The sequence below is a fragment of the Anomaloglossus baeobatrachus genome, chromosome 4 (assembly GCF_048569485.1).
Source record: "Anomaloglossus baeobatrachus isolate aAnoBae1 chromosome 4, aAnoBae1.hap1, whole genome shotgun sequence".
NCBI classification, from domain to species: domain Eukaryota; kingdom Metazoa; phylum Chordata; class Amphibia; order Anura; family Aromobatidae; genus Anomaloglossus; species Anomaloglossus baeobatrachus.
Window position 1 is genome coordinate 12,776,977 of NC_134356.1, and position 144,179 is coordinate 12,921,155.

A 144,179-nucleotide genomic window follows, 5' to 3' on the forward strand; every position below is an offset into this window, starting at 1 on the left:
TCTGTGCCGCACCTCATCTGTGTCGCACCTCGTCTGTGTCGCACCTCGTCTGTGTGCGGTACCTCGTCTGTGCCGCACCTCATCTGTGTGCGGTACCTCGTCTGTGCCGCACCTCGTCTGTGCCGCACCTCATCTGTGTGCGGTACCTCGTCTGTGCCGCACCTCATCTGTGTGCGGTACCTCGTCTGTGCCGCACCTCATCTGTGTGCGGTACCTCGTCTGTGACGCACCTCATCTGTGTGCGGTACCTCGTCTGTGCCGCACCTCATCTGTGTCGCACCTCATCTGTGTGCGGTACCTCGTCTGTGCCGCACCTCATCTGTGTGCGGTACCTCGTCTGTGTCGCACCTCATCTGTGTGCGGTACCTCGTCTGTGACGCACCTCATCTGTGTGCGGTACCTCGTCTGTGACGCACCTCATCTGTGTCGCACCTCGTCTGTGTCGCACCTCGTCTGTGTGCGGTACCTCGTCTGTGCCGCACCTCATCTGTGTGCGGTACCTCGTCTGTGCCGCACCTCGTCTGTGCCGCACCTCATCTGTGTGCGGTACCTCGTCTGTGCCGCACCTCATCTGTGTGCGGTACCTCGTCTGTGACGCACCTCATCTGTGTGCGGTACCTCGTCTGTGACGCACCTCATCTGTGTGCGGTACCTCGTCTGTGCCGCATCTCATCTGTGTCGCACCTCATCTGTGTGTGGTACCTCGTCTGTGTCGCACCTCATCTGTGTGCGGTACCTCGTCTGTGTCGCACCTCATCTGTGTGCGGTACCTCGTCTGTGACGCACCTCATCTGTGTGCGGTACCTCGTCTGTGACGCACCTCATCTGTGTCGCACCTCGTCTGTGTCGCACCTCGTCTGTGTCGCACCTCGTCTGTGTGCGGTACCTCGTCTGTGCCGTGCAGTGGGTGAGCAGACCCCCTGCAAAAGGGAGCATAGTTAACCCGGAAATGTTATTAATAAAAATGTTTTATTTGTATGTGCAGGTGTATTGTGTTAGGGTACCCCTAGTGGCCGGGTGGGACGGCTGTCACCACAGTGGGGAGGAGGAGCCGGCAGAGACAAGGGGAGGAGAGAGCAAGGGTGTGAGGAAAAGATTAGATCAAGGGAGCAGTCGTCTCGGGGACAGGAGCGGAGCAGCAGAGCCGGGGCAGAGTGTGGGAGCTGGAAATCAGGGAAGCCGGTGAGAAAAGGAGCGGGCGGAACCTCATAGTGTGAAGCAGTCCGGTGTGGGTCCGGGCTGTGGGTAGCCAGAAGTGGGAGCCGGGCGAAGTGGAGTAGCCAGGCACATCCCCACTGGAGGGGACGCAAGGACAGGCTTCCCCCAGCTAAGAAAGCGTATCATCACCTTTATTGCTTTGTTTGGGACTTTGTGAAGAATAAAAGAATGTTTGTTCATTGCATTGAACCCTGCCTGAGGAGTGTTTGTGCGCCGGATAACATCTGCATCACCACCACACTCTGCCCCACCAAGTCATCTCCTGTCCCCATAGTGACGGTGGAACCAGGAGTAAGCCTGATTGCAAGGGCCACGACTACAAGGCCAGAGGCACCCCTGGCACCCCGTTACAGCCGCACCTCATCTGTGTGCGGTACCTCGTCTGTGTGCGGTACCTCGTCTGTGCCGCACCTCATCTGTGTCGCACCTCGTCTGTGTGCGGTACCTCGTCTGTGCCGCACCTCGTCTGTGTCGCACCTCGTCTGTGCCGCACCTCGTCTGTGTGCGGTACCTCGTCTGTGTGCGGTACCTCGTCTGTGCCGCACCTCGTCTGTGTGCGGTACCTCGTCTGTGCCGCACCTCATCTGTGTCACACCTCGTCTGTGTCGCACCTCGTCTGTGTGCGGTACCTCGTCTGTGCCGCACCTCATCTGTGTGCGGTACCTCGTCTGTGCCGCACCTCGTCTGTGTCGCACCTCGTCTGTGCCGCACCTCGTCTGTGTGCGGTACCTCGTCTGTGTCGCACCTCATCTGTGTGCGGTACCTTGTCTGTGCCGCACCTCGTCTGTGTCGCACCTCGTCTGTGCCGCACCTCGTCTGTGCCGCACCTCATCTGTGTGCGGTACCTCATCTGTGTCGCACCTCGTCTGTGTGCGGTACCTCGTCTGTGCCGCACCTCATCTGTGTGCGGTACCTCGTCTGTGTCGCACCTCGTCTGTGTCGCACCTCGTCTGTGTCGCACCTCGTCTGTGTCGCACCTCGTCTGTGTTGTACAGTTGTATTTGTAGCACCCCCTGCAGTACCAGGTGCCACAAATGTAACCCGTGGAAACCCAAACCCCGGAATACCCGTGCCAGCAAGTACACCAGCACCTTCAGGCCACACACACAACCCCAACACCAGACCTGGAGGCTGCCTAGCAACAGGTAAAAGGGGAGGCCAGCGTGGGGGAGGGGCAAGTGGTGAGTTGGGGGTTGGAGGGAAGAGGAGACACGAGTCAAGTGTGTGAGGAGAGGAGAAAGTAGAAACTGACCTGAAGAACCACCGGAGAGCGGTGACGGGAGTGAGGGACTGTGGAGTACGGAACCGGGACTCCAGGGACCTGCAGAAGCAGCAGACTCCAGGGACCTGCAGAAGCAGCAGACTCCAGGGACTGCGGGACGCCTGTGGAAGCAGCAGACTCCAGGGACCGCGGGACGCCTGTGGAAGCAGCAGACTCCAGGGACCGCGGGACGCCTGTGGAAGCAGCAGACTCCAGGGACCGCGGGGCGCCTGTGGAAGCAGCAGACTCCAGGGACCGCAGGACGCCTGTGGAAGCAGCAGACTCCAGGGACCGCAGGACGCCTGTGGAAGCAGCAGACTCCAGGGACTGCGGGACGCCTGTGGAAGCAGCAGACTCCAGGGACCGCGGGACGCCTGTGGAAGCAGCAGACTCCAGGGACCGCGGGACGCCTGTGGAAGCAGCAGACTCCAGGGACCGCGGGACGCCTGTGGAAGCAGCAGACTCCAGGGACCGCGGGACGCCTGTGGAAGCAGCAGACTCCAGGGACCACAGAGACGCCTGTGGAAGCAGCAGACTCCAGGGACTGCGGGACGCCTGTGGAAGCAGCAGACTCCAGGGACCGCGGGACGCCTGTGGAAGCAGCAGACTCCAGGGACCACAGAGACGCCTGTGGAAGCAGCAGACTCCAGGGACTGCGGGACGCCTGTGGAAGCAGCAGACTCCAGGGACCGCGGGACGCCTGTAGAAGCAGCAGATTCCAGGGACCGCGGGACGCCTGTGGAAGCAGCAGACTCCAGGGACCGCGGGACGCCTGTGGAAGCAGCAGACTCCAGGGACCGCGGGACGCCTGTGGAAGCAGCAGACTCCAGGGACCGCGGGATGCCTGTGGAAGCAGCAGACTCCAGGGACTGCGGGACGCCTGTGGAAGCAGCAGACTCCAGGGACTGCGGGACGCCTGTGGAAGCAGCAGACTCCAGGGACCGCGGGACGCCTGTAGAAGCAGCAGATTCCAGGGACCGCGGGACGCCTGTGGAAGCAGCAGACTCCAGGGACCGCGGGACGCCTGTGGAAGCAGCAGACTCCAGGGACCGCGGGACGCCTGTGGAAGCAGCAGACTCCAGGGACCGCGGGACGCCTGTGGAAGCAGCAGACTCCAGGGACCGCGGGATGCCTGTGGAAGCAGCAGACTCCAGGGACTGCGGGACGCCTGTGGAAGCAGCAGACTCCAGGGACTGCGGGACGCCTGTGGAAGCAGCAGACTCCAGGGACCGCGGGACGCCTGTAGAAGCAGCAGACTCCAGGGACCGCGGGACGCCTGTGGAAGCAGCAGACTCCAGGGACCGCGGGACGCCTGTGGAAGCAGCAGACTCCAGGGACTGCGGGACGCCTGTGGAAGCAGCAGACTCCAGGGACCGCGGGACGCCTGTAGAAGCAGCAGATTCCAGGGACCGCGGGACGCCTGTGGAAGCAGCAGACTCCAGGGACCGCGGGACGCCTGTGGAAGCAGCAGACTCCAGGGACCGCGGGACGCCTGTAGAAGCAGCAGATTCCAGGGACCGCGGGACGCATGTGGAAGCAGCAGACTCCAGGGACCGCGGGACGCCTGTGGAAGCAGCAGACTCCAGGGACCGCGGGACGCCTGTAGAAGCAGCAGATTCCAGGGACCGCGGGACGCCTGTGGAAGCAGCAGACTCCAGGGACCGCGGGACGCCTGTGGAAGCAGCAGACTCCAGGGACCTGTAGAAGCAGCAGACTCCAGGGACTGCGGGACGCCTGTGGAAGCAGCAGACTCCAGGGACCGCGGGACGCCTGTGGAAGCAGCAGACTCCAGGGACCGCGGGACGCCTGTGGAAGCAGCAGACTCTAGGGACCGCGGGACGCCTGTGGAAGCAGCAGACTCTAGGGACCGCGGGACGCCTGTGGAAGCAGCAGACTCTAGGGACCGCGGGACGCCTGTGGAAGCAGCAGACTCCAGGGACCGCAGGACGCCTGTGGAAGCAGCAGACTCCAGGGACCGCAGGACGCCTGTGGAAGCAGCAGACTCCAGGGACCACGGGACGCCTGTGGAAGCAGCAGACTCCAGGGACCGCAGGACGCCTGTGGAAGCAGCAGACTCCAGGGACCACGGGACGCCTGTGGAAGCAGCAGACTCCAGGGACCGCGGGACGCCTTTGGAAGCAGCAGACTCCAGGGACCGCGGGACGCCTGTGGAAGCAGCAGACTCCAGGGACCGCGGGACGCCTGTGGAAGCAGCAGACTCCAGGGACCGCGGGACGCCTGTAGAAGCAGCAGATTCCAGGGACCGCGGGACGCCTGTGGAAGCAGCAGACTCCAGGGACCGCGGGACGCCTGTGGAAGCAGCAGACTCCAGGGACCGCGGGACGCCTGTAGAAGCAGCAGATTCCAGGGACCGCGGGACGCCTGTGGAAGCAGCAGACTCCAGGGACCGCGGGACGCCTGTGAAGCAGCAGACTCCAGGGACCGCGGGACGCCTGTGGAAGCAGCAGACTCCAGGGACCTGTAGAAGCAGCAGACTCCAGGGACTGCGGGACGCCTGTGGAAGCAGCAGACTCCAGGGACCGCGGGACGCCTGTGGAAGCAGCAGACTCCAGGGACCGCGGGACGCCTGTGGAAGCAGCAGACTCTAGGGACCGCGGGACGCCTGTGGAAGCAGCAGACTCTAGGGACCGCGGGACGCCTGTGGAAGCAGCAGACTCTAGGGACCGCGGGACGCCTGTGGAAGCAGCAGACTCCAGGGACCGCAGGACGCCTGTGGAAGCAGCAGACTCCAGGGACCGCAGGACGCCTGTGGAAGCAGCAGACTCCAGGGACCACGGGACGCCTGTGGAAGCAGCAGACTCCAGGGACCGCAGGACGCCTGTGGAAGCAGCAGACTCCAGGGACCACGGGACGCCTGTGGAAGCAGCAGACTCCAGGGACCGCGGGACGCCTTTGGAAGCAGCAGACTCCAGGGACCGCGGGACGCCTGTGGAAGCAGCAGACTCCAGGGACCGCGGGACGCCTGTGGAAGCAGCAGACTCCAGGGACCGCGGGACGCCTGTGGAAGCAGCAGACTCCAGGGACCGCGGGACGCCTGTGGAAGCAGCAGACTCCAGGGACCGCGGGACGCCTGTGGAAGCAGCAGACTCCAGGGACCGCGGGACGCCTGTGGAAGCAGCAGACTCCAGGGACCGCAGGACGCCTGTGGAAGCAGCAGACTCCAGGGACCGCGGGACGCCTGTGGAAGCAGCAGACTCCAGGGACCGCGGGACGCCTGTGGAAGCAGCAGACTCCAGGGACCGCGGGACGCCTGTGGAAGCAACAGACTCCAGGGACCGCGGGACGCCTGTGGAAGCAGCAGACTCCAGGGACCGCGGGACGCCTGTGGAAGCAGCAGACTCCAGGGACCGCGGGACGCCTGTGGAAGCAGCAGACTCCAGGGACCGCGGGACGCCTGTGGAAGCAGCAGACTCCAGGGACCGCCGGACGCCTGTGGAAGCAGCAGACTCCAGGGACCGCGGGACGCCTGTGGAAGCAGCAGACTCCAGGGACCGCCGGACGCCTGTGGAAGCAGCAGACTCCAGGGACCGCGGGACGCCTGTGGAAGCAGCAGACTCCAGGGACCGCGGGACGCCTGTGGAAGCAGCAGACTCTAGGGACCGCGGGACGCCTGTGGAAGCAGCAGACTCTAGGGACCCCGGGACGCCTGTGGAAGCAGCAGACTCCAGGGACCGCGGGACGCCTGTGGAAGCAGCAGACTCCAGGGACCGCGGGACGCCTGTGGAAGCAGCAGACTCCAGGGACCGCGGGACGCCTGTGGAAGCAGCAGACTCCAGGGACCGCGGGACGCCTGTGGAAGCAGCAGACTCCAGGGACCGCGGGACGCCTGTGGAAGCAGCAGACTCCAGGGACCGCGGGACGCCTGTGGAAGCAGCAGACTCCAGGGACCGCGGGACGCCTGTGGAAGCAGCAGACTCCAGGGACCGCGGGACGCCTGTGGAAGCAGCAGACTCCAGGGACCGCGGGACGCCTGTGGAAGCAGCAGACTCCAGGGACCGCGGGACGCCTGTGGAAGCAGCAGACTCCAGGGACCGCGGGACGCCTGTGGAAGCAGCAGACTCCAGGGACCGCGGGACGCCTGTGGAAGCAGCAGACTCCAGGGACCGCCGGACGCCTGTGGAAGCAGCAGACTCCAGGGACCGCGGGACGCCTGTGGAAGCAGCAGACTCCAGGGACCGCCGGACGCCTGTGGAAGCAGCAGACTCCAGGGTACCGCCGGACGCCTGTGGAAGCAGCAGACTCCAGGGACCGCCGGATGCCTGTGGAAGCAACAGACTCTAGGGACCGCGGGACGCCTGTGGAAGCAGCAGACTCCAGGGACCGCGGGACGCCTGTGGAAGCAGCAGACTCCAGGGACCGCAGGACGCCTGTGGAAGCAGCAGACTCCAGGGACCGCGGGACGCCTGTGGAAGCAGCAGACTCCAGGGACCGCAGGACGCCTGTGGAAGCAGCAGACTCCAGGGACCGCCGGACGCCTGTGGAAGCAGCAGACTCCAGGGACCGCCGGACGCCTGTGGAAGCAGCAGACTCCAGGGACCGCCGGACGCCTGTGGAAGTCTGGAACCAAGGCTCACGGGCCTCAGCACGAGGCGGGGTGCAGACCCTAGGACAGTGGGACACTTAATGGTCAGCTGTTAACTCAGGCGGGCGAGAAGATCTCCAGGGTCCATCACCAACCAAACAAGCCTGAAGCACAAGCAGCAAAGAGGGGACCGGGGACTGAACCCCTTAAATAGTCCAGGCTGCCTGCAATAGGACTAAGGCTAGAGAAAAGGGACTTCCAAATAGCTCCAGGCCATGAGAGTCCAACCACAACGAGTGTGCACGAGGACGGCCATCCCAGGTCACAGCTGACATGGAGAACAAGGGGAGCGGGTACACCTGAAACCGGCACCCGCGGGTTCAAGAACCACCACAGCAAAGTTAGGGAAGTGGAAACTGCAACCCTGGTGTGGACTGTGTTCTTCATCACCCCGTGCACTCACACAGACGGCTCCCCACTACCCCCATCATCCACTGCTGGGGCCGGTCCCTGCTTGCGGAGGGCTCCAAACATCCAGGCTGCATCACTCCACCAGCCCCAGCAGGACCCTGCAGCGGGGGCCCCCTATATCCTGGCCGCACCCCGCAAGTGGCGTAGTGGACAACTCTTTTATTTAACCCTTTTATTTTATTTTACCAAAACCCCTGTCCTTCCTGAGAGGACGGCACCCCAAGGGCCACGGTACCGGGCTGCGACCACGACTAACCCCACTGCGCACCCCGGGCCTGAGACCGAGTACCCCACAGACCTGGGGCGTCACATATTGTATTGTAAGTGTGCTGCGTCTCATCTGTACCGCACCTTGTCTGTGCTGCGTCTCATCTGTGCTGCATCTCGTCTGTACCGCACCTCGTCTGTGCTGCGTCTCGTCTGTACCGCACCTCGTCTGTGCTGCGTCTCGTCTGTGCTGCGTCTCGTCTGTGCTGCGTCTCGTCTGTACCGCACCTCGTCTGTGCTGCGTCTCATCTGTACCGCGCCTCGTCTGTACCGCGCCTCGTCTGTGCTGCGTTTCGTCTGTACCGCACCTCGTCTGTACCGCACCTCGTCTGTACCGCACCTCGTCTGTACCGCACCTCGTCTGTACCGCACCTCGTCTGTGCTGCGTCTCGTCTGTGCTGCGTCTCGTCTGTACCGCACCTCGTCTGTACCGCACCTCGTCTGTGCTGCGTTTCGTCTGTACCGCACCTCGTCTGTGCTGCATCTCGTCTGTACCGCACCTCATCTGTGCTGGAGGTGCGTCTCGTCTGTACCGCACCTCGTCCGTGCTGCATCTCGTCTGTACCGCACCTCGTCCGTGCTGCATCTCGTCTGTACCGCACCTCGTCTGTGCTGCGTCTCGTCTGCGTCTCGTCTGTACCGCACCTTGTCTGTACCACGTCTCATCTGTACCGCACCTCGTTTGTGCTGTGTCTCATCTGTACCGCACCTTCTCTGTACCACATCTCATCTGTACCGCACTTTGTCTGTACCACATCTCGTCTGTACCTCGTCTCATCTGTACCGCGCCTCGTCTGTACTGTGTCTCCTCTGTACTGCACCTTGTCTGTACCACGTCTCTTCTGTACCGCACTTTGTCTGTGCTGCGTCTCATCTGTGTCGCACCTCGTTTGTGCTGCGTCTCGTCTGTGCCATGCCTTGTATATGGCGCACCTCATCAGTACTGTGATGACTCAGTGTCTGGCCACTGGGGTGGGGGGTGAACTGTTCCTAATTAGGCCAGATATACAGTATTGTTCTTTCATTCAGCACATCAAGAGAAGTTAGCCATTGTTTCCTGTCAGACTGACCGGAGCCCTATTGTCTGTTATATGAGGATTGCCTCAGTCCCTGTGTCTACCTAATTTAGGGGAACTTTATGCAGTCGGACTGAACTAGCGACCAATGAGAGAGCAGCCATCTCCAACCAATCCTGTAAGACACAATGCCCTGAAATGAGAAGGGAGGAGTATAAAAGGGCCTTCACCAGATGCATTCATTCTGCAGGATCTCAGCCTAGGATCCACGGTTCCAGCTGGAGGATCACAGATCTGCTACACCACAATACTGAGACCACATATTCACTTGGAGAACCCAGATTGGGACAGTTCGGTCCCCGGCTACATACTGTACCTCGCTGTGCTCGGTCAGCTTCCGAAGCTTCCACTATCTCCTCTCAGTGGTTGCCAATCAAAAGTAGGGTGCTGCTAGATTGGGATAGCTGGCCCTGGAAGCCCCAAAGTTACAAAAACTCTAATCCCTGGTGGGTCAGTTGCAGGGTGGGGCTGCGCTGGTGTTCTTGGTGGGAATGTACGATATGTTTTTGCCTGTTGGGGAAACAATAAAGTCTTTCCAATGAGTGGTTCCCTCTCCCTGTGTGGTCTGAGTAGTGTCTGCCCACGGGAAGGAGTGCAGACAGTATCACACAGGAGAGGATTAGATACACAGCTCAGCAGACAGTATCACACAGGAGAGGATTAGATACACAGCTCAGCAGACAGTATCACACAGGAGAGGATTAGATACACAGCTTAGCAGACAGTATCACACAGGAGAGGATTAGATACACAGCTTAGCAGACAGTATCACACAGGAGAGGATTAGATACACAGCTCAGCAGACAGTATCACACAGGAGAGGATTAGATACACAGCTCAGCAGACAGTATCACACAGGAGAGGATTAGATACACGGCTCAGCAGACAGTATCACACAGGAGAGGATTAGATACACAGCTCAGCAGCAGTATCACACAGGAGAGGATTAGATACACAGCTCAGCAGACAGTATCACACATGAGAGGATTAGATACACAGCTCAGCAGACAGTATCACACAGGAAAGGATTAGATACACAGCTCAGCAGACAGTATCACACAGGAGAGGATTAGATACACATCTCAGCAGACAGTATCACACAGGAGAGGATTAGATACACAGCTCAGCAGACAGTATCACACAGGAGAGGATTAGATACACAGCTTAGCAGACAGTATCACACAGGAGAGGATTAGATACACAGCTTAGCAGACAGTATCATACAGGGTAGGATTAGATACACAGCTCAGCAGACAGTATCACACAGGAGAGGATTAGATACACAGCTCAGCAGCAGTATCACACAGGAGAGGATTAGATACACAGCTCAGCAGACAGTATCACACATGAGAGGATTAGATACACAGCTCAGCAGCAGTATCACACATGAGAGGATTAGATACACAGCTCAGCAGACAGTATCACACAGGAAAGGATTAGATACACAGCTCAGCAGACAGTATCACACAGGAGAGGATTAGATACACATCTCAGCAGACAGTATCACACAGGAGAGGATTAGATACACAGCTCAGCAGACAGTATCACACAGGAGAGGATTAGATACACAGCTTAGCAGACAGTATCATACAGGGTAGGATTAGATACACAGCTCAGCAGACAGTATCACACAGGAGAGGATTAGATACACAGCTCAGCAGACAGTATCACACAGGAGAGGATTAGATACACAGCTCAGCAGCAGTATCACACAGGAGAGGATTAGATACACAGCTCAGCAGCAGTATCACACATGAGAGGATTAGATACACAGCTCAGCAGACAGTATCACACAGGAAAGGATTAGATACACAGCTCAGCAGACAGTATCACACAGGAGAGGATTAGATACACATCTCAGCAGACAGTATCACACAGGAGAGGATTAGATACACAGCTCAGCAGACAGTATCACACAGGAGAGGATTAGATACACAGCTTAGCAGACAGTATCACACAGGAGAGGATTAGATACACAGCTCAGCAGACAGTATCACACAGGAGAGGATTAGATACACAGCTCAGCAGACAGTATCACACAGGAGAGGATTAGATACACAGCTCAGCAGACAGTATCATACAGGGTAGGATTAGATACACAGCTCAGCAGACAGTATCACACAGGAGAGGATTAGATACACAGCTCAGCAGCAGTATCACACAGGAGAGGATTAGATACACAGCTCAGCAGACAGTATCACACATGAGAGGATTAGATACACAGCTCAGCAGACAGTATCACACAGGAAAGGATTAGATACACAGCTCAGCAGACAGTATCACACAGGAGAGGATTAGATACACAGCTCAGCAGACAGTATCACACAGGAGAGGATTAGATACACATCTCAGCAGACAGTATCACACAGGAGAGGATTAGATACACAGCTCAGCAGACAGTATCACACAGGAGAGGATTAGATACACAGCTTAGCAGACAGTATCACACAGGAGAGGATTAGATACACAGCTTAGCAGACAGTATCATACAGGATAGGATTAGATACACAGCTCAGCAGACAGTATCACACAGGAGAGGATTAGATACACAGCTCAGCAGACAGTATCACACAGGAGAGGATTAGATACACGGCTTAGCAGACAGTATCACACAGGAAAGGATTAGATACACGGCTCAGCAGACAGTATCATACAGGATAGGATTAGATACACAGCTCAGCAGACAGTATCACACAGGATAGGATTAGATACACAGCTCAGCAGACAGTATCACACAGGAGAGGATTAGATACACGGCTCAGCAGGCAGTATCACACAGGAGAGGATTAGATACACAGCTCAGCAGACAGTATCACACAGGATAGGATTAGATACACAGCTCAGCAGACAGTATCACACAGGATAGGATTAGATACACAGCTCAGCAGACAGTATCACACAGGATAGGATTAGATACACAGCTCAGCAGACAGTATCACACAGGATAGGATTAGATACACAGCTCAGCAGACAGTATTATACAGGAGAGGATTAGATACACAGCACAGCAGGCAGTATCACACAGAAGAGGATTAGATACACAGCTCAGCAGACAGTATCACACAGTATAGGATTAGATACACAGCTCGGCAGACAGTATCACACAGGAGAGGATTAGATACACAGCTCAGCAGACAGTATCACACATGATGGGATTAGATACACGGCTGAGGCTCGGTTCCTGTGCAGTGAGGGGTTAATCCGCGGTCGCGCTCCGCTGTCCTATATGTCGCACACGTAATAATAATATAATCGCCGTCATTACGATTATCAGGAAGAATTGGATGCAGAGAAAACAAAGCTCCACAACCCCCTGGATGCGATTGTTTGTTGCTATGGAAACTGTTAATCTGGAGAGGAAATGAATTTATTGCAGGGTCCTATGGATGAGATAATGACATGAGGCATTCCAGGAAAGAGGACCCCAGCCCGGGCTTAAAGGGGCGCCGCACCTATACACCGTACAGAGGGGTCCAAGCTACTGCTCCCTGTTATCAGCCAATGGGATGGAAGACAGGAGCAGAAACGTGACCACTGCTCCCAATATCCATATGTATCACTGATATCAGCAACTTCTCATATTATTCCTCTGTACAAGGCCGCAACTTACCAGATACTGCGTCTATAAGTAGCATCATATCCCATTGCTTTATAGTCTGCACAATCATTCCAATATCTAAAGGCAGGAGCGCCCCCTAGTGGTGGCTGCAGACAGGATCTTATCATGTATCTCTGTATACAGGGAGCTCCCCCTAGTGGTGGCTGCAGACAGGATCTTATCATGTATCTCTGTATACAGGGAGCTCCCCCTAGTGGTGGCTGCAGACAGGATCTTATCATGTATCTCTGTATACAGGGAGCTCCCTCTAGTGGTGGCTGCAGACAGGATCTTATCATGTATCTCTGTATACAGGGAGCTCCCCCTAGTGGTGGCTGCAGACAGGATCTTACCATGTATCTCTGTATACAGGGAGCTCCCCCTAGTGGTGACTGCAGACAGGATCTTATCATGTATCTCTGTATACAGGGAGCTCCCCCTAGTGGTGGCTGCAGACAGGATCTTACCATGTATCTCTGTATACAGGGAGCTCCCCCTAGTGGTGACTGCAGACAGGATCTTATCATGTATCTCTGTATACAGGGAGCTCCCTCTAGTGGTGGCTGCAGACAGGATCTTATCATGTATCTCTGTATACAGGGAGCTCCCCCTAGTGGTGGCTGCAGACAGGATCTTATCATGTATCTCTGTATACAGGGAGCTCCCTCTAGTGGTGGCTGCAGACATGATCTTATCATGTATCTCTGTATACAGGGAGCTCCCCCTAGTGGTGGCTGCAGACAGGATCTTATCATGTATCTCTGTATACAGGGAACTCCCCCTAGTGGTGGCTGCAGACAGGATCCTATCATGTATCTCTGTATACAGGGAGCTCCCCCTAGTGGTGGCTGCAGACATGATCTTATCATGTATCTCTGTATACAGGGAGCTCCCCCTAGTGGTGACTGCAGACAGGATCTTATCATGTATCTCTGTATACAGGGAGCTCCCCCTAGTGGTGTCTGCAGACAGGACCTTATCATGTATCTCTGTATACAGGGAGCTCCTCGTAGTGGTGGCTGCAGACAGGATCTTATCATGTATCTCTGTATACAGGGAGCTCCCCCTAGTGGTGGCTGCAGACAGGATCTTATCATGTATCTCTGTATACAGGGAGCTCCCCCTAGTGGTGACTGCAGACAGGATCTTATCATGTATCTCTGTATACAGGGAGCTCCTCGTAGTGGTGGCTGCAGACAGGATCTTATCATGTATCTCTGTATACAGGGAGCTCCCCCTAGTGGTGGCTGCAGACAGGATCTTATCATGTATCTCTGTATACAGGGAGCTCCCCCTAGTGGTGGCTGCAGACAGGATCTTATCATGTATCTCTGTATACAGGGAGCTCCCCCTAGTGGTGGCTGCAGACAGGATCTTATCATGTATCTCTGTATACAGGGAGCTCCCCCTAGTGGTGACTGCAGACAGGATCTTATCATGTATCTCTGTATACAGGGAGCTCCCCCTAGTGGTGACTGCAGACAGGATCTTATCATGTATCTCTGTATACAGGGAGCTCCCCCTAGTGGTGGCTGCAGACATGATCTTATCATGCATGTCTGTATACAGGGAGCTCCCCCTAGTGGTGGCTGCAGACAGGGTCTTATCATGTATCTCTGTATACAGGGAGCTCCCCCTAGTGGTGGCTGCAGACAGGATCTTATCATGTATCTCTGTATACAGGGAGCTCCCCCTAGTGGTGGCTGCAGACAGGATCTTATCATGTATCTCTGTATACAGGGAGCTCCCCCTAATGGTGGCTGCAGACAGGATCTTATCATGTATCTCTGTATACAGGGAGCTCCCCCTAGTGGTGACTGCAGACAGGATCTTATCATGTATCTCTGTATACAGGGAGCTCCCCCTAGTGGTGGCTGCAGACAGGATCTTATCATGTATCTCTGTATACAGGGAGCTCCCCCTAGTGGTGGCTGCAGACAGGATCTTATCATGTATCTCTGTATACAGGGAGCTCCCCCTAGTGGTGGCTGCAGACAGGATCTTATCATGCATGTCTGTATACAGGGAGCTCCCCCTAGTGGTGGCTGCAGACAGGGTCTTCTCATGTATCTCTGTATACAGGGAGCTCCCCCTAGTGGTGGCTGCAGACAGGATCTTATCATGTATCTCTGTATACAGGGAGCTCCCCCTAATGGTGGCTGCAGACAGGATCTTATCATGTATCTCTGTATACAGGGAGCTCCCCCTAGTGGTGGCTACAGACAGGATCTTATCATGTATCTCTGTATACAGGGAGCTCCCCCTAGTGGTGGCTGCAGACAGGATCTTATCATGTATCTCTGTATACAGGGAGCTCCCCCTAATGGTGGCTGCAGACAGGATCTTATCATGTATCTCTGTATACAGGGAGCTCCCCCTAGTGGTGGCTGCAGACAGGATCTTATCATGTATCTCTGTATACAGGGAGCTCCCTCTAGTGGTGGCTGCAGACAGGATCTTATCATGTATCTCTGTATACAGGGAGCTCCCCCTAGTGGTGGCTGCAGACAGGATCTAATCATGTATCTCTGTATACAGGGAGCTCCCCCTAGTGGTGGCTGCAGACAGGATCTTATCATGTATCTCTGTATAAAGGGAGCCCCCCCTAGTGGTGTCTGCAGACAGGATCTTATCATGTATCTCTGTATACAGGGAGCTCCCCCTAGTGGTGGCTGCAGACAGGATCTTATCATGTATCTCTGTATACAGGGAGCTCCCCCTAATGGTGGCTGCAGACAGGATCTTATCATGTATCTCTGTATACAGGGAGCTCCCCCTAGTGGTGACTGCAGACAGGATCTTATCATGTATCTCTGTATAAAGGGAGCCCCCCCCTAGTGGTGTCTGCAGACAGGATCTTATCTTGTATCTCTGTATACAGGGAGCTCCCCCTAATGGTGGCTGCAGACAGGATCTTATCATGTATCTCTGTATACAGGGAGCTCCCCCTAGTGGTGACTGCAGACAGGATCTTATCATGTATCTCTGTATACAGGGAGCTCCCCCTAATGGTGGCTGCAGACAGGATCTTATCATGTATCTCTGTATACAGGGAGCTCCCCCTAGTTGTGGCTGCAGACAGGATCTTATCATGTGTCTCTGTATACAGGGAGCTCCCCCTAGTGGTGGCTGCAGACAGGATCTTATCATGTATCTCTGTATACAGGGAGCTCCCCCTAGTGGTGACTGCAGACAGGATCTTATCATGTATCTCTGTATACAGGGAGCTCCCCCTAGTGGTGGCTTCAGACAGGATCTTATCATGTATCTCTGTATACAGGGAGCTCCCCCTAGTGGTGGCTGCAGACAGGATCTTATCATGTATCTCTGTATACAGGGAGCTCCCCCTAGTGGTGACTGCAGACAGGATCTTATCATGTATCTCTGTATACAGGGAGCCCCCCCTAGTGGAGGCTGCAGACAGGATCTTATCATGTATCTCTGTATACAGGGAGCTCCCTCTAGTGGTGACTGCAGACAGGATCTGATCATGTATCTCTGTATACAGGGAGCTCCCCCTAGTGGTGGCTGCAGACAGGATCTTATCATTTATCTCTGTATACAGGGAGCTCCCGCTAGTGGTGGCTGCAGACAGGATCTTATCATGCATGTCTGTATACAGGGAGCTCCCCCTAGTGGTGGCTGCAGACAGGATCTTATCATGCATGTCTGTATACAGGGAGCTCCCCCTAGTGGTGGCTGCAGACAGGATCTTATCATGTATCTCTGTATACAGGGAGCTCCCCCTAGTGGTGGCTGCAGACAGGATCTTATCATGTATCTCTGTATACAGGGAGCTCCCCCTAATGGTGGCTGCAGACAGGATCTTATCATGTATCTCTGTATACAGGGAGCTCCCCCTAGTGGTGGCTACAGACAGGATCTTATCATGTATCTCTGTATACAGGGAGCTCCCCCTAGTGGTGGCTGCAGACAGGATCTTATCATGTATCTCTGTATACAGGGAGCTCCCCCTAATGGTGGCTGCAGACAGGATCTTATCATGTATCTCTGTATACAGGGAGCTCCCCCTAGTGGTGACTGCAGACAGGATCTTATCATGTATCTCTGTATAAAGGGAGCCCCCCCTAGTGGTGTCTGCAGACAGGATCTTATCATGTATCTCTGTATACAGGGAGCTCCCCCTAATGGTGGCTGCAGACAGGATCTTATCATGTATCTCTGTATACAGGGAGCTCCCCCTAGTGGTGACTGCAGACAGGATCTTATCATGTATCTCTGTATACAGGGAGCTCCCCCTAATGGTGGCTGCAGACAGGATCTTATCATGTATCTCTGTATACAGGGAGCTCCCCCTAGTGGTGGCTGCAGACAGGATCTTATCATGTGTCTCTGTATACAGGGAGCTCCCCCTAGTGGTGGCTGCAGACAGGATCTTATCATGTATCTCTGTATTCAGGGAGCTCCCCCTAGTGGTGACTGCAGACAGGATCTTATCATGTATCTCTGTATACAGGGAGCTCCCCCTAGTGGTGGCTGCAGACAGGATCTTATCATGTATCTCTGTATACAGGGAGCTCCCTCTAGTGGTGACTGCAGACAGGATCTGATCATGTATCTCTGTATACAGGGAGCTCCCCCTAGTGGTGGCTGCAGACAGGATCTTATCATGTATCTCTGTATACAGGGAGCTCCCCCTAGTGGTGGCTGCAGACAGGATCTTACCATGTATCTCTGTATACAGGGAGCTCCCCCTAGTGGTGACTGCAGACAGAATCTTATCATGTATCTCTGTATACAGGGGGCTCCCCCTAGTGGTGTCTGCAGACAGGACCTTATCATGTATCTCTGTATACAGGGAGCTCCCCCTAGTGGTGTCTGCAGACAGGATCTTATCATGTATCTCTGTATACAGGGAGCTCCCCCTAGTGGTGTCTGCAGACAGGATCTTATCATGTATCTCTGTATACAGGGAGCTCCCTCTAGTGGTGACTGCAGACAGGATCTTATCATGTATCTCTGTATACAGGGAGCTCCCTCTAGTGGTGGCTGCAGACAGGATCTTATCATGTATCTCTGTATACAGGGAGCTCCCCCTAGTGGTGGCTGCAGACAGGATCTTATCATGTATCTCTGTATACAGGGAGCTCCCCCTAGTGGTGGCTGCAGACAGGATCTTATCATGTATCTCTGTATACAGGGAGCTCCCCCTAGTGGTGACTGCAGACAGGATCTTATCATGTATCTCTGTATACAGGGAGCTCCCCCCAGTGGTTACTGCAGACAGGATCTTATCATGTATCTCTGTATACAGGGAGCTCCCCCTAGTGGTGGCTGCAGACAGGGTCTTATCATGTATCTCTGTATACAGGGAGCTCCCCCTAGTGGTGGCTGCAGACAGGACCTTATCATGTATCTCTGTATACAGGGAGCTCCCTCTAGTAGTGACTGCAGACAGGATCTTATCATGTATCTCTGTATACAGGGAGCTCCCCCTAGTGGTGACTGCAGACAGGATCTTATCATGTATCTCTGTATACAGGGAGCTCCCTCTAGTGGTGACTGCAGACAGGATCTTATCATGTATCTCTGTATACAGGGAGCTCCCCCTAGTGGTGGCTGCAGACAGGATCTTATCATGTACCTCTGTATACAGGGAGCTCCCTCTAGTGGTGACTGCAGACAGGATCTTATCATGTATCTCTGTATACAGGGAGCTCCCTCTAGTGGTGACTACAGACAGGATCTTACCATGTATCTCTGTATACAGGGAGCTTCCCCTAGTGGTGGCTGCAGACAGGATCTTATCATGTACCTCTGTATACAGGGAGCTCCCTCTAGTGGTGACTGCAGACAGGATCTTATCATGTATCTCTGTATACAGGGAGCTCCCTCTAGTGGTGGCTGCAGACAGGATCTTATCATGTATCTCTGTATACAGGGAGCTCCCCCTAGTGGTGGCTGCAGACAGGATCTTATCATGTATCTCTGTATACAGGGAGCTCCCCCTAGTGGTGACTGCAGACAGGATCTTATCATGTATCTCTGTATACAGGGAGCTCCCCCCAGTGGTTACTGCAGACAGGATCTTATCATGTATCTCTGTATACAGGGAGCTCCCCCTAGTGGTGGCTGCAGACAGGGTCTTATCATGTATCTCTGTATACAGGGAGCTCCCCCTAGTGGTGGCTGCAGACAGGACCTTATCATGTATCTCTGTATACAAGGAGCTCCCCCTAGTGGAGGCTGCAGACAGGATCTTATCATGTATCTCTGTATACAGGGAGCTCCCCCTAGTGGTGGCTGCAGACAGGATCTTATCATGTATCTCTGTATACAGGGAGCTCCCCCTAGTGGTGGCTGCAGACAGGACCTTATCATGAATCTCTGTATACAAGGAGCTCCCCCTAGTGGTGACTGCAGACAGGATCTTATCATATATCTCTGTATACAGGGAGCTCCCCCTAGTGGTGGCTGCAGACAGGATCTTATCATATATCTCTGTATACAGGGAGCTCCCCCTAGTGGTGGCTGCAGACAGGATCTTATCATATATCTCTGTATACAGGGAGCTCCCCCTAGTGGTGGCTGCAGACAGGACCTTATCATGTATCTCTGTATACAGGGAGCTCCCCCTAGTGGTGGCTGCAGACAGGATCTTATCATGTATCTCTGTATACAGGGAGCTCCCCCTAGTGGTGGCTGCAGACAGGACCTTATCATGTATCTCTGTATACAGGGAGCTCCCCCCTAGTGGTGACTGCAGACAGGATCTTATCATGTATCTCTGTATACAGGGAGCTCCCCCTAGTGGTGACTGCAGACAGGATCTTATCATATATCTCTGTATTCAGGGAGCTCCCCCTAGTGGTGGCTGCAGACAGGATCTTATCATGTATCTCTGTATACAGGGAGCTCCCCCTAGTGGTGTCTGCAGACAGGACCTTATCATGTATCTCTGTATACAGGGAGCTCCCCCTAGTGGTGGCTGCAGAGAGGATCTTATCATGTATCTCTGTATACAGGGAGCTCCCCCTAGTGGTGGCTGCAGACAGGATCTTATCATGTATCTCTGTATACAGGGAGCTCCCCCTAGTGGTGGCTGCAGACAGGACCTTATCATGTATCTCTGTATACAGGGAGCTCCCCCTAGTGGTGGCTGCAGACAGGATCTTATCATGTATCTCTGTATACAGGGAGCTCCCCCTAGTGGTGGCTGCAGACAGGATCTTACCATGTATCTCTGTATACAGGGAGCTCCCCCTAGTGGTGACTGCAGACAGAATCTTATCATGTATCTCTGTATACAGGGGGCTCCCCCTAGTGGTGTCTGCAGACAGGATCTTATCATGTATCTCTGTATACAGGAAGCTCCCCCTAGTGGTGGCTGCAGACAGGATCTTATTATGTATCTCTGTATACAGGGAGCTCCCCCTAGTGGTGGCTGCAGACAGGATCTTACCATGTATCTCTGTATACAGGGAGCTCCCCCTAGTGGTGACTGCAGACAGAATCTTATCATGTATCTCTGTATACAGGGGGCTCCCCCTAGTGGTGTCTGCAGACAGGATCTTATCATGTATCTCTGTATACAGGGAGCTCCCCCTAATGGTGGCTGCAGACAGGATCTTATCATGTATCTCTGTATACAGGGAGCTCCCCCTAGTGGTGTCTGTAGACAGGATCTTATCATGTATCTCTGTATACAGGGAGCTCCCCCTAGTGGTGTCTGCAGACAGGATCTTATCATGTATCTCTGTATACAGGGAGCTCCCCCTAGTGGTGGCTGCAGACAGGATCTTATCATGTTTCTCTGTATACAGGGAGCTCCCCCTAGTGGTGGCTGCAGACAGGATCTTATCATGTATCTCTGTATACAGGGAGCTCCCTCTAGTGGTGGCTGCAGACAGGATCTTATCATGTATCTCTGTATACAGGGAGCTCCCCCTAGTGGTGGCTGCAGACAGGATCTTCTCATGTATCTCTGTATACAGGGAGCTCCCCCTAGTGGTGACTGCAGACAGGATCTTATCATGTATCTCTGTATACAGGGAGCTCCCTCTAGTGGTGACTGCAGACAGGATCTTATCATGTATCTCTGTATACAGGGAGCTCCCCCTAGTGGTGGCTGCAGACAGGATCTTATCATGTACCTCTGTATACAGGGAGCTCCCTCTAGTGGTGACTGCAGACAGGATCTTATCATGTATCTCTGTATACAGGGAGCTCCCTCTAGTGGTGACTACAGACAGGATCTTACCATGTATCTCTGTATACAGGGAGCTCCCCCTAGTGGTGGCTGCAGACAGGATCTTATCATGTATCTCTGTATACAGGGAGCTCCCCCTAGTGGTGGCTGCAGACAGGATCTTATCATGTATCTCTGTATACAGGGAGCTCCCCCTAGTGGTGACTGCAGACAGGATCTTATCATGTATCTCTGTATACAGGGAGCTCCCCCCAGTGGTTACTGCAGACAGGATCTTATCATGTATCTCTGTATACAGGGAGCTCCCCCTAGTGGTGGCTGCAGACAGGACCTTATCATGTATCTCTGTATACAAGGAGCTCCCCCTAGTGGAGGCTGCAGACAGGATCTTATCATGTATCTCTGTATACAGGGAGCTCCCCCTAGTGGTGGCTGCAGACAGGATCTTATCATGTATCTCTGTATACAGGGAGCTCCCCCTAGTGGTGGCTGCAGACAGGACCTTATCATGAATCTCTGTATACAAGGAGCTCCCCCTAGTGGTGACTGCAGACAGGATCTTATCATATATCTCTGTATACAGGGAGCTCCCCCTAGTGGTGGCTGCAGACAGGATCTTATCATATATCTCTGTATACAGGGAGCTCCCCCTAGTGGTGGCTGCAGACAGGATCTTATCATATATCTCTGTATACAGGGAGCTCCCCCTAGTGGTGGCTGCAGACAGGACCTTATCATGTATCTCTGTATACAGGGAGCTCCCCCTAGTGGTGGCTGCAGACAGGATCTTATCATGTATCTCTGTATACAGGGAGCTCCCCCTAGTGGTGGCTGCAGACAGGACCTTATCATGTATCTCTGTATACAGGGAGCTCCCCCCTAGTGGTGACTGCAGACAGGATCTTATCATATATCTCTGTATACAGGGAGCTCCCGCTAGTGGTGACTGCAGACAGGATCTTATCATATATCTCTGTATACAGGGAGCTCCCCCTAGTGGTGGCTGCAGACAGGATCTTATCATGTATCTCTGTATACAGGGAGCTCCCCCTAGTGGTGTCTGCAGACAGGACCTTATCATGTATCTCTGTATACAGGGAGCTCCCCCTAGTGGTGGCTGCAGAGAGGATCTTATCATGTATCTCTGTATACAGGGAGCTCCCCCTAGTGGTGGCTGCAGACAGGATCTTATCATGTATCTCTGTATACAGGGAGCTCCCCCTAGTGGTGGCTGCAGACAGGACCTTATCATGTATCTCTGTATACAGGGAGCTCCCCCTAGTGGTGGCTGCAGACAGGATCTTATCATGTATCTCTGTATACAGGGAGCTCCCCCTAGTGGTGACTGCAGACAGGATCTTATCATGTATCTCTGTATACAGGGAGCTCCCCCTAGTGGAGGCTGCAGACAGGATCTTATCATGTATCTCTGTATACAGGGAGCTCCCCCTAGTGGTGACTGCAGACAGGATCTTATCATGTATCTCTGTATACAGGGAGCTCCCCCTAGTGGTGGCTGCAGACAGGATCTTATCATGTATCTCTGTATACAGGGAGCTCCCCCTAGTGGTGACTGCAGACAGGATCTTATCATGTATCTCTGTATACAGGGAGCTCCCCCTAGTGGTGACTGCAGACAGGATCTTATCATGTATCTCTGTATACAGGGAGCTCCCCCTAGTGGTGACTGCAGACAGGATCTTATCATGTATCTCTGTATACAGGGAGCTCCCCCTAGTGGTGACTGCAGACAGGATCTTATCATGTATCTCTGTATACAGGGAGCTCCCCGTAGTGGTGGCTGCAGACAGGATCTTATCATGTATCTCTGTATACAGGGAGCTCCCCCTAGTGGTGGCTGCAGACAGGATCTCATCATGCATCTCTGTATACAGGAAGCTCCCCCTAGTGGTGGCTGCAGACAGGATCTTATCATGTATCTCTGTATACAGGAAGCTCCCCCTAGTGGTGGCTGCAGACAGGATCTCATCATGCATCTCTGTATACAGGAAGCTCCCCCTAGTGGTGGCTGCAGACAGGATCTCATCATGCATCTCTGTATACAGGAAGCTCCCCCTAGTGGTGGCTGCAGACAGGATCTTATCATGTATCTCTGTATACAGGGAGCTCCCCCTAGTGGTGGCTGCAGACAGGATCTCATCATGCATCTCTGTATACAGGAAGCTCCCCCTAGTGGTGGCTGCAGACAGGATCTCATCATGCATCTCTGTATACAGGAAGCTCCCCCTAGTGGTGGCTGCAGACAGGATCTCATCATGCATCTCTGTATACAGGAAGCTCCCCCTAGTGGTGGCTGCAGACAGGATCTCATCATGCATCTCTGTATACAGGAAGCTCCCCCTAGTGGTGGCTGCAGACAGGATCTTATCATGTATCTCTGTATACAGGGAGCTCCCCCTAGTGGTGGCTGCAGACAGGATCTTATCATGTATCTCTGTATACAGGGAGCTCCCCCTAGTGGTGGCTGCAGACAGGATCTTATCATGTATCTCTGTATACAGGGAGCTCCCCCTAGTGGTGGCTGCAGACAGGATCTTATGTATCTTCTTGTGAGATGTGAGTGGATCTCATAATTGGGAATTTCTGGTGGAATATCGATAATAAGATTTTGTGAAAGTCCTGATCCTGGTGAGTTGCCTGGAAGGATTGGGAGGATTTTCCACTAATAATGTGATAGGTCATTGACAACATTAGGTAGATCTGTAAGCGCTGCACCACCTCTTATTGCTGCTACCGAATTATAAAGTCTTTGCCGAAAGTGTTGGCGCCTTTGAAATTGATCCAGAAAATTAAATATTTTTCAAAAACACCCAAAAAAAAACAGAGGAAAAAAAAAATGCAAATTGGACACACAGGTGTTAATGAGATTTAGATTCGGACTCATTCGGAGTCTTCAGAACGCTCCAGCTCTTTGTTTCCATCCATTTCTTCTTGAAGTGTTTGGGGTCATTGTCCTGCTGGAAGACCCCTGACCTAGGACGCACCCTCAGCTTTCTGACACTGGCTTTACATTGCCACCCAAAATTCTTCGGCATCTTCAGATTTGATTTTGTCTTGCACACAGTCAAGGCCCCCCAGTGCCAGAAAAGAAATCCCAAAACTTCTCTGACCTCCACCATGTGTGACTGTAGGTGCTGTGATCTTTACTTTGTAGGCCTTTATCTGTTTTCGGTGAACAGTAGAAGGATGCGCGTTACCAAAAAGCTTTATCTTGGGTGACATGTGTCCACACGACGCTTTCCCGGAAGGATTTTGGTTACTTACGTATATTTTGCCTTTTTTGGGTCAGCAGTGGGGTCCTCCTGGGCCTCCTTCATAGAATTTCATTTCATTAGATGTGGACGGATAGTTCGCACTGACACTGATGCCCCCAAGCCGCAGCTTGAACTTGTTTGGAACTTGATTGGGGCTTATCCCCCATCCAGACTTTCCTGCGTTACAACCTTTCATCAGTTTTTCTCTGCTTTTTACGTTCATGGACATTAGCTACAGAGCCATGGGTTGTAAACATCTTCATTATGTTGCACCCTGTGGACAAAGGAACATCAAGATCTCTGGAGATGGATGTGTAACCTTGCGATTGTTCACATTTGTCAACACTTTTGGTTCTCAAGTCCTCAGACAGTTCTCTTGTCCTCTTTCTGTTCTCCATACTTAGTGTGCCACGCACAGACACACAATGCAAAGATTGAGACAACTTCTCCCTTTTCTATCTGGTTTCAGGTATGGTTTTCATATTGCCCACACCTGATACTTGCCACAGGGGAGTGTGAATGGGCGTCACATACTGGAAACAAAGTTATTTTTCATGAGCTGAATTCTAAGATCAAAGACATTTTCTATGCACAAAAAGACTTTTTCTCTCACATATTGTTCACAAATATGTCTAAATCTGTGATAGCGAGCACTTATCTTTAGAGATAATCCATCCACCTTGCAGGAGTGCCATATCAAGATGCTGATGGGACATGATTATTGCACAGGTGCGCCTTAGGCTATCAAGCATGAATATTGCACAGGTGCGTCTTAGGCTATCCAGCATGATTATTGCTCATGTGCCTTAGGCTGGCCAGCATGATTATGGCATAGGAGTGCCTTTGGCTGGTCAGCATGATTATTGGATAGGTGAGCCTCAGGCCAGTCACCATGATTATATCATAGGTGTGTCTTAAGCTAATAAGCATGAATGTTGCTCAGGTGTGCCTTAGGCTAACCAGCATGATTATTGCACAGGTGCGTCTATGGCTGGCAAGCATAATTATTGCACAGGTGTGCCTTTATCTGGGCAGCATGATTATTGCTTAGGTGTGTCTAAAGGGTGCTTTACACGCTGCAATATCGCTAACGATATATCGTCGGGGTCATGTCGTTAGTGACGCACATCCGTCGCCGTTACCGACATCGCAGCGTGTGACACTAAGGAGCGACGATCAACGATCGCAAAAATGGCAAAGATCGTTGACACGTCGCTCCTTTTCATAATATCGTTGGTGGTGCATGGCGCTGGTTGTCCGTCGTTCCTGCGGCAGCAGACATCGCTACGTGTGACACCGCAGGAACGAGGAAGCTCTCCTTACCTGCGTCCACCTACAATGAGGAAGGAAGGAGGTGGGCGGGATGTTACGGTCGCTCATCTCCGCCCCTCCGCTTCTATTGGACGGCTGCCATGTGACGTCGCTGTGACGCCGCACGAACTGCCCCCTTAGAAAGGAGGCGGATTGCCGGCCAGAGCGACGTCGCAGGGCAGGTGAGTCCGTGTGACGGGTGTTAGCGGTGTTGTGCGCCACGGGCAGCAATTTGTCCGTGTTGCACAACTGACTGGGGAGGGTACGCTCGTTAGCGATATCGGTACCGATATCGCAGCGTGTAAAGCCCCCTTTAGGCCAACCATCATGATTATTGCACAGGTGTGCCTATGACTGGCCAGCATAAATATTGCACCGGTGTGCCTTAGGCTGGCCATAGTAAGAAGCTCATTTCCTGTCCTGTGGGAGCAAAAACAAAACTGTTGCGTTTCTATTTGTGTCCAGTGTAGTGAAGGAATTGAGGCCTGAAGTCTTGTATTTTCGGATCCCCTTTTCATTCTTCAGTACCCGGCTCCTGGTCGTGTTCTAGGAATCCTCGCGGTCGCTGCCTCTCCATTGTCCGAGTGTTCCAGGAATCCTCGCGGTCGCTGCCTCTCCATTGTCCGAGTGTTTCCAGGAATCCTCGCGGTCGCTGCCCTTCCATTGTCCGAGTGTTTCCAGGAATCCTCGCGGTCGCTGCCTCTCCATTGTCCGAGTGTTTCCAGGAATCCTCGCGGTCGCTGCCTCTCCATTGTCCGAGTGTTTCCAGGAATCCTCGCGGTCGCTGCCTCTCCATTGTCCGAGTGTTTCCAGGAATCCTCGCGGGTCGCTGCCTCTCCATTGTCCGAGTGATTCCAGGAATCCTCGCGGTCGCTGCCCTTCCATTGTCCGAGTGTTTCCAGGAATCCTCGCGGTCGCTGCCTCTCCATTGTCCGAGTGTTTCCAGGAATCCTCGCGGGTCGCTGCCTCTCCATTGTCCGAGTGTTTTCCAGGAATCCTCGCGGTCGCTGCCTCTCCATTGTCCGAGTGTTTCCAGGAATCCTCGCGGTCGCTGCCTCTCCATTGTCCGAGTGTTTCCAGGAATCCTCGCGGTCGCTGCCTCTCCATTGTCCGAGTGTTTCCAGGAATCCTCGCGGTCGCTGCCCTTCCATTGTCCGAGTGTTTCCAGGAATCCTCGCGGTCGCTGCCTCTCCATTGTCCGAGTGTTTCCAGGAATCCTCGCGGTCGCTGCCTCTCCATTGTCCGAGTGTTTCCAGGAATCCTCGCGGTCGCTGCCCTTCCATTGTCCGAGTGTTTCCAGGAATCCTCGCGGTCGCTGCCTCTCCATTGTCCGAGTGTTTTCCAGGAATCCTCGCGGTCGCTGCCCTTCCATTGTCCGAGTGTTTCCAGGAATCATTATTTCAGAGACGTCTTCCTCTCGCAGCGGCCCCATGCCGAGTCCTGTAATTACCGCACTTATCCTCGGCAATGCCAGGACTGAAGACTCGAGGACTTACATAACGCCACATGAGACCGCCCGACCTCTACAGGAGAAGCCAACTATTTCGCCAGACGTAAAGAAGGACTCCGACCAATCACAGGACAGGAACCGAGCAACGTACTATACATAGAGCGGGAGAAACCGACCAATCACAGGACAGGAACCGAGCCATGTACTATACATAGAGCGGGTGAAACCGACCAATCACAGGACAGGAACCGAGCAACGTGCTATACATAGAGCGGGTGAAACCGACCAATCACAGGACAGGAACCGAGCAACGTACTATACATAGAGCGGGAGAAACCGACCAATCACTGGACAGGAACCGAGAACGTACTATACATAGAGCGGGAGAAACCGACCAATCACAGGAATGGAACCGAGCCATGTACTATACATAGAGCGGGAGAAACCGACCAATCACAGGACAGGATCCGAGCTACGTACAATCTGCTGCAGACTGATGAAGGGAGGAGGACACCGGACGGCTAAAGAGGAAGGAGCCATGAGACCAAATGGCTACAGTGATACAGAGGAGGATCTGGGCTTCCAGCATTGGATTCTGCCCCCCCCCCCGTGGTGTGAGTAGTCGTCATGTGACCGCTCATATGTGAGAGCCGCTCCACATTACACTCTCAATGTGAAAAACTGAGAGAAGCAGCAAGAAAAGCAGCCGGTCACATGACCATAAGTATGAAAACCGCACATGGTGGCAGACTATGCAGACAGTATGGGGCCCGTGAGTCCGGGGGCCCGGCCCCAGCCCCAGCCCCGGCCCCAGCCCCAGCCCCAGCCCCGGCCCCGGCCCCAGCCCCAGCCACAGCCCCGGCCCCAGCCCCAGCCACAGCCCCGGCCCCGGCCCCAGCCCCAGCCCCGGCCCCAGCCCCGGCCCCGGCCCCATCCACAGCCCCGGCCCCGGCCCCAGCCCCGGCCCCAGCCACAGCCCCAGCCCCATCCACAGCCCCGGCCCCGGCATCGCATGTTCAATGGTATTAACATCGCAGAAACCGAAACAGCTTAAAGCAATCATAGCACAGGCAGCGCTCCGCTGTCCCCCCTCATACATCACTCCCCCGCTGTGTCTGTGCTCGGACGTCTCAGCACAGCCGGCATCATGACATCACTGCTGCATGCCCGCTGTGCCGAGGTGCGCAGCACTGCAGAATGGTCACCACAGACACCGCAGCAGCAGGATAAAAAGAGGAGAGGGGAGCATACTGATGGTCAATGGCCATAATACTATATCAGAGCTCCCCCTAGTGGTGGCTGCAGACAGGATCTTATCATGTACCTCTGTATACAGGGAGCTCCCCCTAGTGGTGGCTGCAGACAGGATCTTATCATGTACCTCTGTATACAGGGAGCTCCCCCTAGTGGTGGCTGCAGACAGGATCTTATCATGTATCTCTGTATACAGGGAGCTCCCCCTAGTGGTGGCTGTAGACAGGATCTTATCATGTATCTCTGTATACAAGGAGCTCCCCCTAGTGGTGACTGCAGACAGGATCTTATCATGTACCTCTGTATACAGGGAGCTCCCCCTAGTGGTGGCTGCAGACAGGATCTTATCATGTATCTCTGTATACAGGGAGCTCCCCCTAGTGGTGACTGCAGACAGGATCTTATCATGTATCTCTATATACAGGGAGCTCCCCCTAGTGGTGGCTGCAGACAGGATTTTATCATGTATCTCTGTATACAGGGAGCTCCCCCTAGTGGTGGCTGCAGACAGGATCTTATCATGTATATCTGCATACAGGGAGCTCCCCCTAGTGGTGGCTGCAGACAGGATCTTATCATGTATCTCTGTATACAGGGAGCTCCCCCTAGTGGTGGCTGCAGACAGGATCTTATCATGTATCTCTGTATACAGGGAGCTCCCCCTAGTGGTGGCTGCAGACAGGACCTTATCATGTATCTCTGTATATAGGGAGCTCCCCCTAGTGGTGGCTGTAGACAGGATCTTATGTATCTCTGTATACAGGGAGCTCCCCCTAGTGGAGGCTGCAGACAGGATCTTATCATGTATCTCTGTATACAGGGAGTTCCCCCTAGAGGTGGCTGCAGACAGGATCTTATCTATCTCTGTATACAGGGAGCTCCCCCTAGTGTGACTGCAGACAGGACCTAATCATGTATCTCTGTATACAGGGAACTCCCCCTAGTGGTGGCTGCAGACAGGATCATATCATGTATCTCTGTATATAGGGAGCTCCCCCTAGTGGTGGCTGCAGACAGGATCATATCATGTATCTCTGTATATAGGGAGCTCCCCCTAGTGGTGGCTGCAGACAGGATCTTATCATGTGTCTCTGTATACAAGGAGCTCCCTCTAGTGGTGGCTGCAGACAGGACCTTATCATGTATCTCTGTATACAGGGAGCTCCTCCTAGTGGTGGCTGCAGACAGGATCTTATGTATCTCTGTATACAGGGAGCTCCCCCTAGTGGTGGCTGCAGACAGGATCATATCATGTATCTCTGTATACAGGGAGCTCCCCCTAGTGGTGACTGCAGACAGGATCTTATCATGTATCTCTGTATACAGGGAGCTCCCCCTAGTGGTGGCTGCAGACAGGCTCATATCATGTATCTCTGTATACAGGGAGCTCCTCCTAGTGGTGGCTGCAGACAGGATCATATCATGTATCTCTGTATACAGGGAGCTCCCCCTAGTGGAGGCTGCAGACAGGATCTTATCATGTATCTCTGTATACAGGGAGCTCCCCCTAGTGGTGGCTGCAGACAGGAGCTTATCATGTATCTCTGTATACAGGGAACTCCCCCTAGTGGTGGCTGCAGACAGGATCTTATCATGTATCTCTGTATACAGGGAGCTCCCCCTAGTGGTGGCTGCAGACAGGATCTTATCATGTATCTCTGTATACAGGGAGCTCCCCCTAGTGGAGGCTGCAGACAGGATCTTATCATGTATCTCTGTATACAGGGAGCTCCCCCTAGTGGTGGCTGCAGACAGGATCTTATCTATCTCTGTATACAGGGAGCTCCCCCTAGTGGTGGCTGCAGACAGGATCTTATCCATCTCTGTATACAGGGAGCTCTCCCTAGTGGTGGCTGCAGACAGGACCTTATCATGTATATCTGTATACAGGGAGCTCCCCCTAGTGGTGGCTGCAGACAGGATCTTATGTATCTCTGTATACAGGGAGCTCCCCTTAGTGGTGGCTGCAGATAGGACCTTATCATGTATCTCTGTATACAGGGAGCTCCCCCTAGTGGTGGCTGCAGACAAGATCTTATCATGTATCTCTGTATACAGGGAGCTCCCCCTAGTGGAGGCTGCAGACAGGATCTTATCATGTATCGCTGTATACAGGGAGCTCCCCCTAGTGGTGGCTGCAGACAGGATCTTATCATGTATCTCTGTATACAGGGAGCTCCCCTTAGTGGTGGCTGCAGACAGGATCTTATCATGTATCTCTGTATACAGGGAGCTCCCCCTAGTGGTGGCTGCAGACAGGATCTTATCATGTATCTCTGTATACAGGGAGCTCCCCCTAGTGGTGGCTGCAGACAGGACCTTATCATGTATCTCTGTATACAGGGAGCTCCCCTTAGTGGTGGCTGCAGACAGGACCTTATCATGTATCTCTGTATACAGGGAGCTCCCCCTAGTGGTGGCTGCAGACAGGACCTTATCATGTATCTCTGTATACAGGGAGCTCCCCCTAGTGGTGGCTGCAGACAGGATCTTATCATGTATCTCTGTATACAGGGAGCTCCCCCTAGTGGTGGCTGCAGACAGGATCTTATCATGTATCTCTGTATACAGGGAGCTCCCCCTAGTGGTGGCTGCAGACAGGATCTTATCATGTATTTCTGTATACAGGGAGCTCCCCCTAGTGGTGGCTGCAGACAGGATCTTATCATGTATCTCTGTATACAGGGAGCTCCCTCTAGTGGTGGCTACAATGAAAATGCTGTATGTATTGCTCTGGTGAGGGTTGTTAGCTTTGTATCAGTCATTGTGACCTTAGTAAAGATATATACCAGAATAGGTTATTCCTGTACTATGCAGCGGTCCTTCCTTTCTGTGTATCCTGCTTTATAGCCTCTCGCTCGGTCGCTGCTGATCCTCTCAGTAATGAATGACTCCGGAGTTTTTGCCATTTATTAATTCAATGTTGGAAATAAATAGGAAAAAAACCACAATACGAGATCAGTAACTGTAATAACACCTGTTGTGTGAAGCCAAGAATCGCACCTTCTATTTCTGAGCCTTCAAATAAGATACCCATCCTCGTCCAGCCATTACTCACTGCAGCGAGGACGCAACTCCCCGAGCGTTAACCCTGTGTGCGACATGCAGAAACAAATATAACATACAGTGTGCAGACAGTACATAGAGGGCAGTATTATAGTAGTTATATTCTTGTACATAGGGGGCAGTATTATAGTAGTTATATTCTTGTATATAGGGGCAGTATTATAGTAGTTATATTCTTGTATATAGGGGGCAGTATTATAGTAGTTATATTCTTGTATATAGGGGCAGTATTATAGTAGTTATATTCTTGTATATAGGGGCAGTATTATAGTAGTTATATTCTTGTACACAGGGGCAGTGTTATAGTAGTTATATTCTTGTATGTAGGGGCAGTATTATAGTAAGTTATATTCTTGTACATAGGGGCAGTATTGTAGTAGTTATATTATTGTACATAGGGACAGTATTATAGTAGTTTTATTCTTGTACATAGGGGCAGTATTATAGTAGTTATATTCTTGTACATAGGGGCAGTATTATAGTAAGTTATATTCTTGCACATAGGGGCAGTATTATAGTAGTTATATTCTTGTATATAGGGGCAGTATTATAGTAGTTATATTCTTGTACATAGGGGCAGTATTATAGTAGTTATATTCTTGTATATAGGGGCAGTATTATAGTAAGTTATATTCTTGTACATAGGGGCAATATTATAGTAGTTATATTCTTGTACATAGGGGCAGTATTATAGTAGTTATATTCTTGTACATAGGAGCATTATTATAGTAGTTATATTCTTGTACATAGGGGCAGTATTATAGTAGTTATATTCTTGTTTATAGGGGCAGTATTATAGTAGTTATAGTCTTGTACATATGGGGCAGTATTATAGTAGTTATAGTCTTGTATATAGGAGCAGTATTATAGTAGTTATATTCTTGTACATAGGGGCAGTATTATAGTAGTTATCTTCTTGTACATAGGGGGCAGTATTATAGTAGTTATATTCTTGTACATAGGGGCAGTATTATAGTAGTTATATTCTTGTACATAGGGGCAGTATTATAGTAGTTATATTCTTGTATATAGGAGCAGTATTATAGTAGTTATATTCCTGTACATAGGGGGCAGTATTATAGTAGTTATAGTCTTGTACATAGGGGCAGTATTATAGTAATTATATTCTTGTATATAGGAGCAGTATTATAGTAGTTATATTCTTGTACATAGGGGCAGTATTATAGTAGTTATATTCTTGTACATAGGGGGCAGTATTATAGTAGTTATATTCTTGTATATAGGGGCAGTATTATAGTAGTTATATTCTTGTATATAGGGGGCAGTATTATAGTAGTTATATTCTTGTATATAGGGGCAGTATTATAGTAGTTATATTCTTGTATATAGGGGCAGTATTATAGTAGTTATATTCTTGTACACAGGGGCAGTGTTATAGTAGTTATATTCTTGTATGTAGGGGCAGTATTATAGTAAGTTATATTCTTGTACATAGGGGCAGTATTGTAGTAGTTATATTATTGTACATAGGGACAGTATTATAGTAGTTTTATTCTTGTACATAGGGGCAGTATTATAGTAGTTATATTCTTGTACATAGGGGCAGTATTATAGTAAGTTATATTCTTGCACATAGGGGCAGTATTATAGTAGTTATATTCTTGTATATAGGGGCAGTATTATAGTAGTTATATTCTTGTACATAGGGGCAGTATTATAGTAGTTATATTCTTGTATATAGGGGCAGTATTATAGTAAGTTATATTCTTGTACATAGGGGCAATATTATAGTAGTTATATTCTTGTACATAGGGGCAGTATTATAGTAGTTATATTCTTGTACATAGGAGCATTATTATAGTAGTTATATTCTTGTACATAGGGGCAGTATTATAGTAGTTATATTCTTGTTTATAGGGGCAGTATTATAGTAGTTATAGTCTTGTACATATGGGGCAGTATTATAGTAGTTATAGTCTTGTATATAGGAGCAGTATTATAGTAGTTATATTCTTGTACATAGGGGCAGTATTATAGTAGTTATCTTCTTGTACATAGGGGGCAGTATTATAGTAGTTATATTCTTGTACATAGGGGCAGTATTATAGTAGTTATATTCTTGTACATAGGGGCAGTATTATAGTAGTTATATTCTTGTATATAGGAGCAGTATTATAGTAGTTATATTCCTGTACATAGGGGGCAGTATTATAGTAGTTATAGTCTTGTACATAGGGGCAGTATTATAGTAATTATATTCTTGTATATAGGAGCAGTATTATAGTAGTTATATTCTTGTACATAGGGGCAGTATTATAGTAGTTATATTCTTGTACATAGGGGGCAGTATTATAGTAGTTATATTCTTGTATATAGGAGCAGTATTATAGTAGTTATATTCTTGTATATAGGGGGCAGTATTATAGTAGTTATATTCTTGTACATAGGGAGCAGTATTATAGTAAGTTATATTCTTGTACATAGGGGCAGTATTATAGGAGTTATATTCCTGTACATAGGGGGCAGTATTATAGTAGGTGTTTTTATGTTTGTGTATAGCGGCTATTTTTATGTAGTTATATGGCGGGTTGTCCTGTGGATTACATACCTTGGGTCCCGGTTCGGTGTGTGATATATATTGATCACATTCTTTGTCTGTTGAAGAAATCTGTGTTATAGAAGGGCATTGTTTTCCGGTGATGATGAGTAATAGATGGCGGTGTTTTTTCTGTACAGTTTGTGGGTTTTCTCACGTTTCTCCTTTATTCTCCTTCGATCAGTTCTTCATTTCTAGGAGTCGTCATCCTCTGTCCTTTGTATATTTCCACCATCGGATGTTTCCTCATCACCGTTTATGGCGTCTGTATAATTAGTCATCACCATCATCCACCTCCAATGTGATCAGCCGTGGTCACACTCATCATCGCTCGTCCCATCCTCATCATCCTCTCATCACACCGCACTGTGCACACATTTAGGCAGGAAAGAAAAAAATGCTGCAAACTAAGAAACTTTATATTTTATCAATTGACAAAATGGAAAGTGAATGAAAAAAAAAGCAAAGTAAATAGGAATCAGTGACCGCTGCTCGCCCTCATCCCTCCTTCTTGTCACTCGTACAATAGTTATGGAGGCTACTGATGACAGGACGGAGGAGATGGGCGGTCACTAAATACTGAGGATGGAGGAGACGGGCGGTCACTGAATACTGAGGATGGAGGAGACAAGCGGTCACTGAATACTGAGGATGGAGGAGACGGGAGGTCACTAAATACTGAGGATGGAGGAGACAGGCAGTCACTGAATACTGAGGATGGAGGAGAAAGGCGGTCACTGAATACTGAGGACGGAGGAGACGAGCGGTCACTGAATACTGAGGATGGAGGAGAAGGGAGGTCACTAAATACTGAGGACGGAGGAGACGAGCGGTCACTGAATACTGAGGACGGAGGAGACGAGCGGTCACTGAATACTGAGGATGGAGGAGACGGGCGGTCACTGAATACTGAGGACGGAGGAGATGGGCGGTCACTGAATACTGAGGACGGAAGAGACGGGCGGTCACTGAATACTGAAGATGGAGGAGACGGGCGGTCACTGAATACTGAGGACGGAAGAGACGGGCGGTCACTGAATACTGAGGATGGAGGAGACGGGCGGTCATTGAATACTGAGGATGGAGGAGACGGGCTGTCACTGAATACTGAGGATGGAGGAGACGGGCGATCACTGAATACTGAGGAAGGAGGAGACGGGCGGTCACTGAATACTGAGGATGGAGGAGACGGGCGGTCACTGAATACTGAGGATGGAGGAGACGAGCGGTCACTGAATACTGAGGATGGAGGAGACAGGCGGTCACTGAATACTGAGGATGTAGGAGACGGGCGGTCACTGAATACTGAGGATGGAGGAGACGGGTGGTCACTGAATACTGAGGATGGAGGAGACGGGTGGTCACTGAATACTGAGGATGGAGGAGACGGGCGGTCACCGAATACTGAGGATGGAGGAGACGAGCGGTCACTGAATACTGAGGATGGAGGAGACGGGTGGTCACTGAATACTGAGGATGGAGGAGACGGGCGGTCACTGAATACTGAGGATGGAGGAGACGAGCGGTCACTGAATACTGAGGATGGAGGAGACGGGTGGTCACTGAATACTGAGGATGGAGGAGACGGGCAGTCACTGAATGCTGAGGATGGAGGAGACGGGCAGTCACTGAATGCTGAGGATGGAGGAGACGGGCTGTCACTGAATACTGAGGATGGAGGAGACGAGCGGTCACTAAATACTGAGGATGGAGGAGACGGGCGGTCACTGAATACTGAGGACGGAGGAGACGAGCGGTCACTGAATACTGAGGATGGAGGAGACGGGCGGTCACTGAATACTGAGGACGGAGGAGATGGGCGGTCACTGAATACTGAGGACGGAAGAGACGGGCGGTCACTGAATACTGAAGATGGAGGAGACGGGCGGTCATTGAATACTGAGGATGGAGGAGACGGGCTGTCACTGAATACTGAGGATGGAGGAGACGAGCGATCACTGAATACTGAGGATGGAGGAGACAGGCGATCACTGAATACTGAGGATGGAGGAGACGGGCGGTCACTGAATACTGAGGATGGAGGAGACGAGCGGTCACTGAATACTGAGGATGGAGGAGACAGGCGGTCACTGAATACTGAGGATGTAGGAGACGGGCGGTCACTGAATACTGAGGATGGAGGAGACGGGTGGTCACTGAATACTGAGGATGGAGGAGACGGGCGGTCACTGAATACTGAGGATGGAGGAGACGAGCGGTCACTGAATACTGAGGATGGAGGAGACGGGCGGTCACTGAATACTGAGGATGGAGGAGACAGGCGATCACTGAATACTGAGGATGGAGGAGACGGGCGGTCACTGAATACTGAGGATGGAGGAGACGAGCGGTCACTGAATACTGAGGATGGAGGAGACAGGCGGTCACTGAATACTGAGGATGTAGGAGACGGGCGGTCACTGAATACTGAGGATGGAGGAGACGGGTGGTCACTGAATACTGAGGATGGAGGAGACGGGTGGTCACTGAATACTGAGGATGGAGGAGACGGGCGGTCACTGAATACTGAGGATGGAGGAGACGAGCGGTCACTGAATACTGAGGATGGAGGAGACGGGCGGTCACTGAATACTGAGGATGGAGGAGACGGGCAGTCACTGAATGCTGAGGATGGAGGAGACGGGCAGTCACTGAATGCTGAGGATGGAGGAGACGGGCTGTCACTGAATACTGAGGATGGAGGAGACGAGCGGTCACTAAATACTGAGGATGGAGGAGACGAGCGGTCACTGAATACTGAGGATGGAGGAAACCATTCTCTCTTTGTATGTGTCATACTGAGGTTTTTCCAAACATCGCTGACTGTCATGGCGGCGGTGGGATCTGTTCAGACGACTGATTCTGACCTCCGCCTGATAACTTCTCTGACGTCTGTAATCAGCACAGGCTGACTTGGGCGTCAACCAACAGATTGGTAGTTCATAGGCAGGCTAGAAGGAGTTAACTTTCTCTGGGTCTGCTTGTGAGTCATCTTTGATCACATGCTGTGCAGGAGCAAATCACATCTGCTCCCCTCCTATATATGCTGGATGGACACTTCCATCAGTGCCAGCTATAGTTTATCTTAACCGCTCTGGTGAGGTGTTGTGATCCAGACTATCTGGTGGTTGTAGTCCTTGTTGCTGAGTGCAGTTGTGATGCTAACCCTCGTTGTCTTTTTTGTTGCTACCTTCCTGCTCTTGCTTTTCTCCTGAGTTTCTCATTGTTGGTTCCTGTTTGTGTGCAGTGTGTCGGAGTTTTGGTTTTCCCTTGTCTGTCTTTATCTGTGTTTCCATCAGTTCTGCTGCTTCGCTGATGGGAGGGGGAAATAAGAGCAGTTCTGGTCAGGGGTTTAGCCAGGTATGGGACTCGGGCATTTCCACTATTAGGGGTACCCTGACGTTAGGGATAGCCTAGGGATCCCTAGCACGAGGGATCGCATAGGATTCCCTCACCCTCGCTTTCCTACAGTCACATCTAGACATGTTTTTCAGTTTTCCAGTTGTGGACTATAGCGGACTCCCTGGACTACGCTGGACCTGCAAATCTTTTTCTGTATAATAAATTGGTGAACCAGGGGAAGAGTAGCGGAGTGTTTTTTTCAAATAAAATATTGTTATGTGTGTTGTTTGCTTTTGAATTACTGGGTTAGTAATGGGGTTGTCTGATAGACACCTCTCCATTTCTAACCCCTGGGCTTGATGCCAGCTGACACTGCACAGCTGACATCAACCCTCAAAAATATCACTCTGATTGCCACTGCACCAGGGTAATTGGGAACATCCAGCCGAAGCGCCAGAATTGTCCCAACTAATGTAATGCACCACTTTTTGGGTGACTACGGGCTGATATTTTTAGGCTGGGAAGGGCCAAATAACCATGGACCTTCTCAGCCTGATAATACCAGCCCCCAGCTGTCTGCTTTATCTTATTAAAAATTTTGTGGAGCTGTTATTTTTTTAATTATTTAATACTTTATTAGGGTAAACCAGGCTAAAAACAGCCTTAATGCCATATGAAAGGCAATAAAGCGTGGAGGTGTATAGTTCGTAGGGGGATGGGACATTATATAGCTGCAGGATATCTATCTATTCTTTCTATCTTTTCTATCATCTATAGAGCTATACATTTATTTTTTAATTGTCCGTAACTCACCAATGCAAGTCAATAGGTGAAAGAATAAAAATTGCATGGCACACGGACCATGATACACCTAGACCACCCTCCCACGCCCCGGGGTGTGGTTATGTGAGCAGCCAGTCCCATTCATCTCTCTGACTGCTCAGACACCTAACCATTGTCAGCCCTATTAATCCTCTCAGTACCATACGTACTGGAGCTATCTTCAAGGCTTACATCACAGAGGATAATAACCTCTGTGATACATATCTCCCCTCTATGACTGTTATCTTTCATACCCACACCCTCTTCCCAATGCCCAGGGTTTTGGCACCTTCCACCATCAAACACTGGATCTTGACAGTGTATCCACATTTCCATGTAGTTTCCCGGGACTATGCTCTAAATGGAAGCCAAAGTCCAGAAGTGCCAGGAACCACCTGGGCAGTATTCTCTTTCTTTTCCATCATCCTCCTCAGCGGGGCACAGTCTGACCCTAACCCAAATGTTCTGCCTAATAGGCAGTATGTAGGAGAGTCTCATGCCCACTTGATGGCTAAGCACTCCTTCTCCATGGTGGAGCAGTTCTTCTCACAGGTGGACATTTTCTACGTAGGCACAATATTGGGTGTTGTGTTGCCAGTCACAACACAACGGCACCAATCCCGACCTCTGATGCGTCCGTCTGGACCACAAATTCCTTACTGGAGTTTGATGCCACCAACGCTAGCTCTTACAAGGCCGTCTCCCCTTCTGGAGACCACTTGGCCACAGCCAAGTTTGCACTCTTAAGGAGGTCGGTCAGGGGTTCGGCCATCATGGTGAAGCTAGGGATGAAGCGACGGTAGTAGCCCTCAATGCCCAGAAATGCTCCAACGTGTTCCTTCCAGCGCAGTCGTGGCCAATTCTGGATAGTGTAAACTTTATTTGGGGTTTGATTTTGCCCCTGCCTACGACATAGGCCAAGTATTTTGCTTCCTCCATCCCCATGGCACATTTCTCAGGGTTTATGGAAAACCTGCCTCCCTTACAGCACCAAGTACCGAGTTTCCCCGAAAATAAGCCCTATCAGGAGTTTTTCGGCATTTGCACAGTAAGACTTAACTATAAGCCCTACCCCGAAAATAAGCCCTAATTGCGGTTCAATAATAAAGTGTCCATGCAGCCTAAAAAGTTAAATACTGCAGGACACTTCATTGAAGAAACAGAAGACAGACCCCGAAATCATACTTACCAGACCCCAAATGGGAGGCTGTGGAATGTGAGGACCTGCGGTGGAACACATCGAGGAACTGCGGTGGAACGCATCAAGGAACTGCGGTGGAACGCATCGAGGACCTGCGGTGGAATGCATCGAGGACCGGCGGTAGAATGCATCGAGTACCTGCGGTGGAACACATCGAGGAACTGCGGTGGAACGCATCGAGGACCTGCGGTGGAACACATCGAGGAACTGCGGTGGAATGCATCGAGGACCTGCGGTGGAACGCATCGAGGACCTGCGGTGGAACGCATCGAGGACCTGCGGTGGAACACATCGAGGACCTGCGGTGGAACGCATCGAGGACCTGCGGTGAAACGCATCGAGGACCTGTGGTGGAACGCATCGAGGACCTGCGGTGAAACGCATCGAGGACCTGTGGTAGAACGCGTCGAGGACCTGCGGTGGAACGCGTTGAGGACCTGCGGTGAAACGCATCGAGGACCTGCGGTAGAACGCATCTAGTACCTGCGGTGGAACACATCGAGGACCTGCGGTGGAACGCATTGAGGACTTGCGGTGGAACGCAGCGAGGACCTGCGGTGGAACGCATCGAGGACCTGCGGTGGAAGGCGTCGAGGACCTGCGGTGGAAGGCGTCGAGGACCTGCGGTGGAACGCATCTAGTACCTGCGGTGGAACGCGTCGAGGACCTGCGGTGGAACGCGTCGAGGACCTGCGGTGGAACGCGTCGAGGACCTGCGGTGGAACGCGTCGAGGACCTGCGGTGGAACGCGTCGAGGACCTGCGGTGGAAGGCATCGAGGACCTGCGGTGGAATGCATCGAGGACCTGCGGTGAAACGCATCGAGGGCCTGCGATGGAACGCGTCGAGGACCTGCGGTGGAACGCGTCGAGGACCTGCGGTGGAACGCGTCGAGGACCTGCGGTGGAATGCATCGAGGACCTGCGGTGGAACACACACTCACATACACATTCGGTGATACCATACTGCTCCGGGGACCTAGGATGCAGTGGAAAGAGACAACCTGCAGTGGATGCATCAAGGACCTGCAGTAGGACGCATTGATACATTCCACCGCCGGTTCTCACGTTCTACAGTGCTGCCGGCCGGAAGCAGTACGGTACTACCGGATGTGTGTGTGCTGACCGGAAGCAGGGGGGACCACTGTGGAGCACACAAGGACCTGCTGGGAGCACACGCAGCAGATCACAGGAGGACCTGGGAGTGACGAATATGTTTGGGTTCTGGTAAGTGTGATTCTTCTGGGAGTGTCTGCCTTTTTTGGGGCGTAAACTTGCCCCAGCTTGTGTTTCCCCTCAAAATAATCCCTAACTTGAAAATAAGCCCTATCACATTTTTGGGGCAAAAATAAATATGACAGTGTGGTGCCCTGTGTCTAGACCGCCACAAATAATAGCTACATGTGTATTCCATATGTATAACATGTATTGTCAGCTTTAATGAATTTGGTCTTCTGTGCTCTTCACAACATACACACATTTACCCACACTCCCTTACTGGGGCCGGTCACCACATACACACAATCCAGCACACTCCCTTACTGGGGCCGGTGACCTGAGCTGATAATAATAATAATAATACTGCCCCTATGTACAAGAATATAACTGCTATAATACTGCCCCTATGTACAAGAATATAACTACTATAATACTGCCCTCTTTGTACAAGAATATAACTACTATAATACTGCTCCTATGTACAAGAATATAACTACTATAATACTGCTCCTATGTACAAGAATATAACTACTATAATACTGCCCCTATGTACAAGAATATAACTACTATAATACCGCCCCTATGTACAAGAATATAACTACTATAATACTGCCCCCTATGTACAGGAATATAACTACTATAATACTGCCCCTATGTACAAGAATATAACCACTATAATACCGCCCCTATGTACAAGACTATAACTACTATAATACTGCCCCTATGTACAAGAATATAACTACTATAATACTGCCCCTATGTACAAGACTATAACCACTATAATACCGCCCCTATGTACAAGACTATAACTACTATAATACTGCCCCTATGTACAAGAATATAACCACTATAATACCGCCCCTATGTACAAGACTATAACTACTATAATACTGCCCCTATGTACAAGACTATAACTACTATAATACTGCCCCTATGTACAAGAATATAACTACTATAATACTGCCCCCTATGTACAAGAATATAACCACTATAATACTGCCCCTATGTACAAGACTATAACTACTATAATACTGCCCCTATGTACAAGAACATAACTACTATCATACTGCCCCTATGTACAAGACTATAACTACTATAATACTGCTCCTATATACAAGAATATTACTACTATAATACTGCCCCTATATACAAGAATATAACTACTATAATACTGCTCCTATGTACAAGAATATAACTACTATAATACTGCCCCCTATGTACAAGAATATAACTACTATAATACTGCCCCTATGTACAAGAATATAACTACTATAATACTGCCCCTATGTACAAGAATATAACTACTATAATACTGCCCCCTGTGTACAAGAATATAACTACTATAATACTGCTCCCTATGTACAAGAATATAACTACTATAATACTGCTCCTATGTACAAGAATATAACTACTATAATACTGCCCCTATGTACAAGAATATAACTACTATAATACTGCCCCTATACACAAGAATATAACTACTATAATACTGCTCCTATGTACAAGAATATAACTACTATAATACTGCCCCCTATGTACAAGAATATAACTACTATAATACTGCCCCTATGTACAAGAATATAACTACTATAATACTGCCCCTATGTACAAGAATATAACTACTATAATACTGCCCCTATGTACAAGAATATAACTACTATAATACTGCCCCCTATGTACAAGAATAAAACTACTATAATACTGCCCCTATGTACAAGAATATAACTACTATAATACTGCCCCTATATACAAGAATATAACTACTATAATACTGCCCCCTATGTACAAGAATATAACTACTATAATACCGCCCCCTATGTACAAGAACATAACTACTATAATACTGCCCCCTATGTACAAGAATATAACTACTATAATACTGCCCCTATATACAAGAATATAACTACTATAATACTGCCCCTATGTACAAGAATATAACTACTATAATACTGCCCCTATGTACAAGAATATAACTACTATAATACTGCCCCTATGTACAAGAATATAACTACTATAATACTGCCCCTATGTACAGGAATATAACTACTATAATACTGCCCCTATGTACAAGAATATAACTACTATAATACTGCCCCTATGTACAAGACTATAACTACTATAATACTGCCCCTATGTACAAGAACATAACTACTATCATACTGCCCCTATGTACAAGAACATAACTACTATCATACTGCCCCTATGTACAAGAATATAACTACTATAATACTGCTCCTATATACAAGAATATTACTACTATAATACTGCCCCTATATACAAGAATATAACTACTATAATACTGCTCCTATGTACAAGAATATAACTACTATAATACTGCCCCCTATGTACAAGAATATAACTACTATAATACCGCCCCCTATGTACAAGAACATAACTACTATAATACTGCCCCCTATGTACAAGAATATAACTACTATAATACCGCCCCCTATGTACAAGAATATAACTACTATAATACTGCCCCTACGTACAGGAATATAACTACTATAATACTGCCCCTATGTACAAGAATATAACTACTATAATACTGCCCCTATGTACAAGAATATAAATACTATAATACTGCCCCCTATGTACAAGAATATAACTACTATAATACTGCCCCTATGTACAAGAATATAACTACTATAATACTGCCCCCTATGTACAAGAATATAACTACTATAATACTGCCCCTATATACAAGAATATAACTACTATAATACTGTCCTTATGTACAAGAATATAAATAACTACTATAATACTGCCCCTATATACAAGAATATAATTACTATAATACTGCCCCCTATGTACAAGAATATAACTACTATAATACTGCCCCTATATACAAGAATATAACTACTATAATACTGTCCCTATGTACAAGAATATAACTACTATAATACTGCCCCTATGTACAAGAATATAATTACTATAATACTGCCCCTATGTACAAGAATATAATTACTATAATACTGCCCCTATGTACAAGAATATAACTACTATAATACTGTCCCTATGTATAAGAATATAACTACTATAATACTGCCCCTATGTACAAGAATATAATTACTATAATACTGCCCCTATGTACAAGAATATAACTACTATAATACTGTCCGTATGTATAAGAATATAACTACTATAATACTGCCCCTATGTACAAGAATATAACTACTATAATACTGCCCCTATATACAAGAATATAACTACTATAATACTGCCCCTATATACAAGAATATAATTACTATAATACTGCCCCCTATGTACAAGAATATAACTACTATAATACTGCCCCTATATACAAGAATATAACTACTATAATACTGCGCCCTATGTACAAGAATATAACTACTATAATACTGCCCCCTATATACAAGAATATAACTACTATAATACTGCCCCTATGTACAAGAATATAATTACTATAATACTGCCCCCTATATACAAGAATATAACTACTATAATACTGCCCCTATGTACAAGAATATAACTACTATAATACTGTCCCTATGTACAAGAATATAACTACTATAATACTGCCCCTACGTACAGGAATATAACTACTATAATACTGCCCCCTATATACAAGAATATAACTACTATAATACTGCCCCCTATGTACAAGAATATAACTACTATAATACTGCCCCTACGTACAGGAATATAACTACTATAATACTGCCCCCTGTGTACAAGAATATAACTACTATACTACTGCCCCTATATACAAGAATATAACTACTATAATACTGCCCCCTATGTACAAGAATATAACTACTATACTACTGCCCCTATATACAAGAATATAATTACTATAATACTGCCCCTATGTACAAGAATATAACTGCTATAATACTGCCCCCTATATACAAGAATATAACTACTATAATACTGCCCCCTATGTACAGGAATATAACTACTATAATACTGCCCCTATATACAAGAATATAACTACTATAATACTGCCTCTATGTACAAGAATATAACTACTATAATACTTCCCCCTATGTACAAGAATATAACTACTATAATACTGCCCCTATATACAAGAATATAACTACTATAATACTGCCCACTATGTACAAGAATATAACTACTATAATACTGCCCCTATATACAAGAATATAACTACTATAATACTGCCCCTATGTACAAGAATATAACTACTATAATACTGCCCCTATGTACAGGAATATAACTACTATAATACTGCCCCCTATGTACAAGAATATAACTACTATAATACTGCCCCTATGTACAAGAATATAACTACTATAATACTGCCCCCTATGTACAAGAATATAACTACTATAATACTGCCCCTATATACAAGAATATAACTACTATAATACTGCCCCTATGTACAGGAATATAATTACTATAATACTGCCCCCTATGTACAAGAATATAACTACTATAATACTGCCCCTATATACAAGAATATAACTACTATAATACTGCCCCTATGTACAAGAATATAACTACATGTTATATCGGCAGATTTCGGGTGTATGTTCTGGAGGAGCCGCAGCGCACGTCTTATTGCAGCATATTGGCAGTGAGCGGTGGGACCCGTCTGGTGTCTGCAGCACAGGACGCTCCGGTGACGGGAGGAGCTGCTCTGCCTCTGACCTTTCCTCACTCTCGGTATAAATGACTTTTACACATTTAAACTGGAAAAGATCAGAGTCAGGAATCTGCGGCTTCATCAATCACAGGAATGTTGTGTAAAGTGACCTTAACCTGACGAGAAAAGTGTCGCTGACAACTAACAGTGATGAATCTGATCCCAGACAACACCGCACCACACTGACTGCAGGTTACATAATCCCCAACCACCACCAGCAGAATAGTGAGCGCAGCTCTGGATCAGTAATGTAATGTATGTACACAGTGACTGCACCAGCAGAATAGTGAGTGCAGCTCTGGAGTATAATACAGGAGGTAACTCAGGATCAGTAATGTAATGTATGTACACAGTGACTGCACCAGCAGAATAGTGAGTGCAGCTCTGGAGTATAATACAGGAGGTAACTCACGATCAGTAATGTATGTACACAGTGACTGCACCAGCAGAATAGTGAGTGCAGCTCTGGAGTATAATACAGGAGGTAACTCACGATCAGTAATGTAATGTATGTACACAGTGACTGCACCAGCAGAATAGTGAGTGCAGCTCTGCAGTATAATACAGGAGGTAACTCAGGATCAGTAATGTATGTACACAGTGACTGCACCAGCAGAATAGTGAGTGCAGCTCTGGAGTATAATACAGGAGGTAACTCAGGATCAGTAATGTATGTACACAGTGACTGCACCAGCAGAATAGTGAGTGCAGCTCTGGAGTATAATACAGGAGGTAACTCAGGAAGGATCAGTAATGTATGTACACAGTGACTGCACCAGCAGAATAGTGAGTGCAGCTCTGCAGTATAATACAGGAGGTAACTCAGGATCAGTAATGTAATGTATGTACACAGTGTCTGCACCAGCAGAATAGTGAGTGCAGCTCTGGAGGATAATACAGGAGGGGACTCAGGATCAGTAATGTAATGTATGTACACAGTGACTGCACCAGCAGAATAGTGAGTGCAGCTCTGGAGTATAATACAGGAGGTAACTCAGGATCAGTAATGTATGTACACAGTGACTGCACCAGCAGAATAGTGAGTGCAGCTCTGGAGGATAATACAGGAGGTAACTCAGGATCAGTAATGTATGTACACAGTGACTGCACCAGCAGAATAGTGAGTGCAGCTTTGGAGGATAATACAGGAGGTAAGTCAGGATCAGTAATGTAATGTATGTACACAGTGACTGCACCAGCAGAATACTGAGTGCAGCTCTGGAGTATAATACAGGAGGTAACTCAGGATCAGTAATGTATGTACACAGTGACTGCACCAGCAGAATAGTGAGTGCAGCTCTGGAGTATAATACAGGAGGTAACTCAGGATCAGTAATGTTTGTACACAGTGACTGCACCAGCAGAATAGTGAGTGCAGCTCTGAAGTATAATACAGGAGGTAACTCAGGATCAGTAATGTATGTACACAGTGACTGCACCAGCAGAATAGTGAGTGCAGCTCTGGAGTATAATACAGGAGGTAACTCAGGATCAGTAATGTTTGTACACAGTGACTGCACCAGCAGAATAGTGAGTGCAGCTCTGGAGTATAAAACGGGGTAAAATTGCAACATCCAAAAGATTTAAGGAGAATGTGCTTTTTGGGCACTTAAAAGGGACTGATCCATTGATAAGAGTCTATATTGTAATATATATTGTAATAAAACATGAATAATGAATTAGGAGCAAAGGGGTAAAAAGAATAAAACAAAAGTTGTGATAAAATGTGATCACTAATAATCAGTGTAGACAAATAGTGAAGCCAAATATGTGATGTTTGTGCGTGAGAGGACATGTCCGCGTCACTCGGATCAGTCTGTATTACTGCCGTGTTCTGTTTATTACCTCTCGTGCTGTCTGGTGATAATGTAAAACAGATCCAATTCCTGGTGTACTGCACGAGGTGCTGTGACCGGCATCGGACTCCTCTCACTTCCACCAATACCGCAAACAGTTTGAGTGACGTCTCTCCAGCCATTACCGGTGCCTCTGGGGATATCAAAAACAAAGTCCAATGAGTTTCGTAAAATATCGGTTTCCCTCCTTAGGGTAGGTAGTTGAGCTGTGTTAGTGTAACCAAGTTACTTACAGTTTGGGCTTTTTTTAATAACAGACACAGGTTTATCATACAGTCTGTGAGCAATGGTCTTATTCTCTATTAAAAAAGACCAATATTTATATATTTATTTACTTTATTTTTTAAAAATACCGTCCCTCCCATTGTATTGGTTAGTGAGAATTCTATCCGATGGTCCTCTACAGTAGTGTTCTCATTATTTGCCGAGGATCGTGCGCCACAAGGGAAAATTAATTCACGCTTCCAGTAGCTCATATATAACATAGCATACTTGGCCTGAATTTTGTCCCCATTGCGGTCCCTCATGCTTGTAGATATAATTGAAAAATATCTTATTTTCAGATGTGTATATAGTGATATCTAAAAAAGACAAAAATATTGAACATCTAGGGTAAATTTAAGGAAAAAAATATTTTTAATCTTTCCAAGAACACTTTAAAGGAATCCTCAGATCTTTCCAAATAAGTATCACATTGTCAATAAATGTATTCCAAAGGACCAGACACACACTGAGAATGCAACCAGGGAAAATGAGTTCACATTTCCAGTAGCCCAGAAATAAATTAGCACAACTTGGCATGAATGTGGACCCCATTATGGTCCGACATGAATGTAGACATCATGTGAAAATATCTTATTTTTAGAGATATATATTGAGATCAAAAAAGTGTACAGATGTTGAACGATAATGCTGGAATAAATAAAAAAAAAATTCTTATTAATCTTCAAGAAAACTTTCAAGAAATCTCCAGATAATTTCCAAATAAATATCATACTGTCAATAATTCTTATCCAGGGAATTAGACCTACACCATGAATCCCAACAGTGAAGATGAATTCACATTTCCAGTAACCCATATATAAATTAGCATAACTTGGCCTGAATTTAGAGCCCATTGTGGTCCCCCATGATTGTAAATATTAATTGAAAAAAATCTTATTTTTTAGATATGTATATAGTGAGATCCAAAAAGTGCACAGATGCTGAACTATATGCTGGAATAAATTAAAAAAAAAATCTTTTTAATCTTCTCCAAGAAAATGTTCAAGGAATCTTCAGATCACTTCCAAATAAATATGGTTTGAAAATATCTTATATTTTGATATGTTTATAATGAGCTTCAAAAAGTGCACAAATGATATGATAGGGTAAATTTAAGAAAAGGAAAAAAAACAAATACCTATTAATCTCCTGCAAGAACACATCCTCAGATTTCTTCCAAATAAATATCACATCCTCGATCAATTTTTTTCTAAAGGTCTAGATCTACATCAAAAATACCACCAGGACAGATGAATTCCCATTCCTTATAGTCCATCTATAAATTACCATAACTTGGGGTGATTCCAATCCCCATTGCGGTCCCCCTGTGTTTGTGATTAATACTTGAGGGGTGATTCCAATCCCCATGGTGGTCACCCATGTTTGTGGTTAGCCCCTTCACCCTCAGTTGATTTTCCATTCTGTCTTTCTTGCTTCCCTTCTTTTAAGAGCTGTAACTGTTTTATTTTTTCGCCATATGAGGGCTTTTTTTTTGCGGGACAAGTTTTACTTTTAAATGAAACCATAAGTTTTACCATATAGTGTACTGGAAAATGGCAAAAAAATCCAAGTGCGAAAAAATTGCAAAAAAAAAGTGCAATTGCATGATTGTTTTGGGGATATTTTATTCACCGTGTTCACTATGTGGTAAAGCTGATGTGTCGGTGTGATGCCTCAGGTTGGTACAAGTTCGTAGATACCAAATATGTATACGATTACTTTTATCTAAAGGGTTAAAAAAAATTCAGAATTTTGTCCCAAAAAGGTGGCACACTTTTTGCACCATTTTCCGCGACCCGTAGGATTTTCATTTTTCGGGTTCTATGGCCCAGTGACGACTTATTTTTTGCGTCTCTAGCTGACATTTTTAATGGTACCCTATTTGCTCAGATGCTACGTTTTGATCGCCTGTTATTGCATTTTGCACAAAATTTGCGGTGACCAAAAAACATAATTTTGGTGTTTGGAATTTTTTTACCGCTACGTCATTCACTGATCAGATTAATTGATTTGATATTTTGATAGATTTGGCTTTTCTGAACGTGGCGATACCAAATGTATTTATATATTTTATTTTTTTAACCCTTTAATTTTCAATGGGGCGAAAGGGGAGTGATTTGAAGTTTTAGGTTTTTGGGTTTTTTTATTTTTTTTTAAACTTTTTTTTACTTTTTTAATTTTACTAGTCCCCCTAAGGGGCTATAAGGATCAGCAATCTGATTGCTCATTTATTTCTGTTGAACACAGCTACACAGCTGAGATCTGCAGAAATGCTCATCTCTTCTAACAGGCAGCACTCGGCTGGCTGAAACAGGAAGTGAGTCATGTGAGCTACAGGAGTCATCGCATGACCCTGTACTACCATGTCAACCATCATCCCACAGTGATTACATCACGGTGGAGCCGAGTGAGTGAAGATTTACTGTGGCGAGCATTTAAATTGCGCTGTCACATATTGACAGCGCGATTTAAGGGGTTAACAAGCACAGGTGGATCGTGGATCCACCCGTGCCTGTGAGGCACACATGTCAGCTGTTCAAATCAGTTGTCATGTGCGGGAATCACTGCTGGCGGCTGGTTAATTATACCTATATGGCTTAGGATATACCAGTATAGTCCGCGGTCATTAAGTTGTTAAAACTTGTGGGGGTGAGTCCGCTCCCCATTGCGGTCCCCCATGTTTTTGGTTGAAATTTGGCTTTATATAAAAAAAAATAATTGTGAGAAAAGACGATGTAAATTTATATAACAAAAAAATGCAACTGTTCTGGGTAATACTGTCCCTTCCCTAAAAATCTGACTGCTTCACACCACATCTCACATTGAATAATGATATAAAGGGAAGTCCCATTGAATGTCCCCAAGATGTAGTCATCCTTCCATTCAATTCTCTCACATTTTTAAAGGATATGTGGCGTCTTTAAGATAGGCTGGTACATTTTTGACACAATTTAGACAAATTTCCCATCAATCACTGAGATAATGGGCCTCCCTGGTGGTTGTGTAATCTTTTGGAGGTAATAAAATTCCAAATTTTAGGGGATTTATTGGAAATAAAATGAAATTTCCTTTTCGTTAATATCCTTTTTTTTCTTTTTACCAATATTAGCCAAGTTTACCAAGGGTTTGACAAATTTGTCAGAAGGTCCGGATGCCAAAATTCTCAAAATCGCACTATATCCGGGGGACAAAACAGTAACAATCCTGATATAAATAGGGTTTAAATATTACAAGTGACGAGCACTGACAACGCTAAGACGTTGCAGTTTTTAATGTCGCACCAATGGAGGTCGCTGCCCCTTCCCAGCCGTTAATTAAAAATAACCCTGAAAAAAAAACCTCATCAGCATTACCGAATGTAATATTAATTAGAGATTCTAAACGATGGGATTTCCAGGATAGAAATTCCGAGAACTTGAATGTAATTCGCGGTGGCATTTCAAGAAATCAGAAGCAAAGAAAGGTCGTACGTCCTCTTAATGTCACAATCCGCGAGGGGACGGCTCGGGAGATGGAAATATTTGAAAGGGTTTTTCTTCAAAGTCTCCGTGTCGGCTGTTGGTGAAGGATCAAAAGTTCAAAATCTGTATGCAAAACGCGAGCTTTCATCCTAACCTTATAGAGGAGAAGCCGGGGCGAGACGCCGCTGATCTCTGCCGACAGCTCGGAGATGACATACCGTATTCAGGAGAGGGGCAACACACAGAGGCCGGGGCCAATGGTCGCCACTGAGGAAGAGACCTGCCACAGAGACCATAGGGAGGACATTACTGACGCAGCTACCTATCTATCTATAAAAGTCAACTTGGACACAAATTCACATAAAACCCCAAAAATGGGCAGGACAAAATTACTAGATTGTGGGTAAACAACTTTGTTTCAAGCATGTGATGCTCATTCAAACTCCCCTGTGTAAGTAACAGGAGTGGGCAATATGAAAATCACACCTGAAAACAGATAAAAAGGGGAGAAGTTGCCTCAATTTGCTTTGCGTTTCTGTGTGTGCCAAACTAAGCATGGAGAACAGAAAGAGGAGAAAAGAAACAAGACTGTTGAAAAATATCAACAATCTAAAGCTGACAAGTTCATCTCCAGAGATCTTGATGTTCCTTTGACCACAGTGTGCAACATAATCACGAAGTTTACAACCAATGGTGCTGTAGCTAATCTCCCTGGATGTGGATGTCGCGGGCGGGGAGGAGGGTGTCAGCACACTACGCTCACCCCTTCTGCTCGGGTCCGGCGGCTGCTGCTCAGTGGTGACTCGAGCTGTGGGCCGGATCCCGGGGGTTTCTCGAGCGGCACTCCTCGCCCGTGAGTGAAAGGGGTTTGTTGGGTGTGGGGATTGTTTATAGTCCGTGACGCCACCCACGGTTGTGGTGATTTCACCACCGCTGCTCAATACGGGGATCCCGGGGATGGTGATGCGGAGCAGCCAGGTGTTGTGTTGCCCCTCCGTGGGTAGGGGTTGGTGATCCCGGGGCCCGGTGATGGCTTGGGAGGTGCAGGGCCTGGTGGGCGCAGGGACGCGGGGGCAGCGCTGTGCCTTGCGGCACTGTGGTACTCACTCAGCCTGAGACGTTGACACAGTTTTTACGGTAAACCAGACGGCTGGTAAGACGGTCCCACGGACGGCTGCAATTGCTCTCCCAGTAGGTGACGGTGATGTCCCTCTTCCTTGCACCTTTGTGTACTTGTTGGTTGCGATGGGTCCCCACCGGTAACCTGCTCCCCGGCTTCAAGCTGGACCGGGGGAGCTCTACTCTTTGCCCGCAGGCGCTGGCCCTCAGAGACTGGTGCCCTGGCGGTGGCGGTGTCTCTGTTGTACAGGTTGGGCTGTTGCCTTCACTCGGGACTTGGTTGTTGGGGGATCTACGTCCCCTTCACTGACGGATTCGGCAATTTACGGCGACTCCAAGCCTTGCCGGGGTCCGAGAGGCCCCTGCCCTGGTGCTGACTGTCCTTCGGAACACTGCTCCAGACCACCGGGCACACAGCCTACGGGGTCCTTCCAGGAACTTCCAAACGGTCCCCCTCCAGACAGTCACCGCCGTTGCTGACCTTGCTGACCTGTCCTGCACTTAGCTGGACTCTTCAGGCTTTACACACTCCTTCTGTTCTGACACCACTCCTGCTTTCCTCCTTTACTACTTTTCTTTCCTTACTTGCACTTAGCTTATCTGCTCCAGCCCTGCCTGGGCTACTCCTCCACTCCTTCCACTTCCTCCTCCCTGACTAGACTCCAACTCTAGACTGCCTGACACTTCCCGCCTCCAGAGCTGTGTCCTCCTCGGTGGGCGGAGCCAACCGCCTGGCCCATCCCCTGGTGTGAATCATCAGCCTCTGGAGGAAGGCAACAAGGATTTGTAGTTTAGCTGTGATGTGCCTACCTGGAGTGTGGGGTGTGGTGGTGTGTGACCTGTGTCCCCTGGCTTGCCCAGGGCGACACATTCCCCCTTAGCAAAATGCAGACCGTCCGCGGGCTGCCGTCCAACACCGGTTTTATTTTTCTGAAAAAGATAACATGGTAACGGTAACATATATACATTTTCAATAACTCTTCCCAAAACGGGAGGCACATTTCTTTAACGTTGCATAACGGTTTACGGTTACGGTTTCCGCTCTCTCCCACCCAAGCAACCTGGCCCTGATGCTGCCCCTAAAGCCCAGGCAGCACCCCTTGACCCACAGTCCAGCACACGGTACCCGAGCGGGATCTGTCCTCCCCTCCAGAGGGTAGCCACCGGTTCCTTTGGTGGCTGGGCCCCAGCCTGCTCTGCTGAGGGCCCTCCCTCCAACCTGCCTCTCCGGAGGCGGCATTGCGGAAAACGGTAACGGCAAACAACATATTTACAAGCCACTTAACGTTTGTGGGTGCCCTGCAAGTTCACGGGCTTGTCCATGGATAGTTCCCATGCAAAATAACTTTTTAAACGGTCCCCACGGGGACAACGGTGCCGGCTCCAGCCGGTTCAATCACAAGCAAATCAGGTTACTGTTCGGTAATCATTTCTTCATTGGCAGAACTTTCAAACTTTCAAACAAACAGGTGGTCCCAACGGGGACGGTGTTGTGGGCATCCGCTGCCCTACTCCGGTTCCTCTGCTAAGGCGGACCCACCCTCTGCCACCAGCACATCAAACATGCACTGACATGCCTGCTGTGACAGGGGTACCCGGTACCCATTTCCACCGGTACGCGAGGTATGGTAAACCACGGGGTCCCCCACATAGCGGGAACGCTCACTTGCTCCTTCAGCTGCAACAATGGACTCGGAGCTGGGGCAGGAGTCGTCCTCTCTTATTCCTGCGTCAGGCGGGTTGCCGCCAGCTGCCGCAGCCTCCTGACCCCCAGCATCCAACACTTCAGCCCCTTCTGCGGTAGCATGGAGCAGCATAGTAGGCGAGCTTATACTGAGGCGCCCCGTAAGTGACGGCAAGGGCGATGCATAGGCCGAGACTAGGCCGGGCCCCTCAGCCGCAGCGGCCGGTCCAGATAGGACATAGGGACGTGGGTCACCAGTCAGTTCTGCTACATCTATTCCCCTTTCGCACATCGGGGCAGTTGTAATCAGCTCCTCCACCTCGTTGGTCCACTGCTCCAGCATCCGGAAGATCTGATCCTGCTGACGTTGGTGGAATTGTATCACCCGGGCCTTCATCCAAGCCACGGTCCCGGGCTCAGGGTCTGGCACAGTCTCTACTGGGACTTCTGGCACCACGCTATTAAGGGCCCACGGTTCTAGCGGTTCCCCTTGGTGCATTTCAGGGCCGTCCTGGACGTCTGCAGCCGGCTGGTCCGCTGGAGCGGCCGGGCAGGGTATCGCTACCGGTTGGGCAGGTAGCGGGCCTAATGGCGGGGCGGCAGCAACTATCGCGGGTAGCGGGGAGAGAGGCAGGGCGAGCGGAAACCGGCCGGGCCCCTCAGCTCCAACGGCCGATCCTTCAGGAATACAGGGGCGTGGGTCGCTTACCCGCTCCTCCAAATCCTCTTCTGCCTCGCGTCTCCACATAGCAGCCACCACGTCCGCCATGTCGGTCTCCCACTCATCCAGGAGGAGTTGCATATGGGCCTGCAGACGGTTACTCAGCGGGACGGTCCGGTCCCTCAACCACGTCGCCGTGCCGGGCGCGGGGGCTTCCTCGTTGGGAGTTGGGTTGTTCATCTTGGCAAGCGTGCCTTCCAGGAACCCAGTATCGTTGCAGAGTCCTGGCGTCCCTGCTTTTATAGCTGCAGCTACATGCGTCCAGCCGCCATCGCGTCCCCCTTAGCTCTTTCCGGCCCCTCCTCTCTCGGGGCGGGGTTTTGGCCTTCGCGCCTCTACTACTCGAGAAGACGCTCGAGCGGGAACTTTTCGCGCCAAAGATGGCGGCTTTTGAAATTTTTCAGCCGGATACCTCCGGCGGTCACAAGGCGCACCTCTACCAGACGGCAGAGCGGTAGTATCCTGTTCGTGACGCCAAGTTGTCGCGGGCGGGGAGGAGGGTGTCAGCACACTACGCTCACCCCTTCTGCTCGGGTCCGGCGGCTGCTGCTCAGTGGTGGCTCGAGCTGTGGGCCGGATCCCGGGGGTTTCTCGAGCGGCACTCCTCGCCCGTGAGTGAAAGGGGTTTGTTGGGTGTGGGGATTGTTTATAGTCCGTGACGCCACCCACGGTTGTGGTGATTTCACCATCGCTGCTCAATACGGGGATCCCGGGGATGGTGATGCGGAGCAGCCAGGTGTTGTGTTGCCCCTCCGTGGGCAGGGGTTGGTGATCCCGGGGCCCGGTGATGGCTTGGGAGGTGCAGGGCCTGGTGGGCGCAGGGACGCGGGGGCAGCGCTGTGCCTTGCGGCACTGTGGTACTCACTCAGCCTGAGACGTTGACACAGTTTTTACGGTAAACCAGATGGCTGGTAAGACGGTCTCACGGACGGCTGCAATTGCTCTCCCAGTAGGTGACGGTGATGTCCCTCTTCCTTGCACCTTTGTGTACTTGTTGGTTGCGATGGGTCCCCACCGGTAACCCGCTCCGCGGCTTCAAGCTGGACCGGGGGAGCTCTACTCTTTGCCCGCAGGCGCTGGCCCTCAGAAACTGGTGCCCTGGCGGTGGCGGTGTCTCTGTTGTACAGGTTGGGCTGTTGCCTTCACTCGGGACTTGGTTGTTGGGGGATCTACGTCCCCTTCACTGACGGATTCGGCAATTTACGGCGACTCCAAGCCTTGCCGGGGTCCGAGAGGCCCCTGCCCTGGTGCTGACTGTCCTTCGGAACACTGCTCCAGACCACCGGGCACACAGCCTACGGGGTCCTTCCAGGAACTTCCAAACGGTCCCCCTCCAGACAGTCACCGCCGTTGCTGACCTTGCTGACCTGTCCTGCACACAGCTGGACTCTTCAGGCTTTGCACACTCCTTCTGTTCTGACACCACTCCTGCTTTCCTCCTTTACTACTTTTCTTTCCTTACTTGCACTTAGCTTATCTGCTCCAGCCCTGCCTGGGCTACTCCTCCACTCCTTCCACTTCCTCCTCCCTGACTAGACTCCAACTCTAGACTGCCTGGTACTTCCCGCCTCCAGAGCTGTGATCTCCTCGGTGGGCGGAGCCAACCGCCTGGCCCACCCCCTGGTGTGAATCATCAGCCTCTGGAGGAAGGCAACAAGGATTTTTGGTTAGCTTAGATGTTCCTACCTGGGATGTAGGGTGTGGTGGTGTGTGACCTGTGTCCCCTGGCTTGCCCAGGGCGACACATGGACAGCAGAGAAAAATTGATGAAAGATTGTAATGCAGGATAGCCTGGATGGTGGATAAGCCCCAATCAAGGTTCAAAGAAATTCCAGCCGTCCTGCAGCTTAGGGACATCAGTGTCAGTGAGAACTATCTGTCTACATCTGAATGACATGAAACCCTATGGCGGAGACCCCGGAGGACCCTACTGCTGACACAGATGCACAAAAAACTTAGGCAATAGGTAAGTGAGTAACCAAAATCCTTTTGGGAACGTGTTTTGTGGACAGAAGAGACCAAGAGAAAGCTTTTTGGTAAAGCACATCATTCTACTGTTTACTGAAAATGGAATATGGCCTACAAAGAAAATAACACAGCACATACAGTCACACATGGTGGAGGTCAGAGATGTTTTGGGGATGTGTTAGGCTTGTGGGCTGAGGACAGTATTAGAGGGTCCACTTGACCGAAGGTACCGTTAACTTGCCTGGAGAAGCGAACTGGACTGACCGCCGAATCTTCACTACTCCCATTGGAGTTGGCAGTAGGTACTGTGAGACTGTGACCGGGGTTATCTATGACGGCCGGTATGTCTCGCCCCGGTTGTGCTCACTCCATGATAGAAAGTAAATCCACTCTAGGGTTAATGCTGTTTCCCTACAGGCTGAAGGAAGGGTTAAATAGAATCAGGAACAAGGGCAGGTGTGCCGGGTGTGAGGGAGTGAACAGAACTCCCTGAGTTCTCTGCTGGAGAAGCACATGTATATTGTTGTGGACTTTTGTTTGGATTAAAACCGTGTGCTGTGAACCTTAATGCCTGGATCCCGTGTCTTCTGCAGCGCAGCCGACCACGCTACCTCACATATGGTGGAGAATCGGCGGGCATGACAGCCGGTGAGGTGTAGCATCCATCCCTGGTAACCCAGCAGCACATGTCCTGGATTCGAGCGGCTATACTACAGCCCAAACCCGGTGACGCCATGGAGGACATACTAAGGCAGCAGCAACAGACTAATGCACAGCTACAAGAGGCTAATGCACAGCAGCAACAGACCAATGCACACCTGCTCCGGGCGTTGGAACGTCAGCAGCAATCCTTGCAAGCGCAGGACACAAGGCACCAAGAACAGCTGGTTCAGGCCAATGCACGTCAGCAGCAAGCCTTACAAGCGCAGGAAAAAAGGCACCAAGAACAGATGGTTCTCCTGGCCAAGTCGATCCGTGCCGGACCGGCAGCAACAACCCCGGGACCGGGTGACGACGGCAGCGTCCGGAAAGCGGTGAGACAAGCATTACAAAAGATGACCCCGGGGGATGATGTGGAAGCGTTCCTGGCGGTGTTTGAGCGGGTGGCCGAGCGGGAAAAGCTGCCGACCCCCCAGTGGGCTGAGGTATTGTCGCCCTATCTGACGGGGGAACCCCAAAAAGCGTACCTGGACCTCTGTACCGAGGACGCCATTGACTATGTGACCCTGAAAGCCGAAATACTGGCTCGGTTGGGGGTGAATACCTATGTACGGGCTCAGCGGGTAAATCAGTGGTTCTATGAGGAAGCCAAACCCGTACGCTCCCAGGCCTATGACTTGTTGCATCTTGTAAAAAAATGGTTGCAGCCTGACACTCTGAGCCCGGCGCAAATGGTGGAAAGGGTAGTAGTGGATCGTTTTGTGCGCACTTTACCCGTCACCGTTCAACAGTGGGTAGGACAGGGTGACCCGAGTACCCTGGACCAATTAGTGTCCCTGGTAGAGCGGCATGTGGCTACGCAGGACTTGATACGGGACACTGAGACTTTGCGTACCGCCCGTCGGTCCGGCCCCTCCAAGCCTAGGGCCAAGGACCCACCGCTGACACCGGTGCAGGAGTCCCCTACCGTCCCGTCTGAGGCCACGGCCGCCATTCCTGAGGTCCGGAAGGTTCTGTACCCTAAACGACAACCCGTCAAGGGGGTTTCAGTCTCCATTAGATGTTGGCGGTGCCAGCGGGTGGGACATATGGAAGCCCAGTGTCCACTCACCACGGAGCCCATGGATTGTGGGGTTACCCGGCAGGGTTCAATGTATGCTCAGGTGGTGTGTACCGCTGACCTGGTCTCCCCCGAGACTGAGCCCCACTTGTTCCAAATACAGGTGAATGGATGTCCGGTTACAGGATTGTTGGATTCCGGAAGCTTAGTGACCCTTGTGCGATCCACCCTAAGGGCTAAAGTAAAGGCCACAGGACGTACCGTGGGGGTGGTTTGCATACATGGGGACCGCCGAGACTATCCCACGGGGATTGTCACCATCACAGCACCTTGCGGTCAGGTGCAAAATGAGGTGGGACTTCTTAACACTCTTCCCTATGACGTGATCCTAGGAAGGGATCTGCCCTATTTTTGGACTTTATGGAAGGGACCCCCTAAGTCTCCTCAGATATTGGTCAGTCCGGGACCTGAGCCCTACAATCCTGAATCCGGGACACCTGCCGTAGGGGTCCCCATGATAGGGACAGAATGTGAACCCGATAGGTCGCCCCTAGAGGTATTGGCAGGAGAGGCTGAGACGGTCGAACTCATCCCGGAGTTGGAGGCGTCCCCGGATACGTTTGGGACTGCCCAACTCCAGGACCCTACATTAATACATGCCCGGAGTCGGGTGACAGTAATTGACGGGGTGGCACAGCTGCCCGGTGCCCAGGTAAGGTACCCCCATTTCGCTCTCAAGCAGGATTTACTCTACAGGGTAGATGAAATACGGGGCGTGGGGGTAGAGCAGTTGGTGGTGCCCCAGCCGCATCGTCGGCGGGTCCTCGACTTGGCTCATAAACACCTGATGAGTGGCCACCTAGGGGTCAAGAAAACGCAGGAGCGAATATTGCAAAGGTTCTATTGGCCCGGAGTCTTTGGGGAGGTAAAACGGTTCTGCGAAACCTGCCCGGAGTGTCAGCTTACCGCACCCCTGACCCATTTTCGCAGTCCGTTGGTACCGTTACCCATTATAGAAGTCCCTTTTGAACGGATAGGGATGGATCTGGTGGGGCCCCTCGTAAAGTCTGCTCGAGGGCACCAACACATCCTAGTGATCGTAGACTATGCCACCCGGTATCCAGAGGCGATACCTCTCAGACATACTGCAGCAAAGCTTATAGCTCGGGAGTTGTTTGCTGTGTTCTGCCGGGTGGGGTTGCCCAAGGAGATCCTTACGGATCAGGGGACCCCATTCATGTCTAAAGTGACCAAAGAGCTATGCCGGCTACTCCAGATCAAGCAGTTGCGTACGTCTGTGTATCATCCTCAAACGGACGGTTTAGTCGAGCGTTTCAATAAAACTCTGAAAACCATGCTCAAAAGGGTAATTTCAAAAGACGGGAAAGACTGGGATATGATGCTTCCCTATTTGATGTTTGCCATCCGTGAGGTGCCACAGGCATCCACGGGGTTTTCGCCTTTTGAATTGTTATACGGGCGACATCCCCGGGGATTGTTGGACCTGGCAAAGGAAACATGGGAGCAAGAGCCCACCCCCCATAAAAGTGTGATTGAACACATTTTGGGTATGCAGAACCGCATAAGCGCGGTCATGCCAATTGTGAAGGAGCATTTACAGGAGGCTCAGGCCGCGCAAAGCGGCCGCTACAATAGACAAGCCACCGTGCGGACCTTTAAACCCGGGGATCGGGTGTTGGTATTAATCCCCACGGCGGAGAGTAAATTCCTGGCTCAGTGGCAAGGCCCCTACGAGATAAAGGAAAGAGTCGGGGTGGTTAAGTATAAAGTATTGCAGCCCGGTAGGCGGAAACCTGAACAAATATACCATGTCAACCTATTAAAACCTTGGCAGGAACGGGAAAGCCTGATGGCTGTTTTTTCCCCATCTCCCTCCTCTTCGGGTCGTTCACCTCCGGCTCCAGCGACCTCCGGAGAGGACGAACCGGAAGTAAGGATTGGAGAAGCCCTCACCAAGACTCAGAGGCGAGAGGCCAGACGGTTGGTTCAGCAGAACCCCGATGTCTTCTCCGAGCTGCCCGGTAGGACCACTCTGATGCGACATGATATTGTCACCGAGCCCCACCTGAAGGTACGCCTGAAGTCATACCGGGCACCGGAGGCTCGACGACAAGCCATATCGGAGGAAGTAAAGACAATGTTACGCCTGGGGGTCATCGAAAAATCCCGGAGTGAATGGTCTAGTCCGATTGTCCTAATACCAAAACCCGATGGCTCCTTAAGGTTCTGCAATGACTTTAGGAGATTGAACGAAATATCCAAGTTCGATCTCTACCCCATGCCCAGGGTGGATGAGCTGATTGATAGGCTGGGACAGGCGCGGTATTTTACCACGCTCGACCTGACCAAGGGGTACTGGCAGGTGCCACTGACGGAGTCCGCCAAGGAGAAAACCGCTTTTGTTACGCCGGAGGGTCTCTTCCACTATGTTGTCTTGCCTTTTGGGTTACATGGCGCTCCGGCCACGTTCCAGAGGTTGATGGACTTAGTGCTGGAACCCCACCAGGCGTATGCATCAGCGTACCTTGATGACATCATTATTTACAGCTCCGATTGGCAGACCCATTTGGAACAGGTACAAGCGGTGGTGGACGCGCTTCGAACAGCCGGATTGACAGCCAATCCCAAGAAATGTGCGTTGGGACTCACGGAAGCCCGCGACTTGGGCTACGTGATAGGCCAAGGAGTGATTAAGCCCCAAATTAACAAGGTTGAGGCGATCCAGAAGTGGCCTAGACCCCTGACCACGAAGCAGGTTAGGGCCTTCCTGGGTATCGTGGGGTACTACAGGAGGTTTGTAAAGGATTTTGCGGGACTATCAGCCCCCTTGACGGACCTTCTCAAAGGCAAGAAGTCCGTCATGGTGCGCTGGACTCCGCAGGCCGAGGACTCCTTCCGGGCCCTGAAGGGGGTCCTGTGCGGACAGCCCGTTCTCGTACACCCTGATTTCCGGAAGGAGTTCATAGTACAGACTGACGCCTCAGAGGTCGGCCTGGGGGCAGTGCTGTCTCAGGTGGTTCAGGGGGAGGAACACCCCGTCACCTTCTTAAGTAGGAAGCTCACCCCTCCCGAGCGGAATTATAGCGTAGTGGAGAAGGAGTGCCTGGCGATCAAGTGGGCCTTGGAGTCCCTACGCTATTACCTGCTGGGACGGCAGTTTCGCTTGGTGACGGATCACTCTCCACTGGTCTGGATGAGGTCCGCCAAGGAACGGAATGCCCGGGTTACCCGGTGGTTCCTTTCTCTGCAGAACTTCCGGTTTACGGTTGAACATAGGGCCGGTAGGTTGCAGGGCAACGCCGATGCCTTGTCCCGCGGCCCGTGTTTGATGGCGGGAGTTCAACCCCGCACGCTTGAACTGAGGGGGGGGGTATGTGAGACTGTGACCGGGGTTATCTATGACGGCCGGTATGTCTCGCCCCGGTTGTGCTCACTCCATGATAGAAAGTAAATCCACTCTAGGGTTAATGCTGTTTCCCTACAGGCTGAAGGAAGGGTTAAATAGAATCAGGAACAAGGGCAGGTGTGCCGGGTGTGAGGGAGTGATCACAACTCCCTGAGCTCTCTGCTGGAGAGGCACATGTATATTGTTGTGGACTTTTGTTTGGATTAAAACCGTGTGCTGTGAAACTTAATGCCTGGATCCCGTGTCTTCTGCTGCGCAGCCGACCACGCTACCTCACAGCACACACTCTGGTAAGCAGCCGGCAGAGGGCAACCCCAGGGGATTTGCGGTACCTCGGCAGCTGGCACCACGGATACTATACAATCTCTGATAATAGTAACAGCTGGGATTGTGGAATCAGCCGGTATGGATGGATTGATACGGTAGAAGCGGCAGATGAGGATACTTGCAGCAGCAGGTATCTTGGTAGGCGGCAGCCGTGGATACTTGCAGCGGGGGGTATCGTAGTAGCTGGCCAGAATTGATGGTTACAGCAACAGCAGACTTGTAGAGCACTGAAACACAGACATGATTCAACAGCAGAGCATTGCACAATGACAGCAGCAGCACAATGCGACCTGAGAACTAGCAAAGTGGGAACTCATTGCCTAGGCCCCTACCTAAAGGGGAAGGTGCCTTAAATACCTGAAACCTCTCAGCTGACCTGAAAGGCACTTCTGGGTAAGGATGCACTGGCATTTTAAGAAAAAGGGTGTGGCCGTGCACGCACCCTACGTGCATTCCCGGGAGGCTTGGCAGGCCCTGGGAGACAGTAGCATGGACCAAGGACAGGGCAGAAACTGCAGGACGGTCGGGCAGTTGAGAGAACCAACGTCTCTGCCGTGGGAAGGGGGAAGGACAGCGCAGGGACTCCAGTATGAGCGTCACAAGATGTTTTGCTGCCTTGAGCACTGGGGGTCATGACTATGTGCAAGTCTGAAGATTATCAAAGGATTTTGGGTCACAATGTAGAGAAAGCAGAGGGTGCGCCCTAGGTCAGGGGACGTCCAGCAGGACAATGACCACAAACACTTCAAGAAGCCCCAGAAATGGATGGAGACAAAGCGCTGGAGAGTTCTGAAGAGGCCGCAATGAGTCCGGATCTAAATCTAAAAGTGAAGAGAACTGGTCCATTACTGGCCGTCACAGTGCCACACCTTGTGTTGTGGCCAGGAGTGGTACTGCAGCTCTGTACTATGTGAATAAAAGCTGTGCAGCGCTGTGCCAGACTGGGGTTCACCAGAGAGCTTTCAATCAGATGATCGGTGGAAATGGAGGGATTCTGACCCCCACGATTCTGAAGTTAGGTTAAAGCTAAATTCCTGATACACGGCTCCAAACCCCCTGCACAGACATAGAGGTGACTACACTCTGCATGTGATGCCGTCCCCGGATATTTCTCCATGCTGTGGTGGAGGAAGCTGGGTAGCTCCTGTGCCGCCCTCCGCTGACCCGCACGGGGTTTCTATGGACACATCGGTGCAATGTTCAGTCGTGCGTCGTCCACAGTTCTTTAAATAGTACAAAAGAAAATAGAGGAGATCTCCAGCCGGAGACACGAGGAGGGGTCCGCGATGTCCGCAGAGGTCCGGTCACATATCTTTCTATTAATCATCCATCTTTTACAACCCCAATTATAAAAAAGTTGGGACTCTTTAAAATGAGGAGAAAACAGTAACACAATGAATTGGAATTTTCTTATCTCGATGTGGCAGTGACAAATCTAAGAACAATTGTGTTTGGGCCGTGTCCATCATTGTAGCCGGTTGGTGTCCGCCTTTCTGCCCGGGCCGTGTCCACCATTGTGTCCAGGCCGTATCCACCATTGTGTCCAGGCCGTATCCACCATTGTGCCCTGGCCGTGTCCACCATTGTGCCCTGGCCGTGTCCACCATTGTGCCCTGGCCGTGTCCACCATTGTGCCCTGGCCATGTCCACTATTGTGCCCGGACCGTGTCCACCATTGTGCCCTGGCCATGTCCACTATTGTGCCCTGGCCGTGTCCACCATTGTGCCCTGGCCATGTCCACTATTGTGCCCGGACCGTGTCCACCATTGTGAATAGGCCGTGTCCACCATTGTGCCCTGGCCATGTCCACTATTGTGCCCGGACCGTGTCCACCATTGTGCCCTGGCCGTGTCCACCATTGTGCCCTGGCCATGTCCACTATTGTGCCCGGACCAAGTCCACCATTGTGACTAGGCCGTGTCCACCATTGTGCCCGGACCGTGTCCACCATTGTGCCCTGGCCGTGTCCACTATTGTGCCCGGACCATGTCCACCATTGTGTCCAGGCCGTATCCACCATTGTACCCTGGCTATGTCCACTATTGTGCCCGGACCGTGCCCACTATCATGCAGCATCCCCTCTTCTTCTTACAGCAGTCGGTAGATGTCGGAGAGGTGTGGAGACATTTGCTAGAGTTTTTGGACATGAACATTGTCCCATTCCTATCTGATTTCAGATTCTCTTTGCTCCACAGTTTAGGGTCGTTGATGGATTTTTGTTTTATAATGCGCCAAATATTTTACATTGGTGAAAAGTCCAGAGTGCAGGTGGCAGCTCACCACTGGAACCCTTCCTCTGCGGAGCTGTCCTGTTGTGCTGATGGATGCAGTGTGGGTTAGGCTGAAATGTACAAACCTTTCCTAAAATAGACATCATCTGGATGGAGCAGATGTTACTCTATCACCTTTATAAAATTCTCAGCAGTGCCCTCCATATGTAAGCCACCACCATCAGCTGGGTAGTCCCTCTCCTTGATAACAAGCTGGATGGCCCCTCTCCTCGATAATAAGCTAAATGGTCTTTCTGTTCGAAAACAAGCCAATGGTCCCTATTTTTGATAACAACTTGGATGATCCCTTTCCTCCATAACAAGCTGCATGGTCCATTTACTCAATAATAAACTGAATGGTCCCTCTCATCAATAATAAGCTGGATGGTCCTTCTGTTCAAAAACAAGCCAATGGTCCCTATTTTTGATAACAAGTTGGATGGTCCCTCTCCTCAATAACAAGCTGCATGGTCCATTTACTCAATAACAAACTGAATGCTCCCACTTATCAATAACAAGCTGGATGGTCCCTCTCCTCGATAATAAGATGGATGGTCCTTCTGTTCGAAAACAAGCCGATGATCCCTATTTTTGATAACAAGTTGGATGATCCCTCTCCTCCATAACAAGCTGGATGCTCCATCTACTCAATAACAAACTGAATGCTCCCTCTCATCAATAACAAGCTGGATAGTCCCTCTCCTCAATAACAAGTTAGACGGTCCCTCTCCTCAATAACAAGTTTCTGACCTCAGTTCTCAATAACATGCCGATTGCTTTTGTTCTCAATAACAAGCTGGATGGTCCCTCTCCTTGATAACAAGCTTTATGGTCCCTGTACTTGATAACAAGCTGGATGCTCCTTCCCCATGATAACAAACTAATGGTCCCAGTTCTTGATAACAAGCTGGACGGTACCTCTCCTCGATAACAAGCTGGATGGTCCCTGTTCTCGATAACAGGCTGGATGGTCCCTCTCATTGATAATAAGCTTGATGGTCCTTCTCGTCAATAATAAGCTGGAAGGTCCATCAATTCAATAAGAAGCTGGATGATCCGTCTCCTCGATAACAAGCTGGATGGTCCGTGACCTCAATAACAAGCTGGACAGATCTTCTCCTTGACAACAAGCTGGACTATCTCTTTCCACCATAACGAGCTGGATGGTTCCTCTCCAGAGTCCACAGGAAATGGCGTTCATGGTTTCCATAAAGAATTTCACATTTTGATTCCTCCAACCACAGAACAGTTTTCCATTTTGCATACATTCATTATAAATGAGTTTTAGCCCAGAGAAAACAGCAGCATTTCTTTATTGTACTGATACATTTTTCTTTGCAGGACAGAATTGTAATTTGCATATTTTTAAAAATTGGAACAAGGTTAACAAAACCAGTACTAATGAAAAACAGCAAAATGGTCAGTTTTCAATTACGTCACATGACATACAAAATAGCAGTATTAAGAGGCAGAGTCTCTCAGAAGCAAAGATTGTCAGAGGTCCCTAATATGGAACGTCCTGTGTACTAAAAAAGACGAACAATTATAGAAAAAAGGTCCTCATTGGACATTCAAAGTCTTTGTAATTTTACAATCACCTACAGCATATAATATAATCACAAGATACAGAGATTTGGGAGAAATCCCCGAACACAAGATACACAGATACATTATGAGATACATGATAAGATTCTGTCTGCAGCCACCACTAGGGGGAGCTCCCTGTATACAGAAATACATGATAAGATCCTGTCTGCAGCCACCACTAGGGGGAGCTCCCTGTATACAGAAATACATGATAAGATCCTGTCTGCAGCCACCACTAGGGGGAGCTCCCTGTATACAGAGATACATGATAAGATCCTGTCTGCAGCCACCACTAGGGGGAGCTCCCTGTATACAGAGATACATGATAAGAGCCTGTCTGCAGTCACCACTAGGGGGAGCTCCCTGTATACAGAGATACATGATAAGATCCTGTCTGCAGTCACCACTAGGGGGAGCTCCCTGTATACAGAGATACATGATAAGATCCTGTCTGCAGCCACCACTAGGGGGAGCTCCCTGTATACAGAGATACATGATAAGATCCTGTCTGCAGCCACCACTAGGGGGAGCTCCCTGTATACAGAGATACATGATAAGATCCTGTCTGCAGTCACCACTAGGGGGAGCTCCCTGTATACAGAGATACATGATAAGATCCTGTCTGCAGCCACCACTAGGGGGAGCCCCCTGTATACAGAGATATATGATAAGATCCTGTCTGCGGTCACCACTAGGGGGAGCTCCCTGTATACAGAGATACATGATAAGATCCTCTCTGCAGCCACCACTAGAGGGAGCTCCCTGTATACAGAGATACATGATAAGATCCTGTCTGCAGTCACCACTAGGGGGAGCTCCCTGTATACAGAGATATATGATAAGATCCTGTCTACAGTCACCACTAGGGGGAGCTCCCTGTATACAGAGATATATGATAAGATCCTGTCTGCGGTCACCACTAGGGGAAGCTCCCTGTATACAGAGATACATGATAAGATGCTGTCTGCAGCCCCCACTAGGGGGAGCTCCCTGTATACAGAGATACATGATAAGATCCTCTCTGCAGCCACCACTAGGGGGAGCTCCCTGTATACAGAGATACATGATAAGATCCTGTCTGCAGTCACCACTAGGGGGAGCTCCCTGTATACAGAGATATATGATAAGATCCTGTCTACAGTCACCACTAGGGGGAGCTCCCTGTATACAGAGATACATGATAAGATCCTGTCTGCAGCCACCACTAGGGGGAGCTCCCTGTATACAGAGATACATGATAAGATCCTGTCTGCAGCCACCACTAGGGGGAGCTCCCTGTATACAGAGATACATGATAAGATCCTGTCTGCAGCCACCACTAGGGGGAGCTCCCTGTATACAGAGATACATGATAAGATCCTGTCTGCAGCCACCACTAGGGAGCTCCCTGTGTACAGAGATACATGATAAGATCCTGTCTGCATCCACCACTAGGGGGAGCTCCCTGTATATAAAGATACATGATAAGATCCTGTCTGCAGCCACCACTAGGGGGGAGCTTCCTGTATACATAGATACATGATAAGATCCTGTCTGCAGCCACCACTAGGGGGAGCTCCCTGTATACAGAGATACATGATAAGATCCTGTCTGCAGCCAACACTAGGGGGAGCTCCCTGTATACAGAGATACATGATAAGATCATGTCTGCAGCCACCACTAGGGGGAGCTCCCTGTATACAGAGATACATGATAAGATCCTGTCTGCAGCCACCACTAGGGGGAGCTCCCTGTATACAGAGATACATGATAAGATCCTGTCTGCAGCCACCACTAGGGGGAGCTCCCTGTGTACAGAGATACATGATAAGATCCTGTCTGTAGCCACCACTAGGAGGAGCTCCCTGTATACAGAGATACATGATAAGATCCTGTCTGCAGTCACCACTAGGGGGAGCTCCCTATATACAGAGATACATGATGAGATCCTGTCTGCAGCCACCACTAGGGGGAGCTCCCTGTATACAGAGATACATGATAAGATCCTGTCTGCAGCCACCACTAGGGGGAGCTCCCTGTGTACAGAGATACATGATAAGATCCTGTCTGCATCCACCACTAGGGGGAGCTCCCTGTATATAAAGATACATGATAAGATCCTGTCTGCAGCCACCACTAGGGGGGAGCTTCCTGTATACATAGATACATGATAAGATCCTGTCTGCAGCCACCACTAGGGGGAGCTCCCTGTATACAGAGATACATGATAAGATCCTGTCTGCAGCCAACACTAGGGGGAGCTCCCTGTATACAGAGATACATGATAAGATCCTGTCTGCAGCCACCACTAGGGGGAGCTCCCTGTATACAGAGATACATGATAAGATCCTGTCTGCAGCCACCACTAGGGGGAGCTCCCTGTGTACAGAGATACATGATAAGATCCTGTCTGTAGCCACCACTAGGAGGAGCTCCCTGTATACAGAGATACATGATAAGATCCTGTCTGCAGCCACCACTAGGGGGAGCTCCCTGTATACAGAGATACATGATGAGATCCTGTCTGCAGCCACCACTAGGGGGAGCTCCCTGTATACAGAGATACATGATAAGATCCTGTCTGTAGCCACCACTAGGGAGAGCTCCCTGTATATAGAGATACATGATAAGATCCTGTCTGTAGCCACCACTAGGAGAAGCTCCCTGTATACAGAGATACATGATAAGATCCTGTCTGCAGCCACCACTAGGGGGAGCTCCCTGTATACAGAGATACATGATAAGATCCTGTCTGCAGCCACCACTAGGGGGAGCTCCCTGTATACAGAGATACATGATAAGATCCTGTCTACAGCCACCACTAGGGGGAGCTCCCTGTATACAGAGATACATGATAAGATCCTGTCTGCAGCCACCACTAGGGGGAGCTCCCTGTATACAGAGATACATGATAAGATACTGTCTGCACCCACCACTAGGGGGAGCTCCCTGTATACAGAGATACATGATAAGATACTGTCTGCAGCCACCACTAGGGGGAGCTCCCTGTATACAGAGATACATGATAAGATCCTGTCTACAGCCACCACTAAGGGGAGCTCTCTGTATACAGAGATACATGATAAGATCCTGTCTGCAGCCACCACTAGGGGGAGCTCCCTGTATACAGAGATACATGATAAGATCCTGTCTGCAGCCACCACTAGGGGGAGCTCCCTGTATACAGAGATACATGATAAGATCCTGTCTGCAGTCACCACTAGGGGGAGCTCCCTGTATACAGAGATACATGATAAGATCCTGTCTGCAGACACCACTAGGGGGAGCTCCCTGTATACAGAGATACATGATAAGATCCTGTCTGCAGCCACCACTAGGGGGAGCTCCCTGTATACAGAGATACATGATAAGATCCTGTCTGCAGCCACCACTAGGAGGAGCTCCCTGTATACAGAGATACATGATAAGGTCCTGTCTGCAGTCACCACTAGGGGGAGCGCCCTGTATACAGAGACACATGATAAGATCCTGTCTGCAGCCACCACTAGGGGGAGCTCCCTGTATACAGAGATACATGATAAGATCCTGTCTGCAGCCACCACTAGGGGGAGCTCCCTGTATACAGAGATACATGATAAGGTCCTGTCTGCAGTCACCACTAGGGGGAGCGCCCTGTATACAGAGACACATGATAAGATCCTGTCTGCAGCCACCACTAGGGGGAGCTCCCTGTATACAGAGATACATGATAAGATCCTGTCTGCAGCCACCACTAGGGGGAGCTCCCTGTATACAGAGATACATGATAAGATCCTGTCTGCAGCCTCCACTAGGGGAAGCTCCCTGTATACAGAGATACATGATAAGATCCTGTCTGCAGCCACCACTAGGGGGAGCTCCCTGTATACAGAGACACATGATAAGATCCTGTCTGCAGCCACCACTAGGGGGAGCTCCCTGTATACAGAGATACATGATAAGATCCTGTCTGCAGCCACCACTAGGGGGAGCTCCCTGTATACAGAGATACATGATAAGATCCTGTCTGCAGCCTCCACTAGGGGAAACTCCCTGTATACAGAGATACATGATAAGATCCTGTCTGCAGCCACCACTAGGGGGAGCTCCCTGTATACAGAGATACATGATAAGATCCTGTCTGCAGCCACCACAAGGGGGAGCTCCCTGTATACAGAGATACATGATAAGATCCTGTCTGCAGCCACCACTAGGGGGAGCTCCCTGTATACAGAGACACATGATAAGATCCTGTCTGCAGCCACCACTAGGGGGAGCTCCCTGTATACAGAGATACATGATAAGATCCTGTCTGCAGCCTCCACTAGGGGGAGCACCCTGTATACAGAGATACATGATAAGATCCTGTCTGCAGCCACCACTAGGGGGAGCTCCCTGTATACAGAGATACATGATAAGATCCTGTCTGCAGCCACCACTAGGGGGAGCACCCTGTATACAGAGATACATGATAAGATCCTGTCTGCAGCCACCACTAGGGGGAGCACCCTGTATACAGAGACACATGATAAGATCCTGTCTACAGCCACCACTAGGGGGAGCTCCCTGTATACAGAGATACATGATAAGATCCTGTCTGCAGCCACCACTAGGGGGAGCTCCCTGTATACAGAGATACATGATACGATACTGTCTGCAGCCACCACTAGGGGGAGCTCCCTGTATACAGAGATACATGATAAGATCCTGTCTACAGCCACCACTAGGGGGAGCTCCCTGTATACAGAGATACATGATAAGATCCTGTCTGCAGCCACCACTAGGGGGAGCTCCCTGTATACAGAGATACATGATAAGATCCTGTCTGCAGCCACCACTAGGGGGAGCTCCCTGTATACAGAGATACATGATAAGATCCTGTCTGCAGTCACCACTAGGGGGAGCTCCCTGTATACAGAGATACATGATAAGATTCTGTCTGCAGACACCACTAGGGGGAGCTCCCTGTATACAGAGATACATGATAAGATCCTGTCTGCAGTCACCACTAGGGGGAGCTCCCTGTATACAGAGATACATGATAAGATCCTGTCTGCAGACACCACTAGGGGGAGCTCCCTGTATACAGAGATACATGATAAGATCCTGTCTGCAGTCACCACTAGGGGGAGCTCCCTGTATACAGAGATACATGATAAGATCCTGTCTGCAGCCACCACTAGGGGGAGCTCCCTGTATACAGAGATACATGATAAGATCCTGTCTGCAGTCACCACTAGGGGGAGCTCCCTGTATACAGAGATACATGATAAGATCCTGTCTGCAGCCACCACTAGGGGGAGCTCCCTGTATACAGAGATACATGATAAGATCCTGTCTGCAGCCACCACTAGGAGGAGCTCCCTGTATACAGAGATACATGATAAGGTCCTGTCTGCAGTCACCACTAGGGGGAGCGCCCTGTATACAGAGACACATGATAAGATCCTGTCTGCAGCCACCACTAGGGGGAGCTCCCTGTATACAGAGATACATGATAAGATCCTGTCTGCAGCCACCACTAGGGGGAGCTCCCTGTATACAGAGATACATGATAAGATCCTGTCTGCAGCCTCCACTAGGGGAAGCTCCCTGTATACAGAGATACATGATAAGATCCTGTCTGCAGCCACCACTAGGGGGAGCTCCCTGTATACAGAGACACATGATAAGATCCTGTCTGCAGCCACCACTAGGGGGAGCTCCCTGTATACAGAGATACATGATAAGATCCTGTCTGCAGCCACCACTAGGGGGAGCTCCCTGTATACAGAGATACATGATAAGATCCTGTCTGCAGCCTCCACTAGGGGAAACTCCCTGTATACAGAGATACATGATAAGATCCTGTCTGCAGCCACCACTAGGGGGAGCTCCCTGTATACAGAGATACATGATAAGATCCTGTCTGCAGCCACCACTAGGGGGAGCTCCCTGTATACAGAGATACATGATAAGATCCTGTCTGCAGCCTCCACTAGGGGAAGCTCCCTGTATACAGAGATACATGATAAGATCCTGTCTGCAGCCACCACTAGGGGGAGCTCCCTGTATACAGAGACACATGATAAGATCCTGTCTGCAGCCACCACTAGGGGGAGCTCCCTGTATACAGAGATACATGATAAGATCCTGTCTGCAGCCTCCACTAGGGGGAGCACCCTGTATACAGAGATACATGATAAGATCCTGTCTGCAGCCACCACTAGGGGGAGCTCCCTGTATACAGAGATACATGATAAGATCCTGTCTGCAGCCACCACTAGGGGGAGCACCCTGTATACAGAGATACATGATAAGATCCTGTCTGCAGCCACCACTAGGGGGAGCACCCTGTATACAGAGACACATGATAAGATCCTGTCTACAGCCACCACTAGGGGGAGCTCCCTGTATACAGAGATACATGATAAGATCCTGTCTGCAGCCACCACTAGGGGGAGCTCCCTGTATACAGAGATACATGATAAGATACTGTCTGCACCCACCACTAGGGGGAGCTCCCTGTATACAGAGATACATGATAAGATACTGTCTGCAGCCACCACTAGGGGGAGCTCCCTGTATACAGAGATACATGATAAGATCCTGTCTACAGCCACCACTAGGGGGAGCTCCCTGTATACAGAGATACATGATAAGATCCTGTCTGCAGCCACCACTAGGGGGAGCTCCCTGTATACAGAGATACATGATAAGATCCTGTCTGCAGCCACCACTAGGAGGAGCTCCCTGTATACAGAGATACATGATAAGGTCCTGTCTGCAGTCACCACTAGGGGGAGCGCCCTGTATACAGAGACACATGATAAGATCCTGTCTGCAGCCACCACTAGGGGGAGCTCCCTGTATACAGAGATACATGATAAGATCCTGTCTGCAGCCACCACTAGGGGGAGCTCCCTGTATACAGAGATACATGATAAGATCCTGTCTGCAGCCTCCACTAGGGGAAGCTCCCTGTATACAGAGATACATGATAAGATCCTGTCTGCAGCCACCACTAGGGGGAGCTCCCTGTATACAGAGACACATGATAAGATCCTGTCTGCAGCCACCACTAGGGGGAGCTCCCTGTATACAGAGATACATGATAAGATCCTGTCTGCAGCCACCACTAGGGGGAGCTCCCTGTATACAGAGATACATGATAAGATCCTGTCTGCAGCCTCCACTAGGGGAAACTCCCTGTATACAGAGATACATGATAAGATCCTGTCTGCAGCCACCACTAGGGGGAGCTCCCTGTATACAGAGATACATGATAAGATCCTGTCTGCAGCCACCACTAGGGGGAGCTCCCTGTATACAGAGATACATGATAAGATCCTGTCTGCAGCCTCCACTAGGGGAAGCTCCCTGTATACAGAGATACATGATAAGATCCTGTCTGCAGCCACCACTAGGGGGAGCTCCCTGTATACAGAGACACATGATAAGATCCTGTCTGCAGCCACCACTAGGGGGAGCTCCCTGTATACAGAGATACATGATAAGATCCTGTCTGCAGCCTCCACTAGGGGGAGCACCCTGTATACAGAGATACATGATAAGATCCTGTCTGCAGCCACCACTAGGGGGAGCTCCCTGTATACAGAGATACATGATAAGATCCTGTCTGCAGCCACCACTAGGGGGAGCACCCTGTATACAGAGATACATGATAAGATCCTGTCTGCAGCCACCACTAGGGGGAGCACCCTGTATACAGAGACACATGATAAGATCCTGTCTACAGCCACCACTAGGGGGAGCTCCCTGTATACAGAGATACATGATAAGATCCTGTCTGCAGCCACCACTAGGGGGAGCTCCCTGTATACAGAGATACATGATAAGATACTGTCTGCACCCACCACTAGGGGGAGCTCCCTGTATACAGAGATACATGATAAGATACTGTCTGCAGCCACCACTAGGGGGTGCTCCCTGTATACAGAGATACATGATAAGATCCTGTCTACAGCCACCACTAGGGGGAGCTCCCTGTATACAGAGATACATGATAAGATCCTGTCTGCAGCCACCACTAGGGGGAGCTCCCTGTATACAGAGATACATGATAAGATCCTGTCTGCAGCCACCACTAGGGGGAGCTCCCTGTATACAGAGATACATGATAAGATCCTGTCTGCAGTCACCACTAGGGGGAGCTCCCTGTATACAGAGATACATGATAAGATCCTGTCTGCAGACACCACTAGGGGGAGCTCCCTGTATACAGAGATACATGATAAGATCCTGTCTGCAGTCACCACTAGGGGGAGCTCCCTGTATACAGAGATACATGATAAGATCCTGTCTGCAGACACCACTAGGGGGAGCTCCCTGTATACAGAGATACATGATAAGATCCTGTCTGCAGTCACCACTAGGGGGAGCTCCCTGTATACAGAGATACATGATAAGATCCTGTCTGCAGCCACCACTAGGGGGAGCTCCCTGTATACAGAGATACATGATAAGATCCTGTCTGTAGTCACCACTAGAGGGAGCTCCCTGTATACAGAGATACATGATAAGATCCTGTCTGCAGTCACCACTAGAGGGAGCTCCCTGTATACAGAGGTACATGATAAGATCCTGTCTGCAGCCACCACTAGGGGGAGCTCCCTGTATACAGAGATACATGATAAGATCCTGTCTGCAGTCACCACTAGAGGGAGCTCCCTGTATACAGAGATACATGATAAGATCCTGTCTGCAGCCACCACTAGAGGGAGCTCCCTGTATACAGAGATACATGATAAGATCCTGTCTGCAGCCACCACTAGGGGGAGCTCCCTGTATACAGAGATACATGATAAGATCCTGTCTGCAGTCACCACTAGGGGGAGCTCCCTGTATACAGAGATACATGATAAGATCCTGTGTGCAGCCACCACTAGGGGGAGCTCCCTGTATACAGAGATACATGATAAGATCCTGTCTGCAGACACCACTAGCGGGAGCTCCCTGTATACAGAGATACATGATAAGATGTCTGCAGTCACCACTAGGGGGAGCTCCCTGTATACAGAGATACATGATAAGATCCTGTGTGCAGCCACCACTAGGGGGAGCTCCCTGTATACAGAGATACATGATAAGATCCTGTCTGCAGACACCACTAGGGGGAGCTCCCTGTATACAGAGATACATGATAAGATCCTGTCTGCAGCCACCACTAGGGGAAGCTCCCTGTATACAGAGATACATGATAAGATCCTGTCTGCAGACACCACTAGGGGGAGCTCCCTGTATACAGAGATACATGATAAGATCCTGTCTGCAGACACCACTAGGGGGAGCTCCCTGTATACAGAGATACATGATAAGATCCTGTCTGCAGACACCACTAGGGGGAGCCCCCTGTATACAGAGATACATGATAAGATTCTGTCTGCAGTCACCACTAGGGGGAGCTCCCTGTATACAGAGATACATGGTAAGATCCTGTCTGCAGCCACCACTAGGGGGAGCTCCCTGTATACAGAGATACATGATAAGATCCTGTCTGCAGCCACCACTAGGGGGAGCTCCCTGTATACAGAGATACATGATCAGATCCTGTCTGCAGTCACCACTAGAGGGAGCTCCCTGTATACAGAGATACATGATAAGATCCTGTCTGCAGCCACCACTAGGGGGAGCTCCCTGTATACAGAGATACATGATAAGATCCTGTCTGCAGTCACCACTAGGGGGAGCTCCCTGAATACAGAGATACATGATAAGATCCTGTCTGCAGCCACCAGTAGGGGGAGCTCCCTGTATACAGAGACACATGATAAGATCCTGTCTGCAGCCACCAGTAGGGGGAGCTCCCTGTATACAGAGATACATGATAAGATCCTGTCTGCAGCCACCACTAGGGGGAGCTCCCTGTATACAGAGATACATGATAAGATCCTGTCTGCAGCCACCATTAGGTGGAGCTCCCTGTATACAGAGATACATGATAAGATCCTGTCTGCAGTCACCACTAGGGGGAGCTCCCTGTATACAGAGATACATGATAAGATCCTGTCTGCAGCCACCATTAGGGGGAGCTCCCTGTATACAGAGATACATGATAAGATCCTGTCTGCAGCCACCACTAGGGGGAGCTCCCTGTATACAGAGATACATGATAAGATCCTGTCTGCAGACACCACTAGGGGGAGCTCCCTGTATACAGAGATACATGATAAGATCCTGTCTGCAGCCACCATTAGGGGGAGCTCCCTGTATACAGAGATACATGATAAGATCCTGTCTGCAGCCACCACTAGGGGGAGCTCCCTGTATACAGAGATACATGATAAGATCCTGTCTGTAGCCACCACTAGGGGGAGCTCCCTGTATACAGAGATACATGATAAGATCCTGTCTGCAGCCACCATTAGGGGGAGCTCCCTGTATACAGAGATACATGATAAGATCCTGTCTGCAGCCACCACTAGGGGGAGCTCCCTGTATACAGACATGCATGATAAGATCCTGTCTGCAGCCACCACTAGGGGGAGCTCCCTGTATACAGAGATACATGATAAGATCCTGTCTGCAGCCACCACTAGGGGGAGCTCCCTGTATACAGAGATACATGATCAGATCCTGTCTGCAGTCACCACTAGAGGGAGCTCCCTGTATACAGAGATACATGATAAGATCCTGTCTGCAGTCACCACTAGGGGGAGCTCCCTGTATACAGAGATACATGATAAGATCCTGTCTGCAGCCACCACTAGGGGGAGCTCCCTGTATACAGAGATACATGATAAGATCCTGTCTGCAGCCACCACTAGGGGGAGCTCCCTGTATACAGAGATACATGATAAGATCCTGTCTGCAGTCACCACTAGGGGGAGCTCCCTGTATACAGAGATACATGATAAGATCCTGTCTGCAGCCACAACTAGGGGGAGCTCCCTGTATACAGAGATACATGATAAGATCCTGTCTGCAGCCACCATTAGGGGGAGCTCCCTGTATACAGAGATACATGATAAGATCCTGTCTGCAGTCACCACTAGGGGGAGCTCCCTGTATACAGAGATACATGATAAGATCCTGTCTGCAGCCACCATTAGGGGGAGCTCCCTGTATACAGAGATACAAGATAAGATCCTGTCTGCAGACACCACTAGGGGGGGCTCCCTTTATACAGAGATACATGATAAGATCCTGTCTGCAGTCACCACTAGGGGGAGCTCCCTGTATACAGAGATACATGATAAGATCCTGTCTGCAGCCACCATTAGGGGGAGCTCCCTGTATACAGAGATACATGATAAGATCCTGTCTGCAGCCACCACTAGGGGGAGCTCCCTGTATACAGAGATACATGATAAGATCCTGTCTGCAGACACCACTAGGGGGGGCTCCCTTTATACAGAGATACATGATAAGATCCTGTCTGCAGCCACCACTAGGGGGAGCTCCCTGTATACAGAGATACATGATAAGATCCTGTCTGCAGCCACCATTAGGGGGAGCTCCCTGTATACAGAGATACATGATAAGATCCTGTCTGCAGCCACCACTAGGGGGAGCTCCCTGTATACAGAGATACATGATAAGACCCTGTCTGCAGCCACCACTAGGGGGAGCTCCCTGTATACAGACATGCATGATAAGATCCTGTCTGCAGCCACCACTAGGGGGAGCTCCCTGTATACAGAGATACATGATAAGATCCTGTCTGCAGCCACCACTAGGGGGAGCTCCCTGTATACAGAGATACATGATAAGATCCTGTCTGCAGCCACCACTAGGGGGAGCTCCCTGTATACAGAGATACATGATAAGATCCTGTCTGCAGCCATCACTAGGGGGAGCTCCCTGTATACAGAGATACATGATAAGATCCTGTCTGCAGCCACCACTAGGGGGAGCTCCCTGTATACAGAGATACATGATAAGATCCTGTCTGCAGCCACCATTAGGGGGAGCTCCCTGTATACAGAGATACATGATAAGATCCTGTCTGCAGCCACCACTAGGGGGAGCTCCCTGTATACAGAGATACATGATAAGACCCTGTCTGCAGCCACCACTAGGGGGAGCTCCCTGTATACAGACGTGCATGATAAGATCCTGTCTGCAGCCACCACTAGGGGGAGCTCCCTGTATACAGAGATACATGATAAGACCCTGTCTGCAGCCACCACTAGGGGGAGCTCCCTGTATACAGAGATACATGATAAGATCCTGTCTGCAGCCACCACTAGGGGGAGCTCCCTGTATACAGAGATACATGATAAGACCCTGTCTGCAGCCACCACTAGGGGGAGCTCCCTGTATACAGAGATACATGATAAGATCCTGTCTGCAGCCACCACTAGGGGGAGCTCCCTGTATACAGAGATACATAAGACCCTGTCTGCAGCCACCACTAGGGGGAGCTCCCTGTATACAGAGATACATGATAAGATCCTGTCTGCAGCCACCACTAGGGGGAGCTCCCTGTATACAGAGATACATGATAAGATCTTGTCTGCAGCCACCACTAGGGGGAGCTCCCTGTATACAGAGATACATGATAAGATCCTGTCTGCAGCCACCACTAGGGGGAGCTCCCTGTATACAGAGATACATGATAAGATCCTGTCTGCAGCCACCACTAGGGGGAGCTCCCTGTATACAGAGATACATGATAAGATCCTGTCTGCAGCCACCACTAGGGGGAGCTCCCTGTATACAGAGATACATGATAAGATCCTGTCTGCAGCCACCACTAGGGGGAGCTCCCTGTATACAGAGATACATGATGAGATCCTGTCTGCAGCCACCACTAGGGGGAGCTCCCTGTATACAGAGATACATGATGAGATCCTGTCTGCAGCCACCACTAGGGGGAGCTCCCTGTATACAGAGATACATGATGAGATCCTGTCTGCAGCCACCACTAGGGGGAGCTCCCTGTATACAGAGATACATGATAAGATCCTGTCTGCAGCCACCACTAGGGGGAGCTCCCTGTATACAGAGATACATAAGACCCTGTCTGCAGCCACCACTAGGGGGAGCTCCCTGTATACAGAGATACATGATAAGATCCTGTCTGCAGCCACCACTAGGGGGAGCTCCCTGTATACAGAGATACATGATAAGATCCTGTCTGTAGCCACCACTAGGAGGAGCTCCCTGTATACAGAGATACATGATAAGATCCTGTCTGCAGCCACCACTAGGGGGAGCTCCCTGTATACAGAGATACATGATAAGATCCTGTCTGCAGCCACCACTAGGGGGAGCTCCCTGTATACAGAGATACATGATAAGATCCTGTCTGCAGCCACCACTAGGGGGAGCTCCCTGTATACAGAGATACATGATGAGATCCTGTCTGCAGCCACCACTAGGGGGAGCTCCCTGTATACAGAGATACATGATAAGATCCTGTCTGCAGCCACCACTAGGGGGAGCTCCCTGTATACAGAGATACATGATAAGATTCTGTCTGCAGCTACCACTAGAGGGAGCTCCCTGTATACAGAGATACATGATAAGATCCTGTCTGCAGTCACCACTAGGGGGAGCTCCCTGTATACAGAGATACATGATAAGATCCTGTCTGCAGCCACCACTAGGGGGAGCTCCCTGTATACAGAGATACATGATAAGATTCTGTCTGCAGCTACCACTAGGGGGAGCTCCCTGTATACAGAGATACATGATGAGATCCTGTCTGCAGCCACCACTAGGGGGAGCTCCCTGTATACAGAGATACATGATGAGATCCTGTCTGCAGCCACCACTAGGGGGAGCTCCCTGTATACAGAGATACATGATAAGATCCTGTCTGCAGCCACCACTAGGGGGAGCTCCCTGTATACAGAGATACATGATAAGATCCTGTCTGCAGCCACCACTAGGGGGAGCTCCCTGTATACAGAGATACATGATAAGATCCTGTCTGCAGCCACCACTAGGGGGAGCTCCCTGTATACAGAGATACATGATAAGATTCTGTCTGCAGCTACCACTAGGGGGAGCTCCCTGTATACAGAGATACATGATGAGATCCTGTCTGCAGCCACCACTAGGGGGAGCTCCCTGTATACAGAGATACATGATGAGATCCTGTCTGCAGCCACCACTAGGGGGAGCTCCCTGTATACAGAGATACATGATAAGATCCTGTCTGCAGCCACCACTAGGGGGAGCTCCCTGTATACAGAGATACATGATAAGATCCTGTCTGCAGCCACCACTAGGGGGAGCTCCCTGTATACAGAGATACATGATAAGATCCTGTCTGCAGCCACCACTAGGGGGAGCTCCCTGTATACAGAGATACATGATAAGATTCTGTCTGCAGCTACCACTAGGGGGAGCTCCCTGTATACAGAGATACATGATGAGATCCTGTCTGCAGCCACCACTAGGGGGAGCTCCCTGTATACAGAGATACATGATGAGATCCTGTCTGCAGCCACCACTAGGGGGAGCTCCCTGTATACAGAGATACATGATAAGATCCTGTCTGCAGCCACCACTAGGGGGAGCTCCCTGTATACAGAGATACATGATAAGATACTGTCTGCACCCACCACTAGGGGGAGCTCCCTGTATACAGAGATACATGATAAGATACTGTCTGCAGCCACCACTAGGGGGAGCTCCCTGTATACAGAGATACATGATAAGATCCTGTCTACAGCCACCACTAGGGGGAGCTCCCTGTATACAGAGATACATGATAAGATCCTGTCTGCAGCCACCACTAGGGGGAGCTCCCTGTATACAGAGATACATGATAAGATCCTGTCTGCAGCCACCACTAGGAGGAGCTCCCTGTATACAGAGATACATGATAAGGTCCTGTCTGCAGTCACCACTAGGGGGAGCGCCCTGTATACAGAGACACATGATAAGATCCTGTCTGCAGCCACCACTAGGGGGAGCTCCCTGTATACAGAGATACATGATAAGATCCTGTCTGCAGCCACCACTAGGGGGAGCTCCCTGTATACAGAGATACATGATAAGATCCTGTCTGCAGCCTCCACTAGGGGAAGCTCCCTGTATACAGAGATACATGATAAGATCCTGTCTGCAGCCACCACTAGGGGGAGCTCCCTGTATACAGAGACACATGATAAGATCCTGTCTGCAGCCACCACTAGGGGGAGCTCCCTGTATACAGAGATACATGATAAGATCCTGTCTGCAGCCACCACTAGGGGGAGCTCCCTGTATACAGAGATACATGATAAGATCCTGTCTGCAGCCTCCACTAGGGGAAACTCCCTGTATACAGAGATACATGATAAGATCCTGTCTGCAGCCACCACTAGGGGGAGCTCCCTGTATACAGAGATACATGATAAGATCCTGTCTGCAGCCACCACTAGGGGGAGCTCCCTGTATACAGAGATACATGATAAGATCCTGTCTGCAGCCTCCACTAGGGGAAGCTCCCTGTATACAGAGATACATGATAAGATCCTGTCTGCAGCCACCACTAGGGGGAGCTCCCTGTATACAGAGACACATGATAAGATCCTGTCTGCAGCCACCACTAGGGGGAGCTCCCTGTATACAGAGATACATGATAAGATCCTGTCTGCAGCCTCCACTAGGGGGAGCACCCTGTATACAGAGATACATGATAAGATCCTGTCTGCAGCCACCACTAGGGGGAGCTCCCTGTATACAGAGATACATGATAAGATCCTGTCTGCAGCCACCACTAGGGGGAGCACCCTGTATACAGAGATACATGATAAGATCCTGTCTGCAGCCACCACTAGGGGGAGCACCCTGTATACAGAGACACATGATAAGATCCTGTCTACAGCCACCACTAGGGGGAGCTCCCTGTATACAGAGATACATGATAAGATCCTGTCTGCAGCCACCACTAGGGGGAGCTCCCTGTATACAGAGATACATGATAAGATACTGTCTGCACCCACCACTAGGGGGAGCTCCCTGTATACAGAGATACATGATAAGATACTGTCTGCAGCCACCACTAGGGGGTGCTCCCTGTATACAGAGATACATGATAAGATCCTGTCTACAGCCACCACTAGGGGGAGCTCCCTGTATACAGAGATACATGATAAGATCCTGTCTGCAGCCACCACTAGGGGGAGCTCCCTGTATACAGAGATACATGATAAGATCCTGTCTGCAGCCACCACTAGGGGGAGCTCCCTGTATACAGAGATACATGATAAGATCCTGTCTGCAGTCACCACTAGGGGGAGCTCCCTGTATACAGAGATACATGATAAGATCCTGTCTGCAGACACCACTAGGGGGAGCTCCCTGTATACAGAGATACATGATAAGATCCTGTCTGCAGTCACCACTAGGGGGAGCTCCCTGTATACAGAGATACATGATAAGATCCTGTCTGCAGACACCACTAGGGGGAGCTCCCTGTATACAGAGATACATGATAAGATCCTGTCTGCAGTCACCACTAGGGGGAGCTCCCTGTATACAGAGATACATGATAAGATCCTGTCTGCAGCCACCACTAGGGGGAGCTCCCTGTATACAGAGATACATGATAAGATCCTGTCTGTAGTCACCACTAGAGGGAGCTCCCTGTATACAGAGATACATGATAAGATCCTGTCTGCAGTCACCACTAGAGGGAGCTCCCTGTATACAGAGGTACATGATAAGATCCTGTCTGCAGCCACCACTAGGGGGAGCTCCCTGTATACAGAGATACATGATAAGATCCTGTCTGCAGTCACCACTAGAGGGAGCTCCCTGTATACAGAGATACATGATAAGATCCTGTCTGCAGCCACCACTAGAGGGAGCTCCCTGTATACAGAGATACATGATAAGATCCTGTCTGCAGCCACCACTAGGGGGAGCTCCCTGTATACAGAGATACATGATAAGATCCTGTCTGCAGTCACCACTAGGGGGAGCTACCTGTATACAGAGATACATGATAAGATCCTGTGTGCAGCCACCACTAGGGGGAGCTCCCTGTATACAGAGATACATGATAAGATCCTGTCTGCAGACACCACTAGGGGGAGCTCCCTGTATACAGAGATACATGATAAGATGTCTGCAGTCACCACTAGGGGGAGCTCCCTGTATACAGAGATACATGATAAGATCCTGTGTGCAGCCACCACTAGGGGGAGCTCCCTGTATACAGAGATACATGATAAGATCCTGTCTGCAGACACCACTAGGGGGAGCTCCCTGTATACAGAGATACATGATAAGATCCTGTCTGCAGCCACCACTAGGGGAAGCTCCCTGTATACAGAGATACATGATAAGATCCTGTCTGCAGACACCACTAGGGGGAGCTCCCTGTATACAGAGATACATGATAAGATCCTGTCTGCAGACACCACTAGGGGGAGCTCCCTGTATACAGAGATACATGATAAGATCCTGTCTGCAGACACCACTAGGGGGAGCCCCCTGTATACAGAGATACATGATAAGATTCTGTCTGCAGTCACCACTAGGGGGAGCTCCCTGTATACAGAGATACATGGTAAGATCCTGTCTGCAGCCACCACTAGGGGGAGCTCCCTGTATACAGAGATACATGATAAGATCCTGTCTGCAGCCACCACTAGGGGGAGCTCCCTGTATACAGAGATACATGATCAGATCCTGTCTGCAGTCACCACTAGAGGGAGCTCCCTGTATACAGAGATACATGATAAGATCCTGTCTGCAGCCACCACTAGGGGGAGCTCCCTGTATACAGAGATACATGATAAGATCCTGTCTGCAGTCACCACTAGGGGGAGCTCCCTGAATACAGAGATACATGATAAGATCCTGTCTGCAGCCACCAGTAGGGGGAGCTCCCTGTATACAGAGACACATGATAAGATCCTGTCTGCAGCCACCAGTAGGGGGAGCTCCCTGTATACAGAGATACATGATAAGATCCTGTCTGCAGCCACCACTAGGGGGAGCTCCCTGTATACAGAGATACATGATAAGATCCTGTCTACAGCCACCACTAGGGGGAGCTCCCTGTATACAGAGATACATGATAAGATCCTGTCTGCAGCCACCACTAGGGGGAGCTCCCTGTATACAGAGATACATGATAAGATCCTGTCTGCAGCCACCACTAGGAGGAGCTCCCTGTATACAGAGATACATGATAAGGTCCTGTCTGCAGTCACCACTAGGGGGAGCGCCCTGTATACAGAGACACATGATAAGATCCTGTCTGCAGCCACCACTAGGGGGAGCTCCCTGTATACAGAGATACATGATAAGATCCTGTCTGCAGCCACCACTAGGGGGAGCTCCCTGTATACAGAGATACATGATAAGATCCTGTCTGCAGCCTCCACTAGGGGAAGCTCCCTGTATACAGAGATACATGATAAGATCCTGTCTGCAGCCACCACTAGGGGGAGCTCCCTGTATACAGAGACACATGATAAGATCCTGTCTGCAGCCACCACTAGGGGGAGCTCCCTGTATACAGAGATACATGATAAGATCCTGTCTGCAGCCACCACTAGGGGGAGCTCCCTGTATACAGAGATACATGATAAGATCCTGTCTGCAGCCTCCACTAGGGGAAACTCCCTGTATACAGAGATACATGATAAGATCCTGTCTGCAGCCACCACTAGGGGGAGCTCCCTGTATACAGAGATACATGATAAGATCCTGTCTGCAGCCACCACTAGGGGGAGCTCCCTGTATACAGAGATACATGATAAGATCCTGTCTGCAGCCTCCACTAGGGGAAGCTCCCTGTATACAGAGATACATGATAAGATCCTGTCTGCAGCCACCACTAGGGGGAGCTCCCTGTATACAGAGACACATGATAAGATCCTGTCTGCAGCCACCACTAGGGGGAGCTCCCTGTATACAGAGATACATGATAAGATCCTGTCTGCAGCCTCCACTAGGGGGAGCACCCTGTATACAGAGATACATGATAAGATCCTGTCTGCAGCCACCACTAGGGGGAGCTCCCTGTATACAGAGATACATGATAAGATCCTGTCTGCAGCCACCACTAGGGGGAGCACCCTGTATACAGAGATACATGATAAGATCCTGTCTGCAGCCACCACTAGGGGGAGCACCCTGTATACAGAGACACATGATAAGATCCTGTCTACAGCCACCACTAGGGGGAGCTCCCTGTATACAGAGATACATGATAAGATCCTGTCTGCAGCCACCACTAGGGGGAGCTCCCTGTATACAGAGATACATGATAAGATACTGTCTGCACCCACCACTAGGGGGAGCTCCCTGTATACAGAGATACATGATAAGATACTGTCTGCAGCCACCACTAGGGGGTGCTCCCTGTATACAGAGATACATGATAAGATCCTGTCTACAGCCACCACTAGGGGGAGCTCCCTGTATACAGAGATACATGATAAGATCCTGTCTGCAGCCACCACTAGGGGGAGCTCCCTGTATACAGAGATACATGATAAGATCCTGTCTGCAGCCACCACTAGGGGGAGCTCCCTGTATACAGAGATACATGATAAGATCCTGTCTGCAGTCACCACTAGGGGGAGCTCCCTGTATACAGAGATACATGATAAGATCCTGTCTGCAGACACCACTAGGGGGAGCTCCCTGTATACAGAGATACATGATAAGATCCTGTCTGCAGTCACCACTAGGGGGAGCTCCCTGTATACAGAGATACATGATAAGATCCTGTCTGCAGACACCACTAGGGGGAGCTCCCTGTATACAGAGATACATGATAAGATCCTGTCTGCAGTCACCACTAGGGGGAGCTCCCTGTATACAGAGATACATGATAAGATCCTGTCTGCAGCCACCACTAGGGGGAGCTCCCTGTATACAGAGATACATGATAAGATCCTGTCTGCAGTCACCACTAGGGGGAGCTCCCTGTATACAGAGATACATGATAAGATCCTGTCTGCAGCCACCACTAGGGGGAGCTCCCTGTATACAGAGATACATGATAAGATCCTGTCTGCAGCCACCACTAGGAGGAGCTCCCTGTATACAGAGATACATGATAAGGTCCTGTCTGCAGTCACCACTAGGAGGAGCTCCCTGTATACAGAGATACATGATAAGATCCTGTCTGCAGCCACCACTAGGGGGAGCTCCCTGTATACAGAGATACATGATAAGATCCTGTCTGCAGCCTCCACTAGGGGAAGCTCCCTGTATACAGAGATACATGATAAGATCCTGTCTGCAGCCACCACTAGGGGGAGCTCCCTGTATACAGAGACACATGATAAGATCCTGTCTGCAGCCACCACTAGGGGGAGCTCCCTGTATACAGAGATACATGATAAGATCCTGTCTGCAGCCACCACTAGGGGGAGCTCCCTGTATACAGAGATACATGATAAGATCCTGTCTGCAGCCACCACTAGGGGGAGCTCCCTGTATACAGAGATACATGATAAGATCCTGTCTGCAGCCTCCACTAGGGGAAGCTCCCTGTATACAGAGATACATGATAAGATCCTGTCTGCAGCCACCACTAGGGGGAGCTCCCTGTATACAGAGACACATGATAAGATCCTGTCTGCAGCCACCACTAGGGGGAGCTCCCTGTATACAGAGATACATGATAAGATCCTGTCTGCAGCCTCCACTAGGGGGAGCACCCTGTATACAGAGATACATGATAAGATCCTGTCTGCAGCCACCACTAGGGGGAGCTCCCTGTATACAGAGATACATGATAAGATCCTGTCTGCAGCCACCACTAGGGGGAGCACCCTGTATACAGAGATACATGATAAGATCCTGTCTGCAGCCACCACTAGGGGGAGCACCCTGTATACAGAGACACATGATAAGATCCTGTCTGCAGTCACCACTAGGGGGAGCTCCCTGTATACAGAGATACATGATAAGATCCTGTCTGCAGCCACCACTAGGGGGAGCTCCCTGTATACAGAGATACATGATAAGATCCTGTCTGCAGCCTCCACTAGGGGGAGCACCCTGTATACAGAGATACATGATAAGATCCTGTCTGCAGCCACCACTAGGGGGAGCTCCCTGTATACAGAGATACATGATAAGATCCTGTCTGCAGCCACCACTAGGGGGAGCACCCTGTATACAGAGATACATGATAAGATCCTGTCTGCAGCCACCACTAGGGGGAGCTCCCTGTATACAGAGATACATGATAAGATCCTGTCTGCAGCCACCACTAGGGGGAGCACCCTGTATACAGAGATACATGATAAGATCCTGTCTGCAGCCAACACTAGGGGGAGCTCCCTGTATACAGAGATACATGATAAGACCCTGTCTGCAGCCACCACTAGGGGGAGCTCCCTGTATACAGAGATACATGATAAGATCCTGTCTGCAGCCACCACTAGGGGGAGCTCCCTGTATACAGAGATACATGATAGATCCTGTCTGCAGCCACCACTAGGGTGAGCTCCCTGTATACAGAGATACATGATAAGATCCTGTCTGCAGCCACCACTAGGGGGAGTTCCCTGTATACAGAGATACATGATAAGATCCTGTCTGCAGTCACCACTAGGGGGAGCTCCCTGTATACAGAGATACATGATAAGATCCTGTCTGCAGCCACCACTAGGGGGAGCTCCCTGTATACAGAGATACATGATAAGATCCTGTCTGCAGCCACCACTAGGGGGAGTTCCCTGTATACAGAGATACATGATAAGATCCTGTCTGCAGCCACCACTAGGGGGAGCTCCCTGTATACAGAGATACATGATAAGATCATGTCTGCAGCCTCCACTAGGGGGAGCTCCCTGTATACAGAGATACATGATAAGATCCTGTCTGCAGTCACCACTAGGGGGAGCTCCCTGTATACAGAGATACATGATAAGATCCTGTCTGCAGCCACCACTAGGGGGAGCTCCCTGTATACAGAGATACATGATAAGATCCTGTCTGCAGTCACCACTAGGGGGAGCTCCCTGTATACAGAGATACATGATAAGATCCTGTCTGCAGCCACCACTAGGGGGAGCTCCCTGTATACAGAGATACATGATAAGATCCTGTCTGCAGTCACCACTAGGGGGAGCTCCCTGTATACAGAGATACATGATAAGATCCTGTCTGCAGTCACCACTAGGGGGAGCTCCCTGTATACAGAGATACATGATAAGATCCTGTCTGCAGCCACCACTAGGGGGAGCTCCCTGTATACAGAGATACATGATAAGATCCTGTCTGCAGTCACCACTAGGGGGAGCTCCCTGTATACAGAGATACATGATAAGATCCTGTCTGCAGTCACCACTAGGGGGAGCTCCCTGTATACAGAGATACATGATAAGATCCTGTCTGCAGCCACCACTAGGGGGAGCTCCCTGTATACAGAGATACATGATAAGATCCTGTATGCAGCCACCACTAGGGGGAGCTCCCTGTATACAGAGATACATGATAAGATCCTGTCTGCAGGCACCACTAGGGGGAGCTCCCTGTATACAGAGATACATAAGATCCTGTCTGCAGTCACCACTAGGGGGAGCTCCCTGTATACAGAGATACATGATAAGATCCTGTCTGCAGCCACCACTAGGGGGAGCTCCCTGTATACAGAGATACATGATAAGATCCTGTCTGCAGCCACCACTAGGGGGAGCTCCCTGTATACAGAGATACATGATAAGATCCTGTCTGCAGACACCACTAGGGGGAGCTCCCTGTATACAGAGATGCATGATAAGGTCCTGTCTGCAGTCACCACTAGGGGGAGCTCCCTGTATACAGAGATACATGATAAGATCCTGTCTGCAGTCACCACTAGGGGGAGCTCCCTGTATACAGAGATACATGATAAGATCCTGTCTGCAGCCACCACTAGGGGGAGCTCCCTGTATACAGAGATACATGATAAGATCCTGTCTGCAGTCACCACTAGGGGGAGCTCCCTGTATACAGAGATACATGATAAGATCCTGTCTGCAGTCACCACTAGGGGGAGCTCCCTGTATACAGAGATACATGATAAGATCCTGTCTGCAGCCACCACTAGGGGGAGCTCCCTGTATACAGAGATACATGATAAGATCCTGTATGCAGCCCACCACTAGGGGGAGCTCCCTGTATACAGAGATACATGATAAGATCCTGTCTGCAGGCACCACTAGGGGGAGCTCCCTGTATACAGAGATACATAAGATCCTGTCTGCAGTCACCACTAGGGGGAGCTCCCTGTATACAGAGATACATGATAAGATCCTGTCTGCAGCCACCACTAGGGGGAGCTCCCTGTATACAGAGATACATGATAAGATCCTGTCTGCAGACACCACTAGGGGGAGCTCCCTGTATACAGAGATGCATGATAAGGTCCTGTCTGCAGTCACCACTAGGGGGAGCTCCCTGTATACAGAGATACATGATAAGATACTGTCTGCAGTCACCACTAGGGGGAGCTCCCTGTATACAGAGATACATGATAAGATCCTGTCTGCAGACACCACTAGGGGGGAGCTCCCTGTATACAGAGATACATGATAAGATCCTGTCTGCAGCCACCACTAGGGGGAGCTCCCTGTATACAGAGATACATGATAAGATCCTGTCTGCAGTCACCACTAGGGGGAGCTCCCTGTATACAGAGATACATGATAAGATCCTGTCTGCAGACACCACTAGGGGGAGCTCCCTGTATACAGAGATACATAAGATCCTGTCTGCAGTCACCACTAGGGGGAGCTCCCTGTATACAGAGATACATGATAAGATCCTGTCTGCAGCCACCACTAGGGGGAGCTCCCTGTATACAGAGATACATGATAAGATCCTGTCTGCAGCCACCACTAGGGGGAGCTCCCTGTATACAGAGATACATGATAAGATCCTGTCTGCAGACACCACTAGGGGGAGCTCCCTGTATACAGAGATGCATGATAAGGTCCTGTCTGCAGTCACCACTAGGGGGAGCTCCCTGTGTACAGAGATACATGATAAGATACTGTCTGCAGTCACCACTAGGGGGAGCTCCCTGTATACAGAGATACATGATAAGATCCTGTCTGCAGACACCACTAGGGGGAGCTCCCTGTATACAGAGATACATGATAAGATCCTGTCTGCAGCCACCACTAGGGGGAGCTCCCTGTATACAGAGATACATGATAAGATCCTGTCTGCAGTCACCACTAGGGGGAGCTCCCTGTATACAGAGATACATGATAAGATCCTGTCTGCAGACACCACTAGGGGGAGCTCCCTGTATACAGAGATACATGATAAGATCCTGTCTGCAGTCACCACTAGGGGGAGCTCCCTGTATACAGAGATACATGATAAGATCCTGTCTGCAGACACCACTAGGGGGAGCTCCCTGTATACAGAGATACATGATAAGATCCTGTCTGCAGCCACCACTAGGGGGAGCTCCCTGTATACAGAGATACATGATAAGATCCTGTCTGCAGACACCACTAGGGGGAGCTCCCTGTATACAGAGATGCATGATAAGGTCCTGTCTGCAGTCACCACTAGGGGGAGCTCCCTGTATACAGAGATACATGATAAGATCCTGTCTGCAGCCACCACTAGGGGGAGCTCCCTGTATACAGAGATACATGATAAGATCCTGTCTGCAGTCACCACTAGGGGGAGCTCCCTGTATACAGAGATACATGATAAGATCCTGTCTGCAGCCACCACTAGGGGGAGCTCCCTGTATACAGACATACATGATAAGATCCTGTCTGCAGCCACCACTAGGGGGAGCTCCCTGTATACAGAGATACATGATAAGACCCTGTCTGCAGCCACCACTAGGGGGAGTTCCCTGTATACAGAGATACATGATAAGATCCTGTCTGCAGTCACCACTAGGGGGAGATTAAGAATTGCATTTCTTCATTCATTTCAATGATAACACAGTTTGTTGAGAGCTCCCTCTAGTGGTGACTTCAGACAGGATAATAAGCAATGCTATTATCTATCAAGCAAAGAATGTGCAGCCTCCAAAAATTGGAAAAATAATGGCCCTTTATTCAGCCGTTATGATGTGGAAGATTTTGCTTCTTTCCTTTCGAGGAAAAGTTGTTTATAACCGAAATGTTGCCACATGATAAGGTCTGAATAAAGGGCCCTTATTTTTCCCGTTTTTGGGGTGCTGCATTTTCTTTACAATACACTCATCCACCATTGGATTTTTATAGCTCGGCTCCTTTATATTCTTTTGGTACTTTTCCATTTTCTCCTATTTATCCATTGATATTTCAATGTTTTTCAGAATTTCAGATTTTCTGATATTTTGGTTTATAAAAACGTAAAATGTTCAGTTTACTCAGTGTCAAATATTTGTGAGAATAAATTATAGAAAGTTACCGCAGGAATAAAAAGCATTTGCTTTATAAAAAAAAAAAAGACTTTTAATAAAAAAAAACCCCAACACCGTGATTATCATCTGAATCACCAGCGCAGAATACGCCGCGTGTGTAACCTCTGCGCAGAGGAAAATTACAGGTGAGTAATGTACATTATAGCGAGAAGACAATGTACAAGCACCGAGAACAAGTGACGACTGCATACAAGAGGGCGCTGAGTCACAAATCTGCAAGATTACACAGGAGTAGCTGCTATAATACTGCCCCCTATGTACAGGAATATAACTGCTATAATACTGCCCCTATGTACAAGAATATAACTACTATAATACTGCCCCTATATACAGGAATACAACTACTATAATACTGCCCCCTATGTACAAGAATATAACTACTATAATACTGCCCCCTATATACAGGAATACAACTGCTATAATACTGCCCCCTATGTACAAGAATATAACTGCTATAATACTGCCCCTATATACAGGAATATAACTGCTATAATACTGCCCCTATGTACAAGAATATAACTACTATAATACGGCCCCCTATGCACACGCAACACACATACAACACCGCTCTCACCCCCCGTCACACCCAGACAACACCCAGAACATGTACAGCTCCTACACAAACACTTGGTAACTACACACAACAACATCTCTATATATATATAACAAAAATCATACATGAACTACACAATACGTAAATTCTAGAATACCCGATGCGTAGAATCGGGCCACCTTCTAGTATACTATAATGCACCCCCATAGTCCTCCATATATTATAATACACCCCCATAGTCCTCCATATACTATAATGCACCCCCATAGTCCTCCATATATTATAATGCACCCCCATAGTCCTCCACATACTATAATGCACCCCCATAGTCCTCCATATACTATAATGCACCCCCATAGTCCTCCATATACTTTAATGCACCCCCATAGTCCTCCATATACTATAATGCACCCCCATTGTTCTCCATATACTATAATGCACCCCCATAGTCTTCCATATAGTATAATGCACCTCCCATAGTCCTCAATATACTATAATGCACCCCTATAGTCCTCCATATACTATAATGCACCCCCACAGTCCTCCATATACTACAATGCACCCCCATAGTCCTCTATATAGTATAATGCACCCCCATAGTCCTCTATATAGTATAATGCACCCCCATAGTCCTCTATATAGTAAAATGCACCCCCATAGTCCACTATATAGTATAATGCACCCCCCATAGTCCTTCATATACTATAATGCACCCCCCATAGTCCTCTATATACTATAATGCACCCCCCCATAGTCCTCCATATACTATAATGCACCCCCATATTCCTCTATATAGTATAATGCACCCCCATAGTCCTCTATATACTATAATGCACCCCCCATAGTCCTCTATATACTATAATGCACCCCCCATAGTCCTCTATATAGTATAATGCACCCCCATAGTCCACCATATAGTATAATGCACCCCCATAGTCCCTCATATAGTATAAATCAACCCCCATACTCCTCTATATAGTATAATGCACCCCCCATAGTCCTCTATATAGTATAATGCACCCCCCATAGTCCTCCATATAGTATAATGCACCCCCATCGTACTCCATATAGCATATGTGATGTTGTAGGGGACGGGGCCAGGCACTGGCATTGGGCTCCCCTGACTCATGGTCCCCATAGCCACTCATAACTGCCCACGGCGGTTCACACACTGTACTGTGTGAGCCACGTGCTGTGACCTGTGGTGACCTCATGAGGTCATCGCAGTTCACGGCCTCGGTTCTCATACAGCACAGTGTGTGAGGCTGCAGGGGCTGCTTTCCCGGCTTATAGGGACATTCCGCTCTTCATAGGCTGGTGCAGTGAGTGTGCGGAGGTCGGGGGCTCTCCTTATGGATTACAGAGGACCTGGATTAGGGATTTTGCAGGGAAATTAATTAGTGAATGAGGACGTCTCTTGTGTTTATTTCTTTAATATTCATCTCTTTTTGTCTTTCAGGTTCGGTTTTGGGGAACATTGTGGGATCTCGATATGGATTACGACGGACCTTTTTTAAAAATAAATAAATAAATAAATTGGTGAAGAAGGGCTGTTTTTTATTTCCACCTATTGGATTAGTAATGGGGTTGTCTCCAGATGCCCACCCATTTCTAATACCAGGACTAATGCCAGCTGTCAATTCCGAGCTGGCATCAACCCCATATATTATCTCGTTTGCCACCGCATCAGGGCAACAGGAATAGCCACTTCAGGGTGCTTTTTTAGGCTGGGGAGGGCCAAATAACCATGGTCCTTCCCTCCCTAATATCAGCCCACAGCTGCTGCTTTTTTTCATGGACATGTGAAAGGGGCCTAACACAGGAGAGGATTAGATACACAGCTCAGCAGACAGTATCACACAGGAGAGGATTAGATACACAGCTCAGCAGACAGTATCACACAGGAAAGGATTAGATACACAGCTCAGCAGACAGTATCACACAGGAGAGGATTAGATACACAGCTCAGCAGGCAGTATCACACAGGAGAGGATTAGATACACAGCTCAGCAGACAGTATCAAACAGGAGAGGATTAGATACACAGCTCAGCAGACAGTATCACACAGGAGAGGATTAGATACACAGCTCAGCAGGCAGTATCACACAGGAGAGGATTAGATACACAGCTCAGCAGGCAGTATCACACAGGAGAGGATTAGATACACAGCTCAGCAGACAGTATCTCACAGGAGAGGATTAGATACACAGCTCAGCAGACAGTATCAAACAGGAGAGGATTAGATACACAGCTCAGCAGACAGTATCACACAGGAGAGGATTAGATACACAGCTCAGCAGGCAGTATCACACAGGAGAGGATTAGATACACAGCTCAGCAGACAGTATCACACAGGAGATGATTAGATACACAGCTCAGCAGACAGTATCACACAGGAGAGGATTAGATACACAGCTCCGCAGACAATATCACACAGGAGACGATTAGATACACAGCTCAGCAGATGGTATCACACAGGAGAGGATTAGATACACAGCTCCGCAGACAATATCACACAGGAGAGGATTAGATACACAGCTCAGCAGACAGTATCACACAGGAGAGGATTAGATACGCAGCTCAGCAGACAGTATCACACAGGAGAGGATTAGATACGCAGCTCAGCAGACAGTATCACACAGGAGAGTTTTAGATACATCCTCTTCGGTCGGTGCGGTGTCGGTGTTGTCTTCCTCTATTTAGTGTTTGGTGGTGTTAATGTTGGATCCTTGGAGCTTCGTTAGAGGAACATAATAATGATTTTCGCGTCGTTCACCTTTTCTTTCTGGCGACGTCTCACAGTTCACATCTCGTCTGCAAATGAAGCCATAAAACAGCAGGAAAATGTCAGATCCCAGACTCCTGATTACATTTTATAATTCGCCTAATGATGCCGCATTAATTAAACCTAACAGAGCAGGATCTGCCCGCTACACAGAGCAAGGTCCTGTATTACACTCCAGAGCTGAAATCACTATCCAAGGTACACAGTGACTGCGCCAGCAGAATAGTGAGTGCAGCTCTGGGGTATAATACAGGAGGGAACTCAGGATCAGTAATGTAATGTATGTACACAGTGACTGCACCAGCAGAATAGTGAGTGCAGCTCTGGAGTATAATGCAGGAGGTAACTCAGGATCAGTAATGTAATGTATGTACACAGTGACTACACCAGCAGAATAGTGAGTGCAGCTCTGGAGTATAATACAGGAGATAACTCAGGATCAGTAATGTAATGTATGTACACAGTGACTACACCAGCAGAATAGTGAGTGCAGCTCTGGAGTATAATACAGGAGGTAACTCAGGATCAGTAATGTAATGTATGTACACAGTGACTGCACCAGCAGAATAGTGAGTGCAGCTCTGGAGTATAATACAGGAGGTAACGCAGGATCAGTAATGTATGTACACAGTGACTGCACCAGCAGAATAGTGAGTGCAGCTCTGGAGTATAATGCAGGATATACTGTGTGTGTACACAGTGATTCAAAAACTGGAGATATTGGAGGCCTCAGGAGAAGTTTGTTCCAGAGATTAATAGACGCATGACTCTGGCCCTCTGTAAATACTCGTGTTCAGACCTATTAGTGTATAAATCCATACCTATATATACAGTATATCTATCTATATATATATATATATATATATATATATATATATATATATATATATATACCTGTGTGTGAATGGAGGTGCGGAGCTATTCAGGCATTACACAGTCCCAGGAGAGGAGTGCAGCTCTGTGAACGTCGCGGCTCCGTCATGTTCATGTTCAGAATGCGATGTATTCAATAAAGAAGCAATAACCTGCCTTCAAGAGCAGCGCTCCCTCCCTGCGCCCGGGGACGAGGAGCCTCGGCTGATGGCGGATTCTGGCAGACGCCTCTGTACCTCGTATCAGGACATTCGCCGACCTCTTGTTCATTATTATCTCTTCCCATGTAAACCACAATATAGCAGAATTATGCTCCGGAGCAGGACTGCCCTGGGATAAGTGAGCGCTCTGCCTGCACTGATGTAATAGAGACAGATCGCAGGTGTACATTGTGTGAGAGGCAATCAGATCAAGGCTGAGAACGGGGCGGCATGTGGGAGAGACCCTCACCATCTGTATATACAGTATATATATATATACACACACAGCACATATATCATATATATATACACACAGCACATATATCATATATATATACACACAGCACATACATCATATACAGTATATGCACACGCAGGAGAGATCCTCACCATATGTATATACAGTATATATATATACACACACAGCACATATATCATATATATATACACGGCACATACATTATATACAGTATATGCACATGTGGGAGAGATCCTCACCATCTGTATATACAGTATATATATATATATATATATATATATATATACACGGCACATACATCATATACAGTATATGCACATGTGGGAGAGATCCTCACCATCTGTATATACAGGATATATATATATACACACACACAGCACATACATCATATATATATGCACACGCAGGAGAGATCCTCACCATCTGTATATATATATATATATATATATATATATATACTAGAAGGTGGCCCGATTCTACGCATCGGGTATTCTAGAATTTACGTATTGTGTAGTTCATGTATGATTTTTGTTATATATATATATATAGAGATGTTGTTGTGTGTAGTTACCAAGTGTTTGTGTAGGAGCTGTACATGTTCTGGGTGTTGTCTGGGTGTGACGGGGGGTGAGAGCGGTGTTGTATGTGTGTTGCGTGTGTTGCGTTGTTTGTGGAGCGCTGTGTGTCTGTAGCGTTGTGTGTGTGTTGCGCGGTTTGTGTGTGTGTGGTGTGTTTTGGGGGAGGTATGTTTTGTGCAATGTGTGTGTTGTGCGGTATGTGCGTATATTTGTGTGTGCCGCGGTGTTTGTGTGTTGGGTGTTGTGTGTGTGCAGCGTTGTCTGTATGTGTGGGTGTCTGTGTAGGGCAGTTGTTTGTGGTTCCCAGTGTGTGGTGTGTTGTGCAGTGCACGCGTGTGTGTGTGTGTGTGTGTGTGTGTGTGTGTGTGTGTGTGTGTGTGTGTGTGTGCATCAGCCTCTCTTCTCTCAGCCTACCTCTCCCAGCCTCCCTCCTCCCAGCCTCCCTCAGCATCAGCCTCCCTCTCCCAGCCTCCCCAAGCATCAGCCTCCACCAGCATCAGCCTCTCTCCTTCCAGCCTCCCCCAGCATCAGCCTACGCCAGCATCAGCCTCTCTCCTTCCAGCCTCCTCCAGCATCAGCCTCCCTCTCCCAGCCTTCCCCAGGATCAGCCTCTCTCCTCCCAGCCTCCGTCCTCCCAGCCTTCCCCAGCATCAGCTTTCCCCTCCCAGCCTCCCTCAGCATCAGCCTTCCCCAGCATCAGCCTGTCTCCTCCCAGCCTCAGCCTCTCTCCTTCCAGCCTCCCCCAGCATCAGCCTCTCTCCTTCCAGATTCCCTCAGCATCAGCCTCCCCTTCCCAGCCTTCCCCAGGATCAGCCTCTCTCCTCCCAGCCTCCTTCCTCCCAGCCTCCCTCAGCATCAGCCTTCCGCTCCCAGTCTCCCCCAGCATCAGCCTCCCCATGCATCAGCCTCTCTCCTTCCAGCCTCCCCCAGCATCAGCCTCCCCTTCATCAGCCTCTCTCCTCCCAGCCTCCTTCCTCCCAGCCTCCCTCTCCCAGCCTCCCTCAGCATCAGCCTTCCGCTCCCAGTCTCCCCCAGCATCAGCCTCCCCAAGCATCAGCCTCCACCAGCATCAGCCTCTCTCCTTCCAGCCTCCCCCAGCATCAGCCTCTCTCCTTCCAGCCTCCCTCAGCATTAGCCTCCCGTTCCCAGCCTTCCCTAGGATCATCCTCTCTCCTCCCAGCCTCCTTCCTCCCAGCCTCCCTCAGCATCAGCCTTCCCCTCCCAGTCTCCCCCAGCATCAGCCTCCCCAAGCATCAGCCTCCACCAGCATTAGCCTCTCTCCTTCCAGCCTCCCCCAGCATCAGCCTCCCCAAGCATCAGCCTCCACCAGCATCAGCCTCCCTCGTCCCAGCCTCCCCCTCCCAGCCTCCCCCAGCATCAGCCTCCCTCGTCCCAGCCTCCCCCTCCCAGCCTCCCCCAGCATCAGCCTCCCCCCTCCCAGCCTTCCCCATGATCAGCCTCTCTGCTCCCAGCCTCCTCCAGCACGCCGTGCTCCTCTGCCGACACTCACACACCCGATCGCATCCACTCACACACACCCGATCGCATCCACTCACACACACAGACACTGACGATATCGCACATACGCGCTGATACTCACAACTTCCGGGGATATCACATGCTTCTGGCCATGTGATCCTCCCGCAGGTCCTGGAAGCTAACAGCACAGTACCGCCGCCGAGAAGCAAGCGATATCCCAGGATGTTGTGAGTATGTGGATGCGATGTGATGTGTGTGTGTGTGCTGTTATGTGTGTGTGCTGTTATGTGTCTGTATTTTCCGCCGCTGCAGGACCTTGATGTGTGGATGCGATGTGATGTGTGTGTGAGGTGTGTGTGAGAGTGAGTGTGAGCCGGTGTACACTGGTAACTATGATACACATCGGGTAACTAAGGGACCTTAGTTACCCGATGTGTATAATGGTTACCAGCTTTCACGGCCTCCGTCAAGATCCCAGCATCGCAAGGTTATGTCTGGCGCTGCCGGGATCCTGACGGAGCCGGTGTAGAAGCAAGCGATATCCCAGCATGTTGTGATGTGTGAGGTGTGATGTGTGAGAGTGAGTGTGAGAGTGAGTGTGATCTGATGTGTGTGTGTACTCACCTGGGAGTCGCGGCTCCTTGTCAGTTGGGCCAGAGCGAGCGTGCATTGCGTGAGGGGGGCGGGGCCTGCAGAGAGCCGGGGAGAGAGGCCAATCCGTGTGGGGGGGCGGAGCCATGGCGAGCCCAGCGGCCAATCAGCTTTGTGTCACCGTAAGGACACAATTTCGGAGCATGACAGACAGACAGACAGACAGATAGACAGACAGACAGACAGACAGACAGACAGAATAAGGCAATTATATATATAGATATATATATAACATACCATACAGCACATACATCATATACACTGGAGATCAAAATTAGAGAACACACAATTTCCTAAATGTTGCGGTCCTTGTGTCGTCCGATGTGATTATTTCCGCAGGATTTTCACTTATTTCATAAATTAAATTTATTGTAAAGCAAATAATAAAAATGTAAATGAGATAAATGTAAATGACACGGATCACAATTAGAGAACACTGTCAGATCCCTGCTAGTTATTGGTGATAATCTGCACTTGGTGCTAATTGCCTTCATTATCTGACAAACCCTATGTAACTGGCTCCTAACTTTCCAGTTTGCACTGACTTTGCTGTTCCAAAGTGACTGAAATCCTCCGGCAGCAGGTCGTCCAGATGAAGGCCAAAGGGGTGACCCTATCAGCCATAGAAAGAGAAGTTGGTTGTTCCAAGTCTGTGATTTTGAGAATATTGCATCTTTACAACATCACAAACTCTTTCAAGTCCCCCAATAAGGCTGGTCGCCCTTGAAAGACAAATGCAAGAGAGGACAGGATAATGCAGAGAATCTCCATGGGTAATAGCTTCCACACTGCAGCTGGAACTGCTCACCGGTTCAGCACTGAACAGGGTAAGGAACTGTCTTGTCATACAGTGTCACGACGTGTAAGAGCATTTGGACTGAAAGCCTCTATCCACACAACATGCTCCTCACCAAAGGTGAGTCTAGCCTTGTGGTTCTTCCTGCTAATGAGAGGTTTGGTCACTGCAGAGTGGACTTTCAGTCCAAATGCTGTTACACGTCGTGACACTGTATGACAAGACAGATCTAAGCTTACCCTTTTCAGAGCTGAACTGTCGAGCAATTCCAGGAGAAGTGTTCACAGGTCATTTTACTGATGAAAGCAAGTTTAATTTATTTGGGTCTGATGGGAAACATTATGTTCTTCCACAAAAGGGAAAGACTGAACCCAAAGTGTGTTAAGAAGTTAGTGAGCGGCGGTGGAGGAAGTGTCATGGTTTGGGGAATGTTTTCTGCAGCAGGAGTTGGACCTCTCATACAGCTCCATGACGGAGTGATACAAGTGTGGATCCGAACCTTCTTCACAACTCGCGGTTCCTTACTTGCGTTCGTCACTCAATCAGCAGCAATTTCCATGCAGGACAATGCCCCCTGTCACCCAGCAAAACGGGGAAAGCCGATCCTGGAAACAATGAAATGGCCACAGCCCAGAATCCTGATCTAAACCCAATAGAAAACCTCTGGAAAATCCTTGGTGACAAAGTTATGGCCAAGAAACCCACAACAGTCACAGAACTGTGGAAGAGACTGGAAGAAGAGTGGGCCAAAATCCCCCAGAGCAGTGTGAGACACCAGTGATGTCCTGTGACCGCAAATGTGCTGAAGTCATTCACAGCGACGGCCGGTGCACGTCCTACTGATTGTGACTGTGAAGGAGGGTGCCAGACCCAGGCCGCTGAGGCGCCGTTCTCCTTCGCCAAGGAGTCTCTGAGTGCAGACATGGCTTTGGGTTGGGTGCATGACACCTACTTTCTGCTTTGGGCCGGTGTGCATCACTCCTGCTGCCAGTCGACGACGTACACAGATAGTGAGATATGCAACACCAGAGTTCACTTGGAAAACTCTTAATCTTCACACCGTTATGGCACACACGGCCTTCCTTTCTCTCTCTGTGGGGTACTACTCTTCATTCTGTCTCCTGCTATCTTTGACCGCATCCTCTATACTCTGCACCTCCTTCCTCCGAACACCGCACACTTTCATCCGATTCTGTGCTGCAATGGCTTCTCTAGCCGCATGACTCTGTAAGCTGGTCATGGTGAGCTGTAGGCTCTGGACCTCCAGAGGTCACCTCAGTGTTTCCTGACTGACCTTAGCAACATGGCCAATATTCTCGCTTTGAACCCACTTTTCGACTGCTTTCCTCTGGAGCTCCCTCTCCTAGCCATCCGCCCTACCATCTTTCACTCCTTCCTTTCACTACCTTATCCCTATCTTGTCTAACATCTCCTCTAAAACTCACTCTGCCACCGGCTAACCCAACCACTAGATGGCAGCATTTGGTAACCTGATAGACAGTCCGGACTCTGCTACATCCAGAACCTGTCCTTTTCTAAAAGCCACTTAAATACTAATACATGCATTTTATATTATTCAACAGTATACACATAGTATATTTACATCATGGGGCACTACCCACCCTTACACACCTCCCCACTTAAATATAGTCGTCCCCGACCATTACATCTATAAAAGCATAAAACAGGTAAAAGTCTGTTTCCTGAAGACCTAATGGACCTCAGGCAGAGTCCACATATCTACCTGTACATGGTAGAGATCACACAGCAGTCCTTGACTCAGCCAACACCTCGGGTCTTCTGCTTCCCTCCTCCACTCTTTGTGGATAGCATTCCATTCACAACGCAGCCAGGTATGAGTACTGGGGACATGGGATAAGGGCCAGAGTCCATAGGACAAAGGGGCAAAGTACATGGGGCCACAGGGCAGCGTCCATGGATAACAGGTCCTTGGGTTGGGACACAGTCTATGGACGAGGGCGGACAGCTCTCTCACTGCTCACAGTCTTGCAGTCCACCAGAGGGGTACAAAACATGCATAAAACAACTTGGGAGGGGGAAAATAAAAACTTACTTTGGTCGCTTCAGGCCAACTTCAGGGGCCGGGCCTCCTGACCTGCCACCCCCCACAGGACGCAGAACATGCACAGTCTCATGAAACAAATACAACGAACACAACTGGGGGGGGCGTTGCGAAACCGAACCCTGGTCACAGTCACAACCACATCTCACACCAAGGTAGCCTTGAACTCGGCCACCTTCACATATATGGAAGGGTGGGCCACCCTGGGCCACGTTTATCACAGCCGGGGGACCCGCTACAATCAGAGCCCTGGTCTGGGAATCCAGCGCTGTTGTGGGGCGGCTGGCCTCAGTTTCTCCACTAGGAGGGCAGTGTCAGAGCAGGGGTCCTGGCTCCCAGCAGAGATCTCTTGGGCTGTAGCACCTCCAAGAAAGCTTCCTTGGCCAGAGCGTTCATAACCATGATCACATACCAGACCCAGGGTCTGTCTTCCTTAATAAAACGGACCTAGTCTTCCCAGATAAGAGCGGGACCCTCTCACACCATCCCGGCATTGATGAACAACTTTGTGTCGGTCCCCTCCTCCTGGATGAAGTCGTAGTCACTCTCATTGTCCAGGTGATGTGTCCGCAGACCACTCTGCCACCTGGAAGTGCCAACTGAGCCCGGACACAGGCCTCCTGCCATTTATTGCCCTTGATGACCCATACCACCCACTTGACCTCTGGTGGGTGTAGGGCTGGGAGCTTCTCGACCACATAGCTCCAGGGCAGGGACTTATTGGCTGTAGGCCCACTTACAACCCACGCAGTCCGAGGTGTCAGTGGCATCAGGGCCACCTCCTGGGCTGGCGCCTCTCTTATGGCTCTTTTGCCACCAGTGACACCTACAGTAGTCGGATTCTTTCTCTGCGGCTGCAGGTCTGCAAGGGCTTGTTGGGAGTCATTTCCCCGTCAGGTTGGATGGCAGGGCATAATCTTCTGCGGCTGCCGGCTCACACCACTCCTGCGGACCTCTTGTCCACCACTTCCTTTGCCTCTGCAGTAATTTGGACAACCCAGGCTTGCCAACTGTGCCAAACATGGCCATATTGAGCATGTACCCCTTATCAGCGGCCGTCTCTTGCCAAGAAAGGTTCTATCTCTTGGTCCATGCTAGTCGGTGTCGTTTGTAGAGATGGTGCAAACCAGAACTGTTGGGGAGAGTTTCCATCTTCCGACAGGTGGGGCCTCTTCCGGCTCCTCAGCCTTTTTCTTCTTAAGAAGGGTGAGCTCTCTCTTTTCGGCACACTGGCCGGAGGCTGACACCACACCACAGGGCACTGCTTAAAACCCAGCTTCTGAGCAAACAAGGTCCAACCTTGCGCTATTTTTCCACTCTACCATCCGTGATGGCTGGGGAACTTTTTCTGTTCCAGGCCATGTCCTGCCATCTTTGTTTTAGTGGCCATTAGTAGTTCATTAAGCTTAGGCATCTTCTCCGGCGGCCTTGTTTCTCAGGTTGTGCAGGAAACGACCCTGCTTGTAGTGCCACATGAAGGAGGGTGCCGACACCAGACCACATGGGCGCCTCTCTCCCTCACCAAGGAGAGTCTGGGTGCGGAGCTGGCTTTGGGCGGGGTACATGACACTTACTTATGGCTTTGGGCCGGTGACCATCACCCCTGCTGCCAGTCGTTGATGTAGACATGTAGTGAGACACGCAACACCAGAGTTCACTTGACCGACCAGATTTTGTTTACTCTGCACACCGTTATGACAGACATGGCCGTCCTTTCTCTCTCTGAGGTACTACTCTTATTCTTTACTCTGCACACCGTTATGACAGACATGGCCGTCCTTTCTCTCTCTGAGGTACTACTCTTATTCTTTACTCTGCACACCGTTATGACAGACATGGCCGTCCTTTCTCTCTCTGAGATACTATTATTCTTTACTCTGCACACTGTTATGACAGACATGGCCGTCCTTTCTCTCTCTGAGGTACTACTCTTATTCTTTACTCTGCACACCGTTATGACAGACATGGCCATCCTTTCTCTCTCTGAGGTACTACTCTTATTCTTTACTCTGCACACCATTATGACAGACATGGCCGTCCTTTCTCTCTCTCTGAGGTACTACTCTTATTCTTTACTCTGCACACCGTTATGACAGACATGGCCATCCTTTCTCTCTCTGAGGTACTACTCTTATTCTTTACTCTGCACACCGTTATGACAGACATGGCCATCCTTTCTCTCTCTGAGGTACTACTCTTATTCTTTACTCTGCACACCGTTATGACAGACATGGCCGTCCTTTCTCTCTCTGAGGTACTACTCTTATTCTTTACTCTGCACACCGTTATGACAGACATGGCCGTCCTTTCTCTCTCTGAGGTACTACTCTTATTCTTTACTCTGCACACCGTTATGACAGACATGGCCGTCCTTTCTCTCTCTGAGGTACTACTCTTAATCTTTACTCTGCACACCGTTATGACAAACATGGCCGTCCTTTCTCTCTCTGAGGTACTACTCTTATTCTTTACTCTGCACACCGTTATGACAAACATGGCCATCCTTTCTCTCTCTCTGAGGTACTACTCTTATTCTTTACTCTGCACACCGTTATGACAGACATGGCCATCCTTTCTCTCTCTGAGGTACTACTCTTAATCTTTACTCTGCACACCGTTATGACAAACATGGCCGTCCTTTCTCTCTCTGAGGTACTACTCTTATTCTTTACTCTGCACACCGTTATGACAGACATGGCCATCCTTTCTCTCTCTCTGAGGTACTACTCTTATTCTTTACTCTGCACACCGTTATGACAGACATGGCCATCCTTTCTCTCTCTCTGAGGTACTACTCTTATTCTTTACTCTGCACACTGTTATGACAGACATGGCCATCCTTTCTCTCTGAGGTACTACTCTTATTCTTTACTCTGCACACCGTTATGACAGACATGGCCGTCCTTTCTCTCTCTGTGAGGTACTACTTTTATTCTTTACTCTGCACACCGTTATCACAGACATGGCCGTCCTTTCTCTCTCTCTGAGGTACTACTCTTATTCTTTACTCTGCACACCGTTATGACAGACATGGCCGTCCTTTCTCTCTTTGTGGGGTTCTACTTTAATCCTGTCCCCCTCTATCTCAGAAAGCAGTGCAGTAAATGAATAATGTCAGCATACAGTATAATGTATGAATAATACTGCCAAACAATGATTTAATAGTATTACTATATGACAATTGATTTATACAACCATGCAGTGACTGAGTAATACAGCTATATGCTTAATAAATAGTGCTGTCAAACAGTGATTTTATAATACTGCTACACCATAACTGAATAATACCACCAAATGGTGACATGCTTATAACTATAAAGACAAAAGTAATACGAAGTATAAGGAAGTCAAGGACATATTCAGAAATCATAGCGCCCCGTGGTGAAATGCAGAAGGACCCGTATAGGAGTCACAGACTGAGGCCCAGACTATGGCAGGTTTATACAGCCAGAAACAACAACTGCAGACAATACACAGCGAAGAGGAAGAAGAGGAAGAAGAAAAAGAGCGCTGCTCCTGCACATAATGACAGGCTAAATATAGACGGAGAAAGAAAATGAAAAATTCTATAAATGTTTAGCTCAATAATAAAACCAAGGACTCGGAGAAAACACAAGAGGAGACAGCGACTAACGGAGAAAGACCGGCACATGTACTACCGAGGAAGGACAGCAGCAACCGAACACGTGTACACAGCTGTGCTGCACAGGGGCGACATTCCTGACACAGGGGCAGTATTATACTACATAGGGGGCAGTATTATAGTAGTTATATTCTTGTACATAGGAGCAGTATTATAGTAGTTATATTCTTGTGCATAGGGGCAGTATTATAGTAGTTATATTCTTGTACATAGGAGCAGTATTATAGTAGTTATATTCTTGTGCATAGGGGCAGTATTATAGTAGTTATATTCTTGTACATAGGAGCAGTATTATAGTAGTTATATTCTTGTACATAGGAGCAGTATTATAGTAGTTATATTCTTGTGCATAGGGGCAGTATTATAGTAGTTATATTCTTGTACATAGGGGGCAGTATTATAGTAGCTATATTCTTGTACATAGGGGCAGTATTATAGTAGTTATATTCTTGTACATAGGAGCAGTATTATAGTAGTTATATTCTTGTGCATAGGGGGCAGTATTATAGTAGTTATATTCTTGTGCATAGGGGTAGTATTATAGTAGTTATATTCTTGTGCATAGGGGGCAGTATTATAGTAGTTATATTCTTGTGCATAGGGGTAGTATTATAGTAGTTATATTCTTGTGCATAGGGGGCTGTATTATAGTAGTTATATTCTTGTGCATAGGGGGCAGTATTATAGTAGTTATATTCTTGTGCATAGGGGTAGTATTATAGTAGTTATATTCTTGTGCATAGGGGGCAGTATTATAGTAATTATATTCTTGTACATAGGAGCAGTATTATAGTAGTTATATTCTTGTACATAGGGGCAGTATTATAGTAGTTATATTCTTGTACATAGGAGGCAGTATTATAGTAGTTATATTCTTGTGCATAGGGGTAGTATTATAGTAGTTATATTCTTGTGCATAGGGGGCAGTATTATAGTAGTTATATTCTTGTGCATAGGGGTAGTATTATAGTAGTTATATTCTTGTGCATAGGGGGCAGTATTATAGTAGTTATATTCTTGTGCATAGGGGTAGTATTATAGTAGTTATATTCTTGTGCATAGGGGGCAGTATTATAGTAGTTATATTCTTGTGCATAGGGGGCAGTATTATAGTAGTTATTTTCTTGTATATAGGGGGCAGTATTATAGTAGTTATATTCTTGTGCATAGGGGTAGTATTATAGTAGTTATATTCTTGTGCATAGGGGTAGTATTATAGTAGTTATATTCTTGTACATAGGGGCAGTATTATAGTAGTTATATTCTTGTGCATAGGAGCAGTATTACAGTAGTTATATTCTTGTGCATAGGGGCAGTATTATAGTAGTTATATTCTTGTACATAGGGGCAGTATTATAGTAGTTATATTCTAGTGCATAGGGGGCAGTATTATAGTAGTTATATTCTTGTACATAGGAGCAGTATTATAGTATATTCTTGTACATAGGAGCAGTATTATAGTAGTTATATTCTTGTACATAGGGGGCAGTATTATAGTAATTATATTCTTGTACATAGGAGCAGTATTATAGTAGTTATATTCTTGTACATAGGAGCAGTATTATAGTAGTTATATTCTTGTACATAGGGGGCAGTATTATAGTAGATATATTCTTGTACATAGGAGCAGTATTATAGTAGATATATTCTTGTACATATGGGGGCAGTATTATAGTAGTTATATTCTTGTACATAGGGGCAGTATTATAGTAGTTATATTCTTGTGTATAGGGGGCAGTATTATAGTAGTTATATTCTTGTACATAGGGGCAGTATTATAGTAGTTATATTCTTGTGCATAGGGGGCAGTATTATAGTAGTTATATTCTTGTACATAGGGGCAGTATTATAGTAGTTATATTCTTGTGTATAGGGGCAGTATTATAGTAGTTATATTCTTGTACATAGGGGGCAGTATTATAGTAGTTATATTCTTGTACATAGGAGCAGTATTATAGTAGTTATATTCTTGTACATAGGAGCAGTATTATAGTAGTTATATTCTGTATATTGGGGGTTTTGGCTGTCTGTTGGGGTTTCAGCTGTATATTGGGGGTTTCGGCTCTATATTGAGGGTTTTGGGTCAGGTGTGAGCTGTATATTTCAGGTTTCGACTGTATATTGGGGGTTTCGGATCAGGTGTGAGCTGTATATTGGGGGTTTTGGCTGTATATTGGGGTTTTGGTTGCTTATTGGGGTTTCAGCTGTATATTGGGGGTTTAAGCTGTATATTGGGGGGTTTCGGCTGTATATTGGGTTTCTGGCCGTATATTGGGGGTTTCGGGTCTGGTGTGAGCTGTACATTGGGGGTTTTGGCTGTATATTGGGGTTTTTGACTGTATATTGGGGGTTTCGGCTGTATATTGGGGGTTTCGGTTGTATATTGGGGGGTTTCGGCTGTATATTGGGGGTTTTGACTGTATATTGGGGGTTTCGGCTGTATATTGGGGGTTTCGGCTGTATATTGGGGGTTTCGGTTGTATATTAGGGGGTTTCGGCTGTATATTGGTGGTTTCAGCTGTATATGGGGGGTTTTGGCTGTATATTGAGGGGTTTCGGTTGTATATTGGGGGGTTTCGGTTGTATATTGGGGATTTCGGTTGTATATTGGGGGTTTCGGTTGTATATTGGGGATTTCGGTTGTATATTAGGGTTTTCGGCTGTATATTGGGGGGTTTCGGTTGTATATTGGGGGTTTCGGTTGTATATTGGGGTTTCGGCTGTATATTGGGGGGTTTCGGTTGTATATTGGGGGGTTTCGGTTGTATATTGGGGATTTCGGTTGTATATTGGGGGTTTCGGTTGTATATTGGGGGTTTCAGCTGTATATTGGGGGTTTTGGTTGTATATTAGGGGGTTTCGGCTGTATATTGGTGGTTTCAGCTGTATATGGGGGGTTTTGGCTGTATATTGGGGGGTTTCGGTTGTATATTGGGGGGTTTCGGTTGTATATTGGGGATTTCGGTTGTATATTGGGGATTTCGGTTGTATATTGGGGGGTTTCTGTTGTATATTGGGGATTTCGGTTGTATATTGGGGTTTTCGGCTGTATATTGGGGGGTTTCGGTTGTATATTGGGGGTTTCGGTTGTATATTGGGGGGTTTTGGTTGTATATTGGGGGTTTCGGTTGTATATTGGGGATTTCGGTTGTATATTGGGGGGTTTCGGTTGTATATTGGGGGTTTCGGCTGTATATTGGGGGGTTTCGGTTGTATATTGGGGGGTTTCGGTTGTATATTGGGGATTTCGGTTGTATATTGGGGGTTTCAGTTGTATATTGGGGATTTCGGTTGTATATTGGGGGGTTTCGGTTGTATATTGGGGATTTCGGGTCAGGTGTGAGCTGTATATTGGGGGTTTTGGCTGTATATTGGGGGTTTTGGTTGCTTATTGGGGTTTCAGCTGTATATTGGGGGTTTAAGCTGTATATTGGGGGTTTCGGCTGTATATTGGGTTTTTGGCCATATATTGGGGGTTTCGGGTCTGGTGTGAGATGTACATTGGGGGTTTTGGCTGTATATTGGGGTTTTTGACTGTATATTGGGGGTTTCGGCTGTATATTGGGGGTTTCGGTTGTATATTGGGGGGTTTCGGCTGTATATTGGGGTTTTTGACTGTATATTGGGGGTTTCGGCTGTATATTGGGGGGTTTCGGTTGTATATTGGGGGTTTCGGCTGTATATTGGGGGGTTTCGGTTGTATATTGGGGGGTTTCGGTTGTATATTGGGGATTTCGGTTGTATATTGGGGGTTTCGGTTGTATATTGGGGATTTCGGTTGTATATTGGGGGGTTTCGGTTGTATATGGGGGGTTTCGGCTGTATATTGGGGGGTTTCGGTTGTATATTGGGGGGTTTCGGTTGTATATTGGGGATTTCGGTTGTATATTGGGGGTTTCAGTTGTATATTGGGGATTTCGGTTGTATATTGGGGGGTTTCGGTTGTATATTGGGGATTTCGGTTGTATATTGGGGGTTTCGTCTGTATTACTCATTACCTGACGTTGCTCTGTGATATTCGGATTTTGCTCTCGCTGTCGCTCGTGCATTTTCATATCTTCACAGCTTGAATTGCGGTTTGTAGAGAAAACAACATTAAGCCGCGCCGGAGGCTTTTACACGATGTCTCTGCTTCTGGAAAACCTGATTATGTCCCACGTCCCGGGGTCCACTACCTGCAGCACGGAGAGGGGAGACGAGGGGGGTAACGAGCGGGGGGAACGGGGGGAGGACACGGCCGCAGGACAGCTGGGATATTACACGTGGCCAAAATCATAAGAGCCGCTGAACTGAGCCGCACAGAGAACATTACACCCCAACACATTTACACCTGGAGGACTACAAGCCCCAGCAGCACCAGAAAACCATCCTTCTATTGCACTCAGTTTTTGATTTAAGTTAACCAATCAGAACTGAAGTGTAAGCTTTAATACATCTTGTACGTTTAAAGGGCCAGTGCATCACATTTCCTGACCCGCTGACTAATGGTGTAGAGGTTCGTATAATTTCTGCCAACAGTCCACATTTTGCCTTGATTCGAGATCAAATGGAGCTGAAATAGAGGAGGGGCTTATAAAACCACACCCAGAAGTGACTGGAGGCGGGGCTTACATATTTTACATTTCTCGGTGTACCCTTATTTTACATTTCCAGTACCTCCGCTATCAGTCTCTTGTCTGCCTGTGGCTTCCAGTACCTCTCCTATCAGTCTTCTGCCTGCGGGTTCCAGTACCTCTGCTATATCTCCTGCCTGTAGCTTCCAGTACTTCTGCTATCAGTCTCCTGTCTGCCTATGGCTTCCAGTACCTCTGCTATGTCTGCTGCCTGTAGCTTCCAGTACCTCTGCTATCAGTCTCCTGTCTGCCTATGGCTTCCAGTACCTCTCCTATCAGTCTTCTGCCTGCAGGTTCCAGTACCTCTGCTATGTCTCCTGCCTGTAGCTTCCAGTACCTCTGCTATCAGTCTCCTGTCTGCCTATGGCTTCCAGTACCTCTGCTATGTCTCCTGCCTGTAGCTTCCAGTACCTCTGCTATCAGTCTCCTGTCTGCCTATGGCTTCCAGTACCTCTCCTATCAGTCTTCTGCCTGCGGGTTCCAGTACCTCTGCTATGTCTCCTGCCTGTGGCTGCCAGTACTTCTCCTATCAGTCTTCTGCCTGCCTGTGGCTTCCAGTACCTCTCCTATCAGTCTCCTGCCTGCCTGTGGCTCCCAGTACCTCTCCTATCAGTCTTCTGTCTGCCTGTGGCTTCCAGTACCTCTCCTATCAGTCTTCTGTCTGCCTGTGGCTTCCAGTACCTCTCCTATCAGTCTTCTGCCTGTGGCTTCCAGTACCTCTCCTATTAGTTTCCTGCCTGCCTGTGGCTTCCAGTACCTCTCCTATCAGTCTTCTGCCTGTGGCTTCCAGTACCTCTCCTATCAGTCTCCTGCCTGCCTGTGGCTTCCAGTACCTCTCCTATCAGTCTTCTGTTTGCCTGTGGCTTCCAGTACCTCTCCTATCAGTCTCCTGCCTGCCTGTGGCTTCCAGTACCTCTCCTATCAGTCTTCTGCCTGTGGCTTCCAGTACCTCTCCTATCAGTCTTCTGTCTGCCTGTGGCTTCCAGTACCTCTCCTATCAGTCTTCTGCCTGTGGCTTCCAGTACCTCTCCTATCAGTCTTCTGTCTGCCTGTGGCTTCCAGTACCTCTCCTATCAGTCTTCTGCCTGTGGCTTCCAGTACCTCTCCTATCAGTCTTCTGCCTGTGGCTTCCAGTACCTCTCCTATCAGTCTTCTGCCTGTGGCTTCCAGTACCTCTCCTATCAGTCTTCTGTCTGCCTGTGGCTTCCAGTACCTCTCCTATCAGTCTTCTGCCTGTGGCTTCCAGTACCTCTCCTATCAGTCTTCTGCCTGTGGCTTCCAGTACCTCTCCTATCAGTCTTCTGTCTGCCTGTGGCTTCCAGTACCTCTCCTATCAGTCTCCTGCCTGCCTGTGGCTTCCAGTACCTCTCCTATCAGTCTTCTGCCTATGGCTTCCAGTACCTCTGCTATCAGTCTTCTGTCTGCCTGTGGCTTCCAGTACCTCTCCTATCAGTCTTCTTCCTGTGGCTTCCAGTACCTCTCCTATCAGTCTCCTGCCTGCCTGTGGCTTCCAGTACCTCTCCTATCAGTCTTCTGCCTGTGGCTTCCAGTACCTCTCCTATCAGTCTTCTGTCTGCCTGTGGCTTCCAGTACCTCTCCTATCAGTCTTCTGCCTGTGGCTTCCAGTACCTCTCCTATCAGTCTCCTGCCTGCCTGTGGCTTCCAGTACCTCTCCTATCAGTCTTCTGCCTGCCTGTGGCTTCCAGTACCTCACCTATCAGTCTTCTGCCTGTGGCTTCCAGTACCTCTCCTATCAGTCTTCTGTCTGCCTGTGGCTTCCAGTACCTCTCCTATCAGTCTTCTGCCTGTGGCTTCCAGTACCTCTCCTATCAGTCTCCTGCCTGCCTGTGGCTTCCAGTACCTCTCCTATCAGTCTCCTGCCTGCCTGTGGCTTCCAGTACCTCTCCTATCAGTCTCCTGCCTGCCTGTGGCTTCCAGTACCTCTCCTATGAGTCTTCTGTCTGCCTGTGGCTTCCAGTACCTCTCCTATCAGTCTTCTGCCTGCCTGTGGCTTCCAGTACCTCTCCTATCAGTCTTCTGCCTGTGGCTTCCTGTACCTCTCCTATCAGTCTCCTGCCTGCCTGTGGCTTCCAGTACCTCTCCTATCAGTCTTCTGCCTGTGGCTTCCAGTACCTCTCCTATCAGTCTCCTGCCTGCCTGTGGCTTCCAGTACCTCTCCTATCAGTCTTCTGCCTGCCTGTGACTTCCAGTACCTCTCCTATCAGTCTTCTGTCTGTGGCTTCCAGTACCTCTCCTATCAGTCGCCTGCCTGCCTGTGGCTTCCAGTACCTCTCCTATCAGTCTTCTGCCTGCCTGTGACTTCCAGTACCTCTCCTATCAGTCTTCTGCCCGTGGCTTCCAGTACCTCTCCTATCAGTCGCCTGCCTGCCTGTGGCTTCCAGTACCTCTCCTATCAGTCTCCTGCCTGCCTGTGGCTTCCAGTACCTCTCCTATCAGTCTTCTGCCCGTGGCTTCCAGTACCTCTCCTATCAGTCTCCTGCCTGTGGCTTCCAGTACCTCTCCTATCAGTCTTCTGTCTGCCTGTGGCTTCCAGTACCTCTGCTACCAGTCTCCTGTCTGCTTGTGGCTTCCAGTACCTCTCCTACCAGTCTCCTGCCTGCCTGTGGCTTCCAGTACCTCTCCTATCAGTCTTCTGCCTGCCTGTGGCTTCCAGTACCTCTGCTATCAGTCACCTGTCTGCCTGCGGGTTCCAGTAGCTCTGCTATTAGTCACCTGTCTGTGGTCTGCCTGCGGGTTTCAGTACCTCTGCTATCAGTCTCCTGTCTGTGGATAGATTTCCTAGGGTCATTCTCACTATAGTATGAGAATGTTCAGATAGGAGATACTTTGAGCCTCCCCTGCATTGTGATCTGGTTGGTGCCGTTTTGTCCTCACCTTCTGTACGGTATAATACATTTTTGGGTAATGTTTTGGCGGCACTGCGACGTGATTTATATGTAATAAACCTCATAATTATCCCGTTCAGCTGCGCTCGTCCTTTGTTATTTTGGAGACAATTCCACGTCTCTTCGGGGTTACACAGATCACAGAGATAGCGGGCGGGCGGTGGTTGGCACCGCCCATATGGCGGCATTTTTTTATATATATCTTTGCGTTTAAGTGAGTCTTTTCTAAAGGAGTGGATCTTCGGGCTCTGTCCCTCCAGCCCTGGGCGGCCATTGTTATCTCCTTGCTCCGGCAAAGCTTCTGATCAGATACTCTCCACTGAAGAGACGGAAAACGAGAAACAAAAGAGAAGAAAAAGAGAAGACATCGAGGCCTCGCAACGGCGGCTCATTAAACGGTATTAATATTGTTTTATCAGTGAAGTAATCGCCCCCCTCCCCCCGTGTGCCCCCGCTGTGCACTCCCAGGGTGAACCCAAAACCCCCCGAAAATGCAAAAACATCCATAAATATCCGCAACACAGCAGGAAATATTCCAAAACTGTGACGTTAGCAGGACTCGGGGTGGAGTACGGGAGTACGGGAGTACGGGGTTCAGTCTCCTCTGGTCCCAACACGTGGAGCCCCAAGGACATAATATTTTGCACCGTTATGGCCATATAGCGGTGTTATTTAGACACTGTATGGATTTGATATTTGGCAGCATGGTGATATAACTTGTATCTCATATGGCAGTATTATTTAGGCATGGTATAGACCTGTCATATTGGAACAGCGGTGGTATTATTTGTGCACTGTATGGCAGGATAATTTGGGTGTATATTATAGAGCGGCTATTACTCTAAGGCAGTATTATTTAGGCATGGTATGGACCTGACATTGGAACCACGGCAGTATTATTTGTGCACTATATGGCAAGATAATTTGGTATACACCATGTGCAGAATTATTAGGCAGATGAGTATTTTGATCCCATGACACTTTTATACATGTCGTCCTACTCCAAGCTGTATAGTGAGAGCCAACTACCAATGAAGTAAATCCGGTGATGTGCATCTCTGTAATGAGGGGGGGTGCGGTGTACTGACATCAACACCCTATATAAGGGGGGCTTAATTATTAGGCAATTTCCTTTCCTTTGGCAAAATGGGTCAGAAGAGAGATGTGACGGGCTCTGAAAAGTCCATATTGTGAGATGTCTTGCAGAGGGATGCAGCAGTCTTGAAATTGCCAAACTTTTGAAGTGTGATCACCGAACAATCAAGCATTTCATGGTAAATAGCCAACAGGGGCGCAAGAAGCGTGAGGCAAAAAAGGTGTAAAATAACTAGGAGAGTTACAGGGAACTAGGAGAGAAGCTGAAGTCCAGGACCTCCAAGGTGGTGTTTTCAGAAATACTACCGGTGCCACGAGCGTCACTAGAAAGACAGCGGGAGCTTAGGGAGATAAATATGTGGCTTAGAAATTGGTGCAGGAAGGAAGGGTTCGGGTTCATGGAGAACTGGGCCGACTTCTCAGTCGGCTACAGGCTCTACGGTAGGGACGGGCTGCACCTCAATGGGGAAGGTGCAGCTGTGCTGGGGGAGAAAATGGTCAGACGGATGGAGGAGCTTTTAAACTAGGATCGGGGGGGAGGGAGGGTAGTGGAGCAAATAAGGGGATAGATAGAGCAGATAGAGACAGGGAGACGGTAGGGGCCAATGAAGGATTAGGGGGGGATGGGACATACAAGGAAGGTAGGGAGGCTAGGAGTAATAAAGGTGTTAATAGGATTAAATGTCTACTGGCAAATGCAAGAAGTCTTGCAAACAAAATGAATGAATTGGAGACTCTTATGTCAACCATGGATTATGATGTGGTGGGCATTACGGAAACCTGGCTGGATGAAAGCCATGACTGGGTGACAAACATACAGGGTTATAGTACATTTAGGAAGGACAGGAAAGACAAAAAAGGTGGTGGGGTGTGTATATTTATCAAATCTAACCTAAAACCTGTGTTGTATGATGACATTGAGGGGAACAGCAACAATGTAGAGTCAGTATGGGTAAATGTACATGGGGAGGGGAATAATGGAAAAATGCTAATTGGAGTTTGCTATAAGCCTCCTAACATACCTGAACAAATAGAGGGTGAAATGCTGGAACAAATTGAAAAGGCAGCTAATAATAATAATCGGGTTCTTATTATGGGGGATTTCAACTATCCAGACATTCAGTGGGACATAGAATCTTCTGGTTCTGCTAAAAGCTTTAAGTTCTTATCTACCATTCAGGACCATGTCCTCTCTCAGATGGTAGATGAACCGACGAGGGGAGATAATCTGCAGGATCTGGTCCTGTCAAATAGACCGGATACAATTTCAGATCTACAGGTCCGGGAGCACTTGGGCAACAGCGATCATAATATGGTAAGCTTCAACATAATATTCAATAGAACATTTCAAAGGGGGAATGCTAAAACCTGGAATTTTAGGAAAGCCGATTTCAACAAATTAAGGGAAGAGCTTAAATGTGTAGATTGGGACAGAGTCATGGTAACTGGGGATACCGAACATAAATGGGGTAAGTTTAAGGATATACTGCTAGAGTCCTGTAAAAAACTTATACCCTCTGGTAATAAAATGTCCAGGAATAAAAAGAAACCACTATGGATAAATAATACTGTACATAGTATAATAAAACAAAAACAAAGGGCATTTAAAATCTTAAAGGCTGAGAATACAGAAATAGCATTTCAGAAGTATAAAGATATCAATAGGAAATGTAAAAAAGAAATCAAACAAGCAAAATTAGCTACTGAAACAAAAATCGCCAATGACATTAAAATAAATCCCAAAATCTTTTATAAATACATTAATGCCAAAAGGAAAACAAAGGATAGTATCGGCCCCTTAAAATATAATAACAAGTTAGTTATAGAGGACAAACAAAAGACTGAGATATTAAATAGGCATTTCTCATCTGTATTCACCAAGGAACTGACTGTACCAGGGATCATTCAACAAGTGAAAAATCAAAGTCCACCACCTGATATAATTAATTTAACACAAGATGAAGTACGCCTACGTCTGAGTAAATTAAACATTGACAAATCCCCAGGGCCAGATGGCATTCATCCACGAATATTGAGGGAATTGAGCTCCGTAATCGACAGACCGCTGTATCTCATCTTTTTAGACTCACTTGTAACAGGGTTGGTGCCTCAGGATTGGAGGATTGCTGATGTGGTACCGATATTTAAGAAAGGTAAGAGGGTAGATCCAGGCAACTACCGTCCAGTAAGCCTGACATCAGTAGTATGCAAAGTTTTTGAGGGCATTTTAAGGGATGACATGCAAAAATATATTGCAGAAAATAATATGATAACTGACAAACAGCATGGATTCATGAAAGATAAGTCGTGTCTAACCAACCTGTTGGGGTTCTATGAGGGGGTAAGTGCAAACCTGGATATTGGTAATGCAGCTGAGGGGATTTATTTGGACTTTGCAAAGGCATTTGATACTGTACCACATAATAGCCTTATACTAAAGCTCCAGAAGCAAGGACTAGGGGACACAATATGCAACTGGGTAAGGAATTGGCTAAAAGATAGGAAACAAAGAGTAGTCATAAATGCTACATTCTCTAGATGGGCTATAGTCAGCAGTGGGGTGCCGCAGGGATCTGTGCTTGGACCGATTCTTTTTACTCTCTTTATTAATGACCTTGTGGATGGGATTGATAGTACAGTGTCAGTCTTTGCCGATGACACCAAACTATGTAGGATATTAAAAACTGACCTGGATAGTACAATATTACAAAAAGATCTGGATAAGATGTCAGAATGGGCAGATACTTGGCAAATGAAATTTAATGTTGATAAATGTAAAGTAATGCACCTAGGACGGAGTAATCCTATAGCTGCATATACATTAAATGGAAGTAAACTCGGGACTACAGAACAGGAGAAGGACTTGGGTATTCTCATTACAAATAAGCTGAGCAGCAGCACTCAATGTCAGGCAGCAGCTGCTAAAGCAAACAAGATTTTAGGGTGTATAAAAAGAGAGATTAGATCCCGTGATCCCAACGTATTGTTACCCATCTATAAATCACTTGTAAGGCCACATCTGGAATACGGGATCCAGTTTTGGGCTCCACATTTTAAAAAGGACATTCAGAAGTTAGAGTCAGTTCAAAGGCGGGCAACTAGACTATTACAAGGAATGGAGGCCGCCCGTATGATGAGGAATGGAGGCCGCCCGTATGATGAGGAATGGAGGCCGCCCGTATGATGAGGAATGGAGGCCGCCCGTATGATGAGGAATGGAGGCCTCACATATGATGAGGAATGGAGGCCGCCCGTATGATGAGGAATAGAGGCCGCCCGTATGATGAGGAATGGAGGCCTCCCATATGATGAGGAATGGAGGCCTCACATATGATGAGGAATGGAGGCCTCACATATGATGAGGAATGGAGGCCTCCCGTATGATGGCAGATTGAAAAAGTTAGATATGTTTAGCTTAGAAAAAAGACGTCTCAGAGGAGATCTCATTTATATGTATAAATATATGTGTGGTCAATATAAAGGACTGGCACATGACTTATTTCTTCCGAAAACAATACTAAGGACCAGGGGGCACTCACTGCGAGTGGAAGAAAAGCGATTCCGACACCTAAATAGGAAAGGGTTCTTTACAGTTAGAGCAGTCAGACTGTGGAATACACTACCACAAGAGGTAGTAATGGCAGATACTATAACAGCTTTTAAAAAAGGGCTGGATGATTTCCTCAGTACACACAACATTGTTGGTTATAAATGACTTAGTGACTAAATGTAGAACTGGTGGAGGAAGGGTGAACTAAATGGACCTAGGTCTTTTTTCAACCTAAGTAACTATGTAACTATGTAACTGCCCATGAATTGAGGAAAATCAGGCGTGAAGCTGCCAAGATGCCATTTGCCACCAGTTTGTCCATATTTCAGAGCTGCAACGTTACTGGAGTATCAGAAAGCACAAGGTGTGCCATACTCAGGGACAGGCCAAGGTAAGGAAGGCTGAAAACCACCACCTCTGACCAAGAAACAGAAGATAAAACCTCAAGACTGGGCCAAGAAATATCTGAAGACTGATTATCACAGGTTTTATGGACTGATGAAATGAGAGTGACTCTTGATGGGCAGATGGATGGGCCAGAGGCTGGATCAGTAAAGGGCAGAGAGCTCCACTCCCACTCAGACGCCAGCAAGGTGGAGGTGGGCACCGGTATGGGCTGGGATCAGCAAACATCAACTTGTGGGACCTCTTCAAGTTGAGGATGGAGTGAAGCTCAACTCCCAGACCTACTGCCAGTTTCTGGAAGACAACTTCTTCAAGCAGTGGTACAGGGAGAAGTCGCTATCGTTCAAGAAAAACATGATTTTCATGCAGGACAATGCTCCATCACATGCATCCAACTACTCCACAGCGTGGCTGGCCAGTAAAGGGCTAAAAGATGAAAAAATAATGACATGGCCCCCTTGTTCACCTGATCTGAACCCCATAGAGAACCTGTGGTCTCTCATAAAATGTGAGATCTACAGGGAGGGAAAACAGTGCACCTCTGGGAGCAGTGTCTGGAGGCTGTGGTGTCTGGAGGCTGCGGTGGCTGGAGGCTGTGGTGGCTGGAGGCTGTGGTGTCTGGAGGCTGTGGTGTCTGGAGGCTGTGGTGTCTGGAGGCTGTGGTGGCTGCTGCACGCAATGTGGATCGTAAACAGATCCAGCAACTGACAGTATCTATGGATGGTCGGCTGCTGAGTGTCATCAGAAAGAAAGGGGGCGATATTGGGCACTCATTTTTTTAGGGTTTTGTTTTTGCAGTCAGAAATGTTTATTTCTATATTTTGTGCAGTTATATTGGTTTCCTGGTGACAATAAACAAGTGAGAGGGGAATAGATTGGGTTTTTATTAAGTTGCGTAATAATTCTGCACAGTAATAGTCACCTGCACACACAGATCCTCCTAAGAACCAAATCTAACCCCCCCCCCCACTCCAACTGCCAAAAATATTAAGCTTTGCTATTTATGAGTCTTTTGGGTGATTGAGAACAGAGTTGTTGATCAATAATAAAAAAATGCTCTAAAATACAACTTGCCTAATAATTCTGCACACGATGTATGTGGTGAACAGCCCCAGTAAGGGAGTCTCATTAAAGCTGACAATACATGTTATACAGGTGTTAGGTGGTATTAGTGTATGTGTGCACGGTATGGTGGTGGTGTATATGTGCAGTGTATGGCGGTGTTATTTGTGCAGGTGTTAGGTGGTATTAGTGTATGTGTGCACAGTGTGGTGGTGGTGTATATGTGCAGTGTATGGCGGTGTTATTTGTGCAGGTGTTAGGTGGTATTAGTGTATGTGTGCACAGTGTGGTGGTGGTGTATATGTGCAGTGTATGGCGGTGTTATTTGTGCAGGTGTTAGGTGGTATTAGTGTATGTGTGCACGGTATGGTGGTGGTGTATATGTGCAGTGTATGGTGGTGTTATTTGTGTAGGTGTTAGGTAGTATTAGTGTATGTGTGCACAGTGTGGTGGTGGTGTATATGTGCAGTGTATGGTGGTGTTATTTGTGCAGGTGTTAGGTGGTATTAGTGAATGTGTGCACAGTATGGTGGTGGTGTATATGTGCAGTGTATGGCGGTGTTATTTGTGCAGGTGTTAGGTGGTATTAGTGAATGTGTGCACAGTATGGTGGTGGTGTATATGTACAGTGTATGGCGGTGTTATTTGTGCAGGTGTTAGGTGGTATTAGTGTATGTGTGCACAGTATGGTGGTGGTGTATATGTGCAGTGTATGGCGGTGTTATTTGTGCAGGTGTTAGGTGGTATTAGTGAATGTGTGCACAGTATGGTGGTGGTGTATATGTGCAGTGTATGGCGGTGTTATTTGTGCAGGTGTTAGGTGGTATTAGTGAATGTGTGCACAGTATGGTGGTGGTGTATATGTACAGTGTATGGCGGTGTTATTTGTGCAGGTGTTAGGTGGTATTAGTGAATGTGTGCACAGTATGGTGGTGGTGTATATGTACAGTGTATGGTGGTGTTATTTGTGCAGGTGTTAGGTAGTATTAGTGTATGTGTGCACAGTGTGGTGGTGGTGTATATGTGCAGTGTATGGTGGTGTTATTTGTGCAGGTGTTAGGTAGTATTAGTGTATGTGTGCACAGTGTGGTGGTGGTGTATATGTGCAGTGTATGGCGGTGTTATTTGTGAAGGTGTTAGGTGGTATTAGTGTATGTGTGCACGGTATGGTGGTGGTGTATATGTGCAGTGTATGGCGGTGTTATTTGTGCAGGTGTTAGGTGGTATTAGTGTATGTGTGCACGGTATGGTGGTGGTGTATATGTGCAGTGTATGGCGGTGTTATTTGTGCAGGTGTTAGGTGGTATTAGTGTATGTGTGCACAGTGTGGTGGTGGTGTATATGTGCAGTGTATGGCGGTGTTATTTGTGCAGGTGTTAGGTGGTATTAGTGTATGTGTGCACAGTGTGGTGGTAGTGTATATGTGCAGTGTATGGCGGTGTTATTTGTGCAGGTGTTAGGTAGTATTAGTGTATGTGTGAACAGTGTGGTGGTGGTGTATATGTGCAGTGTATGGCGGTGTTATTTGTGCAGGTGTTAGGTAGTATTAGTGTATGTGTGCACAGTGTGGTGGTGGTGTATATGTGCAGTGTATGGCGGTGTTATTTGTGCAGGTGTTAGGTGGTATTAGTGTATGTGTGCACAGTGTGGTGGTGGTGTATATGTGCAGTGTATGGCGGTGTTATTTGTGCAGGTGTTAGGTAGTATTAGTGTATGTGTGAACAGTGTGGTGGTGGTGTATATGTGCAGTGTATGGCGGTGTTATTTGTGCAGGTGTTAGGTAGTATTAGTGTATGTGTGCACAGTGTGGTGGTGGTGTATATGTGCAGTGTATGGCGGTGTTATTTGTGCAGGTGTTAGGTGGTATTAGTGTATGTGTGCACGGTATGGTGGTGGTGTATATGTGCAGTGTATGGCGGTGTTATTTGTGCAGGTGTTAGGTAGTATTAGTGTATGTGTGCACAGTGTGGTGGTGGTGTATATGTGCAGTGTATGGCGGTGTTATTTGTGCAGGTGTTAGGTGGTATTAGTGTATGTGTGCACGGTATGGTGGTGGTGTATATGTGCAGTGTATGGCGGTGTTATTTGTGCAGGTGTTAGGTAGTATTAGTGTATGTGTGCACAGTGTGGTGGTGGTGTATATGTGCAGTGTATGGCGGTGTTATTTGTGCAGGTGTTAGGTGGTATTAGTGTATGTGTGCACAGTGTGGTGGTGGTGTATATGTGCAGTGTATGGCGGTGTTATTTGTGAAGGTGTTAGGTGGTATTAGTGTATGTGTGCACGGTATGGTGGTGGTGTATATGTGCAGTGTATGGCGGTGTTATTTGTGCAGGTGTTAGGTGGTATTAGTGTATGTGTGCACGGTATGGTGGTGGTGTATATGTGCAGTGTATGGCGGTGTTATTTGTGCAGGTGTTAGGTGGTATTAGTGTATGTGTGCACAGTGTGGTGGTGGTGTATATGTGCAGTGTATGGCGGTGTTATTTGTGCAGGTGTTAGGTGGTATTAGTGTATGTGTGCACAGTGTGGTGGTAGTGTATATGTGCAGTGTATGGCGGTGTTATTTGTGCAGGTGTTAGGTAGTATTAGTGTATGTGTGAACAGTGTGGTGGTGGTGTATATGTGCAGTGTATGGCGGTGTTATTTGTGCAGGTGTTAGGTAGTATTAGTGTATGTGTGCACAGTGTGGTGGTGGTGTATATGTGCAGTGTATGGCGGTGTTATTTGTGCAGGTGTTAGGTGGTATTAGTGTATGTGTGCACAGTGTGGTGGTGGTGTATATGTGCAGTGTATGGCGGTGTTATTTGTGCAGGTGTTAGGTAGTATTAGTGTATGTGTGAACAGTGTGGTGGTGGTGTATATGTGCAGTGTATGGCGGTGTTATTTGTGCAGGTGTTAGGTAGTATTAGTGTATGTGTGCACAGTGTGGTGGTGGTGTATATGTGCAGTGTATGGCGGTGTTATTTGTGCAGGTGTTAGGTGGTATTAGTGTATGTGTGCACGGTATGGTGGTGGTGTATATGTGCAGTGTATGGCGGTGTTATTTGTGCAGGTGTTAGGTAGTATTAGTGTATGTGTGCACAGTGTGGTGGTGGTGTATATGTGCAGTGTATGGCGGTGTTATTTGTGCAGGTGTTAGGTGGTATTAGTGTATGTGTGCACGGTATGGTGGTGGTGTATATGTGCAGTGTATGGCGGTGTTATTTGTGCAGGTGTTAGGTAGTATTAGTGTATGTGTGCACAGTGTGGTGGTGGTGTATATGTGCAGTGTATGGCGGTGTTATTTGTGCAGGTGTTAGGTGGTATTAGTGTATGTGTGCACGGTATGGTGGTGGTGTATATGTGCAGTGTATGGCGGTGTTATTTGTGCAGGTGTTAGGTGGTATTAGTGTATGTGTGAACAGTGTGGTGGTGGTGTATATGTGCAGTGTATGGCGGTGTTATTTGTGCAGGTGTTAGGTAGTATTAGTGTATGTGTGCACAGTGTGGTGGTGGTGTATATGTGCAGTGTATGGCGGTGTTATTTGTGCAGGTGTTAGGTGGTATTAGTGTATGTGTGCACAGTGTGGTGGTGGTGTATATGTGCAGTGTATGGCGGTGTTATTTGTGCAGGTGTTAGGTGGTATTAGTGTATGTGTGCACGGTATGGTGGTGGTGTATATGTGCAGTGTATGGCGGTGTTATTTGTGCAGGTGTTAGGTAGTATTAGTGTATGTGTGCACAGTGTGGTGGTGGTGTATATGTGCAGTGTATGGCGGTGTTATTTGTGCAGGTGTTAGGTGGTATTAGTGTATGTGTGCACGGTATGGTGGTGGTGTATATGTGCAGTGTATGGCGGTGTTATTTGTGCAGGTGTTAGGTAGTATTAGTGTATGTGTGCACAGTGTGGTGGTGGTGTATATGTGCAGTGTATGGTGGTGTTATTTGTGCAGGTGTTAGGTGGTATTAGTGTATGTGTGCACGGTATGGTGGTGGTGTATATGTGCAGTGTATGGCGGTGTTATTTGTGCAGGTGTTAGGTGGTATTAGTGTATGTGTGCACGGTATGGTGGTGGTGTATATGTGCAGTGTATGGCGGTGTTATTTGTGCAGGTGTTAGGTGGTATTAGTGTATGTGTGCACGGTATGGTGGTGGTGTATATGTGCAGTGTATGGCGGTGTTATTTGTGCAGGTGTTAGGTGGTATTAGTGTATGTGTGCACGGTATGGTGGTGGTGTATATGTGCAGTGTATGGCGGTGTTATTTGTGCAGGTGTTAGGTGGTATTAGTGTATGTGTGCACAGTGTGGTGGTGGTGTATATGTGCAGTGTATGGCGGTGTTATTTGTGCAGGTGTTAGGTGGTATTAGTGTATGTGTGCACGGTATGGTGGTGGTGTATATGTGCAGTGTATGGCGGTGTTATTTGTGCAGGTGTTAGGTAGTATTAGTGTATGTGTGAACAGTGTGGTGGTGGTGTATATGTGCAGTGTATGGTGGTGTTATTTGTGCAGGTGTTAGGCAGTATTAGTGTATGTGTGCACAGTGTGGTGGTGGTGTATATGTGCAGTGTATGGCGGTGTTATTTGTGCAGGTGTTAGGTGGTATTAGTGTATGTGTGCACAGTGTGGTGATGGTGTATATGTGCAGTGTATGGCAGTGTTATTTGTGCAGGTGTTAGGTGGTATTAGTGTATGTGTGCACAGTGTGGTGATGGTGTATATGTGCAGTGTATGGCGGTGTTATTTGTGCAGGTGTTAGGTGGTATTAGTGTATGTGTGCACAGTGTGGTGGTGGTGTATATGTGCAGTGTATGGCGGTGTTATTTGTGCAGGTGTTAGGTGGTATTAGTGTATGTGTGCACGGTATGGTGGTGGTGTATATGTGCAGTGTATGGCGGTGTTATTTGTGCAGGTGTTAGGTAGTATTAGTGTATGTGTGCACAGTGTGGTGGTGGTGTATATGTGCAGTGTATGGCGGTGTTATTTGTGCAGGTGTTAGGTGGTATTAGTGTATGTGTGCACGGTATGGTGGTGGTGTATATGTGCAGTGTATGGCGGTGTTATTTGTGCAGGTGTTAGGTAGTATTAGTATATGTGTGCACAGTGTGGTGGTGGTGTATATGTGCAGTGTATGGCAGTGTTATTTGTGCAGGTGTTAGGTGGTATTAGTGTATGTGTGCACAGTGTGGTGGTGGTGTATATGTGCAGTGTATGGCGGTGTTATTTGTGCAGGTGTTAGGTGGTATTAGTGTATGTGTGCACAGTGTGGTGATGGTGTATATGTGCAGTGTATGGCGGTGTTATTTGTGCAGGTGTTAGGTGGTATTAGTGTATGTGTGCACAGTGTGGTGGTGGTGTATATGTGCAGTGTATGGCGGTGTTATTTATGCAGGTGTTAGGTGGTATTAGTGTATGTGTGCACAGTGTGGTGGTGGTGTATATGTGCAGTGTATGGTGGTGTTATTTGTGCAGGTGTTAGGTGGTATTAGTGTATGTGTGCACAGTGTGGTGGTGGTGTATATGTGCAGTGTATGGTGGTGTTATTTGTGCAGGTGTTAGGTGGTATTAGTGTATGTGTGCACAGTGTGGTGGTGGTGTATATGTGCAGTGTATGGTGGTGTTATTTGTGCAGGTGTTAGGTGGTATTAGTGTATGTGTGCACAGTATGGTGGTGGTGTATATGTGCAGTGTATGGGGGTGTTATTTGTGCAGGTGTTAGGCAGTATTAGTGTATGTGTGCACAGTGTGGTGGTGGTGTATATGTGCAGTGTATGGCGGTGTTATTTGTGAAGGTGTTAGGTGGTATTAGTGTATGTGTGCACGGTATGGTGGTGGTGTATATGTGCAGTGTATGGCGGTGTTATTTGTGCAGGTGTTAGGTGGTATTAGTGTATGTGTGCACAGTGTGGTGGTAGTGTATATGTGCAGTGTATGGCGGTGTTATTTGTGCAGGTGTTAGGTAGTATTAGTGTATGTGTGAACAGTGTGGTGGTGGTGTATATGTGCAGTGTATGGCGGTGTTATTTGTGCAGGTGTTAGGTAGTATTAGTGTATGTGTGCACAGTGTGGTGGTGGTGTATATGTGCAGTGTATGGCGGTGTTATTTGTGCAGGTGTTAGGTGGTATTAGTGTATGTGTGCACAGTGTGGTGGTGGTGTATATGTGCAGTGTATGGCGGTGTTATTTGTGCAGGTGTTAGGTAGTATTAGTGTATGTGTGAACAGTGTGGTGGTGGTGTATATGTGCAGTGTATGGCGGTGTTATTTGTGCAGGTGTTAGGTAGTATTAGTGTATGTGTGCACAGTGTGGTGGTGGTGTATATGTGCAGTGTATGGCGGTGTTATTTGTGCAGGTGTTAGGTGGTATTAGTGTATGTGTGCACGGTATGGTGGTGGTGTATATGTGCAGTGTATGGCGGTGTTATTTGTGCAGGTGTTAGGTAGTATTAGTGTATGTGTGCACAGTGTGGTGGTGGTGTATATGTGCAGTGTATGGCGGTGTTATTTGTGCAGGTGTTAGGTGGTATTAGTGTATGTGTGCACGGTATGGTGGTGGTGTATATGTGCAGTGTATGGCGGTGTTATTTGTGCAGGTGTTAGGTAGTATTAGTGTATGTGTGCACAGTGTGGTGGTGGTGTATATGTGCAGTGTATGGCGGTGTTATTTGTGCAGGTGTTAGGTGGTATTAGTGTATGTGTGCACGGTATGGTGGTGGTGTATATGTGCAGTGTATGGCGGTGTTATTTGTGCAGGTGTTAGGTGGTATTAGTGTATGTGTGAACAGTGTGGTGGTGGTGTATATGTGCAGTGTATGGCGGTGTTATTTGTGCAGGTGTTAGGTAGTATTAGTGTATGTGTGCACAGTGTGGTGGTGGTGTATATGTGCAGTGTATGGCGGTGTTATTTGTGCAGGTGTTAGGTGGTATTAGTGTATGTGTGCACAGTGTGGTGGTGGTGTATATGTGCAGTGTATGGCGGTGTTATTTGTGCAGGTGTTAGGTGGTATTAGTGTATGTGTGCACGGTATGGTGGTGGTGTATATGTGCAGTGTATGGCGGTGTTATTTGTGCAGGTGTTAGGTAGTATTAGTGTATGTGTGCACAGTGTGGTGGTGGTGTATATGTGCAGTGTATGGCGGTGTTATTTGTGCAGGTGTTAGGTGGTATTAGTGTATGTGTGCACGGTATGGTGGTGGTGTATATGTGCAGTGTATGGCGGTGTTATTTGTGCAGGTGTTAGGTAGTATTAGTGTATGTGTGCACAGTGTGGTGGTGGTGTATATGTGCAGTGTATGGTGGTGTTATTTGTGCAGGTGTTAGGTGGTATTAGTGTATGTGTGCACGGTATGGTGGTGGTGTATATGTGCAGTGTATGGCGGTGTTATTTGTGCAGGTGTTAGGTGGTATTAGTGTATGTGTGCACGGTATGGTGGTGGTGTATATGTGCAGTGTATGGCGGTGTTATTTGTGCAGGTGTTAGGTGGTATTAGTGTATGTGTGCACGGTATGGTGGTGGTGTATATGTGCAGTGTATGGCGGTGTTATTTGTGCAGGTGTTAGGTGGTATTAGTGTATGTGTGCACGGTATGGTGGTGGTGTATATGTGCAGTGTATGGCGGTGTTATTTGTGCAGGTGTTAGGTGGTATTAGTGTATGTGTGCACAGTGTGGTGATGGTGTATATGTGCAGTGTATGGCAGTGTTATTTGTGCAGGTGTTAGGTGGTATTAGTGTATGTGTGCACAGTGTGGTGATGGTGTATATGTGCAGTGTATGGCGGTGTTATTTGTGCAGGTGTTAGGTGGTATTAGTGTATGTGTGCACAGTATGGTGGTGGTGTATATGTGCAGTGTATGGCGGTGTTATTTGTGCAGGTGTTAGGTAGTATTAGTATATGTGTGCACAGTGTGGTGGTGGTGTATATGTGCAGTGTATGGCAGTGTTATTTGTGCAGGTGTTAGGTGGTATTAGTGTATGTGTGCACAGTGTGGTGATGGTGTATATGTGCAGTGTATGGCGGTGTTATTTGTGCAGGTGTTAGGTGGTATTAGTGTATGTGTGCACAGTGTGGTGGTGGTGTATATGTGCAGTGTATGGCGGTGTTATTTATGCAGGTGTTAGGTGGTATTAGTGTATGTGTGCACAGTGTGGTGGTGGTGTATATGTGCAGTGTATGGCGGTGTTATTTGTGCAGGTGTTAGGTGGTATTAGTGTATGTGTGCACAGTGTGGTGGTGGTGTATATGTGCAGTGTATGGTGGTGTTATTTGTGCAGGTGTTAGGTGGTATTAGTGTATGTGTGCACAGTATGGTGGTGGTGTATATGTGCAGTGTATGGTGGTGTTATTTGTGCAGGTGTTAGGCAGTATTAGTGTATGTGTGCACAGTGTGGTGGTGGTGTATATGTGCAGTGTATGGCGGTGTTATTTGTGCAGGTGTTAGGCAGTATTAGTGTATGTGTGCACAGTGTGGTGGTGGTGTATATGTGCAGTGTATGGCGGTGTTATTTGTGCAGGTGTTAGGCAGTATTAGTGTATGTGTGCACAGTGTGGTGGTGGTGTATATGTGCAGTGTATGGCGGTGTTATTTGTGCATGTGTTAGGTGGTATTAGTGTATGTGTGCACAGTGTGGTGGTGGTGTATATGTGCAGTGTATGGTGGTGTTATTTGTGCAGGTGTTAGGTGGTATTAGTGTATATGTGCACAGTGTGGTGATGGTGTATATGTGCAGTCTATGGCGGTGTTATTTGTGCAGGTGTTAGGTAGTATTAGTGTATGTGTGCACAGTGTGGTGGTGGTGTATATGTGCAGTGTATGGCGGTGTTATTTATGCAGGTGTTAGGTGGTATTAGTGTATGTGTGCACAGTGTGGTGGTGGTGTATATGTGCAGTGTATGGCGGTGTTATTTGTGCAGGTGTTAGGTGGTATTAGTGAATGTGTGCACAGTATGGTGGTGGTGTATATGTGCAGTGTATGGCGGTGTTATTTGTGCAGGTGTTAGGTGGTATTAGTGTATGTGTGCACAGTATGGTGGTGGTGTATATGTGCAGTGTATGGCGGTGTTATTTGTGCAGGTGTTAGGTGGTATTAGTGTATGTGTGCACAGTGTGGTGATGGTGTATATGTGCAGTGTATGGCGGTATTATTGATATAACGTATGTTTGCACAGATATACTCACACTGAGATCTGTGACTGTCGGGCGGGTGGTGACGCCATTTCTCTAGGTGTGTCGGGGACAAATATGTTTTTTCTATCAATTTTGGAAAACGTTTTCCAATTTGTTGTAAAAATTGTCCTCAAGAAAGAAATAAATCATTGAAAATCCGGTAATGTCCTAATGACTGGTTCTGCCACAGCGGCCCTAATATAAGGCATATAGCGGCGGGGGAGGGGACACGGTGTGCGCCGGTGATATAATGAGCGGTAATGTACCGGCTCTGGAGGTAACGGGCCGCAGATTGCTGTGTACCCGGAGCTCCGCTATCAGATACAGCCGAGCATTGCGGGAGGATCAGATGTAGCACCGCCACCGCCACCGCGAGAAATGCCTCATTACCGCTCACACGAGCCGCGGGAGATCGGAGAGAAGGGGCCGGAGAAGCTAAAAAATGTCTCCTTTATGGTGATTCAGCTTTACAGACAACGAGCGTCGATTTTCCCGCTGATCTCCATCTCCCCGCATAAAGAAAGTCATCAAACAAAGAAGATGGGAAGTATCGCATCAAGTGGAGGAGCAGAAGAGCACCGCAGTCCTCCAGTCACCTCTGACCACCAATATGGCTGCTGTCACCCAGCTTTCCTTAGCTGCGGAATGGCAGATGTGTCTATTCATCTCAATTATAAGCTGATCACATGATATCTCGCTGCTAATATCACCAGCGATCAGCTGCAATCTGTGAAGCCTCCTGATATTTTCCAACTGTATTATTATTATTATTATTATTAATAATAATAAATTATTTTTTATTATTATTATTATTATTATTACTACTACTACTAATAATAATAATAATAATAATGTATTTTATATTTGTATTATTATTATTATTATTAATGATAATAATAAATTATTATTTATTATTATTGTTATTCTTATTAATATTAATAATAATTTATTTTATATTTTTATCATTATTTTTCTTATTAATAATAATAACAAAATATTATTTATTATTATTGATAATAATAATTTATTTTATATTTCTATCATTATTATTATTATATTTATATATGTATTTATTATTTATATATGTATTTATTTAGTATTATTTATTTATGTTATAATGTATTTGTATATATTATTAATGTATTATTAAATATTATAGAATGGTATTATTAATAATAATTTATTTTATTTATTTACAGTACAGACCAAAAGTTTGGACACACCTTCTCATTCAAAGAGTTTTCTTTATTTTCATGACTCTGAAAATTGTAGATTCACATTGAAGGCATCAAAATTCTGAATTAACACATGTGGAAGGAAATACTTAACAAAAAAGTGTGAAACAACTGAAATATGTCTTATATTCTGGGTTCTTCACAGTCGCCACCTTTTGCTTTGATTACTGCTTTGCACACTCTTGGCATTCTCTTGATGAGCTTCAAGAGGTAGTCACCGGAAATGGTCTTCACTTCACAGGTGCGCCCTGTCAGGGTGAATAAGTGGGATTTCTTGCCTTATAAATGGGGTTGGGACCATCAGTTGTATTGTACAGAAGTCTGGTGGATACACAGCTGATAGTCCTACTGAATACACTGTTAGCTACTTTTTTCTTGCCATAATACAAATTCTAAGTAAAGAAAAACGAGTGTCCGTCATTACTTTAAGAAATGAAGGTCAGTCAGTCCGAAAAATTGGGAAAACTTTGAAAGTGTCCCCAAGTGCAGTGGCAAAAACCATCAAACGCTACAAAGAAACTGGCTCACATGAGGACTGCCCCAGGAAAGGAAGACCAAGAGTCACCTCTGCTGCGTAGGATAAGTTTATCCGAGTCACCAGCCTCAGAAATCACAGGTTAACAGCAGCTCAGCTTAGAGGCCAGGTCAATGCCACACAGAATTCTAGCAGCAGACACATCTCTAGAACATCTGTTAAGAGGAGACTTTGTGCAGCAGCCTTCATGGTAAAATAGCTGCTAGGAAACCATGCTAAGGACAGGCAACAAGCAGAAGAGACTTGTTTGGGCTAAAGAACACAAGGAATGGACAATAGATCACTGGAGATCTGTGCTTTGGTCTGATGAGTCCACATATAGAGATCTTTGGATCCAACCACCGTGTGTTTGTAGAAAAGGTGAACAGATAGACTCTACATGGCTGGTTCCCACCGTGAAGCATGGAGGAGGAGGTGTGATGGTGTGGGGGGGGGCTTTGCTGGTGACACTGTTAGGGATTTATTCAAAATTGAAGGCATAGTGAACCAGCATGGCTACCACAGCATCTTGCAGCGGCGTGCTATTCCATCCGGTTTGCGTTTAGTTGGACCATCATTTATTTTTGAGCAGGACAATGACCCCAAACACTCCTCCAGGCTGTGTAAGGGCTATTTGACTAAGATGGAGAGTGATGGGGTGCTACTCCAGATGACCTGGCCTCCACAGTCACCAGACCTGAACCCAATCGAGATGGTTTGGGGTGAGCTGGACCGCAGAGTGAAGGCAAAAGGGCCAACAAGTGCTAAGCATCTCTGGGAACTCCTTCAAGACTGTTGGAAGACAATTTCCGGTGACTACCTCTTGAAGCTCATTAAGAGAAAGCCAAGAGTGTGCAAAGCAGTAATCAAAGCAAAAGGCGGCTACTCTGAAGAACCTATAATATAAGACATATTTTCAGTTGTTTCACACTTTTTTGTTAAGTATTTCATTCCACATGTGTTAATTCATAGTTTGATGGCTTCAATGTGAATCTACAATTTTCAGAGTCATGAAAATAAAGAAAACTCTTTGAATGAGGTATGTCGTGTCCAAACTTTTGGTCTTTACTGTATATTATTATTATTTATTATTAATTTATTATTTTCTTTTATTTATTTATTAATTAATTATTAGAAAATGTTATTATTTATTAGCATTATTTTTGTTATTATTTTATTTATTATTTTGTTATTTTTTTATATGTATTTATTTATATATGTACATTCTTAGATTTATTTATATATTTATTTTTTATTTGTTATTATTTATTATATAATATGTAATAATAATTTATTCGATCTTTTTATTTATTTATTCATATACATATATATTTTTATATTTATTATTATTATCTATATATTATTTATTGTGATTTATTATTAATGTATTTATTATTAATCCATTATTAGATAATGTTATTATTTATTAGCATTATTTTGAATTTATCTATTATTTTTTATTATTTATTTTTATGTATTTATTATATATATATATAAAATTAATAATAAATACATAAATAATACAAAATAATAAATAAATTAAAAATAATGCTAATAAATAATATTATCTAATAATTGATATATATATATATATATATATATAGTTAGATTATTATTATTATTATTATTATCATCCAATTTTATTTTCCCACAGCTCCCCCGAAGGAGAGGTGAGGAATGACACCATCCCTGATTAAAGTTAGTAGGCTGGCTGTGTAATGCTGAGTCCTCCAGCCTGAGAGACGCTATTTTCATCTTCTGCAGAATGGTGTACCCTTCTCGTGAAATAAGTTTTCAGACCTAGAGACCTCCCTTTAATTATATCATCCCTAATTTATCCCCACTGGTGTGAAGTGACTCCAAAAATAAGCAGCTCATAGGTTATGCTGCCACTCGTATCCTTAGTGATCAACTAGAATCTGTGAATCAGCCTGAAACTAACATTTTGATATTCCTACAGCTCCCCCGCAGGGACAATGAGGTATTACACCATCCCTGATTAAAAATGCCATGCTGTCTGTGTAATGCTGAGTCCTCCAAAGTGAGAGACGCTCTTTGTAGATGCTCCAGAAAAGGAGACCCTCCTCTAGAAATAAGTTTTCAGTCTGGAAATGCCCTTTACCGACATCAACACTAATCACACTGGAGAATGTTATTCCACTGCTAATAACCCCAGCGATCAGATGGAATTTGTGAAGCCATGTGGAAATAACAAATCTATTTCCCCACAGCTCCCCCACAGGAGAACTGAGGTATTGCACCATAATTGAATAAAATTACATGCTGTCTGTGTAATGATGAGTCCTCCAGAGAGACGTTCTTTGTACATGAACCAGACAGCAGGACCTCAGTCCTGGAGATCTCTGGATAATGAAGCTTATAACCCCAGTGATCACCTGGATTCTGTGAATCAACCTTGAAACAACAGTTTGGTTTCCCTGCAGCTCCCCCGCAGGAGATATGAGGTATTACACCATCCACAATAAAAAAATAAACAGCCTGTCTGTGTAATGCTGAGTCCTCCAGAATGAAGTACCATCTTTGAATCTTCTCCAACATGGCGAGGCTTCCTCTGAAAATGAGTTTTCAGAGATGTAGACCTCCCTAACTGATCTAATCTCTGATCAACCCCCATTGGTGTGAAGTGACCCAAAATTAAGCAAATTCTAGGTTATCCCGCTCCTAAAATCCCCCAGGATCTGCTGAAATCTGTGAATCAACAATTTGATTTCCCTATAGCTCCCCCGCATGAGAAATGCGGTATTACACCATCCCTGATTAAAGGTAATAGGCCATCTGTATAATGCTGAGTCCTCCAAAGTGAGATACGCTCTTTGTTTGTCCTCCAAAATGATGAACCCATTCTGAAAATACGTTGTAAGACCCGGAGACCTCTCTCTAATGATATCAACATAATTTATGTGAAGTGCTCTAAAATGAAGCCCATCACCTAATCTTGTCACTAATATCCCCAGGGATCAGCTGCAATCTGTGAAACAACCTGGAAGCAAGTGTTCGAATTCCCTACAGCTCCCCCGCAGGAGATATGAGGTATTACACTATCCTCAATTAAAAATATACTTGCTCCCTGTGTTTTGTTGAGTCCTCCAGGACGAGAGATGCTTTCCAGAATCCTTTGGATATTAGTTTTCAGACCAGAGTCCCCCTTTAATGATATCATCACTCATGCGCCCCCTCCTGGTGTTACATGGAAGTTTGTAAATCCAGTTCCTGGAGTCAGTCTTTTATAATTCAGATTTTGAATCAACCTGGAAGTAAGTGTTCAAATTCCCTACAGCTCCCCCGGGGGAGATATGAGGTATTACACCATCCTCAATTAAAAATATACTTGCTCCCTGTGTAATGTTGAGTCCTCCAGGACGAGAGACGCTCTTCAGAATAGTAGGACCTCCTCTGGATATTAGTTTTCAGACCAGAGTCCCCCTTTAATGATATCATCAGTGATGCGCCCCCTCCTGGTGTTCGATGGAGATTTGTAAATCCGGTTCGAGGAGTTTATGGTCAGTCTTTTATAATTCAGATTTTGAATCAACCTGGAAGTAAGTGTGCAAATTCCCTACAGCTCCCCCGCAGGAGATATGAGGTATTACACCATCCTCAGTTAAAAATATACTCGCTCCCTGTGTAATGTTGAGTCCTCCAGGACGAGAGACGCTCTTCAGAATAGTAGGACCTCCTCTGGATATTAGTTTTCAGACCGGAGTCCCCCTTTAATGATATCATCAGTGATGCGCCCCCTCCTGGTGTTACATGGCAGTTTGTAAATCCGGTTCCTGGAGTCGGTCTTTTATAATTCAGATTTTGAATCAACCTGGAAGTAAGTGTTAAAATTCCCTACAGCTCCCCCGCAGGAGATATGAGGTATTACACCATCCTCAGTTAAAAATGAACTTGCTGCCTGTGTTTTGTTGAGTCCTCCAGGACGAGAGACACTCTTCAGAACAAAGTCCCCCTTTAATGACATCATCAGTGATGCGCCCCCTCCTGGTGTTAGATGGAGGTTTGTAAATCAGGCTCCTGAGGTTTATGGTCGGTCTCTTCAGATAAGACATATCCATGTAACCCCCCCATATCTCCCCCCTGACATATCGGAGCATTACACGAGTATATTGTGTGCGCCGTGCCGGAGAGCCCGCGGATTTCCATGGAAATGTCTCTGCTGGTGAATTCTATTATTTTCCTCTCATGTCAGATTACAGCCGTATAATTACACAGGGACGAGCGTCGCAGCTGCCAGCGACGGAGATCAGCCGAGTCAACGTCCCGGGTTCATATAGAAACGCGTTCACTTATTACAGGGTAATTGTATATAATAAAGCCGGGAACATGAGACGCTCCGGATCTGCTCCCGGGGGTCCCGTCCAGCCCCCCGCAGGGGAAATTCTAAGAACGCGGACTTGTCTCTCTGACATCCATTGATGCCGGTGATAAACGGAATAATGGCTTCATCCAGGGTGAGGGGGTCGAGTCTCCTCTAATAAGCCGGTAATTACAGGGGACGGAGGAATCTGTCCAATCTCCCGATATGTATCTTATATAGGAAATACTCATTTTTTTAGCTATTTGCATTGTGATATCCCTCTGTTATTCCTCCTGGCAATAAATTAATAGAATTACCACTCACACAAACACTCTGATATTGACCAATCAGTTATGACCCAGGAAGGGGAGAGGTAACACCCACTTGTCAATTTATTCCAATCTCCCGATATGTATCTTATATAGGAAACACTCATTTTTTTTAGCTATTTGCATTGTGATATCCCTCTGTTATTCCTCCTGGCAATAAATTAATAGAATTACCACTCACACAAACACTCTGATATTGACCAATCAGTTATGACCCAGGAAGGGGAGAGGTAACACCCACTTGTCAATTTATTCATGTGAGGAGCGAATATACTCGGCAAAATTCGTTACTCGCACGAATATTAAAGTATTCAGGATATCTGTTATTTGTTGAGTATTTTGGTATTCGCCTCGTAAGATTCGAGTCTCCTCACCACTTTTGGTGCCTGATTTTCAATGATGTGAGCTCCCCCAGGTATTTGTAATAACCAGCGCAGGTAACGCAGGCAGCTGGGGGCTGGTATTCTCAGGCTGGGAAAGTCCATGGTTTTTGGGCCCACCCAGCATAAAAATAGCAGCCTGCAGCCACGCCACAATTGGCGCATCCATTCGCTAATTCTGGTGCTTTACCCAGCTCATTCTGATTGCAGCTGTCATTAACCCCATATATTACCCCTATTGCCACCCCACCGGGGCAATTTGTCAAAAATCACAACTGCCATCAAGCCCTGGGTTGGTAATGGGAGGGGTCTATGAGATCTCCCCCATTACTAATCCTGTAAGTAAAAAGAAAAAAACCCCACAAAAATCCTTTATTTTTAACAATTAAAAAACATACCCTTATTCATCAATTTATTAACTTCAAAAAACACCCCTGTAGGTACAACATATCCACACGAGGTCCCACGATGATATCGGCTCTGCTACATCCAGAAGCTGCAGTGATGGAGAATGCAACCGATTATTGCAGCTCTTGGGACACACTGAGGGCAGCAGGGGGACCCGGCTGTGAGAAGCGGTGACGTCAGTCAGGTCACTGGAGTTCACAGCCGGGTTCCCACAGAACCAAGTGTGATCACCGGCAAACCAGCTGCTGGACTGCCGGATTGCGGGACACAGCGGCACAGCAGTCTGGCAATCCGGCAGTCAGATCACCCTCAATGGACTCAGTTGAAACCCGCTGTCAGATTACCGGACTGCTGTGCAGTTGTGTCCCACAATCCGCCAGTCTGGCAATTCGGCAGGGGGTTTAATTGAGTTCACTGAGTGCAGCAGAAGTGTCCCTGAGTGACCTTACTGCCACATTGCCGGATTGTGGGACACAGCAGCATAGCAGTCCTCCAGTCTGGTACTTCTGAAGCCCGGAAACCTTAAAGGAGCCTTTAATTTTCTTGTTGGGACACCTGCAGGCTGTGAACTCTGGTAAAAGTTCACAGCCTCCAGATGTCCCAGCAGCTGGGAACTCCAGGAACCTTAAAGGCTCCTTTAAGGTTTCTGGACCTTACAGCTACGGGGCTGTTGGACTGCTATGCCGGCGTGTCCCGCAATCCAACAGTCCATCAGTCAGGTCACCGGAGTTCACACTCCGGGGCTCCCCTCCTGCACTCAGTGAACTCAGTTAAAATTGATGCCGGATTGCAGGACTGTTGGGTTGCTGGCAATACGGCATCGGGTTCAACTAAGTTCCCGCAATCCGGCAATCTGGCAGGGGGTTCACCCGTAATCACACTTGGTACCGTAGAAACCCAGCTGTGAACTCCGGTGACCTGACTAACGTCACTGGTTCTCACAGTTGGGTCCGCCGCTACCCTCAGTGTCTCCCAGGGGCTGCAGTGATCATTTACATTTTCCATCATTGCAGCTTCTGGATGTAGCAGAGCCAGGATCATCGTGGGACCTCGTGTTGATTATGTCAGGGGTGTTTTGAGCTTTAATGTGTTTTTTATTTTTTAACATACAGGATTTTTGTGTTTTTTGTGGGTTTTTTTTCCTTCTTACTTACAGGGTCAGTGGGGGGGGGGGGGGTCTCATAGACACCTCTCCATTACTAACCCAGGGTTTGGTGGCAGCTGTAATTTTTGACAAATCACAGCTGACATCAACCCCATATATTACCCTGGTTGTCATTGTATTAGGGTGATCGGGATGAGCCGGGTTAAGCGTCAGAATTGGCGGATCTAATGGTTGTGGGACAGCTGTGGGCTGCTATTTTTAGGCTGGGAAGGGCCCAATAACCATGAACCTTTCCAGCCTGAGAATACCAGCCTCCAGCTGCCTGTTTTATCTGTGCTGGTTATCTAAAATGGGCAGGATCCCATGGCATTTCTTAATTATTTATTTAAGTCATGGGGGAGCCTCTATTTTTGAAAACCAGTCAAGATAAACCAGACAACTATCTGCTTTACCTGCTGACTCTCGGGGTACAGGATAATGACACCGGGGTACAGGATAATGACGCTTGGGTTTATAGGGGGCGCTGTCATCTGCCACCATCACGGTCTGTCCGGTGTGCAACGTTTCGTCCTGACCCCGGTAACCGGCAGAGACAATGGCCGCCCAGATGAGGTTGTAGATAATTTGTCCACAATTCACCTTTTTTTCACCTATAGATTTCCTGTCGCCGGTTTGACGCTTGGACAAACGATCGGACGGACGCGCCGGGCGCTGAGAGGCAGGAGGCATTCAGGAGGAAGACAAACATGATGAGATCCCGCGAATTTCATTATTTTCTCCTCGAGTTACTAAAATAAGACTCCGCACAACGAGGTCGGGGCTGATTCACAGCCAAAGCGAAAGGCAGAAAACCTCCAGAAAAATACCATTTAAAGGGCCAGTGCTGCTGCTGTACATCCGACGTTGCCTCCTATGGGGGTTCGCGGATTCATCTTTTTATATAATTTTTTTCATAATTAATTTTGTTCACCCCCTCAGTCACTCCATCGTCAGCGCCTCACGTGTGGCTCCTGGAGACGAGGAAAGGAAACGCAATCAGATGTAAAACGGTTACTCCGCGCCGCCTGCGTCACCTCGCCTGAGTCACGCTCATCACTGACGTCTGCACCGATCATGGGGGATTAACTCATTCATTCCCATCCTGCTGCACAGTTACTCCACACGGACCCAAAAACGTCAGGGCTGAACTTATAAAAGGGTTGAAAATGCCTTAATAGAAATAGGTGTACTGTCACTTTAAGTGAACCCTTTCTTATGATTGGCCGTTCAGTTATCTGTGTGATGGGTGGGTCGCCTCTTTAAGCTCCCAATTTCATGGAAGGATGAGTGGGGTCAACAAAAGACAGGTTGTGATGAAGGTTCCTCCAAACATCTTGGAGAACTGACCCCCAATCTGCCTGCATTTCTCAGCATTGAGGACACCAAGTAATGGGCAACATCAAGGGCCGTAGACTCTGAGGTCGCCCAAGGAGCTTAGTGCAGCAGATGAAGGACACATAATGGTCCCTCTGGACTCGAAAGATGTCTACCAGGGCCATCAGCTCAGTGTCACGATATGACTATAGGATAGCGGGGGACAGGGGCTCCTATGCTGTCCCTCACGCTATGGGACCCTAAGCTATCCCTAACGACTCGATTACTCCTAATAGTGGAGATGCCTGAGTCCCGTGCCTATCTATGCTCCTGACCAGTAATAATCTGATTCCCCCCTCCCACAAGGGAAGGAAGGGCCAGGAGTGAGATGGAAACACAGATTAAGATAGACAGGGGAAAACCAAAACTCAGACACACTGCAAATTCACAAGAACAAACAATGAGAGATGCAGGAGAAAAGCAAGAGCAGGAAGGCAGCAACAAAAAGACAAAAAGGGTTACCACACAACCGCACACAGCGACAGGTATAACAACCATTAGTTAGTCTGGATCACAACATCTCACCAAACCAGCTATAAAAACTATAGCTGCCATAGGTGGAAAGATCTAGCCAGCATATATAGGAGGGGAGCAGATGTGATTGGCTCTCCCACAGCAGGTGATCAAAGGAGAATAACAAGCAGACCAGCAGAGATTAACTCTTGCTAGTCTGTGAACTATCAATCTGTTAGTCGACTCGCGAGTCCACCTGCGACGATCACAGACACCAGAGAAGTTATCAGGCAGAGTGACTGAATCTGTAGTCTGAACAAATCCCGATGTCGCCATAACAGCCGGCAATGTTTGTAAAAACCTCAACAGGACATCGAATTGTTTTAGGCCAACCTCTGCGTCCATGTTCTTCAACAATGCTCATTTCTTCTTTTCGGACAGGAAATCTTGAAACCGCCATCTGTTGTAAAACATTTTTCTGGGAGAGTCCTGGCTGATGCATTATAACTGCCTTGTTTTGCTCAGATCTGTGTTTGAGGTTCTTGCAGAGCCTTCATATGTGGACATAGTTAAAGGGGAACACCGCTGCTGCACCCAACTTGCTCATTACAAGGTAGACATACCCAGTCTCCCCTTCATCCCATTTGTCAGTCACAAAGCTCCTGGGAGCTGAGCTATAAGGAGCTGTTTGCTGGAGTACTGCCCATCCTGGAGAGCTGTTTCTGTGCTGCCTGACTACCAGGTTCCCAAAGGCCAGGTGGTGCAAATTTCACAGCTTTATAAAAACTCAGTCTTCTTTAACCTTGTGCCAAAAAAAACCAGCAGCCAGGGGTTCTTCTAAGCAGCTGCCTAGCACTCTGAAAATGGTGGAGGCCTGCAAAGAAGGAGAAGGATACAAGAAGATAGCAAAGTGTTTTCAAATTCCCTTTTTCTCAGTTTGAAATGTAATTAAGAAACGGCCATTACCAGGAAAAGTGGAGGCCAAGATTAGGTCTGGAAGAAATAGCTAAATTTCTGTGAGAGCTGCTCGTAGGATTGCTAGAGAGGCAAATCAGAGCCCCTGCATGACTGCATAAGACCTTCAGGAAGATTTAGCAGAATCTGGAGATGTGGTACATTGTTCTACTCGTCAGAGACACCTGCACAGAAGAAAACCTCTCCTGCATCCGCACCATAAAATACAGCATCAGAGGTCTGCAAAAGAACATCTAAAGAAGTCTGATGCATTTTTGAAACAAGTCCTTGGACCGATGAGGTCGAAATAGAACTCTATGGACACAATGATCAAAGAGAACAGAATTTCAGGAAAAGAACATCCCGCCAACCATTAAGCATGGAGGTGGATAAGTCATGCTTTGGGGTTGTGTTGCAGCCAATGGCACGGGGAACATTTCACGGATAGAGAGAAGAATGGATTCAATGAAACTTCTACAACTTCATGATGTAAACATTACACTATCTGTAAAAAAGCTGAAGGTGAAAAGCGGAGAAAAGAGGAGAAAAGAGGATGGCATCTACAAATGGAGAATGATCCTAAACACACGTCAAAATCCACAATAGACGACCTCAAAAGATACAAACTGAAGGTTTTACAATGGTCTCACATTCTTCTGATCTAAACATCATTGAAAATCTGTGGTGAGGCCTCAAAAGAACAGTGCATTCAAAATCTCACAGAACTGGAAGATGAGCCAGGAATCTCACAGAACTGGAAGACAAGCCAGGAATCTCACAGAACTGGAAGACAAGCCAGCAATCTCACAGAACTGGAAGACGAGCCAGGAGTCTCACAGAACTGGAAGATGAACCAAGAATCTCACAGAACTGGAAGACATCTCCAAGGAGGAGCAGTGCATGCACGACGAGCCAGGAATCTCACAGAAGTGGAAGACAAGCCAGGAATCTCACAGAACTGGAAGACGAGCTAGGAGTCTCACAGAACTAGAAAATGAACCAAGAATCTCACAAAACTGGAATATGAGCCAGAAATCTCACAGAACTGGAAGACATCTCCAAGGAGGAGCAGTGCATGCACGACGAGCCAGGAATCTCACAGAACTGGAAGACATCTCCAAGGAGGAGCAGTGCATGCACGATGAGCCAGGAATCTCACAGAACTGGAAGACGTCTCCAAGGAAGAGCAGTGCATGCAAGACGAGCCAGGAATCATACAGAACTGGAAGATGTCTCCAAGGGAGAGCAGTGCATGCAAGACGAGCCAGGAATCTCACAGAACTGGAAGATGTCTCCAAGGGAGAGCAGTGCATGCTACACGAGCCAGGAATCTCACAGAATTGGAAGATGAGCCAGGAATCTCACAGAACTGGAAGACGTCTCCAAGGAAGAATGGATGTAAATCCTTCAAACAAGATTTGAAAGACTCGTGACTGCTACAAAAAGTGTTTTCACACTGTGATAGTTACCAAAGGGGGCGCTACTAGTTACTAACTATACACTTTGGCCAAACTTTTGAATTGACCTATTTTCCTTTTTTGTTCATTTTAAAATGTAAAAGATGAAAATAATACAAATGCAATGTGTCATCTGTAACTTTCTGCCTTTTCGAGATCATCTTCAACTTGCTTAACTGTTCACAAACACAGTAATTTTGATCAGGGGTGCCCACAGTTTTGCATGCCACTGCATCTCATCTTCCTGGAAAGAAGTGGCGTATTATTACAAATTTTTCGGTTCTGGTTATAGTTACAGTTTAAGACGTTGTGTATGGACGACTCATCACTTGCTATAAATATGATTTTCCATTTATATGGTTCTCCTGAACCCGGCAATGTTTTTCTTTTGTTCCTGCATATCTATGTTCCTGAGATATGGCCTCCTAAAATTTTAGGGATTTTTTTTTAGCCAAATTGGCATGACATCAAGACAGGAGAATCACCTCTGAGCCCCTGATATCAGGAGAATCACCTCTGAGTTCCTGAAATCAGGAGAATCACCTCTGAGCCTCTGATATCAGGAGAATCACCTCTGAGCTCCTGGAATCAGGAGAATCACCTCTGAGCCCCTGAGATCAGGAGAATTACCTCTGAGCTCCTGGAATCAGGAGAATCACCTCTGAGAGCATGGAATCAGGAGAATCACCTCTGAGCCCTGAGATCAGGAGAATCACCTCTGAGCTCCTGAGATCAGGAGAATCACCTCTGAGCCCCTGGAATCAGGAGAATCACCTGTGAGCCTCTGAAATCAGGAGACTCACCTCTGAGCCCCTGAGATCAGGAGAATCACCTCTGAGCCCCTGGAATCAGGAGAATCACCATTGAGCCCCTGGAATCAGGAGAATCACCATTGAGCCCCTGGAATCAGGAGAATCACCTCTGAGCCCCTGGAATCAGGAGAATCACCTCTGAGCCCCTGAGATCAGGAGAATCACCTCTGAGCCACTGGAATCAGGAGAATCACCTCTGAGCCACTGGAATCAGGAGAATCACCTCTGAGCCTGAAATCAGGAGAACCACCTCTGAACCCCTGAGATCAGGAGAATCACATCTGAGCCCCTGAGATCAGGAGAATCACCTCTGAACCCCTGAGATCAGGAGAATCACCTCTGAGCCCCTGAAATCAGGAGAATCACCTCTGAGCCCCTGAGATCAGGAGAATCACCTCTGAGCTCCTGACATTAGGAGAATCACCTCTGAGCCCCTGAGATCAGGAGAATCACCTCTGAGCACTGAGATGAGGAAAATCACCTCTGAGCCCCTGAGATCAGGAGAATCCCCTCTGAGCCCTTAGATCAGGAGAATCACCTCTGAGGCCTTAGATCAGGAGAATCACCTCTGAGCTCCTGGAATTAGGAGAATCACCTTTGAGCCCCTGAGATCAGGAGAATCACCTCTGAGTCCCTGAAATCAGGAGAATCACCTCTGAGCTCCTGGAATTAGGAGAATCACCTTTGAGCCCCTGAGATCACGAGAATCACCTCTGAGCCCCTGTGATCAGGAGAATCACCTCTGAGCCCTTAGATCAGGAGAATCACCTCTGAGTCCCTGAAATCAGGAGAATCACCTCTGAGTCCCTGAAATCAGGAGAATCACCTCTGAGCCCCTGAGATCAGGAGAATCACCTCTGAGCCCTTAGATCAGGAGAATCACTTCTGAGCCCCTGAAATTAGGAGAATCACCTCTGAGCCCCTGAGATCAAGAGTATCACCTCTGAGCCCCTGAAATCAGGAGAATCACCTCTGAGCCTCTGAGATCAGGAGAATCACCTCTGAGCCCCTGAGATCAGGAGAATCACCTCTGAGCCCCTGAAATCAGGAGAATCACCTCTGAGCTCCTGAGATTAGGAGAATCACCTCTGAGCCCCTGGAATCAGGAGAATCACCTCTGAGCCCCTGAAATCAGGAAAATCACCTCTGAGCCTCTGAGATCAGGAGAATCACCTCTGAGCCCCTGAGATCAGGAGAATTACCTCTGAGCTCCTGGAATCAGGAGAATCACCTCTGAGAGCATGGAATCAGGAGAATCACCTCGGAGCTCCTGAGATCAGGAGAATCACATCTGAGCCCCTGGAATCAGGAGAATCACCTGTGAGCCTCTGAAATCAGGAGACTCACCTCTGAGCCCCTGAGATCAGGAGAATCACCTCTGAGCCCCTGGAATCAGGAGAATCACCATTGAGCCCCTGGAATCAGGAGAATCACCTCTGAGCCCCTGGAATCAGGAGAATCACCTCTGAGATCAGGAGAATCACCATTGAGCCCCTGGAATCAGGAGAATCACCTCTGAGCCCCTGGAATCAGGAGAATCACCTCTGAGCCACTGGAATCAGGAGAATCACCTCTGAGCCCTGAGATCATGAGAGTCACCTCTGAGCCCCTGAAATCAGGAGAATCACCTCTGAGACCCTGAGATCAGGAGAATCACCTCTGAGCCCCTGGAATCAGGAGAATCACCATTGAGCCCCTGGAATCAGGAGAATCACCTCTGAGCCCCTGGAATCAGGAGAATCACCTCTGAGCCCCTGAGATCAGGAGAATCAACTCTGAGCCCCTGGAATCAGGAGAATCACCTCTGAGCCACTGGAATCAGGAGAATCACCTCTGAGCCCTGAAATCAGGAAAACCACCTCTGAACCCCTGAGATCAGGAGAATCACATCTGAGCCCCTGAGATCAGGAGAATCACCTCTGAGCCCCTGAGATCAGGAGAATCACCTCTGAGCCCCTGAAATCAGGAGAATCACCTCTGAGCCCCTGAGATCAGGAGAATCACCTCTGAGCCCCTGAAATCAGGAGAATCACCTCTGAGCCCCTGAAATCAGGAGAATCACCTCTGACATTAGGAGAATCACCTCTGAGCCCCTGAGATCAGGAGAATCACCTCTGAGCCCCTGAGATCAGGAGAATAACCTCTGAGCCCCTGGAATCAGGAGAATCACCTCTGAGTCCCTGAAATCAGGAGAATCACCTCTGAGCTCCTGAGATTAGGAGAATCACCTCTGAGCCCCTGGAATCAGGAGAATCACCTCTGAGATCAGGAGAATCACCTCTGAGCCCCTGGAATCAGGAGAATCACCTCTGAGTCCCTGAAATCAGGAGAATCACCTCTGAGCTCCTGAGATTAGGAGAATCACCTCTGAGCCCCTGGAATCAGGAGAATCACCTCTGAGATCAGGAGAATCACCTCTGAGCCCCTGGAATCAGGAGAATCACCTCTGAGTCCCTGAAATCAGGAGAATGACCTCTGAGCTCCTGAGATTAGGAGAATCACCTCTGAGCCCCTGGAATCAGGAGAATCACCTCTGAGCCCTGAGATCATGAGAGTCACCTCTGAGCCCCTGAAATCAGGAGAATCACCTCTGAGCCCCTGGAATCAGGAGAATCACCTCTGAAATCAGGAGAATCACCTCTGAGCCCCTGAGATCAGGAGAATCACCTCTGAGCCCCTGAGATCAGGAGAATCACCTCTGAGCCCCTTGAATCAGGAGAATCACCTCTGAGCCCTTAGATCAGGAGAATCCGCTCTGAGATCAGGAGAATCACCTCTGAGCCCCTGAAATCAGGAGAATCACCTCTGAGCCCTTAGATCAGGAGAATCTGCTCTGAGATCAGGAGAGTCACCTCTGAGCCCCTGGAATCAGGAGAATCACCTCTGAGCCCCTGAAATCAGGAGAATCACCTCTGAGCCCTTAGATCAGGAGACTCCGCTCTGAGATCAGGAGAATCACCTCTGAGCCCCTGAGATCAGGAGAATCACCTCTGAGCCCCTGAGATCAGGAGAATCACCTCTGAGCCCCTGAGATCAGGAGAATCACCTCTGAGCCCCTGAGATCAGGAGAATCACCTCTGAGCCCCTGAGATCAGGAGAATCACCTCTGAGCCCCTGGAATCAGGAGAATCACCTCTGAGTCCCTGAGATCAGGAGAATCACCTCTGAGCCCCTGGAATCAGGAGAATCACCTCTGAGTCCCTGAAATCAGGAGAATCACCTCTGAGCCCCTGAGATCAGGAGAATCACCTCTGAGCCCCTGAGATCAGGAGAATCACCTCTGAGCCCCTGGAATCAGGAGAATCACCTCTGAGTCCCTGAAATCAGGAGAATCACCTCTGAGCTCCTGAGATTAGGAGAATCACCTCTGAGCCCCTGGAATCAGGAGAATCACCTCTGAGATCAGGAGAATCACCTCTGAGCCCCTGGAATCAGGAGAATCACCTCTGAGCCCCTGGAATCAGGAGAATCCGCTCTGAGATCAGGAGAATCACCTCTGAGCCCCTGAGATCAGGAGAATCATCTCTGAGCCCCTGGAATCAGGAGAATCACCTCTGAGTCCCTGAAATCAGGAGAATCACCTCTGAGCTCCTGAGATTAGGAGAATCACCTCTGAGCCCCTGAAATCAGGAGAATCACCTTTGAGCCCCTGGAATCAGGAGAATCACCTCTGAAATCAGGAGAATCACCTCTGAGACCCTGAGATCAGGAGAATCACCTCTGAGCCCCTGAGATCAGGAGAATCACC

At 48.3% G+C, this 144,179-nt stretch overlaps 1 long non-coding RNA gene across 1 annotated transcript; it reads right to left on the minus strand.

Moving 5' to 3' along the window:
• Positions 1–30,846: 30,846 nt before the first annotated feature.
• LOC142300963 (uncharacterized) lies at positions 30,847–97,747 on the minus strand. Its single transcript, XR_012752686.1, has 4 exons — positions 97,725–97,747; positions 93,703–93,740; positions 46,574–46,717; positions 30,847–30,985 (listed from the first exon to the last, which is right to left on the minus strand). It is a non-coding gene; the product is annotated as an uncharacterized LOC142300963 (long non-coding RNA).
• Positions 97,748–144,179: the final 46,432 nt, after the last annotated feature.